Raw genomic sequence first — 143,826 nt, forward strand, 5'->3', positions numbered from 1 at the left:
CTGTAATTTATATTGCTGTGATTTCTTCTTCTGGTGTTAAACACGAGACCCCAAACTACATTTCACTGTAGTCTTGCTTGACTGAAGCTGAACTGTTTAATGGGAATGTGTGCAAGACCTGTATTCCTCATGTGCAAGAAACAGGTTTTATTTATTTGGGTCATCAACTGTTGTAAACTTAGGTTCCTGATAAATTGAAGTTAAATAAGCTCCGTTACAAGGCTGAATGTTTCTCACACACCATCATTTTGAAGATGAATAGCTTAAAAATTTTCTTTTTCAGTAATGAGTGCAGCTCCTGGCTAAACGCAGGAACATGCAGTTATTTGTACAGAATGGAGAACATGAAAACATTTGTAGAGGAAGGGGGAAGATTTTTAGATTTTTATTCTTTTGCTGGTTTGTTGGCAATCTCTTCCTGGCTTTTTTCTTTTCTTTTCTTTTTTTTTCCTTTTTTTTTTTTTTGCAAACGCAACTAGGGTTGACAAGAAAAACAGCCTTTTGTAGCTGAGGAGGCAACAAGAAAATGAGTTGCCAAAAGAGCTGTCAAGACTCCCCAAGCAATTGGATGTGTGGAGAAAATATGTCAAAATTTTTGCAACTGTGTATAGCATAAATTTTTTCGAAGAAGGTCAGATGTCCCACTGTGCCTGGGATGCCCATAGAGATTACTCTGGCCTTATCACTGTTTTTTTGGAAAAGAGTGAGGATGAGTGGTGGGAAAGTGAGGACACTTCTTGACTTCTCTTCTCTGCTTGTAGTGGAAATCAGCCAAAAATACAGCTCATATGCCAAGAAAGCCCAAATGAAGAGATGAGTGGAAAATACCAGATGCTTAAATTTGTCTTGGATTTTCTCAAAACTGCTAAGACTGGTTTTCTCCTTAATTAGCCAAATAAGGGATGGAGTGCATTTCTTTTTCATGTACAGATATTTTTTGGATCCTCTGAGTTAACCACCTCTAGGGCACTGCTGTCCATGTCAGAGGAATACACAACATTAACAGCAGATAAATGCTGTACATCCCATATTCCTCACCCATATCCCTGCTGCCCTCCCAGGATTCCCCCAAGACTGAATTCCTGAGACTGTTGTTGTCTGGAAGTCACTTTACATTTCTGTCCTGAGAAGGAATTACTCTCAATGCATTATTTTTTCCAACTAGACAAAATTTATTTTCAGTCCAAGAGCTGTCTTTTGTTCAGTGCTCAGTTTGTTGTGTCACTTGTAATGACTATAGTAATATCTGGAAAAAGAGATAACTAGAAAAGCCTAAAGCCTACAGCACTTGATTAGTCTGCTCAGAATATCTGACAGAACCCTTTCAGACAGCAGATGTAAGTGTATGCATTTCATAGTAATCTTAATATTCCAGTTATTTCCATAATTTTATACCATATATAGCTATATTAATATTAATGTCACACTTAGAAAACGAAATACATGCAGGATAGTTTATGGTTTAAAATAAATGGATATAAGAGTAATGTTTATATTCATAATATATTTTAATAGTAATTTACTACTAATATTTAAATTCCGTGTGTCATCATTTGGTAAAGAAATCCTACTTCAGAATGTAAAGTATTCCAAGTATTTTAGGTTTCACTGCTGATTGAAAATGCTTGTTTTATATTTTTATACATATATATATATATACATATATACACATATATATATATGTATTTTTTTTTAAACTACAGTCAACCATTACAGAACTTCGGTGAAAGGGAGAAAATAGTAATTTTTTTGAGCAGGGGAAATACATCATCTTCTCATACATCATCTGCTGTTACAATTTCTTCATATCTATGTGTTTATTGAGAAATCTTTCTTTTGCAGCTTCCTTTGTTCCCAAGCCTAGATAAAAATTATAACTACTTTTAAAAAATCTTATAATTTTGCAGTACACTTTATTTCACCTCAAAGGCTGATTTTTAAATTGCACATGAAAGTGTTTCATGTTTTCATGTTAGTTTTCTAAGACTTAAAGTTTCCACAAATATTTACAGCTACCCACTCTTTTCTCACAACTAAGAAGTACAGATATAAAAGTCCACCCCCTCTGATTTTCACAGTCTTTATCAAATATTGAATTAAATTAGAAGGGAAAATGGAAAAGAGATTAAATTGCAATTATATTACTTTCTGCAAATGATCATAATTTGATTTATTTTCAAATGAAATATTAGTAAAGTGCTAACTTTTCTTGGTGGGAAATGTCATTAATGGAACAGTTTCCCAGGGAAACAGAAGCAAAGTGATTAACTGTCCTTTCTGCTTCAGTAATGAGATCTTTCTAAAATAAACAGTTTTGACTGGTTTAGCATTTGTCTCATGTATTTATGCCTAGTTCTAGAACCTAAACCTATACAGGGTATGTTCTGGACCTTATTTTAGGGTCTTTTAGCTCTCTGTCTAAATTGTCACACTTTTTAGAGGCTGTAAATTGCAAGCAAGCTACAAGAGAATGAATCCCTTTTAGATTCTGTAATAAAAATAGGGGGGAAATCATATACATGTCTAATTTCAGTGACACAATGACTGGAAGTATTTTTAAAAAATAAATGTGAAAGATGTCCATATGCAAGTTCTCATGAAAAGATCCAGGGGTACAAAGTTAGATCATTTCAATGTACTCTCGTGGTTTTCAGTTAGAAAATTGAACTCCAGAAATGCCCCCCTGGCTAAACGAGGCTTTTGCAATGTTGAAATTAATCAATCAACTCTCCAATAAGAGCCAAGCCTCAAATCCACACGCATGAAACAACAGCTAGTAATGGCTGTGTGAATTGATTTCAGAAGGTTAAATGTGCACATTCAGGGCTTAGAACAAAATCTTTGTGGCCTTATCCAAAGGGGATATCTGTGTGACTCACATGCTTTGCATACACTGTCATAATGAAAATTAAGGGACTGGGTTTAGATGAGGCCATGAAGGTTCATTCATGGTCGAAATTTAGACCAGAGCTTTTTTTTCCCTGATGAGCAAGGTCCATGGAAGTCTGACACTGAATAATTTTGTTCCCTCTTGGGACAGAAAAAAAAAAAGGATGTAAAAACCCCAAAACCCCAAATGTACTAAATATATGTGTGATGGTAGATTTTTTTTTAATTGGTTAATAGTTGGGCACATTTAAAGGATAAAATAGAATTTTTTGTTAGACATAGATGAAAATTAAAACTGACAACAGCAAAAGTTGTTGGCTTCGATGCTGAGGCTGTGGCTAAGGCTGGCATCAATTGTTTGTTTAAACTTTAGAAGAATCAGTCTGAAAAATGGGTTCATGGTAAGAAGGGGATGTAAATCTGTAAGTAAACATGCCTAAAGCCAGGCTGGGTAGAAATAGTAGGCTTTGGTTTACTGTTTACCCAAAGTTTGCTCCAGTATTGACATAATTAATGGATTTGAACAAGTGTAGCAATTCTGAGCAGCAGAGAAACCTGACAATGAGCCAGGGTTCAACCAAGAGTGGGATAGAGATGGATTCTGAAGAAATCATATGTAGGTTTTCTCTGTGGGACTTTCCAAACTAAGGCTGTTATTAGATATAGGCTAAAAAAGGGATTCTGGGTTGTTTGACATTTAATATCTATCACAGAAGAGGTTTCCAGGCTGAAATCAGCACTATGTCCTTCAGACCTCAGAAAATGGCAATTATCATGAGGGCATGTAGATCTCCCCGGACTGAAGTGTTTGTGTTACCCATGCTAAAGCTGTTTCAGACAGATGAAGTAGAACTTGGATTTCAGCTGTTCTCACTCAGGGAGAGGGAGTCCTTGGCTGAAATTGCTGTTTAGGTGCTGTTGATCTTCCTTGTCAGGGCAACGATTCCAGGGCTAGGTGACCAGCCAAGCTTTCCCTGCTCGAGCTTGTGTTTAGAATTATGCCTGTGTTCCTTGGCTGAATTGGAGCTTAAGACCCACAGCTGGTGTCAAGCAAGGAAATGGCATGGGCAGTTACCAAAAAAATCCAAAATGAAAAGGAACGGGTGGTGCAGTGAGCAGGGAATGGCAGCCAAGCATGGGAAAGATGGAAGATTTAACAATCAATTAGTTGTGTAATTAACACAAAAAGCCTAATTGCAGAAAACAGAGATGCAGAGGCTTCAAAATAACTTCCCAAAAAAAGACAGATTTCAAAAAAGCAGAAAGAAAAAACAATCTAATGCTGATGATTTGAATTGTGTGGAGCATATAACAAAAAAAATGAACAGAATGCCAAACAGGAAGGGGGAAAATATCTAAAAACCAGACAAATTATTAAATTCCATTTTTTAAAAGATCATTTTTAATGATGTTTTGACAAATGTCACAAGGATTTGCATTTTTGAAAGAAGGAACTTGTTGCAGTGCATGCATTTGAAGTACTTGGAGCTCTTTAGCTGATGGCTCTGTGTGCTCACTGTGATGCCACAGCCTCTGCAGCCATCTCGTGGGGACACTGAGCCTGGTCACCGAGGAGAGCCAGGCTGGGACACTGAGCTGCTCAGCAGCACAGCCTGCCTGGGAAAGGCTCATCTCTAGGTTTGCTGCCTTGTCACAAAGAATTTTTTCTGGGGCGCGGTCGTCAGAGTCCTACAGCACATGCCAGCGAGTATATTGGTAGGGGATTTCTCACTCCCATTCAAATCCTGGGCACTTCCCCCTCCCTAATCATCACAGATTTACTATAGGAGTAAGCATGCAGAGCCTGGGGCACTGCTGCAAAGCAGCTGAAGGTCCCTTTCAGGCTGAAGCTTCATCTATTGTGTCCTGGCAGAGCACAGGACCTGCCAAAGGAGCCTTGGAAGGGTTGGCTGTGTTTGACAGCAGCACCAATAGGCTGCAAGGCTGAGCAATCTATTTCTGTTTCCTCCTCCCGTTGACTCAGATGCCTTCTGTTATTCTGTCCTCTCTGATTATACCCTGACTGATCCCATCCTGCCAACTCAACCAGCCAAATCCAACTTGGGGACGGTCCTTCCTTTTTCATAACTGCTTGACTGTCTTCCTCTCTCTGTCTTCTTGGCAGTTTTTTGCTCTGAAAATCAGTGAAAGAGAAGCTGCTCATTTCACTGGAAATAGCAATCGTTTTCCTGAGGGTTTTGTTTATTCAGCTTACAGAAAGGCAGAGACCAAAGGAAGCTGATTTGTCCTGACAGGATCAAGTGATGGAGGTACTTGGCCGTGCACTTAATGGATTCTGCTCTAAGGACTATTAATGCCTTTTGACTATGCTTATCCCACTGCCAGCAGTCAGCCTTTGCCCCAGCAGGGCTGCTAAATATTCCAGGTGAAGTTTCCCTTTCTGCTTCCAGTGATTCAGCAGCAGTTTGGGACATAAAGGTATCCCAGGCTGTTCACCCAGCCAGGTAGGAATATGTTCACCACACTGAATACAATTTCTCTGAATTCCTTAGGGGAAGTTCCTGCAGATCCCTAGCAAGCTGGCCCACCATCATTCCCAGGTGAGCTGGCCGTGTTTAAACATCCACTTGACAATGGGAGGATTCCAGTCCTCAGGTTTGGTTCTTAATGACCTTGTTTCTTTGGCATGGTGGGCAGAATGGAAATGATTTTCTGGTGAGGACAAATGTCTGTTCTAAATGTATGGGAGGTCATGGCAAAAGGCTCTGAGGAGCTGAGTAGCTGCAGAAGCTGTAGCCTTTGCCTTCTGAAGTTCTCTGGCTTTGGTCCCCTACTGAAGTTTTTTCTCTCAACTATGCTTCAGAAATGCACAGAAAAGGATTTAAAAAACAAAACAACTTTTCTTGCAGTTTGATCAAGGAACTGGTTTATTGTAGCACTCATTTAAATGCTCCAACATTATTATCCCCAACAGATGAACTTGCAATGAAAAGGATTAAACCAACCACCTATGTTTGTGTACAGAGCACCATTAATTGTTAAGTTAAGCAGTGTTAACTGGATCTGAGGTGTGGGATGAGATATGAGAGCTAAATTAAAGTTCAATTACATGGCTGTAATAATTATTGATGTGGCTACCTGGGTTTTTGAAAATGCTTTTTGCTAAAAGAAAATCTTCATACATCTCAGTGTTTCCCCTATAACTTCTGTTCCTAGGAATCTCTCAAGAATTTTCCTAACCTGATAATTTCTCTTTATGTGTCACTCGTTATTTGCTGAAACACATATGGTCCATGAACAACCAGTGAAACTCATTGCTAAATGATCTTTAACATATTCTGAGATCTGTTTATCACAGCAGTGTCTCAGGTTGCTTTGGGTCTCCAGTCCTTCCTGTTGCTGTCTGGTTGCTGCCCTGCTACATTTCCCACTTCTGTCAAGTTGTGCTTTGCAGATGCTTCCCCTATCAGGGGACAAATGTTTTAGGTGTTGATTTCATGCCTTGACTTTTCTTTCCACTACAGAATTTCCTGCGAGGTGCTGCACTGGCCACAGGGAGGATGTGACCGTCAGGAATGGGTACTTGAGAATTTTTACCTTTTAAAATGGATATTTATGATCCAGTGACTTGAACCTTTTGCTTTCAGGTATTCTTGGTTTGTAATTGATCTACAGCAAATCACATTGATGTTAAATGTTCCAGGAAATCAGTGTATGTCATCTCAAATTAAAGAATCTTGTTTAGCTACATTCATCTCAGATTTCAGTTGTTTTGTCTCTGTGCATATCTGTGGATTCATTCTGTTGGCTTTTTTTTTTTTTTTCCTCAGAGAAGTACAGGTTCCTAATCTCATTGATTTGGTTTCTTTATTTTAGGTCATGTTACATGAAATTTCAAATCAGGTTACAAGAAAATCAGATTAGTTTCTTGTGCTTAAAGAGAACATTTAAATGTCTGGACTTGGTACTTAAAATCTTATGTTTTACAGAATTTGTCTGTTTTGGGTGTGCAGGAGGAAAAGAGCACTCAGTATTGGATGCAGCACCCCTTAATTTTATTTAAAGGGGATTTTTCACAAAAAGTAAACAGGATTATTCTTTTAAACAGGATCCCTTCTTTTTGATTTTTTTTGTTGCTAAATTTAATAGCAATAATATTTATTTTTCTAGTCACCTGCAGATATTAAGCACTCAATGTGGCACTGAATATTTATGCTATACTGGAGAAGTAGTGCTTTAAAAGTTCACTGAAGAATTAAGCAAAAAGGTTAAAGTAAAAAACATTCCATTCTTAATGTTTCTGATACAAAAAAAAAGTAAAGAAAAAAAATCTCAACCCTAAGTGAAAGAGTGGTGCAGTTTATATATATCTCAGAGAGGAGGAAGAAGAATAAAAGTATTTTTCGTAATATATAGGGGGGTTTTCATAATTAATTGCTCACGCCTTATTAACAAATGAAAATAAGGTTTTTTGATTTTTAAACTCTGATATGGACTTCGAGTGAGGATTTCACTGTTTCTAGACTTTTACATCATTTTTCTCAGGTTTATCTCAGCTTCCCATGCCATCTTATGCTCTGCAATTACACCAGATACATGAGATTGTATCCCGAGCATTTATTTGAGGTTTATTTTTAGCTGAAAGCACCTTCTGTTCCATGTTTTGCTTCTTTCCCCAGAGTTAATGTAAATGTTCTTGGAGGTAGAACGCCTTTCCCAAAGGTGTTCCGAGCAGCTTGGCCACACGGTGGAGCGTTCGTCTCTCTGCAGGGAAAAATCCCAGAACTCCCATACAGGGATCCTCCAGCAGGGAGGGATGTTGCAAGTCCTGTAAGTTCTCCTGGAAGCTCTGATCTTTCCGGTGATTTATTTTTATATGTGCAATAAGAGGTGGGAATGGCTTTTGCCCCCGCCCAGGTTTGGAAACAGCATCTAATGGTGAAATTAATTACCAGGGTTTCATCCAGGCCAGCAAATCCAGTTTAGTTTCAGCATTAGGACTGCACTCTTAGCCTCCTGTCACAAGCAGGTGAAGGGGTTCTCACCCTGCTGTCACCCCTGGATGCATCCAATTGTTCCCACATTTATTCAGAGATGGGAGCGGGGTGCTGTGCTCACCCTGCTCCCCACGGGGCTGCTCCCTGCAAGGCTCCTGGTGTGCTCCAGGCTCATCCTGTGCAATGCCTGACTCGGATCACACAGAGGGGAGGGGCCAAGGACCAGCCCCAGATGCAGCAACATCACTTAATAAATTGCTAATACATCCTCATTAACAACGAAGCCCTTCCAGAGTGGGTATTAAGACAAAGAGCTTTTGTCATTTGTGCAGATTTAAGGGAACATCTGTGTTTGTGATGGCAGAAGATTCATTGTGTGATAATAGAAACAGGGTCTCAAAGAAAAATACTTTTATTCATAAAAAGTAAGACTTTTTATAAGAATTTTCACTCATGCTCTTTTTGTGTTTTTCCCAGATGTCACCACCTTCATAACTTTTTCCTTCCTATTGATAGATATGTTATCTATTTAAAAAACAAGCACACATCCTGAAAGGACTAATTAAACCATAAACCAATATTTTCAGTAGTTCTGTTTTCTTGTTCACATTTATGTACTTTAAAATACAAAACAAATCTAAAAGTCTGCACAGGCTGAATTAAATAGCTTCCTACCTTGGAGTTGGTTTAGTTTAATTCTTTAAGCATTTAAACCAGTTACCCAATTAAACAAATCAGTATTAGTTACACCTAAGATGATTTACATGCTGTGAAGAGATTGTACTCATTTAATTAAACCTAAAAAAATTATATAGTTCTGTTGATTTTTTTCTGCATTTAGGTGTCACTTTAGAAATATTTTTAAATTCTAAAAAGAACTGCACGTCTTAAAACCTTGAGAAGAATATCTGGCGTTGTTTAAAAGTGCAAAAATTGAATACTGTAATGAGAACTTAATGATTATACCACAAGCAGGAAATACAAGAAAGGGGAGTGAAAAGAAAGAGATCAGACTTAGTTTGTTGTGTAATAATAATGAAAAGCTAAATATTAATGATAGGTCGTGAGTCATAATTTTCTTATTAAGATTTAAAGTGTTTTGCTTGAAGCAAAACCTTAGAGGCTGCCCATATGCATCTTCATAGCACATCTCAAATCTTAAATAGGTTAATTTCACAAAGCCCATGCTGGCTATTAGAGAGCTTTCTCAAAACATTCCACCTACAGAGGAAATAAAACCTACCATGAGACCAGTGAACACAATAGATGAACTGACAAAAAGCAGCATGTGTTTAATGTGTGCTGGCAGGAAGGAGATCATTACCACAGTAACTAAGAAAGTCTCTTCACTGCTTTATGATTTGAGGCTTTTCTTGTAACTTTTGGCCTCAAACACTTGATGTCCATAACCTCAGTGATAATTAATTCAGCAGCAGATAAAGGTATTTGCATGGTGAGATCCTAGAAAGAAAGGACTATTTGAAATATATGTATCAAGATTTTGTTAGTGTTTACCTAATGTTTGTAAACTGCATTTTGTATTGTTTTTTTAATCCTTTTGCACTGAGGGTAGCACACATAAAAGTCTCCCAAATGCAAGCAATAAAAAAGTCCGAGATCTTCACTTTAAAAAATGGGTTAAGAAAGGATCCTCCCTTGAAGATGTGAGTGTTCCATGTGGTCTCCTAGGACGTGGGCTATGAGCAGTTAATAAAAGGCTGTGGGGCTTACTTGCCATCCACTGAAGGCAGGGGGAAAAATATAATTTTATTCATCATTGCAGTGTTCCCACTGTTCAGCTGAATCTCATCAATTCAGAAGACTCAGAAGTTTTATAGCTGTGTCTTTTCCTTTTGAGACTGAAAAGCTATTATGAGAAAACTTGTTATGTTGAAAAAGCAAGAGTGCTAATGGATTATTAAGTGTCTGGGTTAACCTTACTAGAGATGTTTTCATTGGGATAACTCAATTTAATATAGTATAATAGAATTTTCTAGTATATGTGAAAGTCCAAATGGTGATGTGTAAAAGCAAAGATGAAAAGTCCCTTTGAGAAATCTGTTTGAAAGCTGATTATTTGAAATCGCTGTAACCTTATAGCTGCTTATCCTAGTGATGAGATAATGATATAATTTAGAAGTGGGAGGCTTAGTGATATATGTTTCATTTAGATTCTTCCTAATAGGTGACATTTGTTGAAAGCTGACTCTTGAACTGTGCTGCATGCCTTTGCTATCTCTCTGCCTTGGAGCTGTTGGAGACCATAATTGCATTTTGTTTCATTTCCTGTATAATTTATGTGAAAACCCCTCAGTGGTAGGAGTACAAAGTCCAGATAATGAGTACGTGACAATGTACAAGATTTAGGATGGTTGTTTAGGTTGCAGCTTGAACTGCCCGTGACTCAGGCACTTTCAAGGTCATCTGACATTTAGTAAGCTCAGGCAGCACAGTGCTTCTGAGACTGTACAAAATTAATAACATTTTGTCTTCTTTTAATAAACATCAGTCTGAACATCATTATTTTAATGTAGAGGTGTGCCTTTGGGGTAGGGTAAGAAGAAATTACCGATTTTACTGCATTGAGTTATTGCAGTATTTATTCACTAGCACATTTTGTGTGAAAAATATTAAATGTACCTTTTTGCAAGGGTGTAATATTTTTAAGTCTCCAAAGCTTTCCTCTTTTTGTTTTGTTACACTTCAAGAGTTTCTTCTTCACAGTTTCTTGATCTATTTCTAGATCTGTTTTTTTTAACTAATGTGTTAGGTGATGAATTCAGGTGATCCTGTAACCACAGCCTGGTAGCCCCAGCTTTCCCAAGCACAGTGTTGCTGCAATATCCTGGAGGAATAAGCTCATCTCTTTGCAGACAGTAATTTGAGTAGCTGCATTTGTGGCTTTTTCTTGGACAAATGATGATTACTGTTTGCTAATGAGTTAAGTACTGTGTACCTAAACAACCTCCTAGGTTGTAATAGAATTACTAACATTCTTTATGCAGTGAACTAAGCTCATCTGAATTTCTTCGCCCATTTTTCATAAACATCTCCTTTGTGAAGATGTTAGTCAATAAATGTAGGTGAACTGATCTTACTATTTTAATACCAAACTCTCTAAAATTAGGGTGTGATTTTAGCCTGGGAAATTGAGAGGATGTTACAAAACTCAAGGAAACTAGGAATAGATTTTTATGGATGTCTGCTCCAGATACATCCCACCTCTTCCAGGCTTTTGACTAGCAAGGTTGTCCCAGATAGCATCACTCTGGAAAGTTCTGGCTATTCAGTTACTTTCTGCCATTGTCAGTTCCTGGAACTCTTCCTCTTTTCTTCTAAAATGAGAAATTTCTTTTTTCCTTTTTTTTTTGTTTTTTTGTTGTTTTTTTTTTTTTGTTTTTTGTTTTTGTTTTTTTTTGTTTGTTTGTTTTTTGTTTTTTTTAATTAATTTATTAAATAGTCTGAAATTATCTTCTTCATTTCCACTGACTCCTAGGTCTGGCTTGTAACGACTCACGTAAGTCTGGAAAATAATTTGGTTACAGTGCTTTCAAAAAGGTCTCTGGTGAAATGCACAGGTCTGTGGGATGCACGTCATACTGCTGGGTAGGAAAAGCTGCACAAAAACTGATTTCCTCATAGCAGAAGAAGCTGCAGCTTATATATCATTCTTGAAAAATCAGTTTTCTGATGGTGTCAAATTCCTTCTTTGCCACCTGAAAGCAGAGTCCCAGGGACAGTGAGCCAGGCAGGCCAGGGCAGGGCTGCAAGCCAGAGCAGCAGCTGAAGTGGCAGTAAAAGCTGTTTATGCCTGTTCTGCCCCTCCATGGGTGCATTGGCATGGGGCTGTTCCTGTTTGTCTTCAGCCCCTTTGCTTCCCTTGGTTTTCTTCCTTAGCCTCTGTCTTAGCACTGTTCTCTAAAACACTCTTGAAAATTTCCTGATTTCAATATATTCTCTTGTGAGTTCTACTGTCACAGAAATTTATATTTTAATTGTCAATATATTCATCCAAGAATAAAAATAGTCATCTCATGATGCTGTAAGATCAGTTAACTGCACAGGAGGAGTTTTTTAAATGGATTTTTTTTTTAATGTGGGATGTGAATTCACAAAGAAAATTGAACTACAATGGGAGCATTCCTCTTGATCCAAGTGTGATAAATGTCAGCAAGAGTTATGAACATGCTGAAATTGAAGAGCAGAACCTACTGTATGAAATGAGACTGTCCAAACAATCAGGGGGAGAGAATGATTTACCAGAGCTCAGTAGATCAATTTTATTCTCAGTATGTGAAAATGATGGCTTTGGCACTGCTACCTTGGAAATCCCTTAACTGCTCTTACATCCAGCTGCATATCTGTGTTAGCTCTGGGGACTAAACAGGTGAGCTGAGATTGCAATTTGAGAATGAAATGTCTGTCGTTGAAGTGAAACTGGGGCATCTTTTGATCTTAGTTCTTTCAGCTCTACAAGTAAAGGTCCTCTAGCTACAAGGAGCTTCAATGTTTTCACACAAACTTGGATGCTCTGCAGCATCATTACCTATCACTGGGGTCTGTGAATGTTTTCAGCACTACTGATAAATTTTTTACTGAAAAATACACAAGCTGTCCTGGTCAGTTTCCAAATGTTTTTTCTTCCCCCTTTGTTTTATGTACTTAAGGATCTGGAGGGATAATATTCTCTTTTTCTTACAAAGATGATTGGAAAACTTGTTCCTTTCTTAAATTTTTACCTTGAAATTGAGATCAGTGAAGTTCTGAATCTCCCAAGCAAGGAGATTTTGAAAAAGTCCCGAGTTGAACTGCAGTGCTGGAATGATGGGTGTAAAGTTTAAACTCTACCTCTAAGGGAATAGAGTATATTAGAAAGAATAAAGCCTACTGTTCCCCTGAATTTTCAGTAAGCAGAGTTCACTAGCCTAGCTCTTTCCTGGGTAAGTGTTTGAAAATGCAAAATGATCCTATGGATCAAATGTGAGTCTTCCTATTACACACAGCTGAAAGTTTTGCAGTAAAAGGCTAATGTCCTGTTCTACATCCTGTTAATAGCAATTGAAGTCAAATCTATAACCCCTGTAGTATTCACTCAGACTAAAACAAACCCAAGTAGGTTTCTGGATTCAATAGAGCATATTGAAATGGGCAGCTGGGTGTTCTGGTGGCTGAACTGCTGGCTCAGTTGAACAGCAAAACCAAAACCCTCTTTGTGATCTGAGTTAACACTTGAGTTCTTTAAAGAGGCTATTGCAGGGATCATGGGCAACAGAGGATGTTGCCAACTTCAGGGCTAAGCTCTTGAAGCCTGCTTTCTGTTTTCCCTGCATCCTTCTGTCAGATGGGCTCAGAATTCATAGGTCTCTTGCTGCTCATTGTGCTTTTAGTGTTTGGTAGTAACTTCATATGATGTATGTGCCTCAAGCACTGGCACTATTAGAGCTGCATAAATGTCAGGCTTAAATTGTTCCTTTGTTTTTTTTAGACTCTCAGCTTTCTTCTAACAAAGGGGAACAAAATTTATCTGCCTTGTTGACACGTTAAGATACACTAGCCAATTAAATCCATGTAAATCAGTAACGTTAGTGTTTTAATGGGTTTGGCTGTGCTGTAACACCATGCCATTAAAGGACACTGTTTTATTTGTGAAATAGAGTCATCTCTAGGAACTATAGATGACGTTACTTTAATCTCTGTTGTGATTCCTTCAGATGGAAAGTAGGACATCTAACATCTCAAGGAAAACTATGAGGCAGGAATGGTAGTACAGAAGGAGAGCTATCTGTGTTTCTCTCCTGAGGATTTTGGAGATCTAGCTTATGTCTTCTAGGGAATTTAGGCTGTTACTGTGTCAAAGCCTGCCTTTTGGGGCATTTCCTTAGTGAGTGTTCATCTGCAATGAGATTAATGTTTGTGCACATAGATGAAATAAGCAAGGAGCAAACAGACTGTGGTAGAGTGGCCTGACTAGAGGGGCCCTTATCCTCATGGATAACTACAGCCAAGGAAGGACATTTGAACTGACATATTCCTGCTTTTAAGTTATATAATTGAAAACGGATCTTGTGGCATGTCAAAGAAAGTGGTGATGTGGGTGTGTTTGCAGTTCTCTGAGCATCAAAGCTCTAAAGGGCGTTCCTGGCACCTAGAATAGTTCTTTTGTTTTTCCAGCTGGCAAGGGGTGATAAGACTTTTAATGGAGATGTGCTTCTGGGCTGATATCTATTCCTTTTGGCTGTTTGCTTTCACTTGATGAATGGTCTGACAGAGAGAGGGTAGTGGGATGTTTCCTTTGTCCTGTGAACTGGAAGCCAAATAGGAAAGCCATTCAGAGGTTTGTGGATTTAGGAATGGTACTGAAGGACTGAGATGTTAAGGCTCTAACAGCCTTTGTTTTACAGACTTCAAACAAAAAATAATAAAACACAGTACAGAAAAAAGTAAATTTTTCTGTGATTCATCCATAGTAAACTGGAGTCCAGAGGGTTTAGTCTCTGTGGTGGGTGCAAGAGATGCTCGAAGTGAAGCTGGGACTAGAGTTCAGTTCACAGGAAAAGCCCCACATAGTAAGTGGGTTTTAGCAGGCTTTAATAGTCATCATATGACACATTCTGTGGTGCAGAATAGAGCTGAACTCTGAATAGGGGCATTTCTTTACCATTCTGCTTTGTGCTAATGCAACCCCCAGGTTTCTGGGGAAGCTTCACCCAGCAAGAAAACTTTGGGCTTTATTGTGAGATACATTTCGGAAATGCAGAATCATATTTATCTGGCCCTTGCTTGTCATCCCAGAAATTAAGTGAATTACACCAAATGGACTTACTCTTTCAATACTGTAACAAAAGATAAGGCTTGTGACTACTTAGCCTTTAGTTATTTAAGTAAATAAGTCTAGGACTTACTAGACAGTAAAAAAGTAAAACTTCTCACCAAGTGGCAACATTTTAGATCAATTCAGGACAGAGAGGAAAACCAGCCTGTGCTATTCTCTATATGAAACTTAGAAGACAGAACTAAATGTTCTATTTGTCAGACGCTGCAAACAAAAGTTAACTACAACAGACCATTGATTTATGCAATCAAAATTGCTGCTGCACCGTGTGCAGAGCTATTAAGGAGAGAAAATACCAAGTTAGGAACAAGTAAAAACTCTCTGCACACTCTTCCTTTCACTCCCACTTTCTGAGCATCAAATTATGGATGCAGGAACTATTAATATCTAGTATTTTTGGTCTATTTTGCTGTGTTTTAGTAATGGGACCAGAATATCTGTAACTTCTACGATGGAGAAAAGCACTGGAAATTCACTTCCCTGGCTGCAGCAGAACCTGGAGCAGTTTATTCTATCCTGGTAACCAAGCCTGGTATCACAGAGATGCTGACAGAGAGGTTATGTTGGTGCTGACCATGGAAAGGGTGTCAGGGGACTTTCCATCATTAAAACTGGAAGCCCTGGCCCTGTGGGAGAGTGGCATTGCATGTTTCTTTGTTACCAAAGGCTAAAACACAAAGCATCTTGCTTTTCCTAAGCAAGAACCTTGTCTCAAACACAGGAAGCAGAAACATCAACAGCACCTACAGAGTGTTGGAAACACCACCCAGAACGGCCAGTGTGGTGTATGGGATGGCACTCAGAGGGATGTCCCTCATCCACAACCAGGGAAATTCGGCTGTGAATTCAGGGTTGCACTTGGGCACCTTTGCTTCCCACCCTGACCTGGGCTTTGAGGGGCAGTGGTGGGGCTGCCGTGTGCTGCGGCTTTAAGGCAGCAGCGTTTTCTCCAGGCTGGAGCACCAGGCAATGATCCTCTGCTGCACAGGGCTCGCAGCACTCGCTGCTCTCTGCTTAATAACATTTGGCTGCTGCTGCCCAGCGAGCTGCAAGCTGCCTGCCAGCACGGCAGAGTCCCACCTGCCACCATGGCAGCAGCGCCCGGCTCCCCTGCGCCCAGAGCTGCCAAGTCCTGCAAGAAGCAGCGCACGGTGAAGAGGCAAACTGGCATCTACACCTACCAGGAGCCACCCCACAGGTAAGGGATGCCCCCTCTCCTGAAGGGACAGTCTGCTTTATCTAGCACAGCGGTGGGATCTTGTCTTTTCACTTTCGTGCAGACAGTGTGTGTGTCAGACTGGAGAAGGCAGTGTGTTTTGAGTAACAGTGTGGTAGCATGGAAATGAGCATGGGAAAAGCCCTTCTCTGTATTTTAAGATGTATTTCAGACCTCTTTGGGTTTTTTTATTTTGTCAAAGTCACATTTCATACTGAAACATAAACACTGTAGATAAAGCAAAGTAACTCCAAAGAGTTCAGGGTATAGCATGGTAAGAAGTCTCTTATTCTTTGCCTGTGTAACTATAAATTTCCCTTGAATGTCCCCTGTGACTGAAGGGACAGGACTGCAGATCAATGGATTAGCAGTCTGATGAACTATCTCCCTAAGAAATTATTCCATGGCATGGTTTAGGTTATGATTTATTTCTAAGTGATTAAAAGGCTGCTTTTCAATAAAATTGCAGGGAACTTCCCAACAAGTACATAGCAATACAATTGAAAACTTCCTGGCTGGTGGTTGCTGCAGTACTTCAGATCCCTTTGTCATTCAGGGAAAAACACTTACCACAGGTTTTCAGAACTAAGCCTCTGCAAGAATGAATATTGTTGCTGTTTCAAAGACCAACAGGGAATTGCAAGAGCTGTAGCTGAGCAAATGTGGTGACAGCATCAGAAAAGATGTTTTTATAATCATACACAGAAATCTGAATCAAAGCACAAGTAATTTTTGGTATATGGGGTCCCACACCCCTATGTCCTTCAGCAGGGAATAGGGTTAAACAGTGACCACAACTGAATCACTTGCTCCCCTCATTTTAACAGTAAAATATTTTATCATTATTGAAATAAAAATAATGGTGTTATTAATAAATGAATGTTATCTGCTCTTTCTGGAAATGTTTAGACAGCACTTTGTTCCAGAAGAATATACAGAGAGTCTTGCTAGAATGATGTACAAAGTGAATGGCAGGAAATGCCTGGAAAAGAAAGACTGGAATTCATGGTCAGGAGTGGGGATAATTTATGACTGACCAGCAAGTGGTGGGGTGAGAAAGAGGTATATCCTGGAGATGAGTAACCATCCAAATTATTCATCAGCTTTAAAGCAATAAGGTCATGCGAGTTCCCCAGCTCCCTGTTCTCACAACGCTCTAATAGGTTGGATCCTGTGCACATCAACGCTTTGCTAGGAATCTGAACGGGAATAACTTGTCTCCTTTTTCCTCTCGTGGGGTGTGTGCTGGGCTGCCAGCAACTCAGATGACGACACTGGTGAAGAGAAGGCTGAGAGCCATGACCCAGAGCAGATCTTTCAGAACATCCAGTACCAGAAGGAGATTATGTCCAATATCCGCTGCCGGCCGTGGCCGATGAGGCAGAAGCTGAGGGCGCTCAGGTAAAAGTGCCTGTGCTGAGGTTTTCACGCTCACTGACTGTGACTGTGACAGCGTTTCCAGCCTCGGGAATTTTTCAGTGTAAGATGGAAGGGTTTGAGCACAGGAACAATTTAGAGCTGCTAGGAAAGTGTTCCATGAGGATGCTCTGGGAAGATCTGAGGGCTGGCTGAAGGCAGCAGGCTCTGGGTGGGCAGTCTGTAAGTGAAATTGTCTCCAGTGCATGCCTGCGATTCCCTTTAGGGAGTCACAGCACAAGAAAGAGCAAGAAATCAGGCTTTGGCTATTAACTGCTAAAAGAGACTGTCAGCTATTCAGTGGTCTAAAGGAAGCCTGTTGATAATGCTCCATAAAATGTTTTTAAGTCAAATTGTTTCACTGTGTCCCAAAAAGGAGAACCATCCTGCCTTTTTAAGGTAATTACATGGCATAAGAACAGAAGCTGGTCATATCTTCAGGCAACATATTGCAAATGCAGTAAATACTGGGCACTTTTAAGTTTAAATAGTATGGTCAGTGTAGTAAAAACATGTTTCACAGTTTAGGATTCCAATTATTATAATTCCAGATTTCCAATGGAAGAGCATGTGACCAATAACTCTTTGGGCCACCTGTCTAAACTGTGCCAGGTCTTTCACCTCATGACCTGTGTGATTCTTGGGGGGTTTTTTGCCCTTTTCCTCTGGCGTTTTCTCTCACAACCCTATATGGTGCTCAGATGGCTATGTAGCCATGAGGAATCCCTACCCTACCAAGATCCCTTGTGTAATCTGGGAAGCAAGGAGAGGTTTTTGTCTCTCAGGCAGAGTCTGTGACTTCTTGCTTTCCCATTCCTTTTTATCAGATCTTGGTGGCCCCACTCCACCTTCTGCTGAGGACAAAGACTGTGTATGACCAGATGAACATGCACCTCTTTGCATCTCACAACACAGCTACTCCACACCTGCAGGAGTGTCAGTATCCACAGGAGATTATGAGACTGTAAAGGGGATCTTCCTATTTTACTAATTTGGGTTCTACCATTTTAAAAGAAAGACTTTGAAACAAAAGGACAGAGAAGTTAATTAGAGGAACAGAAAACTCTCCCTGCAGTCTAACTCTTGAATGAGTAGTTCTCTCAGACAAAATCTGAGTGATTTTGAAGTATCACTAAAAAGCTCAATAGTCAGAGAGAAAAAGCATTGCCTGGATGGGGGGTGCTGGTGGGACAGCCCATGGCTGTACTTCAGAGCATTTGACCCCTGTGGTGCTGGTGCTTGTGCAGAATCAGAGCTGTGAGCAGCGGGGTTGGGCAGAGACTGAAGCTCCCCTCTCGCACAGGCAGGCGAAGGAGATCGTGCTCAAGTACGAGGGGAGGCTCACGAGAACCAGAGGGTACCAGGCTGCTGGGGCTGAGGTATGGCTGCTTTGCCTTAAATCTCTTCTTGTTCCCACCAATTGCCATTTGCAGTTCTGATTCACAGAAGTCTGTGCTTGCTGTGGACCCCTGATACTTCAGCTCAGGACTGTACAGGGAGAAAAAGACAGTTAAATGGTTCTTTATTTTTTCCTTTTCTTTTTTCCCCATTGTAATGTTAGCAATTACATTTTTGCAGACTAATTTCATGTGTTGAGGGATGAATATCCTACTGTTAATGCAGCATAAGCTTTCTTTTCAGACAGCCTACAAATATTGATGCCTATTAGAGGGAGTGATGTGAATAGGATAACAACAATGCAGTATCCTCTGAAGAGCTATTTCAATAAACTGGGGCCACAGTTCAATAGCGTAGTATGAAAAATGTGTCTAGCTTTTAGTTTGGAAGACAATCCTACAATAGCTTATGTTAAATACAATATTAAGGAAGGGGTTTTGCCTGCATAATACTCAGAGAATTTGAATCAAATCTTAGCAAATCTACTTTCACCACTGAAAATAGACACTGGCCCGAGTTTCTGGAAATTTATAATATGCAGGAAATTGTATTTAATTAGCAACCAAGAGAAGATTTCTTTAGTCATCTAAGCAATCAAGAATATTTTTATCCTCATAACAAGTAGACTTTTAATTACTAATTTATCTTAATTCAGAAAGGCAGGGTTAGGCCAATAGAACACCATGCATTTTATTCATGTGAGCAAGTGAAGAGCTGCACTTGCATCTGGTGCTCTGAGATGCTGGTGCCCAGAAGCAATGTACACTTTCCAATGTAGAAGGAGTAAGTTTTCCTTGTTCACCTTTGCATGTGTGGCAAATTCAGTGGAAGTAAAAATGTTGTTAAAATAAACACTATTTTTTGCCTTTGATGTGAGTGGAACTAGGACTTTAGCTAAAAAGAGAAGTGCCAAATCAGAATGTCAGTAAATCAGAGGCTGGGCTTAGTGTTTGTTCATATAATTCTTTCTATACAAAACCAAAAGCTATTATCTTAGAGTTCACTTAGAGAAGTTTGTGTCTAATCTAATTGCCTCTATTGTATTTGCTTGAAGACATTCAGCACAGGGATGTAATTCAGCAGTTAATTAGTACCACTCATTACGTGTAGGGGATCTGTATTCTTTTATCCTAGCACAAATTAGGGGGTATAGCCTTTACATTCGGGATAAATTTAGCAATGGAAACAGAATGAGCTGCCTTTTTTTGGTGTAGAGGGTTTTTTTGTTTGGTTTTTTTAACTAGAAGAAATTTTTTCCCCACATATTTTCTTAGAAAATAGCATGGTGACCAAGGAGACAAAATTGTAGCAAGCAAAACAAGCACTATATCATCAAAATTAAGAACTCAGTGGTTGAACATGTGCTAAGAACAAAATGCAGCTACTAGGTGTATATGTGTTTACATTTTTTTTTAAATTTGCAAAATATATAGTGTTCATGATTGGACAATCCAGGCATGGTATTATTTATGAAAATTGAGGTTAAAATACATTTTTACTACCTTGATACTGAAAGCAATTTTCTTTGTTCAATTAATTCATTTTACACTTTCTTTGTAGTTGTTTTTTGTTTTCTTTTTTTCCCAATTAAAGCCAGATGCCCATACCTTGGGTTCTAAGAGTGTAAATTATCCCTTCAGATACGCAGTAGGGAGGAAAAGAGATGATAGCTATCAAATGATAACTTTAGCAAATTTTTCTTCACTGTGGACACACTGGTATTGTTTATAAATCTGTAGTGCAGCTGGCACAAGGGGCTTGAGTCCATTCTCAGCCCTGTGAACCCTGGACTGAAAGCTGCAATCCCAGCAATTCCCTTGCAGTTCCCAGTATCTACAATTTCTTTTATTAAAATACTTCCCATTCATGCAATTAAATGCCCATATCATCATAAATGTTAATTGACTTTGGCCAAAAAGGCTGATTATATTTTCAGCAATTAAAATGTTATTTACTCCTCTTCAATTTTAGGAGACTAAATTACATGATAGAATATTGACACTCCTATTAAAAAATGCCTAAAATTTAGGTGGAATTTTAATATCTAGCTGTACTAAAAATACTTTATAATGCCTGGAATACAATTCTTTTTCCTGTTGACACTGTTAAGTTAGAGCTCTAACTCATTAACTCAAAAACTGCTCTCACTTTTGCACAGGTTGATTTTACTTTTTCTCCCACATGTGTACAGTGTGTACAGGAAGATCCTCTGACCGTGCAAAAAATGGAGGTTGAATAAAGACTCTACAAAATATAACCACAGGATTTCTGCAGGTGTTGGCTGCAATACATAGAGCTGAGAATATAGCAGTTAAATTTGCTGCTGTTGAATAAAAAAGCTATTTTTCCTCTAAGAGAATTTCCTCTGAGGCATTATGCTTCTAATAAGACCTTAGTCATCAATGTTTGTAACAATTATTTCATAAAAGATAAAACATGAGCAAAATACTCAGCACTTCATTTTTTAATTTTTTTTTTTCATGTGGAGAAGTGTCCTATTTTTCTGCTTTTTTCTCAGCTTTGGAAGAAGTTTATTCGACTTGCATATAATTTTGTGGTAATCTTTATTCCTTGGGAAATGAGAATAAAGAAAATTGAGAGTAAGTATAAAGATTTAATGGTATTAGTAAAACACTTGCTGAAATGTTGAGTCTTATGGAGTATTTTTGTAATGTACTGAATTAAATAATATTTGGGAGGGAGTTAAATGCATATTTTCAGCAGTGAATTCTTTATTTAAAACTTTTTCATCTTTTCCTGGTGCTTCAGAAACTGCACAGTTCTCATTGATGGTCCCAGTTAGGGGATAACTTTTGAAAAAGTCAATTTTGTCCCTTTTGGTTTCTGAAAATGAAAAAATTCTCTAGTTTGCTGAATTTCCTCCAGAAGGGAGGTTTTTCTTTTAGGCCTGTTATTCAAATACTTCATGGATAAATGATTCAAGCTTTTATAGACTGTGCAGGTCAGGTATCTGGTTTTTGTGGTTTAAGGTCATTTTGGGTCTGGAGTTGCCTCTTACTTCATCTTCCTGAGATGGCTGTTTGGAATCAATATTGTCCTTACCATAATGACAGGAGCATTTGTAGTCCTCCCAGAGGTAAGAACACACTGTTAATATTTACAGAGAAACACTTACTGTTGCACTTTCCTTTCTCAATGGAACAAACACCACACTTTAAGTCATGCATCAGTTTGAAATGTACACTGTGAAATGAATTGTTTAAAATAAATTCCTCTATTAAGAGGTTTTTCTCTGCTGAAGGATAACAGATTTTTTTTTTTTCTATTAGTGTTAGAGATGGTATTTTGTCAACATGGTACTGATGCTTTTAGGGAATATGTTCTTATCTCGTTACTAAAATAAAGAACTCATTCTTAAAAGACATAGTAGGTGTTCAGTACACTCAAGTCCTGTCAGTGTCATTAACAGGGAGAAAAACAGAGCATCCCTCTCCAGACTCTGGATTATTGACCATTAGAAAGTATTTCCTACAAGTTTTGAACAGCCACAACTTTGTTTAGCTCTTGCATACAAGGCAATTTGTTAACTTTAAATTATTCATAAATATTATTTTGCCTCACCTACTCTCTGCTTTAATAATTTTGTCAGAAAACAGGGGAATACCTGATTTTATTCTCACTGTGCAAAATTAAAAAAAAAAAGTAAATACCCCTTGATCAAATAAAAAGTAAACCAGAAAAAAAAAAAGGTGTTCACGTTTATTTTTTAATTTTTAAGGAAAAGTGAATTTAATCCTGAACTACCATTTTGACATCAAACACTGCCCCATTTAATTATAAAACGCTCACATTGAAAGCATGGCTTTTAAAGCTGATGCAGTGCTGACACAGTACTGGCTACCCTGAGAGTAGCACCCATGTGGGCAGCTCTAGATGGGCTCCACTGCACAGCCCGGGCTCACAGGGGCTCGTGAAGCTCCTGAGACCTGCTCCCTCTATTTCCCCATCTCCTGAGACCTGCTCCCTCTATTTCCCCATCTCCTGAGACCTGCTCTCTCTATTTCCCCATCTCCTGAGACCTGCTCTCTCTATTTCCCCATCTCCTGAGACCTGCTCTCTCTATTTCCCCATCTCCTGAGACCTGCTCTCTCTATTTCCCCATCTCCTGAGACCTGCTCTCTCTATTTCCCCATCTCCTGAGACCTCCTCTCCCTTTCCCCATCTCCTGATACCTGCTCTCTCTCCCGCAGCTCCTGGCTGGAGCCCCGTTTGGCAGCACGGTCAGCAAGACCATTCCCAAGGAGCACATGGCATCTGCTCAAGACCTGGACACCATCTGGTCACTGGGGGCAAGACTCAAACCACTCCTTGTTATTTTGCTGTTGCTGTTCTGTTGTAATTGTTGGTTACTGCTCATACTGATGGGCTCTGGTCTTTGCAGGGCTACCTCCAGTACTCTGTTCTGTTTTATGGCTATTATGGTCGTGACAGGAAGATTGGAAAAGCTGGATACCGGCTGCCTCTTGCCTACTTCCTTGTAGGAATGGCTGTGTTTGCTTACAGCTTCATCATTCTTCTAAAAAAGTAAGACCGCCCATTTACTGCTGCTCGTAAACTTGTGTGTTCAGGCAATCAGCGATGGGATTTACTCCATTTCCTCTGTATTTATTCTGTGTAGTTCTATTAACATGCTCACCTCTGCTAGTAGCATGAAGGCAGACTGAGTTCAACTCCAGATTTCCTTTATCTTGTTAGAATCTTCACTCTTTGTTCCATTTCCTAGCCTACAAAAGCCTACAGCACAGATCATCTGTGTACTTTGTGCAGTTTAAGGCCTGATACCCGTGGAAGTCCTTTCCACTCTTTTCTGTTATAAATATTGCTATGACAGAAACTTCTATTTGACCTGTAATGCTTTCAGCATTATTAATATTTCTCTCTATTGAAATACAAATATAAAACTTGTACCCTAGGTGTAATATTTGCATTGCTTTGGAGAGTACGTGGCATCCCATTGGAATGTAAGTTTAATTTCTTTGCTGTGGAAGGGCCAGGAGTAGGAGTTACTTAGCAGAGAGAGCAAGACTGCCTGTGCTGACCATAAATCCAGGGATGTGCAATGCTTGGAGAAGGGGCAAGGTCACTCTATCCTCTCCTGATTTGCTTTCTCTTCCCTTCTGGATACCCATTTATCTGGCACAGTGCAGTCCAGGGACATGTTCAGTGCTGTCTGTAATAGCTCTCAGTTTTGAGGTCAAACCTTCCCGTTTCATTCATTTATTTTTAATCTACCTGCTGGTTTGTGCCAAGGGTCACTGGTATATTTGACATTGATCTACACATCTACAGTTTTTAGATATGATCAGCTCTTCTCCTTCTAACTTAGCTCAGTGATTCTTTGCTTAGCTGTGTACAGCTGCCTTTAACATTGTCCTCTTAGATGCCCTTTCTTTCATTAGTTTTAATCTTAATTTCATTTCCTATGTTTTGCAATATTCTGCCACCTTGCTCACCTGACATGAGTAGCAGGGGTTTTCATTTTATTTCCCAAGGTCTGTAAAATGGCACTGGGTTTCTATTTGACAATAACATATATTTTGAGGGTTAAAAGAGCACAGCAAACAAACAGATCTTGTGCATAATTACTAGTTATGCCAAACTAGATTGAATTCCTGTAACAGTGATCTTAGTGATGGTATATTCCAGCTGGATCCTACCTAGAGGTTGTACAACTAAAATAGGTGTAAGCCCACAGTTCTAGTGAGAGTTATTTACTTTATTTGTCAGTTATAAAGACTGTAAATATTGAAATGCCCTTCTACAGTGAGTAATTTCTCTCTAGATGTAAAGTCAAGTTCATGAGCTGCACCTCACCCTGTTTTATGTTCTTCAGAAAGCTCTCAACAGTGATACTAATTTCTGCAAACCTTTGGTAGCTCTAAATGCAAAAACATCTGAAAACCATGAACCAAAACAGTGACTTCTGTCATTACCATCTTCACACACCAGAAGCAGTTAAATACTTGTTATTTTTTACAGAATGGCAAAGAACTCAAGAATGAGTTTAGCAAGTGCCTCTGATGAAAATTACACTTTCTGCTGGAGACTGTTCTGTGCTTGGGACTATTTGATAGGAAACCCTGAGGCTGCAGAGAGCAAAGCTGCTGCCATAGTCAACAGCATCAGGGTGAGCAATTGACCTTTGAAATATTTCAAGTTGATTTACTTGTTAATCTGTAAGCCATGTATGTTTTTCCTCTCATCCCCTTGCACTTCCTATTGTTTTTTGTATTTATTTACAGATCTATTTGCCTAGGGGAGGGGTAATAACACATCTGTGTGGTTTTACAGGCACATCATATTTGCTTACATCCCAGCAAGGCCACTGTGTCCTTCATTGGGAGAATGTTATTTAATGTGCCTGTATGTGTGACAAGAAGTTAGATAACTAAAAACAAATGTGATAGTGATGAAATTTCATTGAGTGTTGGAATCTAGTTTGTGTTAACAATTGATTTTTTGGGAAAATAAACAAATTTATAGGATGTGTAATTGTTTTTATGCAAAGGAAGTGTTTTATGCCTCAGGGAATCCATGTGCAACAGCTCATCTTTTACAAGATGCTTTTTTATATGATATTAAGTTTTATATCTCTCTCTTTGGTTTATAACTTCCTGCATAGAATTTATTGTTCTTTCTTCTTTATTTTATCAGTTATTACTCAGGCTCCCCAGGGAAGTGGTCATGGCATCAAGCCTGTTGGAGTCCAAGGAGCATCTGGATGATGCTTTTAATCAAATGGTTTAGTTTTAAATATTCCACTGAGTATCAGGAAGTTGGGCTCAATAGTCTTTATGGGTCCTTTCCAACTTGAGATATTCTATGGTTCTATGGTTTATTTCATCTCTCTATAACAAATGGAGGGACACCTTACATGTCTCTCAATATTAGAAAACTCTTAAAAATACAGCTGTTTTGCATCTAGAATTTAAGAGCATATGTGGTTTTATCAAAAGTAATTTATTTCCCAAATTTGGTGTATTTTCATTATCATTGAACCAAAATTACTTCAAATTGCACCAAGGATAAATTAATAAGTTATGATATTTAGCTATTTCAATGACTGAGGATAACTTCTGACAGTACCATATTGTATTAGAGACATACAGATATTAAAATTTGCAGACTTTGACATCCTGCCAAAAAATCTGCAAATGTAACCCTTTTCTTATACTTCCTTGAGCATGCATGACTGAAAGTGCTTGAGTATCTCCTTACTGTGTATTTGTTTCTCAGAAATCTCCATCACTTTTTAATATCACATATCAGTGATATTATGATAAATCAATGAGGACAGTGGTATTTATCTGCTTGCACCTCCAGGATGTGATGTTTTTTTATTAGTGTACTTTAATTTCCGTGAAAGATGTGTGCATTATTTTTGCTGAACATTATTAAAATGGTAATGCTGTGTTTCTTTCAAGGAAGCTATACTGGAAGAGCAGGAGAAGAAGAAAAGCAAAAACTTGTATGTATATAAGATAAGAGATATTTTTAAAAGCACTGTTTTGATGCACATGTCAGTGCTAATCTGCTTGCCTTGTACTTCTAAACCCTATTGGAAATGACCCTTGGTGTCACAAGGCAAGCTGCTGTATTGATTGTATCTTCCTTTTTCCCCCTAGGGCAGTGACCATAAGCTTAAGAATTATTGCAAACATCCTCGTGCTTCTCTCCCTAGCGGGAAGTATTTACATCATCTACTTTGTCGTGGATCGATCCCAAAGGTTAGAGCGCACCAAAAAGGAATTGACTCTTTGGGAAAAAAATGAGGTACACTGTCTTTATGCCACCTGTGTGTTAGAAGCAGGATTGCTGTCTGGGGGCTTTCTGTAGCAATATTGTGCACAGAGGTGTAAATAGCAAGAGATGAGCCAGGAGAAATGAGGAATTAGTGGGCAGACCTGGATCTGCCTTGGTGCACTTGCTCCCTCAGCTCTGCAGCCAAGTGTTAGTGCAGCTGAACTGGACAGAGCAGGGGGCAGGTGCTCATTTCACAAACACTGCAGTTCTAGCAGCTCCCTATTTGTGAGCACAAAGCTTAATCTCTCCTGTCACTTATAAATCTACTTTTACACACAGGACTGAGCTGGGCAAACACTGGGCTGATGGACTAGAAAGGAATTAACTTTGGTAACAGCAATTGACAGTATCAGGGGATTCTCAATGTTCTGTGACTATTTCAATCCAGAGGAATAAGCAAGAGTAGGAAGGGAATAGGAATGAAGATCCTCCAAGAAAAGCGATACCAAAGCATGTGCCTCAGCAGTATTTCAATCAGCCCTCAAGATTCCACAGAAGACCTTCATCAAACACTACAAAAATGCTGCACATTTCTGTTCCACAGGTCAGTGTAGTTGTGTCACTGATCACAATGATTGCACCCTCTGCTTTTGAACTTGTGGCAGCTCTGGAGATGTATCATCCAAGGACCACTCTTCGCTTCCAGCTTGCCAGGTATGGGCATTATTCAGTGTAAAAAATATGTGGAGAGAAAAGGAGGAAAGGAGAGGTGTGTTCTGGTGCATGTTTCAGTACAGCCAAACCAGAGAATGTATGAGAGGTCAATGGTTACCAATGCTGATAACCTGTATTTTATTCTCTTTTCAGGGTTCTTGTCCTATACCTGGGAAACCTCTACAGTTTAATCATTGCTCTCCTGGATAAAGTGGACAGTATGAGTGTCACTGTAAATTTAACTTGATATTTTCTGACGTGTAAAGCTAGTAGACTTCATAGACAGAATTCTGTTTATTGTGGAGTATATGAAGTCAGATGAAAATTTGTTTGAAATTGATTAAAATATTATGGTTTGATAGGATTGTAGAGGTAAGTTTAGACAGTAATGTTTATTTACATCTACTTAAAGGGTCTTTTTAATTAGTCTTTAAGGATAACTGGATCCTTTTGATTGCTGATGTAACAAGATAAACAGATTTTTGTGCTTTGCTGAACTATTAAAAAAAATCCCAGGCCTCATCACTGTAGGTCAAATATTTCTGCCTACCTAAATTAGCTTTAAGTCCTGCCTTTTGGTGTTCCATCTGACTCTATCCATTGACAGCTGTTTAACAGTTGCCTAACTGCTGCTTGGAAATATATGAAGAAATGTCTGTGTGTGTATTCTGTAGAAGGTGCAGACATTTGCACCTCTGTACAGTTAAAAAGTAGCTTTTGGGACATTTATTTTTTCAGGACTCTGATGTGAACAACAACGCAAGTAATTCTACCACCTCCTTAGCAACCAACGCTCTTTCTAAGGATGACAATTTAACCATTCCTGGTGTACAAATTAAGAGAAATGGCTTTGTCACATCAGAAGAGCATCACACCCAAGGCCTGACAGTCTCAGACTCACTGGTTAACCAAACAATTTCCTTAAACACCCAGAACCCACAGGATCAGTGCTGGGAGACATATGTTGGTCAAGTACGTAATTGTTTTACTGTCATCAACTTACTCTGCTTAATCCTCATTTGACAAAAAATTAAAATCATGCTGTGCTGCGTTTAATTTTAGAACTTTTCTTTGTATAAATTCCAGAATGTACCTAAGGATGATGCAGGAAGAGTAAAGACTCTGCAAAGCCATATGGCCACAGATACGAGCTTTGGGTTTTGTTCAGTATCTAGAGTATGTTTAGTACTGTTCAAATGTTCTGTTTGCCAGGAACATCAGGAGGAAAAGACCCCTCTGAAGTTTATTAGCCTGGCTTCTATTCTCACATATCTCCTTTGCACAATCTCATAAATAGTTTGAATATTTGGTTTTTTCCCCAGAATGGCCTAAAGATGTATAGAACTGATTTTTTCCTATTTTAATTGTATATTTTTAAAGCTCAATTAAATATAGGATAAACACATTCTTATGTAAGCACTAAACAACTATTTTTTATGGCTTGATGATCCCATGCTGTTGGGTTGTGGGTTTGTCTGAATAGTAAGATTTTTCTCATTGTGAAACACTTTCCAAATACGTATTACAAGAGTCGGCTTAATAAAAGAATGGGTGCAACATTTCAGTTTAGCTAGATACATTTTTAGAATATTAAAAAAGAAAGTCATTAAAAAGAAATTTTGATACCATTGTGATCAGAATTTTACTGCTGCAAGCCATAGAAGGCACCCTGGAAGCTTGATTATATTTATTCTATTTAACAGAACAAAGACAAGTAAGGGAAAAGTCAAACAGGAAAATTTTAAAAGGAAATTCTCTATATATTCAGTTCATATTGAGCCAAAAATACAAGTACAAATGCAAAAGAGCTATATGCAGTCCATTTGCTTTCAGAATGACTCAGTATGTGTGAACAATGTGTATTTCAGGAGATGCTCAAGCTCTCAATTATCGACATGATTTTCACAGTTGCAAGCATCCTGCTAATTGATTTTTTCCGTGGACTGTGTGTCCGATACTTGAGTGATTGCTGGTGCTGGGATCTGGAAAGCAAGTTTGTAAGTACAACCCTTATTTTATCAAGCTAAGATGTTGAAGATGGGTAGGTTCCTTCTCTCAGTACTAAATGTCCTTAAAGTCTTTCCACAGAGGAATAATTTCTTGGTAGCACACATCTATAAAGGCACAGCTCACACTGAGTTTATATTGGAGAGTACAGGATAAATGTGATTAATGTTTTTCTCAAGCCTACTCACATGGCTCTGGCACAAAACTTTGTGGTTTACACAAAATAACATCATAGAGCAGTTCCCACAGTCTAAGGTAACACAGAGGTCACGTAGCTGCTCCCCACATCCTCCTTTCTGCATCTGTAACATCTTTACCTAATATAGATAGTGGTCCAAGGAACAGTAACCAACAGCACACAGCCCTTTAAGAAAATTACAGTGGTTAATATTTGGTTAGCAAGAAGCTGTTGGCATGAAAGGCTGCAGACTGTTCTTTGTCCTTAAAGATGTGAAGTAAACTAGAGAGGAATAAATTTATTTAATCCCTAGCTACAGAGTAGGTTTTGCTGTGTTCCCACTGCCTGCCAGCACTTGGTATTTGATCTGGACGTTTCAGGCTATGTAATGTCTGCAAACTGATTCAGTGAAATGCATCTAATAAATGGTCTGAAAACAATATTAAGACAAAGGTATTCATCTTACACTGTGTTTCCTGTAGCCAGAATATGGAGAATTCAAAATCGCAGAGAATGTATTGCATTTGGTCTACAACCAAGGAATGATCTGGTATGTAGTCCTTACGTGTTCTTTCTTGTCCTTTGTTGGCTGATTGCTAGGTCAATCTGATGATTTAAATGAAACCTATTTAAGCAGGATATTGACAGGGTAGTCTTTTACATTAAGAGATCATCTGTTAATAGTGAGCTACTAATCTGTTTACCTGGTGTGGAGTTTGGGGATTTTTTTTTAGTCTATGCTATTGCTATCAAAATGGCTTCTGGCAACACTGAGCACTGACATGATATGATTTTTCCAGGATGGGAGCTTTCTTTTCACCTTGCTTACCAGCATTTAATGTACTCAAGTTGATTGGACTCATGTACCTGAGGAGCTGGGCTGTGCTGACATGCAATGTACCACATCAGCAGGTTTTCAGAGCATCTCGGTGAGTCAAAATGAGAATGAAAGATACGGAAAAAAATCAAATGCAGGCAATGGAAATACCTCTCATCAGTATGAAAAAAATTACAGGAGATTTTAGCTCTAAAAGTTGACAATCCAATTTCACACTAACCCTGATAGCAAAGGCCTGAGGAAAAAAATCATCGTTACTGAGAAACTGGAGGGTTTGTAAAGCAGAGTAGTTGAAGATGTGTAAGAACTAAAAAATATGCCTGGGTATATTCCTAGCTAGCTATTATGGCTTAGCATAAATGCTTTATTTCCATACAAATCTGACAGAGCACAATAACCTGTATGTGTTAACTGTTGCAAGTCCTATTTCTTGATGTTTTTCTCTTTAAAAGCTATGCAATATCTGCTTTTGCCTGTTGCACTGCACAACAGATTTCCTCATTTTTCTATCATGATGAATATCTTAATTATTCATTCAAAATGGAAATAATTTTGGGCACCTTTAATTTTTAATAATCAGTTATTTCTAAGGTTTTTTTTAAGATGAATTGGCTTCTGCTGCTGTTCTTTTTCTCCCCCAGCACAACTAAGCAGTAAGGGCAGCTTTTGTCAAAGAGTGCAGTAACCAGTTCTCTGGCTGCAGCAGTGGTATCTGGAAAGCAGTGCAAATAGAATTTTGATCATTGAGAGTCTGTTAAAACCATCTCTGTTTAGACTTTCTAATTATAGCAGAATGATTTTAATCTTTCAGACATGTTGATCTTGAACTGGATAGGTAGACTCACGCTTGCACCTTTTATGTTGCCTCTGGTTTTCTCTCTGATTAATATAATCTGAAACATGTTACACCTTCTTGCAGATCCAATAATTTCTACTTGGCCATGTTGCTGTTTATGCTGTTCTTGTGCATGTTACCAACAATTTTTGCTATTGCTCGATACAAGCCATCCTTAAGCTGCGGCCCCTTCAGGTAAGGTATTAATGGACCAACGAAAATTGCAAAGATTTCATTTCCCCCTCTTGCAATAAACTTGTCATGTTTATGACATACACCAATTACAGACGTGAATTCAAAACAAGTTGATAGGACAATGCTTTTCTGCACCAGTATTTTACAGTTTAAGGTTTAATGAGATGGATAGGTCAAAGTTCTGAGTTGATTTGCTTTATATACGTAATTTAGTTAGTTTGTATTTACATAATGTAATGTGCCTCTGAGCAATCTCCCAAACATCACTGTCTTGTGTTTCCATTCAAGCAGCCTCCAAGCTTGTTTTTAATTCAATGCAAAACTGCTTAACAAATATTCTCAGGATTCCTTACAACTTAATTTTACTTTTTTTTCCCTCCCACACCTCCTGTAGTGGCCAAGAAAAAATATATGATATTGTTTCTGAAACAATTCAAAATGATTTTCCCACATGGTTCAACACAGTGATTACTTACATCAGCAGTCCTGTGGTTGTCCTCCCTGCACTACTACTGTTATTGTAAGTACTTTGGTGTTTGTAGGCAGATTAAATTGATTGTATTAACACTGGCCTTATCTCTGAACAGTCAAATGTAGATACTGAGGCATAAACCCTGCATTGTTGTAGTTTCATTAAGCATAACTGAAAAGACAATTCCAACACCTCCCTGAATGTGTGGTATATGGACCAGATAGGAATGAAAGTATGTTTAAAAAACTGTCAAAAGGAATTTCTCATTCTGGGATACTTTGTTAGAGCAAGTTCACTATATTTTGTCAAGGCTTGCAGTGCTGATGGTTCCAGGAAATTTAAGACCCTTCTTCCCTCTAAAGAGTTCCTCAGAAATAAATTTTCCATTTCTTCATGATCATTAGCTCAATTTATGACAGTGAACAGGGCTCAGTCTGTCGTTTAAAGAAGCTACTCAGCCATCCTGATTTATGACAAGATAAAGCAATTATTATGGTCTGCTCTTAAGTGTTAATTTAATATAACTTGCTGCAGACTCTCCAGTGGAAGTCTTTTCTTACTTGGGTTATAAATAATTGTTCACAGTTGGGAAATAATATTGATTTTGATTTTTTTTTAATTCACTTTGCTTCTCTAAAAAGTTCTATTCTGTTTTGTTTATACCTTTGCACCACTTATTCCCTGTGTAAACTGCAGACAAAGGCAGAGTTTGTCCCACTGACAGCTTCTCAAATCAGAAAGACCAAAGCAATACTTCCTATTTGTAACTTTTTCCTCTAAGCTCCAAGCCATGTAATATTTACAAATATTAGTATTCCTATTGACTGCTTCAAACTGTCTGCTAAGCACATATGTAATTGTTTGTGGTATGAAGTCTAGCTACAAGACTTTGTCTGAAAGCCAGTGCAATACATTATGTCAGGCCATAATCTGCCAGGATCTGATCCCATCTGTGCCAGGGTAAACAAGGTGTTATTTCAGCCAGCCAACAAAATTGCATTGGTATCGTTGTGCAAACTCAGCTGTAACTCTGGTGTCTCTGTTCTGTAACCCTGGACTGGGAAAAAAAGACAAAACAATATCTGTCAAAATGATTTGTCTAGAATTAAAAAACCAAAACAAACGAAACAAATAAAACCAACTAGAAATGCATCCCAGGTTACACACATGATGAAAAGACCTGCAAAAAACACAGGTGACATTAGAATTGCTGCTAAATCTGTTTCCAGTGTCATTTTTTTCATTCATCTATGTTTGCTTGAAAGAAGGCTGTAATCCATTATTACAGTATAAGGAAATGCTACAGAGCAGCAGCTGAACTTGTACATGATTTTGACTTATAAACCCTCAAAAAGAAACTGTCAAGAATCTCTGAAGTGACTCATATCACCCCTTTTACTTCTAGCATGCTAATCTACTACCTACAAAGTATTGCAAGATCATTAAAATTCACCAACAATCAACTGAGAATGAAGATACAAACAGTAAGTATAGTGAAAGACACTTTTACATGTAATTTGGGGGTCTTCAGTAAAGTGTGAACCTAATTAAATGTCTAAAGTAATTTCTAGTGTTTCACAACGTAAAACAAATCCTTCATTTTTCATCCTTAAATAGCAGGGGATTTACTCTCTATTCCATAATAATTTACAGATTCTGATTCTTCTGAATGTATTTTAGGAAAGAACTGAAGATAAGAAAAAGGTGGTTCAGATGGCAGTAGGTAAGTCGATGACCTTTAGAAATGGCACTATTAATAAAGCATTTGGATGTAAACCCATTTTGATTTCTCATATGTATAGGGAAGTAAAACTACATTTTTAAAATTGCATTTCCACTAGAATCCTCCTTTTAGATGGTTTTTGAGCTTAGTTTGACTTAATCTTGGCAACACTGAAAGACATTGTGCATAGTTTAAACCTGAATTCACCTGGAATCTCTGGACTGGGTATTTTCCTGCTTCTATCACCAACAGGGAAGAACAACAGGGCCTTTTTGATGATTTGGATCATCTCAGACTTTGCATGCAATTCAGAGGCTGGTAGACAGAAGAAAAACTGGCTTGTTGCCCATTATGGAATCCTACAGTGCAACATTCAGTGTTTTTTCTGTGTCCCCAATACTCCATTTGCTATGTACTGTAATATGAAGATCTACCCCTTTATCACCAATTCTCCCAGTGTGACACCAGTTTATTTTTTCTGAGCACAGGGGATTCTGTTGAACTTGAATCCCTGACTGAAGGGGGAATTCGAGCCTCTGAATTTACACAGCAGTTTCTAAATGCAGAGAACTGCAAAGTTCCTATAATGATTTCTGTTTTCTAGCCAGAATCCAAAATCTGGATGCTAATGACAAAAGACCAGAGCAAGAAACTGATATAATCAGCCACGAGTCTTCTGTTCGGTCCTCAACACCCCGAAAGAACGGCAGTGTCTTGAACTTTGAATCTCCCGTGAGCAAAGGCACCAGAATACAAACCATTTCCCAGTCTGTGCCCCAAGCTGTGCCATCAACTGATGTTGTGAGACCTGCCAACGCAACTCCCACAACTTCGACCTCCTTAACACCAGCTCCCTCTGTGTCAAGTGTACAGAAACCAAGAAATGATCATATCACAAACAGGTAAGACTGCTTTGGTTTTGAAATGATATTTATTCCAGCAGCTTCATGCCATACCTGTTTATTTACAAAACAGCTGTGCATTCAGACTGTCTGGAGCTGTACAACAGCAGAGGAACTTTTTAAAAGCAGATTAATTTGTGGATTTGATATTGATATTGCTGGTGATACCACATCCTTAACTCTCCCTTAACAGATGGGATTATAAACCTTTTGAAATTTTGTAGCTGATGGAGTTTACACACAGCTCAAGCAAAGGTAAATACTAGACTTGCCCTCAGGCACATAACTAAAATAGTTTGTGCAGAATATCATCTCCACAAACAAAACAAATACAGAGTGAAGGCACTCTCGGCAGAATGTCTGTGCAGCTTTAATCGTAAAACAACCAGTCTGGCATATCAGTAGATGGATGCTTTAAATTATCTGTCGCTTTTTTCCCAAGTGGATAAAGAACAATTCTCGGAACAATAAGAAAACAGGGAATATAACTTGAGAGGACAATTGTGTTACCTTTTCCTGGAGAAGAACAAATATATCTCCTTATTTCTAGGATACGTTTCTCAAAGTGGTACTAAAAATTTGGGACAGTGAAGATATGATAATCCCCACTTTTTCAACCTAGTCTTTGACTTCCAGAGCAGTGAATTCTTTTACATGTTTCAATTCCATGAATTGATAAATGTGTATCCTCTCTTGATAAGTGTATTTCCTCTCTTTTTCTTCCTTCCTAAAGATATCCAAGTGTTGTTCATAGGAGTGCGAGTGAGCTGTGCAAAACAAAGCCCTACACACCAGTGACTTTCAAAAAGCCCACTGAGGATGTTCATTCTGATCCTCTCTTCAGAAAAGCCATTCGGCAGGTAAATTCGGATGCCCTTGGGGCAGGGACTCCCGTGTTTTTGGGATGTAGACCATATGCTACCAGGTATTTTCTGGTTAATGAAAACGAGCCCCGCAAAAAATCGCTCCGTTCTACCTCCCGACTCCAAAGGCATTTCAGAAAGGAGCAATCAGGAGACATCATTGAGTTGTATCCACGCCACGTCAGAAGATATGTGGTTCAAACACCACGCCAGATGTATTCCCCTCATCCCAGTGAAGATGAAGAGGATGAAGAGGAACTTGAGAGAGAATTCATGAACAGATCCCATCGCCCTCGCTCACTGTCTGACCTTCGCCCAGCACCACGGTTTTACATTGGGGATCGCGCTGATGGCCACATTCTACTGAGCAAAGATCTAGCCAGAGTGCATTACAAATCCTGGGATGATGGTTTTGAGCTGGACCTGGACAGGCCTCCATATGCTTACAAGAAAGTACACCTGAACTACCCTGAGCCACGTGTGAAACCCAAATCAAAGCAAAAGCTGGAGCAATCTCTAACAGAGTCTGATTCAATTTCCATTGAATCCAGCAGTGATCCACAGAACAGCAGCAATGACCAGTACATCCAGGTCATTCATACCAAGGACAAGTATCCAAAATCTGGAGCAAAACTCACCAAAAAGAAATCTAAAAACAGTGTTGATCTAAGTATGTCTGAGTCTAGTGAATTGGTGTGCTCAAATGTCTGAGGAAGTGCCCCAACCTTGCTGTATTTTGAGCTGGTGTATGTGCAGTTGTATTTTACTTGCTGTTTGAGGTCTGTCAGAGTAACTGAGATGTAGTTTTTCTAAGACTCGTGTATGCAGCCACTCGAGGTAGGAAAAGCAATGTGTTTTACTCTTTATTGTACCTTGCTTTAATATCACAACTTATATGCTGCAAATTTTAGAAAAGAAGGTTATGCCAATTTATTCCTTACTATTATGCTGTCAAACCCAAAATCTCTGCCTACTGGAAAATCAAAAGCCATGTACTTGGGGCACTTCAATTAAACCCGTACAAAAATACATCAGATGAAGCTCTTTTTATCTGAAACAGCCAGAGCTGAAGACACTTCCTGAATAAATTCAGCAGGGAATCAGCTTCCTGCCAACGGAGTTGCTACTTAGGGTTCATCTTGGTGTGCCTTGTTTGAATATGCTGTAGCCAAAGCAAATCAGGAAAAAAGGTTAACCAGAGAGAATAGTGAGTTTCTTTAGGGTTTATCACATGGACGGAATTCGTGAGTCAGAATTCTAGATCAAATCCTAGATCCGCTATTAATTTTCTGGTGAGCCTCAGACCAGCCTGGTAAGGTTCTCAGCGGTAAGCTTTCGATCTGTGGCCTTTAAAAGACTCGTTTCATTACTCGTAGCTTCTAAATTCTATCCCGTTTTTTACACGCCACTGCAATTTTGCACTTCCTTTAGATACTGCGGATTGGTTGGTTGTTTTTTCGGTTGTTTCTCTCCGTGTCAGTGGGATTGGGATTACCCCAGTGACGAGCGCGGGGCGGCCCCATCTCTGAGGAAGCAGCGCTCCGCCTCCCATCCCACACAGGTTACCACATCCCCGCGGGGCCATCCCCGCCGCCCGGGCTCTGCCCGTCGCCAGCCCCACGCTCGCCAGCCCGAGAGGCGCGGCCGGGCCGGGCCGGGCCGGCGTCACCCTCAGGTGAGGGGCGGTGCCGCCCTCGGCCCAGGGGCGGCGCGGCGCGGGCGCTCAAAGCGGCACCACAGCGGCTCCGCCCGCCCGCCATGGACCGCGCGGAGCGCGCTGAGGCGGCGGCCGAGCAGCTGCGGCTCTACCGGAGAGACCCCGGCGGCTGGCGGGGCTGCCGCAGCACGGTGGGTCAGGGGGCTGGCGAGGCTCCCGCAGCACGGTGGGTCAGGGGGCTCCCGCAGCACGGTGGGTCAGGGGGCTGGAGGGGCTCCCGCAGCACGGTGGGTCCGGGGCTGGCGGGATTCCAGGGCTGTTGAACGCTGGCCGGAGGGCCGGGAGCCGGCCCGGCCTGGCCCAGCCCGGGGACTGAACGCTTCCCGTCCCGCAGGGTGAGGTCGCGGTGTCCTGGAGACCGTCGACGGAGTTCGCTGGCAATCTGTGAGTACGGCTCGTTCCCGGGACCCAGGGTCCTGCCCGCGGTGCTGCCGCGGCTGCCGGGGCCAGGCAGCGCCGTTCGGTTTCGTTCCGTCCCCCGCAGGTACAAGGGAGAGGGCATCCTGGCCGCCAGCCCGCAGAATGTCTGGGAGTGCATAAAGCCGGTGGCCGGCGGGCTTAGGACCAAGTGGGACCAAAACGTGAAGGACTTCGAGGTCATCGAAGCCATCAGTGATGTAAGTTCCTTAAAAACTGTTCCGGCGAGATTTATGCAGCGTTGAGCCTTATGAGGCAGCCGATGTTATGTGCAGGGAGGCAGCGAGTCTTAAGTTGTATTGTGTTTCTGGCTGGATCAGCTGAACGGTGCTGGGATAAGAAACCTTTTTTCCTTTAGTTTTGGTTTCTTTTCTTTGTCCTTTTCCATAAATTTTATACATTTTTTTAACATATATATGTGTATAGCTTATCTTTCTGAAAGGAAAATCATTCTTGACTAAATACTGTGCACTTATGTATATGTTATACATTTGCATATTTTATGTATAACATTAAATATATAGCATTAAAGATTCCTGCACAACATTGTCCTTAATGCTGCAAATGAAGCTAAGCATGATTGTTTTTAGCAAGCTCAGTGTGAGAGAAGAGGAGGCTTATAGGGTACATAGACTTTGCTAAGCAGTGAAGCATTCACGTCATCAGTCATCAGTTCAGGCCCCATCTTTCACCATGGCAGCAGTGACGCTCTGCCCTGCTCATCACACCCTGCCTTCAGCTGGCCTCAGCACCCAGTGGTTTGCATCTGTCATTTAACTGGAGATGCTGCACTTTGAGGACACAGATGAGCAGGGCTGTGTATGAGCAGCAGCTTCTGCTGCCACACTTGTACAGTATAATTCCTTTTTTTTAAAGTATGTCAGAAAATTAAAAGGGCATTTGATTTAGATCTCTAATCTGAAGTGGTTGTATGTGCTCAGAGGCAGCCACGTGCAGACACAACCAGTCCCAGAAATGTTTGTGGAAGTTCCAGGAAGTTTATTTTTCTTGGGGGAATCCTATAGGCCTTTAGTGTTCATTATAGGCAACTTCAGGAATGCTGCAGCCTGCCACTTGAAGTTCACAGACTTGCCAGCGCCTCCCAGCGTGGTAGACACTTCTGTTTTGGGAGCCAGTCAGGGAAGCAGGTGGTAGCTTAATGTTGTGCAGTGTAACAAACTGGGTTATCAAGTTGTATCTTGTGTGTACTACACAAAGTTCTCTTTGCTAGCATCCTGGGGAGGACAAGGGTTTTAACTGTCCTGTGAGCACAGATGTCCCAGGTTTGCATTTCAGCATCCCTTGTGGTATCTGTCTCCTCTGAACATGGAAGCAATACTTTGTCACTCTGGCTTTTTCCTGTCATTGATTGATCGTGGTAGTGCCTTTTGACTTTTGATTTACGTTTTGTTCAACAAAGGATATAGGATGACTTCTGGATGGAGTTTAGAAAGTATAACTAAAAGAGTGCTAGAGAGTACAGGGATTTTTCTGCTGTACTTTTGAAAACATCAACTGACATCGCTGTTCTGTGATTTCCAGACAGTCTCTATATGCAGAACTACAACCCCTTCAGCTTGCATGAGGATTATTTCACCGAGGGAGTTTGTGGATGTGGTAGTAATGAAGCAATACGAAGATGGGACAATGCTGTCGGCTGGTAAGGCACTTGTGTTCTGAACAGGTTCATGTTACATTTGGAGATAATCAACAGCTACTGGAAACAACCATAAAATAAAATCTACCAGAAATAAAAATAAAACTAAGTAACAAGCTGTTCAGTAGTTGTTGACCTTATCTTGATCAGAAGAGAAAATAGTAATCTCTCTATATCGTTGTTCCCAGAATATATAAATCATCTTAACACTCAGATAATAAGACTGGCCTATGGTTTGTTCCCTTGCTGTGGTTTTGAAATTGAGTAAGTATTTAATTTACTGTTAAATTCTGGATTATTTTGAGTGTGGTTTTTGGTTGTTTTAAGAGTTAAAGAACTTTCTAAAAGGAGTCCCATTTAGGCTAAATACTGTTTTACCATTTTCTGCACAGATTTCAGTGAAGTCATTCAATAAATGTGCTACTCCTGTATGTGAAAAATAATTCATTTTATGAAAACAAATAAGGCTGATTTTAAGGGGCTGCCACTGTATGTTTATTTTTTTCTTCACTTTCATTCTCTTGTTTAACTCTTACAAGTTTGAGCTTTTATTGTCCCACTGTTCAGATGTCCCATTTTCCCATCCTGTTCAGAAAAGCTCTGTCAGGAATTTCTATACTTGCTAGAGTGCAGCTTTTCAGCAGTCAAATGATGTATCTGTGTGAGGTGGATTTGTTGGAAGTAACCCAGATGACCTCTCAAGAAAAGCAGTGCCCTCACACATGGGCTCGATGAAACTGAGTCCAAGTGTCAATGCTTCCTCCTTCAGAGCTCAGTAACAATTGCTTCTAAATTCAACACTTCTTTGATTTCCCCATTCTAAGGGGTTCCTTCTAATGGTCTTTCCTGACCACTTGTCAGCCCCACACTGAAAAGGTTGTATTGCAGTTCTTTTAAAATACATTTTGAGTAGTGAGTTTGCTTCCCATCTGGAGCTTTGCATACAAAGTACTCTTTCCTGTCTTCTGGAAAAATGACACCTTCCTTCAATGCTTTTCCTTTCAGCTACCAATGTGGAACACCCACTGTGTCCTCCTCAGCCAAATTTCGTGAGAGGTTTTAATTATCCCTGTGGCTGTTTCTGTATACCTGTTCCAGGGTAAGAAACAATCTGTTTGAATGTTACAAATTCTAAAGTCCTCTTTATCCATTGTGTGGTGTGTTTATGTGCATGTGGCCACATGTGACCTGTAACCTCTTGGCAATGATACGTTTCTGCCTTCCCAGTAATCATTATGACTGAGTGCCCTTGTTCTCATTTTTGTGCAATGAATTAGTTTATCTTCATTTCCTAGAGGGAAGTCTTTAACGTTACAGAAACTGTTATCATGGTGCAATTCTTCCTGACCTCTTGAAATTCAGAAATTCAGCAAAACATACAAGTATGGTCTTAATTTTTGGCAAGTGAGTCTCTGGTTGATTTGCCATAATTTATAGACAGTCACGTAGCTAATTAGGGCCTAGATAAACTTTAGTTTTGTAGCTGCATTCACTGGAATTTGTCTGTTTGTTTAAAAAAAAAGCTCTTGGAAGTATCTATTCTAATACAAGTAAGAGTCATTGAAAAGTTCTTAATGTTCTTAAATCATGGCTATAAAATCACTTTCATTGTTTTTGCAGGCAGCCAGACAGGACTGAGCTCCTCACTTTCTTTCAGACGGATCTCGGTGGCTATCTTCCCCAGTCAGTGGTGGATTCCTTTTTTCCATCTAGCATATCTGGATTTTACAGCAACCTGACCAAAGCTGTCAAGGCATTAAAAGCATGACAAGAGAAGTTGCTGACATCACCAGCTGAGGGCAGGAAACAACCTGTCAGCTTGTGGGTAAAAATACAAAGTTAGCCTCAGGGCTTTTCTGTCTGCTAAGATAGAAAAAAAGATGACATGAAACAATGAACTGAGTACAATATATTTTTAAAACAGCATTTTCTATTTGACTTCATGCAGAACAATGCATTCTTATGTAATATGAAATTCTTCACTTTAATGATTAGAAAAATACCACACTCAAGGCTGGAAGAATCCTGGAGGCTGCAGTGGTGACTGTCTGCAGGGAGAGGACACTTGTCTACTCTTTGTCAGTGTCTGTGAGGTGAAGCATTGCTAGAATCTAATTAGCCAGCTGCAGGTCAGCTCTGTTTGGTCTCTGAAGCTCCCTGTAGATTCCTGTGGAAATACATTTCTCTCCCAAAAGAAGATGTATCCCTCCTGTTACCAGCACTCCTAGAGCTGCTAAGATGCCTGAGTGGGTCCAGCCTGCAAATTGTGAAAGCCAAATCAAATGGGATTATGTAAAGGATTTCACTTGTTTGTTCCAGCAGACATCAATATTGATGGTAAATATGCCTTAAGTGCTTTTTTTTAAGTCAAGGTCCAGCAGTGCTAATCAATGCACAGGTGTGTGGGCTGGCAAATAGACACTCTCCCATTCCCCTCTCTGCTACCAAAACCAGTGGTGTCACAGTGTCATGACACAAACTGAACCGACATAGAGGCAATAATAAAGAGGATTAAGCACTTTACTTGCCATTTTTTAAAAGGCACATGAAATGACCATTTTGAAGTGTATTTGAATGTTTTTTGGTTTCCTGTGGTGAGAGGTTTTAACGGGTAAATAATCTTTTCCTTGGCTTTGCCTTGACAGGCCATAAGGACATTGTTTTTTTTCTAGGATTGGTTTGCCTCCCAACATTACATTGGGAAATCAGCACCTGATTTTGTGTGCCAAGGTGTGTCCATTTTATGAGATATCTATGGTGCTGATTGCTGCAGGAATGTCAGACATTACTATGGATTACATATAATTAAAAAAGTAAAAATAATTGCTGAGTGAGGAAATTAAATGCACGTTGTGATTTTACTGTGGTGACTCAATTATTTAACAAGGTTAATATTCTCCACTTTCTGTCCCTGTATTTTTTTTATCTTTGGTGTAGGGCATGGACTTGCACAGTAAGTTTCTCCACTGTAAACGTCACCCTATGGACTAATTTTTCAAGGAAACAGTTTTTAGTCCAGTCTCCTTTGTATACAAAGATGTGAAAAACTTGTGTGAGTGTGGTGAAATAAATTTTTTTTTTGTGCTACACCTACTGTTTTTCCTGAATCATCCTTTTAAGTGGTTCCTCTTATACCTGTTCTGCCATCAAGGAAGCCAAAGTGCTGCTTAGAGCTCCAGCATCTCTCTGAATTTAAGGCAAAGAGAGGGGAAAAAGCCTTCCCTGATGATGTCCACTACCTAGGGAAGAGGTGTTTTGGTGAGAACACTCACCCTCAAGGTTCTCTGCCCTTGGTTGGTCTTTATTTCCAATTGCTGCTTTCTAAACTTAGGAAGAATAACAAGTTCACTGAGAAGAGATGTGGACCTTGATACTACAGCAGCTTATACATATTTTTGTAAGTATACTGGAGTTTCTAGTGAGTTATAGTATCTTGGCAAGTCTTGCCAGGATTGTCATGAATTTAGTTAGGAGAAAGTTCAAGAAGCGCAGCTGAGGTCGCCACTCATTATTTCTGTAAGTAATCAAAATTATTTTTGCTGATAATGTGGCTTCTTATTAGCAATTCATAATTTTTTTATTGCTTTGAGCAATAAAGGTGGTGAGAAACTTCCTGGAATAACTTAAGAACCTCTTTTCTGAGTGCTGAAAGAGCTTCTCTCCAGGAATTATGAGTCTTTCACATTCAGCCTTTTGCCCTGCCAAACTGGAGTTTGAAACGTTTTGGCAAAGACTTTTATGTAGGTACCAGTTCAAAAAGGTAGAAAAAGATTTGCTCTCACATTTTTCTCTTATTTTTGTTGCTACCCAACTAATAAAATTTTTGAGATAGAGGTTGTTTTTTGGGAAAGAGCTCAGCTGACTACGTGTTTGGAAGTGTGGAGACAGATGGCTTGTCAAGAATGTTCTTTCAAGGATTAATTTACAGTTGTCTTGTGAGAAAAGGCCACAGCAAGTTCAATGCCTGGATTTAATTAACCTTATCCTGCCTAAACTTCTTCCCTTTGTCTTAATTGCTGTTTTTGAGGCATTGTGCTAAGTATATGGAAAATAGCTCCTGAGCTCCTTAACTTTTTCCTGGTGAAATTAGGCAACTGAAGAAGGGTACAGAAAATTCCCATCTCTGGGAAGGTGAACAGCCAAGGACAATAACCAGGTCAGCCATCTGGCTCTCAGCTGGGGAGTCACTACTTCCATCCTGCCCCTGCATCTCCCTTCAAAGACGCAGGTCAGAGAAGAGCAAGCATGAGACCACCTTGCCATAGGTACCTGTGCTGCTGGTAGATTTCCATACAGTGCATGAAGGAAGCAGTGTTGGAAGCACAGATTTGTCTCCCAAGTTATTTAGCCTTTCCAGAATAAATATTTCAGTTCAGAAGTACTTGGATTCACAATTACTCCCACTGGTACTTTCCCTTGCGAAATTAACACGGGCATTTTAAAATGTGTTAGGAGGTAAGATTTTGTTCTAAACGGCCTTGTTATTCTGCTGTAGTCCTCTTGAGACCTCTGGCCAGAGGAAGGTTAGGAAAACTTCCACTACATTACCCTCAGGTTCCTGCCTCCCCTTGGAATACCATGAGAACTCCTTTCCACCCTGTGTTTGCCTGCTGCAGTTGAGATGGCTCTGTCAGCTGCTAGTAGAATGTCACTTCTGGCTGTCCTGAATGTTCAGTGTTTTTAATAGGAAAGCTGGAATTTTCTTAGGGAATGTTGTTTTGGCATACAAAACTGCAACTCCTTTGTCTGCCCTACCCATTCTCTAAGGCAGTGTTTAGTTGTAGGCTTGCAGACACAGTTCTTGTTGCTGGGAAGGTAAGGTAGGGCACAGGACTTGGAGAGTAGCACTGAAAATTTAGCACAGGATCTGCTTCTGATACTTGTTAATTTAATAGATTAAAAAAAGAGAGTACTATAGCTGTCACATATTTTATTACAACCAGTATATTATTAACAAAGTAATTATTTTATAATTCTATGCTTTATAACATCTGTTTCTGAAGATTGAAATAAGAATCATGCCGTTTCCTGCACATTTTAGTTAATCCCAGACAGCTTTCTCTGTAACTGGCAATAAGATCCAGTGTACTCCTCATGGGTGCTTTCTGAGCATCTTGCTGTGCCAGCCAAGTGCCTGCAAGTAATAAAATCCTTTGTTTGAATATTGGCAGTAGTCGAATCCCTCCTCTTACAAAGTTTCAGATGACTTGCTGGTAACAGAGCTGCGATTCTTCCTCTTGATGATGGCTGTGATGGGCCCATCAGGTAATGCCTTGATTACATTCCATGCCTCAAAACGAGTGAGTCCTTGCATGGCAGTTGTGTGCACTTGTAGGAGCTCATCACCCGGCTGAACAGGGCTGCCCTGTTCCAGTGCAGTCCCTGGGGACAGAAAATGAATTTCTTTTAATTCTTTCTGTGGAGGAAACGTCAATGGATCTTTCACTTACTAGTGAATGGATCACCAGCATGTTTGCTATGAACCACCTGGTCTCAGCAGGCAACACATTACTGGTACCAAACAATATAATGCTGCATGTGAAAAAATAACATTTCCACAGTTATAAATCAGCCGTCAGCTAAAAGCCCCACAAGTCTGCCTGAGTTGGGAACATGTTAAGTGTGTTTACCTTTAAATATCCTGTTGATGATGATGGGTTTATCTCCCTGAATAGAGCCTTTCCCTCCTTCCAGACTGAATCCTAAACCAGCAGGTGTTTTTTCTAGGGTTACAGTGCAGATTGTATCTCCAGTGGCTGGAAACAAATGGAAAGTTACCACATGGACAGCACGCAGTCTAAAAAGCTCAAATATCTGTTACAAAAAATTAACTTTTGGATTGTTTGCAAAGGTCCTATAACCTGCAAAATGAAAGAGAAAACTAAAGCTTTAAATTTCTCATTTTGTCATTTTAAGGTCCTCTGAGAAGCTGGGGAAAGAAAGTTATGTTTGAATTAATGGGAGAATGGAAATGTAAGACATTTACTGGAATTATAAAAATCTGTTAAAGGAAGAAAATTTTAAGGAAAATATTTTACTTCATATTAGTTATGAAGTTGTTATTGACTACAAGACTGCTGATTTGCAATATGGAAATACAGCTATAGATCTCCAGATCATGCTTTAGAAAAAAAAAAACAAAAACCAACCCAAACCACAAAATTATTCTGAAAGTGAAATATTCTGAAAAACTCTGACCTTGCTGTGTTTCAGATGCAGCCACCTGCTATATCAAACAATAGCACATTGTTTGTTCAAACTGAAATTCTCTTTCATGGAGAACAAGTCTTTTAACAATATTAGAATAAACAATCACTGTTCACTGAGTTGTCATTATACCTTCAATTAGATGTGTTGTTACAATAACCAGCTTTGTACATCTATAGAAATTCATGTAGAGGATCACACTTGGGTTTTTTTTATTTTAGAAATCCATTAATTCTTTCCCTTTTCAAAAACGTTATCTCAAATATTTCAATGTCTATTTCAGGAATGTTTTATTAACTGTGCTGTCTTTAATCAGGATTCACAGATTTATGCAGCCACTGCTGTTTTTATGAACACATGGATTTCAGGTGATGAGTAAACACTTATCAGGTGGGTGCTGCAAGATAAGGCCACTAAACTTACCAGACTCTTGTGAGGCATCACTTGCTACTGATGACGTACTAGAGCTGATTGAAACATTGAGATTTTTTCCTCCATCTTTGGATTTTCTGGTGACAACAACGGCTTGTCTGGGTTTCCGGGCCTGTCGCATGATTGCTGAGGCGTCACTGTGAGTTGCACCTTTCAGAGACTTCCCATTAATGGAGAGTACTTCATCTCCTTTCTGAATAGTGCCTTCCTGACAGGCCAGTCCATTGGGAAATACTTTGTGAACCTATCAGGGAGCCCAGTCACCACACACAAGGGAAGCGACAAAAAGGACAAGTCACTAAATCCCTTAGTTAACATTTTACACTGTGTGCATTTTTCATTCTTTGCCAGGCACAAGTTGCTTCTATCACATTTCTGGATGGAGGACTGAATTAATTTGCATGGAGAAGTTTTCCTGTGCACATCCCTCCTCAAGCAGCCAGGGGAGCAGTTTGGCCAGATGGCTAAAGCCGTGCTGCCTGTGCTACTATGTACCTTGCATGTTCTAGTTCCTGACCTTCTTGCTGCTCTGCTCACAAGAGGAAGGAGGTGTGAGACTTATCTCTAACTTTCTGTCCCCTGATGTGTTTTCACCAACCCCACTCCTCCAGATCCTGCATTCTATAAGCACGTAAGGTGTTGGTTATTTCCTGCTGAGGGCTGTATGTTCTGCCTCAGCTTTCAGAGTCTTGGGGAAGAGGAGCCCAAGGAAGCAGGGCACTCTCTGACACCCGGAGAGGCAGCTCTGTGCAGAAGGAACCTGTTTTCAACCACTATGGTCTTTCCAACCCTATCAATACAGCTGCCAGCTTTGATTATCTAAAAGTCAAAAACTGTAGTAGAAAATCAGTAAGGTATGTACTTTTAGATAGAGCATTGACTTGGGAGTAGTTTTTAAGATGCTACTTACTGTTACCACTTTGTTTTCTAGATCAATGCCCCCTGCCAGGCTGAATCCAAGCCCTGTGTCTTCTTCTTTATGCAAAACTGTAACATGAATATCATCAAATTCCTAGGCAGAGAAAGGAATAAAGTAAAAAACTACCCAAAAGATACATCACAAAGATTGTAAAGTCTGTTGTCCATTTTATAATGAGACTTAGTGGCATAGGCAAAATATTAAGTTGCAAGGATTAACCAGACACATTCACTCTACAGCTTTCTGAAGATCATGCACAAAAAAAAAAAGGTTTACCTTTAAGGTTTCTTCATCTAGAGCTTTGACTTCCTCTATAAGCTTTGCCAGCTCCTCAGGGGAAAGCAGAGAGATGACTGACTGCCCCGACACACCGGATGCTTGAGGTGAGCCCTGTTCCTGTTTGTCTTCCTCTTTCCCTTTGTCTGCCAGGCTCACCGTGTATTCTCTCAGCTCTGAGAGGCTGTCCCATTGTGATAAGAACAAAAAAGAAACATTGAGCTATGAGAGAACATAGCCACTAAAGCAAAAGGCAATTTTGGAGCCGTCATCTTTACAGCTTATTATCGTATAATTTGGGTAGTAACTCCTACAACTGTTATAAATATGGGCAAATGGAAATTAATCATGTTAACTTACAGGAAGTAGAATCCATTGCATAAAAGAATAAGAATAATCTCATGACCTCAGAAAAAGACACTTAAATCTGTTTTATCATGGAGATACTAGAAATAATGCTCCTTAAATAGGAGGATGTTTGAAACATGCATGTACATATATAGTACAAATTAAAAACAAAACTAAAAGTCATGAGTCATTTGACCTTTGTGCTCTAAAAAGTTCTTAACTTAGTCTGTGCTTTACTTCTGCGTGCTGCTACCTTAGAACTTTAATCTGTCATCGAATCAGTGCAGATGCTCACCAATGCTGATCTGTAAATCTGAGTTTTAAATATGGTCTCTTACTTTAGGGAAAACCCAGTGTCCAGGTGATGATTCTCACTTGCAGGTGAGACGGAAGCCCCATCCTCCTCCATGGAGGACTGGGACGCTGTGTCCAGAGCTTCCCATGCACTATTTCCAGAAGAGGCTGAGGACTGAGGAAGGCAAAGCAAGGATTTCATTAAAGCAGATGACACCTGGCTGCTGATGGAATAGATTTTGTTACACTTCTCATCATACGGCTTCATTATCTCACAAGCCTGGGCAGCAGTAAGAGGGAAGCTTCGTGACCTTAGGCTGTGTGCTTTTGCTACTGACACAAGATGGGAGTTTGCAATGGCTCCTGGAGTTAAGAGACTTGATGAATTTTCAGTGCTGGCATTGCTGCTTTTCTCTGAGGTGGCTGCAGTGCTCTCCCTGCGAGAGGAAGTTCTATCCAGACTCTTTGTAGCCATGGCCACAGGTGGCTGTTGGTGGCAGTTTCCACCGTGTTGGAGGAAGGCTTGGTTTGAAGAGGCTGCAGCTGCCTCTGCCCCCGCTGCAGTGGGAGAAGGTGCTTTCTGCACTGATGGCTTTAGGCTCAGCCTTCGGGGGGGTTTTTCAGGTGACTGTGGAGCACTCAAGGATTCAAATGAGTTTATTCTTTGTTTTATTGATGATCCTCCAGGAGATGCACGTGATAAGCTGGATTGCAGTTTTTTGCTGGAAATACTGTCCTGGTTGGGAGGGCTTTGATCTGCCTGTGGTTTTAGATCTGAATTTGCTTTCCTCAATCCTTTCAGACTTTGGCGGAACCAGGTGGGCTTAGGTGCAACAGGGGGACCCTTTTTCACACCATCATTTTCATCTGGTTTTAGCACTTTGGAACTGACTAATTCTGATTCTGGTTTCTTCAGAACTGTCTCTGAGCTGCTTCGATTTTGATTCTCTTTTTTTTTGTCTATGCCGGGTTGCAAATCTAAGTGGACGTTGTTTTCACTCATGGTAGGATTAAATAAGCTTTTTATGCAGTCAGAAATTTTCACCCAGGGGTCTTCTGTTGTATCAAGGCTATAATCTACCCGTGCTTGTCTTTTAAGTACAGGCCTTTGTATTGATGAAAGTGGAGTCCCTGTAATAGAGACATTGATTATAAACATCTGTCTGCTTCTCCCTCCCTACTCACTGCATCATTATTAATTCATTAAGCTTGAATTTCATTCAAGCCTCTGATAGATTTCTTTTTTTTTGGTCGTTTCTAAAAAGTTTAAACTTTTAAAAAATTCATAAATCTTGATCTGTAAGTTCTGAATCCAGACACTCAAATTAACTGAAAAACAAGGCTCTTGCTCACTTAAATACGAGATTGTTTTTAAAGGGTTTATAAATACTGAAATCCTGGGGTACTGAAATCTTGATACAAGCTGTAATAGCTAAAATAGAAAGTTAAAATTGCAATGTTGTCTGCAACCTAGAGAAAAAGCTGATGTTGCAGTAGATTATTTTTTAAAACTTTTTTTTATTTTCTACATTTATAAGTATATCTTACTCTAAAAAGACTATCATGGGAAGATCTTCAATATTTATGCTTCCTCAAATTTCCTCACGCATTTCCAGTTGATTTTTCTGATAAATAAAAACTTGATTCTAATATGGGAATATTTTTTACTTCACAGAGCATTTAAGCATTTTAATGTTAGACATGGTGGAGCTGAATAGCAGCAAACTTCTGTTTGTGCAGCTGCACAGGTACTGTTTTCTGCTTCAGTGTGAACTTTAAGTCAGTATTTTAAGGTTTTTTAATGATCTGAGCCATAACTTACAGAATTACATAAGCCTTTATGTTGTAAGAGATCTCTTGAGATTGTCTGTTCCCGTAACAGTAAGTTTCCTCAATTCTAGCTAGCACAGCAGAAAAGTAACTTATGAGTGGTTTGTACCATTGCTACACTGGAGCCTTGAAATTGTGCATAAAAATATCCTTTAGAAATGCTAAAACTAAGCTTTAATATCAGCTATTCAGTACAACAAGCAGTTTCATCTGAAGCAATACAGCAATATGGTATCTGTCCAGTAACAATTTTTACAAAAAATTATCTTATGCTGCTTTTGATCTAGTTTCTCTTTCTTTGCGGAGATTAATTAATAATTTGAAATTTCATCTGTTCACTCCAAAATTTACGGATGTTTTGAAGACTACATTTAAAGGGAAAGTCAAGTAAGCTCAATACCCATTTTGGAATCCAAACTAAATACTATATACTTAGTTGGGGAAAAAAAGTTAATGGAATTAAACATACCTAATTTTTCTTTTCTTTCTTGATCTCTGCCCACTGGAGCAGCAGTTGTGTGTTCGTTATCATATGCTGCAGGAGAAGTGGTGAAGACACTGTGGGTTACATCAGTTTGATGTCCCTCTAGCATTGGTTCTCCAACTTCCTGCTGAACAAACAGGAAAGAGAAGTGTGTCAGAATGCAATTATGCAAACCACAGTATATATGAGTCTGAAAAAATATATGAATCTGGAAAAAACAGAAACCTCATATAAAATTGTGGTGTTCAGGCCTCAGACTGACTAGTACAAAATTTGTGGGGAATAAAGGTTAAAAAAATTTAAAAACATTAATAAAACCTTCTCTTAATCATCTGAAATACATTCTGACAAGAAACCTTCTCTCTTGGGTATATACAGATATACACTGTCTTAATAGAGGAAGTTCTGTTCTTGAACAGACCTTGATTTTTCATGGGTTTTATTGATCTTAAGATTTAGTTTTTTCTCACTGTCATTTAGAATGACTAAGTAAGAAGAGTAAGAATTTGCAGGTAGTGATAAGTTCAACAAGTATTTATTTCCCTCAATTTTACTTCTGAAAGTTGATTTTCTAGCAGTGGTTTCTACTCAGGAGATGGTAAAAGTGACCTTACCTAAGATGCCTAACTGAAATTTTCTTGGATATTAATATTATATGTGGACTTCAGTTTGCTCTATATAATTTTGTAGTGATCTTTGCAGCTTGGGAACAGTTTGGGGGGTTTTGTGGGTTTTTTGCGGGGGGAGGGGAAGGCTTTTTTTGTTTGTTTTGGGGGGGTTTTGTGGTTTTTTTTGTGTTTTGGGGTTTTTTTGTTGTTGTTTTTTGTTTTTTGTTGTTGTTTTTAGTTTTTCTCGTTTGCATTGCACTGAGAACAGTTCATTTGTACCGGCATATTACTAAACCTGGGGAAAAGAGGTTTCAGTTTTCAACAAACCACGATTTTGTTTCAAAATGCAGATCTTACAATCCTTCACTCTCATGCAAAAGTGAAACTCTATGTTGTCTTAGATAATATAGGGAACTGAAATTTAGTAATGTACAAATGTACACTGTTTTCAAAAACTGTAGCTCATCAACAAATACATATGTGCACCACAATTTAAATGGGTTTATTAATATCTCCTGGTCTCAGGAAATGAGACCAAAATTCCCTGCTGTATATAATGTTCGTGCTTTCTTCCAATAAAAATTCACTACTGAAACAAAGAAATTGTTTCATTACTACTTTATAAATGATATGACTCTGTGGCACAGGTAGTTGGGGTCAGCCACACCAAGCTGGCATCAGAGGCTGTGCAAACCCCTCCAGACCCAGCCTAGGGCATAACCCTGGAACCAGAGTGTGCTCGATATCACAGTGGCACAAGCTCCTGAGGGGCAGGGACTCAGATTCATTCTTGTAGCTGCTCCCACTGGGGTTTTAACTCAGATACCTCAGTATGGAAGATTTTTCTTCAATTCTCTGCTTTCTGACCTTACTTAGAACATAACATTTTGTACTAAACTGGCTTCACTAAGATACACACCTTATTTTAAAAACAGAAGAGCCTCATCTTCTTCCCCCAGTTCTCACATGTATATACATTTTCTCTTTCTTTCCTACCCTTCTTGCTGCTACCATGCAAAGCCACTTTGCCTTCCTCCTTCCCCCGACTCACAAATATGCAGACATGAAAAAAATGTTGTAAATTTTACTTTACCTGAACACTTGCAGAAGGTGATGCAATCACTTCTGATACAAGCTTTTCTTTTCTGTCTGCATTACCCTGGTCATCACACGTGCAGTCCTGCTTGAAGTATTTCCTTGGTGGTGGTTTGGGCTTTGATGATTTAGGTTTTCTAACGAGGATCTCTGATGACTTCTTAATGTTTTGCAAGGCTCGACCGCCTTTGCTACAGGTCGGAGGGGAATTTTTTCCTGAATTATTGGCAGAGAATGAGTCCAGCAGCCCAGGTTGCTGGGTGATTGGTACATCTACACTGTGTACTCTTGCTTTCAAGTCTGCGAGCTGGTGCACAGCAGTAGTGGCACACGAGGCGCGGGGGTTGCAGCTGCTGTCGCTGCTGGAGCGGGTCATGAGGCGCTGTGCCCTGCGGCTGCAGCACCCCGTGCTCCTGTCCATGTGCTTCTCACAGGGATGCCTTCCATGCCAGCTCATTTCCAGCCTCTTAGCACCTGAATCAGGAACATGGTCAAAATAACTGTTCAGTATGTGCAAAGTGCTCACTTCTAAGATTCAGCTGGTGAAATCTGCAGCTAAATATCATCCTTAGCGGATGCAAAGGTATGATTTGTGCATGGAAGGCTTGTAGGGTCAACAGCCAAGTTCCTGAACACCCAAATAACATTTTCCCTATATATTGGTATGTCAGCACTAGTTTTACTGATGATGACTGTTACCTGTTGGTCCTTTACAAGACACTCAAAGGAGTATGTATCATTCAACCCATTACTGGGAGAGGATGTCATACCTGAATTGGGCAAATAGCTCCAGCCATGACTGCACATGCCTTTCCTCACAGATAAGGGATTAACAAGGTTTGCCCCTAGGACATCACCTTCATTGTGCAGTTCCTTGTTGTCACAGTCCTGTCACCTACAGATAGTTGTTTGAAAAGCTCTGAGCAGAGCTTGTGAATTGAGAGGATGAGCAACTGTGAGAGGAAGTTTGCACACAAAATTTTTGTTGCTAATCAGACAGACTGGGTCTGTTCTCATTACTGGTAATGTGCCATTGGACACTTCTTAGGACGGTTGTCCTGTGAAGTTTCCTCCTCTTTCTTTCTTTCTGCTCTGGGTTACTTGACTGTTCTCAAGGATTCTAATACAGAATGTACTCATCCTTGACATCTTTTAAGTCAAAATTACCATGTCTCAGTGAATGTATTTATTCCCTTACCTTCAGTACTCCATTGGTGTCTCTCCTTTCCAAATCTGTTGCTTTCCACAGCTTGTGCAACAGCTTCTTTTAGCTGTTGTTCAGACACCTAGGAAATATCATGCCATTTTACTCTCATGAGGTGAGTTAATTGTACACCATTATATTTGTATATATCCCAGTATATATGAAGTATATCTATGGATGTGATGCTTTTAGTGACTGTTTAGGTAAAATGAGACCTGTCAAAGATAAAAATTCTTTTGCAGATTTCACCAGAAGTGGAGTCCTGGATTTACCAGTATAAGGTAACTCAATACAGCATAGTTTATGTAACAATTTAAGCTTGATAATAATTTATACAGTATTTGGTGTTAGGAAGCATTTTGTTGAAAAACCTTGCAGGAATAAAACACTGTACTTCAATATCAATTTAATTATAAATATTGACCGGGCAAGACCGAAATTTTAGTTACTGAAAGACAAATGTATAAACATTTATTTCTTTTTGGGAAGGTATGTTCCCTCTTTAAAATTATTTACTTATTATTTTCAATTCTTTCTTACATAAGAACTATGTTTTGGGTTATTCCTTAAATGTTATTTCTGTAGTTTCCTTATTCACTGTACAGAACATCATGTAAGACTGTTACCAGTGATCTTCAAATCTGAAATTATTCTACTTAAAAGAGTGCATATCTCAGATTTTTTTGTGTGCAGTGATGATCATAAAGAGATCAGCATCTTTGCAGTCGACATTTTTCCACCTGTATTAGATCAGCACTTGCTCCCTCTTAGTTCTCAATACATGCTATATTGAAAGGCAGAAAGAACACAGACTGTGCTACCTGTGGTTCAGGGTGTCTGCTAATAATGATTTGTACTGCACCAGGATCACAATGGCTTAGCACAGCATAAACTTCATTAAGGGTTGTATTTTGTACTGAAGTTTCATTAATTTCAAGAATTTCATCTCCACACCTAGAGAGATATTTTAAAAAAGAGAGAGGATGTAAACAAAAGAAATTTTCTCCTGACCTTGTCTCACCTATGCAAAAACACACAAAAAGCTAATTCATAAAGATGACCTCTAATTTGTTTACAGATTAAATCTGTCTTTCTGTCCTGTTACAGAAAATTGAATGGGAATGAGTTAGATGTCAAGGAGTTTTGATCTGCCACGTTGCATGCAACCTTCTGCATGTTCAGCTGTGCACACTTGGTGCTCTTTCTGCTGTCTGCAGCTCAGCTGCTGCTTCCACCTACACCTTCCTTCCTTCCCTTCCAGTTAACATTTCAGTTTTCATGTCTTTATATTATGTTAGTGCTCTTTAAGGTCAGAAAGGATGTTATGTTTCTGCTATATAAGTGACTAACTCATTAAAAGAAAAGTTCTAATGACAAACTATCAAAATCTGCTAAACTGGATCTTTCTAGAGGAAATCCAAATTTGGCTCTCGTGGAAACTGAGACTGCCTTGCTCTTCTCTAGCTCTCACACTCATTAAGAGCTTGACGGAAGGCACTGATTTGTATAATGCAAATATTCAAATAATTTAAGAGTATAGTTTTTCCACTGCAGTATTAGAGAGGAGGATTACAGAACACCTAAACTTAAATCAAAAAGACTTCACTGAAACTGCTGTGTTCTGTTCTGCTCAATTCTCAATATGTTCAACACTACTAGTTAAATTTCTACACTCTCACTAAAGCTCATTTCAGCAAGTTTGTTCTTCTATTGGTCAAGAAGTGATAGCATGTGAGGAATTTGTATCAGAAAAAATCTAATGCTCAGACAAGCCAAGTTATGCCATATGTTTAGGTTTTTCTAAATCCTTTCTCATTTGGAAATCTCCTCCAGTAACAATACTACAAGCTTGTCTAAGACCTTCAAAATTAGCCCAGCTTGGGCAGGAGGCAGTGATTCCACTGGGTTGCTGTATTTCTGGAAATCCTACATATACTGAAGACACATGCTCCAACCCTGAGAATAGCACACATGCTTTAAACCCCAAATTCCCAGAAATCAGTATTTCATCCCTCCCAAATAGGTCAAAAATAAACCCATAAATGACATCAATGAGAAACTTATGGCACAAGACAGCCAGCCTTTCTCATCCTACCTGAGTCTCCCATCCATATGTGCCACTGAGCCTGGCGAGAGGGTGTGAATAAAGATCCCTGAAATACACTGGAAGTAAGGGATGCTACATAACCCAATTCCAAGGCCAACACCCGGCTCTGAAAGAATAAATAATAATTTTAAAAAGACATAAGAAACAGTCAAAGAAAACCATTGAATAACCTTTTTAAAAATTAATGAAATTTAATTCTTTTTTCTGCACAAACCAGAACCAAAATCTCGTGTTCATGAATGTTGCACGTTCAGTATTTGTTGCTGCTTCCACTGCATATTTCTATACTTTTCTATTGTTTTATTGTGTAGTTGTTATGGGAGGTTTTGTCCCCCTCATGATTAAAGTGTAACAGACACAATGGAATGCAGGTTTATTTTGAAAAATATCTGTCATTACTGAAGAATTCAGCTGACTTTACAAAGAGACAGGATAGAAAAAAAATAAGGAGCTAAAATCAAGAGGAAAAACAAGCTAAAATTAAGGCTATATGGCTACTGCTATCTATATCATTTCAGTCCTCCTGCTGTTTTATATAATACAGCTTAAGACTTCTGTGAGTTTACCCTCTTTGCTCTGGACAGTCACTGATGTCAGATCCCACACTGTGTGGTTGGTAAGTCGCTGGTACCTCATAGAGGCTTTGTTGCTCTGATGTTCCCATATTTAAAAGTTTGTTACATTGTGCCAGCGGTTGTTTATAAATAGAAGGTGATGACAGTTGGAGAGGAGGTGAAAGAACTACAAGAAGATATAGATACTTATTTATTTGGTTTTAAGCCTTTTCTTGAGCGAAATTAACTGCTTGCATAATTATGGGTAAGAGTTGCACAGTCTGCTTAGTAAGAGGCATTTGTTGACAAGAACTTTACTTTTTCACGTGAAGGATATGAATGTGACTAATGTTTGAGAGAAAAAAAACCTCAGTGATTGGGTCTTGAGGACAGATGGTGTTCAAAATCCTGCTGTTGATAGATACTTGTTAGCACTGACAGGCACCAAGGTCTAATTTAGTGTATTAAAAAAAAATAGTTTAGGAAAAGAATTAGGTTAGTGAGGAAAGACATTCATAGAGTAAATGAACAGTGGTTTGTCAGTCAGTGCTTTGTTGGCAGTGCTCAGCTAATGTCAACACTCACCTTTGTTTAGGGTAACTTCCATTATCACCCTGTCGTTGGGCTTTGTAGGATTTAAAGAGAATGCTGCATTTTCTGAACTGAAAGAGCTGTTTTCCTTGGTTATGCATGTACTGGAGCTCAGTGACTGACACAAGAGGGGTGATTGACAGCTGGAAGCAGAATGAGGTGTGCTGAAGCTTGTCCTGACTGTAAGTGTCAGAAGACCCTTTTTGGCCTGCTAGAAAGAACAGACAGCGAGTGAATGGGTTGAGCTCACATGCACATTGTGTCTAAAAATGGGGTTGTTCTGGAAGGAAAGTACATAACCTTGAATTTCTGTAAAGCATCATAATGTGTTAATCCATGCATGGATTCTCCATTCAGTTCCAGGATTTCATCACCTGTTTTGGAAGAGAAAAAAATGTATTACTATTAGTGTCTTGTGCAGTAAGTTACATCATAATATACATGCACTCAAAAGGACTCCTGCAAATGCAAAAATGGATGCAGGTGTAAAAGTCACTTATGGCTCATTTCAGCTTCAATCTATCTTTCAGTGTCATTTTTTGGGCAGTGGGGAAAGGGAGAGAAGAGGTATTTCCCACCTTCTTGTAGCCTTCCATCAGCAGCAGCAGCTCCACCAGGAAAGATGGTTTTGACATAGATGCCTATTGGTCCATAAATGCTGTCTTTACCACCAACGATACTGAAGCCCAAACCCTAATTTATGGAAGAAAATGTGAGAACCCATGTTCAGTTCTCATAACAGCTCATTTGCAGTTTCCTCCACATTACCTACATGGGCAGTATTGTCAGTGGAGTAGTATAGTACATGAAAAAATAGTCAATCACATTACTGGAGTAAGAGTAAATGGGAATTTCAGCAGAATCCCCTCATGTTTTGCTTTTTGTTTGTTCCAATCAATTAATTCACTATCATATGCACATAGGAAGGTGTCTAAATTATTTTTAAAATCTTTGCTTGGATATGAATTTGGCAGCCCAAAAGTAGCCATGTTAATACCTGCAGTCACTTCCCTGCACTTTGCAGATCACATTTGTGAGATGAAGCAAAACTCATGGTAAAGCAACAGAGTAAGTCTTACCTTCCCTTGTCCTTTCATCAATACAATGTTTGAAATTACTGAAGCCTGTGAACCACAGGATGTGTGCACTAGCTGTGCTGTACTTAGGGATCTAGATGGCCTCGAAATTGCCTGTGAACATTAAAAAACCAACAAAACCCACAATTTTCTTTTATGCATAAGCAGAAGTTCTTGATCATACATTGCAGCAACTTGTTTATTTGAAATTTTCTTCCTTATAACTGATGGTACTAAAAATTCTTAAAAAAAAATCTATTTTTCATAAGCCATTAGTTATTCAGAAAATTGCTGCTCACTGAATTTGTCCTGTAGAGACTGAATTGGAGAAAAATTAGGACGTTGGTCCTTGAAGTGGTGTAATGGTGTAGAAAGATGTATTTGTGCTCTGGCTTGAATCCCCATGCCAAAACCCCATTTGTGGCCATTAGGGGACATAAACAAGTATTATCATTTTTGCATTCAAGAACTGAACTAGAATCAAGACACTGAAAATCTTTCCTTCTTCATGTGACTGATAACTTTATCTTGGCACATACCAAACCTGTTTTCAGCATTTCCCCCAAAATATGAATTTGTGCTGGATTTCCTAAATTCAGCCTCTGAGATTTGCCCCATTTTAATTAACTTTCAATGAAATATTTAGTGAAATGTTTAATGAAAACCTCCTATTTCAACATGGAATCAGGTATTACAAGATAATTTAAGCACTGACAGAAGTCATTACCCAAAGCTAACTATACATGAAGTTCAACTGGGTCAGAGTTAATTGCACTCATTACACATCTGAGAGAGTTCAACACTTTTTTTTTTTTTAATGCAGGAAAGTGAAACTAACAAGTGTTGAAGAGTGTGGAAAATCAGCCAAATTTTGGTTTCCGCATATGTAAGAGTCTCAATTTTGACATGAAGACCAGATTATCTATTCAATTTGGGATTGGGATTAAGAGGTAAACAGGTGTGCAACACCAAAATCACACTCTCCAAAATGCATTCCTCTGTCAGGCCTGGGTGACTGTTTATTCCAGTATGGGTCTTCTGAATCTGAAATAGGAAATTTTCACATTTCTTTTGCTTCTGTGTCAGGAGGTGTACTTTATATTTCTGTTTGTGGTGGGGAGCAATACCCAGAGCCAGGATGCTGCCAAAGAGCCTCTTCAAACGGGCAGCGCGTGCCACGCAGGAGCTTTGACAGGAAGGAAACCCGGTGAATCCCTGAGGATCTGTCTGTGCACTCGGGTGTGGTTTGGGTTTGTGCTCTGGTTTGCAGCCTCCTCATTCCTGTTAAAGCCTTGGGTCCCTCAGGGTGAGTGAAGGGCCAGGAAAAGGCAGGGAGCAGCAGGGACGGAGGTGGGAGCTGAGTGTGAGGAGCTCTGCCTCCGTCTCCTCCTCCAGGTCTGAGCCTGAGGACCTTTGGCCATAAATACCCCAACGCTCTCCCAAGTGATCACTTGGTCACTTGGCATCCATCTGGAGAGCCCTGGAGCCAGTCTCCAGCCTCCTCTAACAGGGTGTTTAAAACTCTCTCAGCCATGGTGAGTCCGTACCCACTGTGGCCATGGCTGGGCCAGCGCAGGTGACTGAGGAGCTGGTGGCTCTGGGGCTCAGAGTGGGGTGGTGTAAACCACCCTTGGGAATTTAAACACCCCACAGAACTGCTGGGCAGGGAGAACCTGGAGAAATGGGGGTGTGCTGGCACAGAGCCCTTCCCTCTGTCCCAGCCCTGAGAGGGGATGTGTGGGGCAGAAAGCAGAGCAGGCAGAGTGCCCATCGGCCCTGCAGGGCGGGCACGGTCTGGCTGCCACGGTCCTGCAGAGAGCCCTGCTGGGCACAGCCCGGCTGGGGACAGCCCGGCTGGGGACAGCTGTTCGCAGGGGATCTCGGCACTTACCGGGGCTCTCCCTGCAGGGCCGTCCAGCTGCTGCGAGAGCGATTTGCGGCTGCCGTGGAGGGGCTGTCGGTCCCTGAGGGGCGCAGCTCTGCGAGGCGCTGGGCCCTCCATGGCCCACAGCGGGCTCACACCTGCCAGGGGTGGGCAGACAGCGCTGTCACTTCACAAGGCTTGGACAAATCCACAGGCATTTCAGGTACATGTTACTCAGAAATGGTTTTCCCTTTGTAAATCTCTTTGTGAAGGGATTGATGTTTTCAGTTGTCACTTTGGGGATAGCCATCAGTGTTAAATACAGCAAAAAGCAAGCAATCCCTACCAAAAAAGTGTTGGCCTATTTAGAATACACCATTAAAAAAGCCCCAAGCCATAAAATGCAAACCTTATGCATCACCAAGCCTTATTCACAACACCCTGGCTGCAGGATGTTGTGAATACAGAAGCTGATGATTTTGCGCATCAGCAATTCTTACCTAAGGATCCCAGAATAAATTTGGACAACATTTCTTTAACACCATAGTGCCATCATTCAATGAGAGCCTGTGATCTGCACTCATTGAGTTTTACAAGAAAACAGATTATTGTCTCCAACTTACTGGTGGAGTTACTGCGAGTCCGCTGACATGCAGCCTTACCGTGCAGAAAACCATTCTGTATTTCCAAAGGCCTTTCCTTACATGTTGGTGTTTCCTAAAACAAAACAAACAAAAACCCAACAAACAAAAGCCACTGCTATGCAAGAAAATTCCAAAGTAATCCATTCTTAAAAAAACCAAATTTCTTCTAATTTGGCTTGCACAGATTTCAGCCTGCTCCAAAAAAACATGGAGCAAAATTCATTATCTAAAATAAAGAGGAGGATAAAGAGAAATGAAACTCAAAAGTTTGCTATAAAAAATATTATAACAAAGTAATAAGATCGAAATAGATTCGGGTCCTTAGAGAAAATGAACAGAAAATTAACTGAACACCCCCAGTTGGTCCAGACAGATTAATAGTTGGATGGATGGGTAAGATATAGCCATGTTTACCTAATTTCTAGAGATAGCTCATAATTTTCAGGTACTCAAGCACCTTAGGGAGATGTTAAATTCAAGAGGAAAATTCTTAAGCCCATCTATGTAATGGTGAATAGGTGTCTAACTTCTGATTCAGAGGGATATTTTTCAGCCAAAATACAATTTGAGCATTTAAAAACCTCTGAGGACTAATTTTTAGAGTTTTCAAAAAATTCAGTACCTTTCAGTTGGAATCTCCGGTTGATTTTGCAAATACGGCCCCTAATTCTAGCATTTAGAAACTTGTAGATAAAACATCATGTCTGAATAACAGTTGATGTTAGGAATAATTTCTGGATGGTTCCTGCAAGTCCTGATTCTGTTTGTTTCCGTGACACAATTATTTTGATCCTGAAGGAATCCCAGTTAAAGGAAGAACATTACTAAATACAAACATAATATAGAAACTGATATAAATAAAACAAAATGCTAAATTTTTGCTCTGTGATACTCTGCAGGAGCTGAGACAGCCACAAGATCAGCGTCAGAGCACGGTCGGTGTGTTCTACTCTAACTGGAGCCAACCAAGACAAACACTTTGTTTCAGAATCCTGATTTCAAGAGTTCTGTATGGAGATACAAGACAAGGAACGCTAATTTTCCTCTTGGACAGCAGGTGGGGGTATTGCCAAATAGCAAAATCCTACTAGGGCTTTCCAGTCCCATTCCTTTAGGGAAATCTTCAGAATAAGAAATACAGAGAAGATCCTTAAAGATTAATTTTGAAAAGGATTTTGCAGTGTTTCTCTTACCAGCTAGCTAGCTTGAAAAGTCTTTGCTATTAACCATGGTTCCTAGATCCACAGAACTTCTTTGTTACAGGGCCTGCTCTCTGGATTCTCTGGGATTCATGGATCTTCCCTTAAATCAGTCTTTGCCTTTCTTCAACTTCTAAATGGAAAATTAACATTGGCAAGCTGTGTGTTTCTAAAAGAAGGGTTTGAACAGCCCTTGCTAGAGTTTCCCAGGGCCTTGGCCTTCCCATAGCCTCTGTTCATCTGGGAAAAAGCTGTGCTGAAAGTCACCAGTCTGACCACAAGAGGTTTTGGGTTTTGTCAGGAAAGGCAAAACCATGTTCTTCAAACGTCTGATGAACAAATTCCCCTCCTCTCTAAAGTAAATGTCCAATCACCCCAGAGTTGCTCATGCTTACTTTGTGAGCCATCATGATGTTCACCAGCCGTGTCGTTGGGGGAATGACAGACTCAGCCTCCTTTCTGGACAGATCTTTCAGTGATTGTACATTTAGTGTTAACAGTTCATCCCTTGGGCTCAGGCAACCATCCCTTAAAGGAAAAAAAGAAACATTTGCATGTTATTTCACACAGAATAGTACGGCCCTGTTCCATGAGCTACCTGTCTCACTGTCTGAGGAGTCAGCTGCAATCCTCACTTTGCTTTGACGTGGGCTGCCACAGGTGCCTGGATGTGTGATACACCCCATCCCTGCTAGGATTTTTTTCCTGTTGCTGCTCTCTTCTGTTTTGTCCTGGTGATCCCTGGCTGCCTGGTGATCACACAGCTAACATTCAGGCAAGAAATTCCTCCCTTTTCACCATCTTGCACTCGAAAATTGATCAAAGACTACATTTACTCCCTGTCAGGAGCCTTGGCTCACACTGCTTTCAGTGGACTTGCAGGACTGATGCCACCCTACTCTGCCTTTTAACAAGGCATCATCGTTTGAAAACCTGATGTTATGGACCCTCTTTCATTCTTTTTATTTCTTGGTGTAATTAAGCAGCATTAGATCCCTGAGTGGTGGCAGTTTATTTTTCTAGAATCTTGACCTGTGTCTCCAACTGGAAGCACTGTAAGGAATGATTCCCAGACATCACTTTTCTCTGGAACTGAGCTTCAAGGCACAGCTAGTCACTGGAAGCTGGCTGTGCAAAATCCATGCAAACAGATGTCTCTGTAATAACTTGCTAACTCCCCATGTACTGTACCTGTTTGCTGGGCCTTCAGCAGGCACATGGCTGCCTGTTAACCCTTTCCAGAAAGATGCACATCTCGGACTCCTAGAGAGCTTGATTCCTGAGCTGCTGTTCCCTGATGTTGAACACAGCCTGCAGATGCAGCTGTCCTGATCCAGAAGATGAAAGGTTGCATGAGTACTAAAGCTGTTAAAAGTTACTTACATTTATTCCTTTTAAGAAAGGCTTAGAACCAGGTTGCCTCCCAGGAGAACAGGAGCTTTTAACACTGTCCATTTGAGAAAAAACAATGGTATTATAGAGTCAGTGTTTTACAAAAGTTATTTTCCTTAGGACTTCAGTGGCTTCTGGCTACAAGAGGGAAGAATTACAATATAGTGCCCCTTTGCATGAGGGGAAGAGAACAGGTAATAGACTTTTCATACTAGCTGGGTAAACTCTGCCTATGCTAACTATTGTAAGAAAAGACAGGGAGGAAAATAAACACATGCCAGAAAATTAAATGCTCTGGAAAACAGAAGAGGTCTGAATGGAAAATAAGTAAAATAAGTGTACAGAAAACACTAGAAGTTCCACCCGTGCTGCTGACTTGTTAAGTGGGGGCAGGGAACCAGAGAGGTCTGTAGTAGTGGAAAATTCTTGTCCTCTCCAGACTGGTTGAAGTTGCTGTAGTCTGCATTGCATCTGGAGGACTAATTGTAAGCATATCTTTAATGCAGCCATGAATCATTAACACAGGGCCATTCAGAGAGAGAAGCAGTGCTTTGAGACATATATGGAAAGCAAAGAATGGAGCAACTAAGCACATGAAGCACAACACATTTGACTAAGAAATACACTCCTGTGGCACAGATGTGAACACCTGAAAATTCTAAAGAGAAGAGGAAATCTGGAAAGTTAGCACACAATTTCTTTTGCATTTGTTTAGTATTTCTCCTGATTCAGGTATTCCCTTATTCTGCTCCCAACTGAACCCACCTCCTCTGCCCTCGCCAGCCTCTCCATACTCCACAAAGTGAAGAGGGCTCTCAGTGTATCCTGGATCCAGGCTTGTTCCCAAGGGATTTGTATGACTGGGGTATAGAATTCTGAAGGGGAGGCAAATTTCATATGTTAGGACAGGCCACAAAACATAACAGTGGTCAACTGTCTGTTGCTCCCAGGGCCCCTGGTCAAAGTGGCATTAACTGTTTCCAGTAATCTGTAGTCCTCTGAGAGCACAAGAACAGCTATGTAGCCACTCTCACCATCAGTAGGGTTTCATTTCTGCCCTAGGCAGAGTTCATCCGGCCCTGAGGATGAGAATAATTTTGCTCCTTCACCACAAATCAATAGGGTTCACTTCATACCTGACTGACAGCAAACACAAAATGCAAATTTACAGCAATGTCAATAAAGGTCATTATCTTTCAGGCTGACTGCCGAAGCCTGGCTCTCATTCTGAAATCTGCCAGAGTAAATCTAAGGCTGTGAATGAATGAAATATTTAACTTGAGGCCCTGCTCACTGCAGGCTGAATACAGTAGGCAATGGATAAGGGCTATGCTTGTATTGACTGACTCGTTAACTCTGTGGGTTTGCTTACATTCCAGATTGTCTGCCTTTAATGAGGAGTGTCTGAATTTTACGAAGCCTCTTTTGTTCATGTAGAATTCTTCTAGTGAGTAATATGTTGGTAAGGATATAAGCATGGACAGAATTCTATCTTAAACCAGTTGGCTTGAACTCTAATATTAGTTTTGGAACTTTATATTTACTTTTCACCCAAGATAAATATCATGGGAAAAACTTACTTGAAATCAGGATTACATTATGTTCTTTCTCTTTTTTTTTTAATCTTATGGCAGTTTTTTGAAGTCTTCAGCATGGTAACAAAATAAAGATTAACATTCTGATGCCTTTTAATTTGAGATCTTGAGTAGCAAAAAATGTGAGTTCCCTTTTCTGTTTGTTTGCACTGTCCTTTATTTTAGGTATGATTATGACATTACAGGTCAGATTCTGCATGCATGAAGCATCCTTTAAAACTCACAAGGTTTTGAACCAAGTGGTATTCTTGTTATAAAACATGAGAAATGTAAGATAGGTATTAAAGGTAGGAAATCATTCTGCCATTTGGCTGAGTATTTCTGAGATGTCAGTTGCTTGTGGATTGGTGAAAGAATAATTAAAAACTCAGTGTATAAAAAAGTAACTTCCTTTCTTTTTTCTGTAGTCGGAATTCAAATTTGGACCTGCCAACTTCTCCTCAAGAGGAGTCCCTACTCTTGTGAAATGCTCCCTTGAAAGATACAGGTATCTTCTCACAGACACCTGTCAGACACACACACACAACTTTGCTCAGCTGTTTTCCACACTTCATTTGCTTATTGATTTTCATTGGCCTTTTCAGACTGTCCCCAACTCATCTCTGTTAAAAGCTGAGTCACACCTTCCCTATAGCTTATTCACAGTATATAGATCGTGTGTTCATCATGTTTATAGACATCCTCCTAATTAATTGTCCAAAAGTGTTGTGTCCCTGCCCAGTTTCACAGGACATCACAATGGGTTTGGCTCTGAAGTTTTTCAATGCAGCACCTTGTAAGTCCTTTGGGGAAGGAATTGTATTTTGTACGATGGGACTTGTGCCAGGCTGGAAATTCTGGGTTGTATTGGAACATCCAAATCAAAACTGATATGAAGATTTTTCCAGGAACAGTAAGTTGCATGCACTTAGTCACTAGGAAAGTAGAGGTTAAGTCTCTTTGGACTGCTGAAAAATCTTGGGAACAATTTTTGTTTAGATATGTAGTCATCTTACCCAGTTGGGCTGCATTTCAAATTAGGTCTATGTCTCAATCATTGCTGCAATTAATTTAGGTGAATTACTTTAAAAAAATAAGTTTATTGGTCTATGGACATGTGTCAAATATCTATATGTTGTCAATATCTTTATTTTTTGGGTCCTGGATATAGATCATTATATTCATATCCAAGTTATTGCAACATGACAGAAAATTAATAAAAGCTGTTCTTCAGAGAAATAAATGTTTGACCAATTCATGTGCCTGCAGTCAATTTGCTTTGGGTTTAGTTCTTTAATTTTTTTTCCCTGTCTTTCTGATTATTTTATGCATAGAAATATTGCTGATGGTTCCAAGAGTAAAGGCAGTATTAATTTTTGCATCCTTCTTCTTTTTAAAGTGTCTTGTTTGTTTTGAAAGGTGATTTATAGGTCTGAATACAGCGAATACTGAAAATTTGCTAAAAGGAGGTTGTCAGGTTTGATGTAGGGGTAGATGAATCCTAGGTTAACCTTGTCTCTTCATTATTAGAACATATATTTAAACATATGTTTGCTTCCAGTGAATATATTTGCTCTGCTTTGTCTCCGAGTACTTCAAGACTCTCAAAGCAAAATTTTTATTTAAACTGAGTCTGCTTGGCTGTAAGATAAAAATTAAAGGAGTTTAAGAGCCTTCTTGAATTTTCCACAGGTGAGAATAGATTAACTTTTATTGTGTTTAGTTCTAGAAAAGTAATTTGTACATCCAGACCAACTCTCTCTTCCTGTTCCTGTTTTTTGTCATCCAAAACACAAAGCTTCTGAGGATGTTTTTTATCTGCCATTTAAAAGATTCCTTTTTCCTTCGTGCTTTCATTAGACATTTCTAGCCCAGAGTCCCATCTCAAAACATCTAATTCCAGATGTTGTTTAGAAATAAGGGTAACCATGGCATCTGTAGAAAACTGAAAAACTTTTGTGCACTCTTAAAGTAAGACACAGTAGTTATATTGTCTGAATTGAAATGTTATACAAGGCTAGTTCAAATAAGGTCTTGGACTCAGTTAACCAAGTGCATGACAATGAGCTAATTGACTGCTGGTTTAAAAAAAAAAGGGGGGGGGGAAGGAAAAGAAATATATCTAACAGCAGTACAATAATATATTAAAATATTTAGCTTTTCTGGTCTTATGACTGTGAAATGGCTGGGATTTCTGAGAGAATACGGTCTTTGGGGATTTTTTTTCAAGAAGCAATTTTTTTTTCTGCATCAGTTCTAACAGAGAAAGGGCCAGAGTCTCTTTGGCATAAACTCACTCCACTGGCTCTGACGTTCCCTAGCTCAATGCCTTGGTCTTTTAAAAATATTTATAGTAGGTGTAATTCATTTTCCCAGCAGCATATTCCCTTTGAAACCAGTAAAATGGCAGAAGCTGGAAAGCAAGGATGATGCAAGGAGCGGGGCATGAGACCAAGCTTTGCCCCAGACTGACAATTCAGCACATCAGATGTTGCAGAAGGACCTTTCCACCCATCATCTGCCCTTTGGTGTGATTTCCTGGCAGCCTTTGCTGACCTGCATTTTGCAACACACACTGTATTAATGGAACAGCCCCTTTCCCACCTTGCTCTGGACATGACCTGGGTGATGTGCAGCAAAAGCTAGGAAGGGAGAAAGAGAGAAGCATGAAAACTGAGGACAACCCATAAATATCTACATAAATGCAGTCTCCTCTCTTGGCTTTGGTTTTCCATCCTGCCCGTGGGCTTGTGTTTGAGACATTACAGTCTGTTGCCATAGCACTTGTCCTGGTACCAAAGGGCAGCTAACTGGTGTTTGCATCAAGGCAAGTTAATAAAATTATATTCTGCTGATGACCAAGGGAGAAAAATTACCTTTTGCCTTTTCCCTTCTTCAAGCAGAGGGTCAGGCACCAAGGAAGAAATGGTGTAGAAGTTTCTAGAACCAAGTAGAGCCATGCAGTCAGGTAGCTTAGCTCCCATATTCATTTCATCAGAAGTCAGCCCTTTTCTATTCTAGGTTATTCTTGATGCTATTCCAACCCTACTACCAGCCCCACTGGTAGCTCTCAGTGCTTCCCAGGGCTGTGGGGGTGTTGGGAAGACGTAATGGAGTGCTTCTTGGAGTAGTAGAATTGTTTCTTGGAGCAGCTTTCACACGCAGCAGTCTGCTGTTCTCTGAAGGAGTTGATATCATCTATTACTGCCCAGTTCTTCAACAACTGGAGTGATTTCAGTCTGAGCAGGCAAAGATACCTCCCACAGTGTTTGCTGTGTCCATGCTCATGGTATCAGATACTGCTTACCATTTCTTTGGTTTCTTTTCCTTCAGGCCATGCAAAAATTGCTGGTTTTGTGAGAAGCAAACTGTAAAGGAGATGTGCTTGCTTGGCAGTCCACCATACCAGACCAAGCACACCTCATCTCAGAAAGTGTCTGAACAAATGACACCAAGGTAACCCTGGGCCTCTAGACACAGCAAGCAATGGTCAGTGTAAGTGAATAGTGGGTAATGGAAGCCAAATTAATTGAAAGACTGTTCATCTGTTCTCATTGCTGACAGAATATTAGAGAAGGAAAAAAACAAAAACCTCTGTTATTTAGTCCTGAAACACTGATGTGCTAATGGTTTATTGCTTATGGTGATCCCCATGTAGTCAGTAGAGTGTGGCTCAGAGACACTTAAGGTTTTCAACAGAAAAAAAGGAATTGCATTTTGAATACTGGTGTTACAGGTTCCCCCTTACTCTGGAGAAGAAATGCACAGGGAATATAAAATCATGCAACACTTTTAAGCATTCTTCTCTCCTTCCTTGTGACAGCAATATTAAGTTGTTCAGTTCTGTGGGAGTTATTAACACCTTTAGAGTCACGCTTAGGGCTGGAGGTGCTGGAAAGCAGAAGAATAGTGGAATGTCCTCAAGAACACCACAGAAAGAATGGAATCAATTTTCTTGAACAAAGACAAGGATTCTTCAGCTCTGAGTCACACATCATGAATTTCTGAAGTGTCACATTTAGATGAAGAGAGAATTACACTGGGACATGAAAAAATGCCTGTTTTACTTCTTAATGAGAGAAGGCTTAAGCTTTGTAAGACATGTGGTACAGGAAGAGTGTTCTGACAGGCTTGTGCCATATGGAAGGTAGAGATCACTGCTTTCATACTCTAGGGGGAAAGCCTCAGCAGCAGCAGCACAGAACATGGTTGGTGTGGCTGTTTCCAATGTTCATCCTACTTAGCAAGTCAAGATAAGGCTTTAGAATCACTCATCCATAACTCTGAAAGGTACAGAAGATTAGCAAGTAGCATTTGTAGAGGTTTAGATTACTATGAGAGCTCTGGAGTGGGAATTTAATGGTACTCATAGTCTACAGCAGCACTAAGCAACTCAAATGCTGCTGTGAGCGACTGAGCCTGGTGACTAATGTCAGCATCTGTCACATGTCCTTCAGTGACACTGATGCTTCAGCCTAAGAGCAGATTTATACCCTTAGCAGTTGTATTTTGTATGTGCAAAGGCATTGTGGGACTTACTCTGTTCCCCAGATCCCTATTTTAGCTGCTTGCCAGCTGTAAAAGCAAACGATCTAAACCTACAGTCTGCAATAAGATACTGAGTAGTTGCATATGGATATGGATCACAGCAGTTATTGGAGCCCTGCACACTTAGGAGATGAGCAAGGAAATAGACTGTGGCATCTGACACACACCTAAGTGCTTCAACTTTTGAAAAGAGAAGATGGAGGAGTGCACAAAGGCCAGCTCCATCTTCACTCACAGAGGCATCAGCAGGGTGCATATGAACTATTTCCAAAAAGGAGGAATTTGCATGGTTTTGCAGGGGACTGAGTAAGTTTTGGGTCTTGTTTTCTGGCAGAATGCAATAGCAAGTTGGTTTGGTTTTGTCTTCCTGCTGGGACTTTGCCAAGGGGGGAAACACCTTGCATCCATCCTGCTGCAGTCTTTGCAATGCTGGGCATGCTGTGGTCATTATCAAGGGTAAGAGGAGATTCTGATTTTCAGTAGCACTTGTGCCACTGTGTATTTAGACATAGATGTCTAATTTTAGCCGATATATATTTTATTTTATATAAAATAGAATATACAAGAAAAACAATTTAGGTGAAATAATCAGTTCTTTCACATAAGCACGTATCTGCACAGATAAAAGGCATGTAATGAAGGAGGTGCCAGGATGACACTTGCAGTGAGGTCTCTTTTACACATCACAGCAATCAGTAGAGAGAAAGTGGAAAAATTAGGCTATCCTACTGAAAGAACTTTCTAAAGCCATCTAAAATAAATTGCTCAGACTGAAAAATTTTTTCAGACAGCTAGGGTTCACATAGCTGATTAAAGAATAACACTGTAATATGAGGCTCTTAGACTTTTCACATCTCCAGGAAATGTGACATCTCTGGTTTTAGAGCCATCACTACCTTTTTCCTGAATCAGAGGGAAAGAGCATCTGCCTACTGAATCTCCTGTGTTTGACACAGTATTAATATAATTCGTGCTTGCATGGCTTGTGAGATATCATGGTATCACACTACAGCTGCACTTTGCTGCAGTGACAGGTTTATATTTTGAGCTGAAGAGACTCTTGCAGATACAACACACCAGCTGTACTTGTCTGAACACTGATAGAGGCCTAGATGCACTGATTTCAGCAGATTGTGCATAAGCAGAATGCAACAGCACAGCAGGGAAGCCAGTGTATTTTGGTGCCTTTTATGCAGAGCAGGAACACTGTGGTTCCTAGGCTCTGAAAAAGCCAAGTAGGACCCTAAGTGCCTGAGAAATATTAATTAATCCATTGAGCAACTACTGCAGTGGAAAACATTACAATACACAGCACGAGTTACTTACCTTGGTGAGGAACTTTCTTCTCGTGTGGTTGCAGTTCTCATTTGCTGCGGCTTTGGACTGGAGAATGCTGGTGACCACACGTGGAGGATCAGGTGGGCTGTCCTCTGCCTCTGATGTGCATGGCAGCTGTGTTTTGGGACAGCAGTCAAAATCCTCTTGACCCCAGCTGGTAGAGATCTCAAAGGGATCAGGGCATTTCTCGTCGGGACTTGACCCATCATCACTGGTTTTGGCATTGCAGAGTATAAGTGATCTTGAAATGGAGCGAAACTTTCTTGACTTCCTGTTCCCAGCGTTGTTCTTCTGATCCATCTTCAGAGAGCTGCTGCTTTTCTTCCTATCATTCTCCCATTTATGTGGCATGATACTTCCAATAATTTTCTCTGCTTCTGTAGTGCTAAATATCCTCCAGGAAAGGAAATATAAAAGTAAGTTGTAATATACCCCACTTTCTCCCACTTAATAACCTACACTACTGGAAAGCCCTAATGAATAAATCGAATCAACAGAGCCTTTCAGTCTGAGAACAGCCACGTGATATTTCATGACTTGCTAATTCTGCTTCTGTGCAGAGCTCTCCTAGATCCTCCTCCACCTTTTCATTCTCTTGCCGTGTTACCCAAGCAGAGTGGAGTGCTTTTAATAAATGTTTGTGATGCTGCCATTGTCTGCTTGCTTTGGGCATCTGCTGAATTTGCATGTTGAAATCCCAAATTGAAAAGGAAGATACTTTAAAAGCATTATTCTATCCTTCTAATATTATTTGGAAAAAAGAAGCTCCTTCTGAAGTTTGATTCATGAAACCACTATAATTCAAAGAAGATTAATCAAATTGTCAACTCTAAGTTCTCTGCCTGGCACATCCGAGTTGTAAGTGGTTTAGCAAAAGTAGATCTTAGCCTTGAGAGAGTAAGGAATGTCAGGCTGCCATAAAACTTCCAGCTTTGCAAACCAGAACTCATTTAAGACTGTGCATTTAAGAGTAATGGAGAGATCCAGTGAAGCACTTAAGATGTGAATATCTGATTAGGGATTGAATTCTATAAAGGAATGCAGCTCCAGTACATCAATCAAAAAGTGTCCTATTACAGAAATTGTTTGTTTCAGCACATGATTCAACATATAAAATTAAGATAAATTGGAAAAAATATATACAATCAAAATATAGCAAAATTTGGAGCTTTTGTAAAATGTGTAATGTAATGAGCCTTTTAATAAAACAAAGGGGAGCCATTAAAACTCTCTCAGAAAAAACTTTCTAGAAATGCTTTGGTAGGTATGTGTGCTGAAAATTCAACAAGAGGATGTCTAAATTAATTACTTTGACTCTCTCACCTAAGTTTTATCATCATATTTACTACATAAACTTTTCTGTTCTCCTCACAGAACCTCATACCAATGTTGCCATTCTAGAGAAAATACCAATTGAAACTGAAGTATTTGCATAAATCAAAGATGCTGAAGGTGTTATACACAAAACTGGAGATTGATGTAATTTGAAAAGCATTTCCGAAGTATCCTATGAAGAGAAAAACTTTTTCCATTGTGCTCTAAACTGGGTTGTTGTGTTTGTTTTGCAGAATTAGGTAGGTATATATGCACCTGTTTCTATGCAGAATTACGTAGATATATATGCACTTTGTACCTGAAGTTCCAGTGGTGATATAGAAAGGAAGAAGACAGATTTTCTAAAGGCTCCTTACAGCTATGACAATAAACACAGGCCTACAAACTCACACCAAGACAGATGGTAAATCCAAGTCAGCATTGTAATAAGGCTGCAGGATTATTTTTCTTGTGTTTTTTTCTTATGCAATTAAACAGGAAAAACAAAAGCAGGTGATAAACACTATGCCACTGAGCACCTGCCTAAAGGAACTGTATGGCATTGCTGGAGAAATCCGCAGTTCAGCATGAATCTGAATTTTTTGAATTTGTAAAAATGAAACAATTTTCAGGTGCAGCAGAGATGTCCCAGGGAGAAGGCTGTTGATTTGTGTGCGGTCTTTTCTGGTGTTTTTGGTAGGTAGTGCTTCTACAGCTTTCCATCATTACTTGTCTTCTATCACACCAGTCCTACTATTGCTCTGCTCCATTATGTCTCTTTTCCCTAAACAAAATCCCTAACGCTTCAGAAACTCATGCTCTGATTATTGGAACTCCTGGGATTTCCTAGCAAGACTCTATTTCAGGGCAAAATTTGAAAGTAGCCAGAGTGTACGTCAAGGTCCCTAAAGCTGGTGTTCTTTCTGCCCCTCTCTGTGTGTCTGTGGGATCCTCTCTGCTCCTGTGGGAGTCTGACCCTGCTGGATTGGAACAGGGGGATGGAAGTCACTGGGCTCCCAAACTCCCTGGCATTGGCATGAGGGAAGCTTTCAGGGTCAAACTGGACTTGCATATTCTCCATTCCCTTCAATTCACAGAACATTCTGCTTTTTTCTTTTTTCAGAGTAGCCACTCTTATGAATGACGAGTTTGTTGTGATTGAGAACTGCCCAGCAGCACAGCCACGCTCTCTTCCTGTGATACAGAGCATACAAGTGTAAGGTTTGGAGATCTTGTTTGTGACTTTTAAAAAATGCAATTTTTGGTGTTTTGATAAGCCTAAAGCTTTAGTCTACCATCATATACATGAACTAAATTTTTGAACTTAGAAATCCCTGTTAGCATCTCCACTGTATTAGGAAATTAATCTTGTTAAAGCCTATGATGTTGTGTTTCCTGTATGTCTAAATGAAGGTGAAAACGCAGTCTGGACCATTAGACCAGAATGTGGAGTTGAAAAAAGAGGATGGCTGGGATGAAGGGAATTTCTGCAAGTCTCTACTCTCAGCATCAAGGTAGGAAGCAACAAAGCTGGAGGTGAGTGGAATGTGCATTACTTGAAAATCTGCATAGGGATCAGTGCTCCTGTGATACTGGCAATTGCTATTAGACACTGGTAACACCATCACAAATGTAGCCAAATTGCACATTCAGACCTAAACAATCCTGCCTGTGTGGTGAAACTAAAAGTAAGAACACTTTTCATTTTAGTATTTCAATTTTGTACAAACATTAAACACACTCTTACTTTTCTCAAAGAGGAAGAATTTAAAAAGAGCTATTAAGCATTTGGATAAGCAGAGGACTTGGTAGCTTAATGGTCAGAATGCAGCTCTCTGGAGACTGTCGTGCTAGAATGAAGTCCTTTCTTGCTCTGCCTGAAGCTGTTGGACTTAAGAAGGGAGAACTGCCATCAGTACTTAATGTCCAAGAGGTGCCTCTCTGGCTCTGCTAAACATCTGGGATGCAGGGACACATAGAAGCACCTGTTGAAACAGTGAAGGAAACACGTGTCTAAGTGCATTCTGCTTTCCCATCCCCCTGTAATGCTCCTGAGGAATTTTATCTTATGCAGAGAGAACTCTTTGCCCTGATCCATCAGCTGTTTCCTCCTCCCCTGCCCCCATGAGAGCTCCATCCACTCAAAGACCAAGTTTAACCCTGAATGACTTACCTGATCTCACAGAGAGACAGGGCCTGATGTGAAAATAAACCCACTAGACCTGAAGACTTCCAGTTAAATACTTGCTATAAGTATTAGATCACAAGTCCTAACTAAGGCAACATTCTTTCCTGAGCTGTTGATTCGGGGTTGCATAAGTGACAAAAATATAGGAGGTATCAAAAACATAGACGACAAATTTTCCAATAAAAATATCCAGAAATGTTATTTTACACAGCATACAATATCACAAGTGCCAGAGAAGCTTTATGATTCATTGCCATATTCCACCAAATTTAATTTGAGATATTGATGGCATGGACAATTACTTCAAAGTCAATTCTCCAAATCATTCATCTTTTTCTCCAGTGCACTCACTGCTTGTCATTTTCTTTTGCCATTCTTATACCTCCAGCTTGCCTGATGGAAGCTGTCTGTGGTTTGTAATGCAAACCAAATGTTCCTTCTCTGTTTCATTTTTTTTCCCCCAAGCTTTATTTTTCCAGCTTTAAATCTTAAAAGCCCAAACTTAGTCTGTCTTCTGCAAACAAAATACATGATCTGAGCTGTGGCCATTTGGTTCAAATTTTTGGTTGGATATTAAACCAAGCATTTACAAGATACAAATAATTTGGTGTAGCTCCCAGATTGAATGCGAATGCTCTGCTGTAAACCAGGCAGTAGGAAAGACAGGACTTTGCTAGCAAGAACAAGATGAGTTTTACATTACTAAGTGCTAGCAGCATCCTCTTTTAATCTAGATCTTGCATCCTAATTTAATCTAGATCTTGTGATCTTACTCAGATTCATTACTGCTCAGTACTATTAGCACAGAAGTATTGCAGATGTCTAGGGTTTCCCCACAGTAGGAAGCTAAAGATTTAAAAGTTTTCTAATAAAGAGTAAGAAATTCTCAGAGAGTTGAATTTAAAAAATGATAATTAAAAAAAAAAAACCTTATGGTAAAATAAAAATTTAAAAGGAGGAACTTACAACAGCGAGGCAGACAAACCTGACTCCTGCAGAAGGCTGTTCCTCTTCATGGGCCTGACAAAAAAAGACAGAGTGAATAATTGAAAACACACTCTCCTGGTGCCACGTGACTCAGTTTCAGTAATTGTGCTCAGTACATTGGAACGGAGCTATTGTTTCCTAATTGAAGAAAATGTCAGCAAGGCTAGATAAACAAAAGCAATGGGATGCAGTATTGGAGAAACAGTTTCCAGCAGGCTCCCAGCTACCCGGAGGTGGCAGGACCATTTAAGGAGTTCGTGTCATTTATTTTCCCCCGTCGCTCTCTGGTCCAAGGATTGATGGGGTTCAGGCATGTCAAACTCACCTGAGGAGAGCTGGGGCAACAGCAGAGTCTGTACTAATCCAGTGAAGGTTTTCTGTTGGAGACTGAGATGGCAAGCATGTTCCTTGTATTTTTCAGCCGATATTTTAACATTAAGTTAGTAAGTTTCATAGACAAATTCTGCTCCAGGAGCAAAACATAATAGGTGCCACTTTTGGATGCCAGACCCCTGTATTGTTCACCATGGACACAACCTCTTTAACCAACCAGTTCTTGAATACTTTCCCCTTTATGGGCTAGACTCGACTTTGTGATCCCACCTGATCAAGGACTCAGAAAATTGTTTATCACACAGATCATGTCAGTCCCCACCTGTTCATCCTCAGTTGTGCTCAGACAGACAGATAACAATCTTGCTGCAGAAACCTGCTTGCTCTCAATGAATTTGTGTGATTAGATTCATAAGGTGTTTGTTAATTTCAAGAAAATCCATAAAAGAAAACATTGTATCTGAAACAGTAAATGTTAGTTTATTGAAATAGTCAGGTCTCTTTAGAGTGTTGTCACAAACCATAAATCTCATGCTTTTCAGGAAAATGTATGCCTGGCCCTGTCTGGTCATGGAAATGGTCAACAGGAGAGTGCTTAGTCACCTGCTGCCCTCTGTGTTCTGTGTCTTGAAGGTTCTGGTTTTATTGCTCTGTCACTAACTTCTAAAAGAGGGAGAGGAATTATAGAAGAGGTTTAAAATATTGCACAGGTAGGGGCTCATGTTTAGTGATCTTTTGACTTCAAGGTAAAACATGGACTGTAAAGACAAACATCTGTCCCATGAGAATGATTGCCGTACTGGGAGATGAAATCTCTGCTCTGTACAGTGTCTACAGGAGTCCTGGAAAACTCTGTCCCTAATAATACAATTGTAGGCATTTTGTATTTTAAACATTTATCAAGAGAATTTGACATTGTTTTCCTAACATCTAAGTTTTTGGAATATTTGCTCCCCAAAGGAAATCTTCTCTAAAGGACAAAGTTTTTTCCTGATTCACTGGTTAACAAATGACATGGAACATAACTCTTTCAGTAGAACCAAGCTTTGGCACTGAGCAGTGATCAACAATTATGAGGTAGCTTTCCTGGAAAGGAGGAGAAATAGGGAGCTGACTTTGTATTTTGGGAAAGAGTTTGTCACTGTATTTGAAGAGAGAGGACAGTGGCCTTGTACAAAAAATGGGGTTTTATATGTAGTGCTAGTACTGTAAAAAAGAAATATCAACAAGGAAGCAAAGCCACAGACTGTTTACCACTTCACTGTCTTTCACTACACCACACACATGCTTTTGTTTAGCAATAGAGAACTCATTCACACAAAATCTCAACAGTCCCTGAGTTCTGATCCAAGCTGACTGAGCTGGAAGCTCAAAAGCATTGGAAAGCTTGCTTTATTTCTTCCCATTGTCACATGCTTTTGCATTTCCTGACTATGGGCTGAATAATGTAGTCCCTAAACCACTGGGAGTTTTGTTCAGTCCAAGTCTGGACTTCTGCCAGGGCCAGAAGCAGAAACATAAATATCACAAGGAGGGGCTGTTTTTTCATGTTGCTTTACTCTAACCTTTTGCAGTTTTTTCCATCTTCTCTGTACAGTAATTGTTCAGTGCCCAGTGGTGAACAGAAAAACAGGTTTTTAGAAGCCATGAGGAAAAGGAGAGGCAGAGGGAGAGAGGGAGAGCCTCTACTGTGCCTGCCTTGTTGCATTAATGGTAGGCTTTGATATTGGATACTGTGGTCAATCTTCATTACTTAGCTCAAAGTTATTGTAGCAGGAAAAGGGCAATGAACACAGATCAGAGGCTGGAATTTTGTATTAAAATACTGAAATTATGTGGACTCTCCTATGGAGAAAGGAACTGCATTGATAAAAGTTTATGAGATAATAGGAAATATAAGGCAAATCAGTGTGGTTTCTTTACTTCCTTCTCATGTGAGGGACAGGAAAAGAATGTGGTAAAATAGAGTGTTCAAACAAATAAAAGGAAATACTTAAAATCTAAAGCATAATGATCATGTGAAACAAGAAGGCAGCAGAAATCATTAACATTTTGAAGTTAGGTGTTTTGTCTTTGATTTCAATCAGACAGATTTCACCCCAAGAGGTGAGTTGGTGAAAATATATATCTGTAGATAAGAGGAATAGCATGCTGAAAGGGCAGCAACTCCTGCTCCAGAATGAAAGTCAAACAATGCAGTTCATAGGTAGAGTGATAATCCTGCGATGGGATAGTTACCATGAAATGGAGAAACTCTTCTCATGTCTGGGGTTAGTGTCTATTGCTGGTGGGTAAAGAGAAGAGCCACTGAACTTAATAGTTATGGCAATTCTTCTCTTGTGCATTTTGGATGTGTCTGGAACTGTAGCAGATACAGGAATGATTCTTCTTTTCTCCAAATTATTTTCCATATACACAGGTTTGGATTCTAGAGGACAACTATGCAGACTATTCAGTACTAAATATTTTGCCTGTTGCTACTGGTGATAACCTTTTCCAAAAAGGAATGTATAAATTTAAACAGGACATTACTATTGGGCAAAGCAGATCTAAGTGATGATGGAACAGCCTCAGTCCTGATCTCCACCCAACCCCAAATACAGCTTGTGTCAATATGAAAGAAAGCAAATAGTTTGGAGTGTTCAAGTTTTTGTCCCATCCTTACATTGTTCAGCAAACTGATCATCTACTTTTGCCTTAAACACAGCCACAATTTTCACATCTGCCATATTCCAGACTACAGTTATTTCCACAGGACAATCCACCCTCTCATTGCTGCTAAGCCAGGCTGGATTAGTCATCTCTGTCTTTGGTTTCATGACTTTCACACTGCCCTTCCATCCATGAAAACACAGCTACATGGCACGTTGAGTCACCATATTAGCCCAGCTAATCCAGTATCCTTCTCCAGCAATAATTGATAGCAATTATTTTAAAGGGATTAACTGTTAAAAAGAAAAAAAAAATCAAGATAGAGCTTTCTCTCAGGAAGAGTTTCTGCATACATTGTTGATAGAGTAGACTAGCACTTTGAGGTTTTTTATATTATTCCAAAATGCTTGATATGATATGGTTGATGTGATACGATGATATGGTATGATAGTCTTGTTTTAGCAGAAGTTACAGATGGCCCATCTTGGATAAGTATTGCATAATATCAAATTAGGTAAATCTCTTTTTAATTCCTTTCATTACTTAGTACCTAACATTTGCCAGGAAGCACAAAGATATTTTTTCCCTTCTACACATGGAATGAATCCTGTGTAATAGAACTGTAATTTATCCATTTCTGGCTCCCATTAAGCTTTTGATTTCAAGAGTTTCTACAGGCAATGAGTTTCACGTGTTACATATAAATGTACTTCCTTGTAATTGTTTGAAATTTGTTGCCTCTAAGATTTGTTTAGTTCTTGTACTAGGAAAAATATTCTGATCTTCACATCTCCGTGGAATCCTTTTCTCATTGATCTCTGTACTGATGTCATCCTCTATCTTCTGCATACTTTTATCTTTTTGTCTTCTGCCCCTCCTTCCAGCTTCATGCTGCTTTCATATGTTTCGAACTCCTCCTTTTGCTTCAGATCCTTCTTGAAAAAATTCACTTCCTTTTGTGAATTTTATTACCTATTTTATGACGGTATCCAGCTCTGCAACCTTCTAGACTATTTTCAAATGAATTGCTTTCCTGTGAATTAATAAAATTTCCTAGACCTTGTCTTGCCAGAGACATTTGTGTTTCATGACTTGCACTCCCACTCTGTGATTACTAACCTCTCTTGTTGAAGTGCCCCAGAGATGAGCAGTAAAATAGTGCTTATATAGTTCCATGGACGAGGATCTAATACTAAGTGTACACCTATAAAAAGTATTTTTACCTCATCTTGAGAACATATCCTTGAACTCCATGAAGAATATGTTACTTTATGCATACAATGCTTTGCTTGCAGACAAAGTAGCCCATGTGATTTACATAAGTGATGGTGTTAAGAGTGTGTGATTGAAAAAGTACAGCACTATGAGTGTAAAGTTTGTTGGCTGTAGCCACGGAGGGCTGCATGAGGCAAGAATGGTACCCTTTCAGCTAAGTGTTGTGGGCTATAGTGTTATTTTGATGTTTTTATAGTGTGTACATAGACTACGTGTGACATTATGTTGGGCTTTGAGAAACACTAAATATGTATGTTTCAGGTATGAAGTTGCTAAATATCTGGTACTGAAGGAAAAATCCATCTTTTTTTTTTTAAACCATTGACCAATACACAGTTTATAACTTAATGCAGCATCAGAGTAGTAAAAATATTATGTGAGCTCTCCTGTATGGTGGGGCTCAAATTTAAACAAATATTTTCAAAAAGTTATGGCTTTACCTCTTCTTTCCACATAATGCTCCTTTTTCATCTGACTTAGTATTTCCTTTAATTTATAGTTCCCTAAACTGTAGGCAGACATAAAGGGCCCTTTAAGCTGAATGAGAGGAGAATTATCAATAGCAAAACTATGATTTATAAGGAAAAAAACATAAACAGCAAAAGAAAACTGAATTGACTCTATCTACAAAAATGATACGAAAATTTTCTCTATGTTTTTCATGAGTTCAGTTTAAGGGTGTATTTAGACCTGCCCTTTGTTTTAACCTGTTATTGTGAATCCATGTTGGATTTTGTCATATTTTTTGCTGCTGCCTTCTTTACTCCTTGAACAGCCAGATGTGAATGAATGGAAACACTGAAAAGGTGACTATACTTAGTCCACCTGAGAACCTGTGGCAGAATTTGCTCCATATTTCACACTCTGGTCCAGGCACCACTTGCTCCAGCAGCCTGATCTCAGGCTCACTAGAGTCAGGGGCTTGTTATCCTTTAGCATTTCACAGTGATGTGCATGGTCCTCTCTGGGTGACTGGGTTTGTTGGTTTGGGTTGGGTTGTTTGTAGGGGTTTTTTGAGAAGGATGAGGAATTGCAGAGTGTTTGGGGTGTTGTTATGGTTTGCTTTGGGCTCTTTTGTTGGTTTGTTTCTTTGTTTTTTTCAGTTAGCTTTGTCGAGGATTGGTGATGAATTACCCAACCTCTTCTCTTGGATATTTGTGTCTGAATAAAATGACTTTACCACATTTGTAGTTGTCATTTCAAGCACAAAGTTTAAGCAGTAGCTATTTCTGAGTATTTGTCATCCCTGGAGCTTGGCAGAGGCAAATCTACTTAACACAGGCTGCTTCTTAAGTCTGCATTAGAAAAGACTTGAGGACCCTTCACATTTCTGCTGCTGTACCTTATCTCTAAGGCTGTGACAATCAGAATGAAGCTGAGCAGACAGGTTTTGTTTGTGGTGTTGAAGATAACAGTATAAAGTTCCAATGGCTGCTCTCTTGTTTTTTTGGCAGTACTGTAGCTTTTAACACTAACTTTAGTCACAGTGCACACAACATACATCACTCACCAGCATTACCATTGACAGAAAAATGAGGTTATTTTACAGGTTTCCTATGAGGGAAACAATATGATCTGTCACATGAATAGGTCCCTGGTAAGGCACAAAACATAATTCTTTGGGTGTTTCATGAGATCTGATGATACCTTGGTCATAGGTGTGATAAATGGTGCTGGGGTCATCTGCAGCATCTCAACCAGTCTAGGATTTAGTGTCTGTGGGAGATAGCTTTTCTTCCACATTTTGAAATCAGCCTGCACCTCCAGAGCAGTATCTAATGTTAAGTAGTTTAGAGCTAGTGGCTGAGAGATCTCAGCTGAAGATTCCTGATCCTGGGTTTTGATTTTTCTATGGAATCAGTTTTCAAGCCCAGAACTTGTTGTTCTAATTAGCTAGTATGATTAAAGCTGTTGAAGAGAAAATGTTAACCTGTAATTCCTGTGCTGATGGAAATAATTCCTATACCAGCTAAAGCTTATCTTTTAAAATAAGCACCAAATCTGAGTGTAAAGACATTATTACACCAGTCTTGAAAACTTGCTGTACACTCAGATTGTTATGCTACTTAGTTATAATTTCTTTTAAACATCACTGTGTCCTCATTTGCCTTTAATTTTCTGCTGGCCCAGAAGAGCTTGAGTATTTCTGTTATGGCACAGTAAATACCTATAATCACTTCCCCAGCATTTTTTATGAACATCAGTAGGAGGCCCATGGAGTGAGAGGTGTCCTGGAAGAGCAGTTATAAACTGGATTGTGGGAGAGTCATCCTGCCTCCAGACCTGGGGCTGACTTGTGAACTATCTGGAAAGGCTGGATACTCACAAAGAGCTGGTGTGAAACAGTGTGCTGAGGCTCAACACAATGCCATCTACTAGAGCAGGCTTGGTGTACCTGGCCACTGAATGACCCTGACCCTGCAGCAGAGATGTGCTCAGGGAAGTCAAATTGTCCAGTGTCCTCTTTTTACGTATGCTAATTTTTGATCCAGAGTATACCTAATAATGATTTCCATAAGAACTGATGCTATATTCTTTGTCTCATTTGGATTTCCCAATAGAAGCAGCCTCTTCTGAGATTTAACTCCCAAGTAATTGTCCAAAATCGTGTTCCAATACAAAAATATGACCAGCAATATTACCCAGGATTTTCTTTCTCTGGTTCTTTCTTTTTTATTTCAACACCTTTTAAACTTATTATAAATTTTGTCTTTTTATTCATCGACTAAATCTTCAAACACTTGACTCAAATAAATACTCAGTAATACCCAGACCTTTGAGGGTTGCATAAGTTGAGGTTGTTTTTCTCTATTTTTGGCTTAAAGAAAGGACCCTAAATACATAAAATTGGTATCAGAAAAATGTTAAGACTTTGACAGTATCAGTTTGGGCTCAGCATTAATCTTGGGCAAAGAAGTAAACTACCCATAACTGAATTTTACCAACCACATCTAATGCACTATAAAGCAGTAAAATTCTGCCTCAGCTCATTTGTGACTGTACACTCTAATTGAGTCTGGAGATCTCCTTCCAGCTCTGATAGTGACCTGCTGGTTTGACCCAAGGTTTGCTTTCCCTCGCTTCTGAATCCTTGTCCTCATTAAAGAAAGAGGGTTATGGCCTTGTGGTCACCTTCTTTCCTGGGTGTATGGGGTGAGAATTTCTCTGATGAAAAGTACTGGAAGATAATTAAATGATTGTTGTGTGTTTTTTTTAACAGGACAATGGACAAAATAATTAACAACTACTCTTAGAAAACAGTAAGAATTTGCTGTTGTCAAGTAATGGTATTCTTGCAATCCATCTCCTATTAAGCAGAATCTATTGCACACAAAGCTTATTCCATATGATAAGGCATGCAGGCTATCTCACAGGATGCAGTATGTGCCATGCTGTGATACAAAGACCAGAAATATTATAACAGCAGGAGGCGAATAAAGCAGCAGATCACATCCCTGGTGCTCTCCAAGAGCAAGGAGCTGTAAAAGCGACAGAGGCCACCGCCTGTCAGGTCAGTCCTTCAGCATAAATTGAGGCAATCTGGCAGCCCCACAGCTGTATGTCATCTGCTCCCAGGGACAGTGGGGGAAGAGCTCCCCAGAGTGTCCCCAGCTCCACCCTGGGAGCAATCCCCGAGCAGGGGCTGCTTCAAAGCCGCTGCAGTGACTGCGTGTCCCAGGGCTCTGCTGGCCAGGAGCTGAGTGCCCAAACTGGGCAGCCCAGCTGCAGCAAGGCAGGCTGCATGGGCAGTGCCCATACCCTGTGCTGCACCAGCCTGCACCTTTTCCTGTGGGCTCACGCTGTTTGAATCAGTTGCTAATGAGGCGCAAAATAAAGGATACTATTAAGTGAACCCTGCATTAATAATGCTGGCAAGGTTTCAAGTCTACAGATGTTATTTATAATACATGACTAAACAAATACGTATCCCCTTAGAGACTCAGACTCAGGAGCAATTTACTGATTTCCTGTATAGGCTGGTTCATACAGAGATTTGAGTAAATAGTGCATTTGAACATCTTACTTGGACCTATGCTCTGGAACTAGTAGTAGACAATCACATTGATGTTTAATTTTAAAATAGTTTGAAAGTTTGTTTTCAGATTATTAGATACTGACCCTATCTAGTTCTCATGGAGGAATACATTCTTTTGCATTGCTTCTTTAAAGAAAAATAAAATATTTAAAGAATATAGCCTTCAGTTACACAGCACAGTGGAAATGAGTAGAAAGGTTAGAGAAAATTCTGGGAAAAAATAGACTTAGCAGAAGCTAAAAAAAAATTTAAAACCCCATATCCTCTCCTTTCCATCTGGTTTTGAAATTAATTAATCTTATGAAATTCAATTGCCAGTAAGATGTTTTGTGGTTTTAAAAATGTTTCTGAGTAATGAATCATTTTATCTGTGATTTTGTTTCTTTTCTGCCTTTTATAATATTGCAGGTATACAGAGGCCTTCAAAACTGAAGAAAGCTGTGAACTCACAAAGGTGTCTGGTCCACTCTGCAGGCTTTCATATACATCAAGAGAAAGAGGAGAAATACTTTACAGTGAACCAGAAGAGTCCTAAATTAAGGTGCTTCCATGAAGAGGATTTCTGTTTAATTCATAATGCTGACCATTGAACAATAATAATGTGCTTCAAATTTCTCAGACAATTTAAAGACAAAGCAGTGATAACAGTGAATAGACAGACAAAAACGTAATTTGTGACATACCTCTTATCTGCTTATTCTTCTCTTCTAAATCCTGAAATTAAAGCAGTTGAAAATAATACATACTGACATGCAAAAAGAGCTGACTGCATGATGCTTAAATAATTTGCTATAAAAATATCACTTACCATTGACATTGCCAAGTATCTTCTTATTTAAATCTGCTATTATCATGCCTTCTTGGATATGAAACGCAGATATGGATATGGACGCAGCAGAGTCCATTCCCAGCGTGTTAAATACTTGAGAAAATAATAAATGCAGTGTAACTCCACAGTGTTTGAATATTTGACTGTAACTCCTAAGCATTCAAAGTGACTACTCAATATAACAACTTTTCCTCTGCAGAAAATGCCTTGCTATTTGCCAGCAAATCTTTAATGCTTTAGATTGGGTATTTCCAACTACCGCCCTACTTGCTAGGCAGATGTGTATAAAAGAGATGTTATTTCACTGAATCAACCACTGAGATCGTAACCCTTTTCCTGTACCACAAACAGAAATATAAAACCTCAGACTTTCCTTTTGGACTTCTCCTGACTTGTGTCTGTTGTAAGAAAGCAAAACACAACTAGTCCGAGTGCTAATATATGGAAAATGTGTTAAAACGTTTTAGATCATCTCGTTGCTTCTCATTCCTGCAATTCATCGGTTAACTGGCTCCTTCTGTGTTTATGTAGTTGCATGGTACAAATACAACACCTAAACTTCTCGCCCAAAGTTGAAATGATTCATTTATTACTTTTTAAGCCACCCCCAGGAAAAAAAAAAAAAAGGGAAGAAAGAAAACACACAGTGCTCATTTAACCCAAGTGAGTGAAAACGTCTTTCATAAGGTCTGTAAGGGCTTTGGGAGGTTTTTCTTTGGTGAATAAAATCTGTGTAGTGAAGGGAAGAGTTTTGTCTGATGGCAAAATTTAGGCTACAGAAAATAGACAAACTAGGATCCCTTTTCTGTGTCAAAATAAGATAATAGTAAAGGAGTGCAAATGTTATTTATTCATATGAGGTCAATTGAGATGGAGTCATTGTTTTGAGAAGAGGTATTTTTGTGAGGGTAGTGCCTTGCTCTCTGGAATTGGATCAATATTTATTTAGGTCCTTTAGTGAGGTAATTACCCTAAATAGATAATACATAAGCTTTCCATCTTCTGGGTGCTTATAAATATTAGTTAATCACATTAATTATAACCACAATGGGAAAAGCACAAGCAGAACAATAAATGAGTGCCATACTAAGAAGTGGAAAACAGGATTAAATGAAGACATTTCCTCTGCTTCTTTTTCTAGAATGTGGAGAATGGGGCTCTGTGATAAGGCACTCTTCCATAGGATGTACCACCCTGATTTCTGATACTGCTGTGGATCCAGTCAGTGTTAGGCAGGAGGGATTACAGTGGGTAACCCTTGTTTTCCCAACAGCTCTGATGGGACAGTTTCTCTGCCTTCATTCATCATCCTCTCCAGATGGACATTAGAATTAATCAGGTTCTTGCCCTAACAGTTTGTTTCAGGACCACAGCTGGAATCAGCATGTCTAGGCCAGAACTGACTTATTCCTGGCTCTCAGACCTATGTGTATGCTACTATTCCATATGCTTCCTGTTAGAGAGGTAATAATGCCATTTCACAGTATAACTTCAGTCTCTCTTTCTTCCTCCCTTTTTTATTGTAATTAGACATTATTTTGCTTAAGTAGGAAAATGTCCTGCCCCTGCTCTGAAACAGATCAAACTTCCAGACAAACAAAATAAAGTTCACAAAGGAAACAGTTAAATTTTCTGACTGCCTTCACTGTCACAGAAAATGCTAAACACATTTGTAAGTTATATAAAATTGCATAAGTTCATATTTTCCTCTCCTGGTTTCACAGCCCAGAACAGCAAAAGGACCTTGTGACATCTCTAGGCTCTCAAGAGTTTAGTAATAAAAATAAAAATAATCCTGGGCAGAAAACAACACTCCACACCCTGCTACTGCTGAGCAAATGAGTTTCCCATTTTCCTCACTTATCCCCAGACTAAACAATGTTAAATTTACAATTCTAACATCTATTTATAGCAGGCACTCTACCCTAAGAACCACAGAAGTTGGTATATATCATTGTCCTTAATCCACAGGCCAGCTTTCAACCTGCCAGGTTACCTAATTAGGAGAGAAATCTGCCTTAATTAATACCTAAGCAATTTATGTACTGAGGCATGATAAAGCCCCAAGGTGGTTGGTGTGTATAGGTGGTGGAAGGGGGTGTTCATCTGCTATGAATTAACCTCTGATTTTGGTTTTCATGTTTACTGTGAATAGTAACTGATAACATTAACACAGTGGGCTTTTGTCAGGGGTCAGACAAAAAAGCAAAGCTTGGGAAGTTCCTGTAGGTGCTGCAGGGGAGGGAATTCCTGGGGGTCTGAGAGTGCTGATAATCCTGACAGCACACACTGAGGGAACTAAACTGGGAATGTGCCTGCAGGAAGGGAAAGTGGGCTAAAAAGCCACGAGGGGAGCAGGGGGTAACTGGTGTGAGACTGTGAAAGCAGCAAAGGGAAATTTGGGGATGCAAGTGCGGGGGTTGAGGGGAAGGAAAGAATTCAGGTTAAGGTGCTAGGCTGGATTTGAGCAAGTGGGTAAAGACTGAACACAGAGTGCTGGGTATAGGCATCAGCTGAGCCCAAGCTGGATAAGACCCAGCACTGGACTGGGCTCTGCAGACTGGCTTAGCACAGCAGGGAGATTCTGTGAGGAACCCTTTCCATTTTTCTCTAGAGCAGCATGAAAATTACAATCAGGCCTTGTGCTCATCCACAGTCTGTATGTCACTTATCTGTGTAGACGTGACAAAGGGACAGATATGTTCCTATTAGCATTTTTTGCAAACTCAAGGACTGAGAAATAGATAATTTGTTTAGAAAAAAAACTTTAATTTGAAGGACATAATTCTGATACCTTTTAAATATCTTTCACTTTTTAGTTTATCAATGCCCTTAAAGGCGATTTAATTTCTTTTTTCAGGCGATTCCCACTGATCTTAAGATGAAGAATACTTTGTTGATGTATTTGGTGGCATTGTTGTTCTTTCCAGTATTATTCTTCAATCCATCTTTAATATAGCCTGACATTTTGTTTGCTTTTTTTGACCACTACTCTGCCCTGAGTAGAAGTTTCCATTAAGCTGTCTGCAGTAACGCCTAGATCTTTTCCTTGAGTGATTTTGCAAACCATCAAGTGTATATGAGTAGTTCAAATTGTTCCTTTTAGTACACATTACCTCATGCTTGCCTATACTAAATTTCAGCTACCATCTTTTTTGGTCCCTTCTTTTAGGCTTTTGTTTTGTTTTGTTTTGTTTTGTTTGCTGCTCGGTTGGGTTTTTTTTTGTGTCATGGCTTTTCTAAAAGATCACATAATTTCCAATTATGCTGTCTCTACTGCTGCATGCTTGCTTTCCAGATGAGTAGCAAATAGATTAACCCCAGTTTTGGTGTAGGTCTTAGGACTGCCTCTTGTTAATATCCTTCCCAGCTCAAAATAACCATTGATATGTATTTTTTTAATTAGTCTTCACAAGTTTCTGAGTCATAATAAGTTTCTTAGTCCTTTGCTATTCTTTACCCTTAGACATTTTATGACATTTAAAATAAACACCTAGATTATAACCCTAAAATGATATTTTTATCCATTATTCTTATGTCTTTATTAAAGAATTTAATGGCAATTGGCTGTTAAAACTGTATAGGGACAAGTACAGCCAGAGTAGCTAAAGTCGAAGCTAGAGGAGCAGAATGGCAGGACAGAGGAAATCAAAATCTCTGTTTCCAAGAAGAGTCCTTTTCAATCTCTCCAGAGCAGTGTGGAATAATCCTCTCTCAGCTGAACTCAGAAAAGCAGTTCCCAGGTGCTCTTAGTCTAACTACTGAGCCCAAGCCTGTTCTGTGCACCAAATGTCACTTCTCCATCTTCCCCTCCCTGCCTCCTTGGCTGCAGTGGAACAGCTTGTTCTGCTCACAAACAGCTCAAGCAGAGAGAAATGAGAACGGGGGTGAGGTTTGGGGATGTAACTCTTTTCTCCAGCTATCCCCAGGCCACCCACCCTCACTGAGGTCTTGGATGCAGCCTTGAAAATGAATGCACGTGCCAAAAAGCATCAAGGAAGAACAGGATCCTTACTACTGAATAAAGCATTAAATGAGCACTCCATGTCCAATTCTGGCATCCACTCATTTCAGCACAGATGGTAACAAGGTGGGAAGAGTTCAGAAAACCATTATAAGAAGTCTGAGGAGTGTGTTTTGAAGTAAGAGACTAAAGAAGTTGTTTCATTTTCTTCCAGCAGATTGTTGCATTGTGATGTCTTTGCAGTCTGTGTACATACTGGCATGAGGCAGAAGTCAGAGCACTGGAATGTGAAGGCAGATGCATTTGAATCACAAATATGGTTACATAAAAGTTCATCATTAAGGTAATTAGAACTTCCTGGAATGTTTATTTTGCTCTATGCAATTTATCACAGCAGTGATCACTGGTTTTGGTTAAGTGGCTGATCTCATCTCAACATTTAATACCCTCCTAATCAATTTTGGGAGCCCATTTCTGTTTAGCTCTTTTTTCCAAAGCCTGCTCAGTCATTCATATTTTGCATTAATGTCCTGGACTGGAAGAATGCAATGCAGTAATGGGCAAGATCAGGTGAAATGAATTCACCTCACTAATAGTTTGTTTTCTTTACCTAAGTGAAGCTATTAATTGTAACTTACTATGTGTTGTCCTAATTGTACTCAGCATGCAAATGTTATGTAGCTTAATGAAATGTGAGACTTAAACCCAATACACTTTTTTTCCACAATCAGTGGCTTTATCATGCTAGTATATTTTTGACAGTAACAGGACCTGTATGAGACAAACTGTTTTTAACTGTGGCAAAGGTGAATCCTCTTTGATCTCTAAAAAGCTCTTTCAAGCAAAATTTTTAGCTTCAATGAACAAGGGAGAAACATATCAACACAAAACTTTGTAGACTCTTATTGAAGAATATAAATGTGGCTATGTTTTTCTACTAAATTGTAATTATATTTTTTTATTTCTGTGGGGAAAGTAAAGTAGGTTCCCCTGCAGAAGCTTAATATCATATTGGATTCTGCCCAGGGAGAGGTAGTTCTGCAAGTTTAAATATATTTTGAAGAGCTTTAGTTTGTGTTCTTTTCTTTCTTATAAATTTGGTGTCATGGATCTGTTTTCTGGACTCTTTAAGAACTCCTTTATTGCTTATCATTTCAGTTTCAACTTCATTGTCCCACCCTCAGGAAACTTATCATGCTGTTATGTTGAAGCATATAGAATTCCAGGTGATGAATACTCTCTTCATCACAGTTACACAGGAGGATTGTTCTCAATTACACTGTTCATTTGCAAAAATTGCTGACCTACCCTAGCATGATAAAAAGTTCTCTTTTGTAGAATACCTTCAAATATATTTGAAAAACTATTACTGGGCATTTACACGGATTCAGAAATATTTTGTTATAAAAATAATCTGATAATTAATGCAGAAAATCTAAGATTGTTATAGGTTGCATGGGCTGACCAAAAAACCTTCACCATTTGGTTGGATTATATGTAGTGCTTAACTTCTAAAACCAAACAGCAAATGGCTGTGTCGTGTAACAGGCCAAATGTGTGGGACAAATTGACTTTGCCTCAATTCTTTCCGTGATGAATGAACATTCTGTTCTCAGAAATAATTACTTGGATGAAAAGGTCGCACACATCAACCGTGGAGTGCATGGTTACTCCCCAAATCCTTGTTAAGCTAATTTCATAGGAAACAGGAATTTGTGTTGGTGTTTCTGAATGCTGTATAAAGCCCAGTGTTCAGAAGAAACCGTTCAGTAGTCCCCAAGTGTGGCACTGTTTGAAATCAGTTAGCACTTACATACAAAATTCCATAACCACCCAACACGGCACAATCAGCTCATGTATGCTTAGATATTAATTAGCAAGGGGGAGATAGAAATGTTGAATTTCAAGTACTTCTGAAAGCACCAAAATTTTCAACAAGCAAAGAGAACAATAAGCTATGTTGTAGCAAAGGTCATGCATGTGATGCCATTCAGGGGTCATGTAATTATTGAGATAGATGATGCAGTCCTTTTAAACAAATTGTAATTTGTTTCTGAAAAACAAACATAGGGAAAAGACAGGAGGTCTAGGGAACTTGTGTCTGGATAAATTGATAACTTAATAAAAATTATTAATTGGACTAATTCAACCTGTGGAATTTGATGCCATTTGAGAGCAAGTATATGTAGATAAATTTTATGGAAAACTTTGGAATGCCAACATACTTAAGAACAATTAAAATAATTTTCTTTGTAATATTTCTTTGTTCTTCTTATTAGCCCCTAATAAATATCCACAATTTACTTCTGACTATCATTATGAAATAGCTATGCCCAGCAAGGGTAGTGATGGACAGATATAATAAATGAGGGAAGAGTGGGCACATGATACACTCATGAGGAAGTGCAGAGCAGAACACCATTACCTGTGTTCGACAGGAAAATGGAAAGATGTTTGTCTTCCTTTGAAACAGTGGCTGGAGACACAAAGCTCAAGCAAAGGGAATTTTTGGCTTGGTTGGTCTCTGTTTTTCACCTCTACCTTGATCACTGAGTTTCAGTGTTGCCATAAAAACAAAAGACAAAGTTAACTACTGCTCCTTACCTGAGCTACAGCAATGACCATCTATGTAAGAAATTAGCCCAGCCCCCATATCTGTAATTATGATCTATTAGGCATTCTACTTCACAGCAGGGATAAACATGAATTTGTAGTGCCATGCAGCTGTGGGTGGCTGTCTCATCTCCTGATGCTTGTCTAGGTGATTACCATGGCTGACTGCTTTCTTCAAGGGCTTCTCAGGCCAGACTAACTGCACTAAGAGTCTGAGATTAGCAGTTTCATACTCAGCCCTTCCTTTTTATCCTGATTGGCTTCCCCTTCCAAGGCAACAAAGCAGGAGGCATTCTTTAGTTGCCTTTCAAGCTGCCCATTCTGTACAAGAGCTTGAATGCTGATGATTTCAACTCTGCCTGCTTGGGACTCCTGAAATGCATTCAACTAATACCACAGCAACCTGCTTAAATTATTAATATAAGTTAGTTTGATTCAAGAACTAAAAATGTTTTATTAGTCATAAATATTTCTTACAATATGGTGACTTCAGGCAGAATTCCCTATTTGATCCAAAGCTGGTGTTTCAATAAGAAAGTCTTAAAAGTAAATTTCAAGTGCCATTTTGGCAGCAAATTCGCAAAACACAGTAAAATAAATTGGGAGCTTATCACAGAAATTATGCCAACGAGGTTTAAAGTTACTTTTGTTGTAATTATGAATTATTGACCACAAAATGATCTAAGCCCTCCGCTCAATATGCTCTGGAGAGAATTATCACCCTGATTGGCTTGGGAACAAAGAGCACAGCTCAATATGCTGGGCCATCTTTAGGCAAATTTTCAGTTTCTCTGTAAGACTGTGAGTAGAATCCAAGGTCAGCTGGATTTGAGGACATGTGCAGAAATCAGAAAGGGGAATGAAGACTGATAAGAAAAAAAGGTGCATGGTGAAGCAATAAGTATAGCTGGAGTGCTATTCTGGATCACCATGTGATGCCATGAAGCCATTCATAATCAGACCTGAATATGTCCCTGACCACTATAGATTACACTGAAAGAAATAATTACTTCAGATAGTTTCAAAAGAAACCAGTTAATTCTCTTACATGAGGACAGATTGTTCTCCTGCATATGCTGCACTGCATGCGATTTCCATGTTAGCATAAAAGTTCCCAGAGTGTGTATGTGTATATAGCAGCAATTCATTTATATTTCTCTATACGTGTTTATTTTCATGGCACAGTTACATTTGCTGGTTGTTTTTGAGACTATAATACATCTTGGGTGTTCTGGCTAAACTGATGCTGCCAAAATTGTCAGCAAAAAGACCGGAAAAGCTGATGAACCTTAAACTTTTCCCCAAACAACTGCTCAGTTGTTTCTTCAGGATATGGAAGAGGCAGAAAGTCCATGCAAGAGGAGTGGTAGGAAACCAGGGAGGAAGGATAGAAATTTCTGTCTGACATGGATTTCACAAAATTCTGTTTGATCTTTTAGAGACCCTAAAACAATTATCCACAGTTATTAGCATTTTAGGAGTTATAAGAGATTTTAATATAAAGTAAAGGTAGTTCAAACTTCAGTTCAGTGCTCTACTTATTCACTAGTTTCTTTCTTTCATTTTGCTTAGGAATTTAATGCCTTTGTAAATTGTACTGGTAATGTTTTCAGGAACATCAAAATACAATTTTTGAAAATTATCTTCTTAGACTAAGATCTCCAAAGGTATGTACAACATAATTCCTGACAATTTTAACATGAACAAACTGAAGAAACAGCTCTTCAGTTTTCAGGACTAGTGTCTCTTTTGCAAATGGGACATGTGCTAAGAGTTAGTTAGGTATTTTTAACTAGTATGCCATATAATTACAAAACTAAATATATGCATAAGAATAAATACTACCATGGATAATTCTTATTCCTCTCTGTGGGTTTGTCAGACCCACAGGGACAGCACTGTGGTTTGTGGGATCTTCTCCTAGCAACTCCTACTAACATGAGAATTACTTGGGCAGCTGAATCTTCATACCCCACACTAAGAGTTTGCTACTTGGCACTGCTTTATGTGCAGATTTTGTATGTCCAGATCTCTGATTATTTGCACCAGGTTTGCTTCAGTTTCTTGTCATCTTAAAAACACTTTTAATAACAGCATTGTGCTATTACTTACTGAGCTTCTCTGCTGTAGTTCTTTGTATTTGGAAAAAAAAATGATGAAGATATGGTCATTGCCCTGAGGAGGCCATGATTAAAACAAGACCAGCATTATAGAAACATATATTGTAGCTGGCCTCTAACTGGATGGTCTGTTTAGTTTTGTTTTGACGTATTGTATGAAGCAGCATTTAACAGATGTTGGGAAATTAGCTCTCTGAGCTTCTCGTATAAACTTAGAGCAGAGATTCATGTCTATGAATTAATTTCATCACTGAATGTGAAGATTGATGTTATCAGGCATTTTTAAATGTTTGTGCCGATTCTGCTATACTTTGAGTCCTCCTTGCCAGAAAATATAGAAACTTGTCAAGAGAAAGTGCCTTAGTTGTAACAACACTTTCTAGCACCATACTGACGATTCTGTTCTGTTGAGTGAAAGATGTTGCCTTGTACAAGCCCAGTAGTGGGGCAAAAAGGGAAGAAAAGTGTCAATTGTTTCATTACATACCCTCTACACACAGTTTTGACTAAGAAAATACCCCAAAACCAAAGAGGAGGGGTCTCCCAGTGTCTTTATGCCAAGTTGTCCATCTTATTGTCAGTAATGCTAATTTATCATGTAAATCCTGTAGCTGATGTTCTTATGGCTACTCATATCCCTGCTGAAACAGCATACATCCAGCAAGGTGACAGATTTTCCCACTCCTCCTCTTTTCCAGGAAAATCGAGTGTTGAGGAATAGATTCCCTTTCACAGCTTTCAGGTCTAAGCCAAACCAGCATGAATGGGGGAGCTGACAAACCAAGGTTTGCTCCTCTGTGCTGTGTACAGGCAAGGAAAAGAGGCAGGTCAGGCAGAGAATGGATATAAGACCTGAGACAAAGTCTAAAACAGAACAGAATTAGAAGGGAAGTGTAGCTGACAAACTGACACAGAGATTTCCTGATTTCCACCTGTATTTTTAATTATTTTTTTTATTTTGTGGCCTCCTTAGTTTAATTTTCATACATTGAAGTCTTAAGTGCTTCTAAAACAACAGCTATGGTTTTAAAATATCATTTCACACCCACCCCACTCAAATTACAACAGATGTGCGATATTAATTTAGGGTGAGTGGGCACAGATGTTATCAAAATCACCCTCCTACCTGCCAACTCCACCAAATTTTCCAGTGCTTGGATATTTTCTTCCACTGATGTGTGGAATTTTATTGTAATGTTCTCTGTGCCTTTCCCCCCCCCCCCCTCAGATGTTTTATTCAGTTACTAATCCTGCATATGGCTTCCTCCTCTATCAGCTGTCTGAGCTAAAACAATGCTTCATGACAATCACTGAACAGAAAAGCAGCTCTGAAGATACTGATGTGATTAGGTGTGAGGCCAAGAACTTGTGCTGAGTGCTAGAAGAGCACTTTATAACCACAGTAAATCAGTTTGGGCTAGACAACACGGCAGAGGAGAAGTGATGTGATGTGAAATGCGAGTTGGGGAAGAATGAGAAAGAGAGGGAAGTGAAAAGGCATATTTAAACCAGATTTTCATTTTTTAGTGTCACCGAAGTGTGAGTTAACCAGTCAGCTTTTCTCTGCTGACTCTGAATTCTCTTCCTTACTTCAATATCGTGCTGCTAACAGACATCTGCTCAGCAAAACGTGGAGATATGAGCACTCTCTGTGCCTCAGGCCTGTGAAAAGCCACTGTAACACACCACTAAATTTGGACTGATGCACCCTGTCCTTCAGCAAGGACTAATAGCTCAGGATCATCTTCGTGCTAACAGCTTTTGAGCTGTCTGGAATGGAGGCAAAGTGAGTTTTATCTTCCCACAATGTACTTTGTGGAACTATCCATATTGGGTCGAATTTGGAAGAAGCATTGAAAGCTTTTTTAATCCATGACTGTGCCATACACCAACAAAAAGCAAAGTGCACTGCAAAGGAGGGAAGCATCACTGCCCATATTTCATGATATGCAGTATTAGGACAAGAAAAAGCAACACAGTGGTCAGGTCTGGGGTGTAGTTCAGGTCTCCATTGCCTTATCCATCAGAAATATCGTGACTCTAACTGGCAATAGCAGGATTGTTCATATTCTCCACTAATATTCAATCCCATAGTTCTTTATATTAAATCCCATGTTTATCCAGAAATGGATAAATTACAAACCCTACCATGCACTCTACACAGCCTGATTTTTTCCTAGTTTCATACTGACAGAATCAAAGCAGAATTATGTCAATCTGTTGCAAAAATGGGCATAATTTTAATTTCTGTAAATTGGCAAAAGAAATAACAGTACCCCTTTAGAAATATGCATCGTTTGTCACACATCAAGTTTCATATCTTTATACAGAAAGTGAAAGAAAAAGCTCCTAATTTCCTCTAATAATGCTTTGGGTACAAATTACTTAATGTTCTCATTAACATAAAGAAGTTGATTGTATGCAATACACAATGACCTGTGTTGCTCTGTCTACCTTTGTGCTTAACTTTATTTTCCAAAAACATGATATAACATTAATGGCATATCCTAGCCTAGAATTCAAGTCTGTTTTACCTTGGTTTCCTTCTGTGGCACTGTATCAGGGACTCATTTGGATTTTAACATCTCAGGCTGTTTTATAGACACAGCAGGAATTGTGCTGTTTAGAAACATGTGCTTCCATCGTGTGGACAACATTAAGAAGTGCAAAAAACCAGCTTTTCAAAAAAATTGGGAAACAGTTCAAGTATTTGTTTGTATTTGTTATCATGAATTAGATGAATGATAAATATGTATGATATGATAGTTATGCACAAATCTATGGGTTTAGCACTGCTAATGGAATCAGGAATGTTGATTCAATCCTGTTTATTTTCAGCTCAATAAATCCTTTCCAGTGAGCACAAAGTGATCAAAACACACAAGTCTCCAAGCCACTTTTAATCAGCACCCAGTTCCAACATTGCCCGCTTTTGTACTCATTTCCATATCTGTTTATCACTTTGTTTCTCCTCTAAGTCTTTGCAAAACTTGTTTTTGTACAGCGTGCATTGCTTTCCTTTCACTCACTCACACACTCCTACTCCAAACATCAGCCAGCCCAGGCACCCTGCCCACACAGTCCTCATTCCTGCATGAGTTCACACGGAGCTTTGTTTCAGAAATGGTTTTGGTGTAAGGCCTCTTCTCGTTTCCTACATTTGATCCAGAGTTAAGAGACTTAAGAGTGGAAATAGCTGTATTTAATACCAGTAAAAGTCCACAATGGCCAAGTTAGAAACACTACAATGCATTCATGCAGTTTTAAGTCATACTAAACTATCTACAAAACTTTATCTACTAAACTTTAATATCTACAAATTATAAGCAGATTTATGTCAATCCATTGTGAAAATGTGCAAATTTTAACCTCTGAATGTTGGACTATTAACAGACCCTCTAGAAAAGCCTTACATATCATGTTAATTATCCTTACATAGAAAATGAAAGGAAAAAGTGAAACTTGTTCCTAAAGATAATTTCCTCTATAACAGACTATCTGTAATAGGTCTGTCAAGGTTTGCACACAAGGAGTGTGATTCTAAAGCTGTCCTCTGCAGTTCAGTCCCTCAAAGCAAACCTGCATGGCACAGCAGCATGATCTGCCTGCTGCTCTGAGATCCTGTATGCCAAATGCCAGTGAGCTGATGCTGCAGTCTGCTGACTTAATTTATATTGAATAAAGGTAAAACTTTGTAAGCCTTGCCTTTGGGCTTCAAACAGATTATTTGGGAATAAGACTTAAAGATATCTTTGGACTAATCCCTTCTTTTATGAAAGTTTAGTGAGTTTGTTTTGGAAAACTTAGAAAGTTTAGTTGACCTTTATAATCACGGAAGATCTTTGGAATCTTTTATGAATGGAAATTGATGTAGTATTTTACTTGGGTAGTCACTTACTTCGTGCAGAAAGAGCCTGCTCTTGTGGTACAGTGAGAGATGAAATAAATACATATTTAACTAAATGGATATAATGGAATGCCATACAGTAGAAGACTCTCTGTGATGCTTTTTCAGCATCTATATTATGATAGGTAAATCTGTGTAGTAATGACATCAGTTTTCCAAGTCTTTGCATTTTATACTTTGTTGATATTTTTTTAAGAAAGTGTATCAGTTGAAATTTCTACCTTCAAGGGTCTTTTTGTTTTGTTTTGCTTTGTTTTTTATGTGGCTACTCTGTTGTCTAATTAGGTAGGAACATAGACTACAATCTTTTTCTTACTGGATAACTTACAGCATGTCATATTTGTTTTCTGCTTTAGTATTTACTTTCATGAAACTTGTGGGTGCCCAATTTTCTTTGACAATTTTACCTTACTCTCAAACTTGTTAGAAATTACTATGGATTGGAAAATGCTGTGGGTGAGAGGTAAATGGAACATGGTGATGCATGGAAAAGGCTGTTGTAAGTCCCTAGTCTGTATCACTGTGCTCAAGTTCTTGACTACTTAGTATTAAAGTGTTTAGAATACACAGACAAACATCAAGAAACTTAATTTATATCCATGAATTAGAAGATAATCTCAAAAAAATCTCACTTGTGATTTAATAATTGGCAACTTTGTGCTAGATGGAGGGTGGAACAAGCTCAACAACCAACTTTCTTTCAGATGAACTTTAAATGTCAAAGCATCTCATAACTTTGAGTGTGTTTGGTTTCCAGTGTTTTGGAAACTGACTACTCACCCTTTTAAAATTTGTAACACTGGCTTGGCCTTGGAAGAATTGGTTAAATATACTCCAAGAGCAAGTAATTTAATGAAAATCTATTAGGTTTCCTGGGTTCTGACAGCATTTGTCATCAGTGAAGGTAAAAACGGGAAAAGGAGCCTTTCTCGATTTACAATTTTTGATGTCTTGCTCATCAAATTTTAGGAGTTTTTTGCCAGTTATAGCCTTGATGAGTTAATGAGATTATGCAATATTACCAATGACAGACTTTCATTTCCATTTTTAAAATAAACCTCTCTAAAATCTAAACAGAAACAAGAATCAGTCTCATCAACTTCTCCTGGGTGTAGTCTTGGGCTTTTATATTCTCTCTCTTTTCATGAAACAAATTCATTCTTATACCCTTCTGGGAAAGCTTTGGGTCTGTCAAGCATTGTACCATCTTCAGGACCAGGATTTGCTGTAATTATCTCCCAGTGATTCTTATCTTCTTCAACTCTGTGGGAGTCCAGATAATTGTGACAAATGACTTCAAATTCTCTTCCAAAATAAGACCTGCAAAGTCAAAAGAGATGGGATAAGCAGGGAGAATTAACATATATACAAATTCAGCAAATCTTCATTACTTGCAAATTGTTCGAGACTTCCTCATTTTTCTCTTGGCTTATTCAGAAATATTACTGTACACTTTCAAATACCAGACCCTTACAAGAAACACAACAATCCGCTTTGTTTCCTATTAATAATTTAGGAATTTGAAATCCAAAATAAATGCCACCTTTCTAGCCTCAGAGCTAAAAGGAGCCTCAGCAGGACAAGGCCCTGATACAATTTGATTTGTAAAAGCTGGTTAGGCCCTCATCCCCACTTCTCTCTGACTGAGGAGAATTCTGGCTACTTAATAACTTCTTCAGCCTCAAACTTTCAGACCTTTCATCCTCAAAAACCTTACACAAATCCTCGGTCAGGTCTTGCTAAGAAGTTAATGGGAAATATTGGAATACTCCTTAGCAAGGCCTAATCAATATTAATTTAATAAATGTGTATTAACTGAATTGAAGGATTAACTTCAGTTTGCTGGGAGATTGATTCAGATGGACATAAGCATATAGAGTTTTATGCAGTGTGGTTTTATTTAGAGCCTTTTTTCCTTACACTTCTTAGTATAGCATATTTTTACTTCAAAAGTAACCCAAACAACTGAAGGTATTCAAAGGGAGAATCACCAAGAAACTAGAGAAAACTAAAAGCATGATATAGTAATGAAAAATTAAAAAAAAAATCCAAACAACTAAGACTTATCCAACTGTCTGCAGCAAAACAGCAGCACACGTTACAGCCAAATAAAATAAGGGAAAGGAGAATTGACATTTTGCATTATTTTCCATTTCTTCAGTGTATTCCTAAAGCACCTCTCTTGCTCCTCACAGTAATTCTTGATGCTGGCACATCACTGTGCACACCCCTCGCCAGTTGTTAAGTTATTCTTACCACACACAGAAGGTCCTTGGAACAGCTAAGTTGCGATTGGTGTAGCAATGAGTAATAATAATTTTAGTGTCTGCCTGGAAAAAAAAGAACAACTGAAGACACTTGACAAACATTTTTAAATCAATACTGGGAAAAAAGACTGTCTTTAAAAATTAGTTAATTTTGACTGTGTTTATTAGTGAGCTTATTCATGTAAATGAGTCTTAGTTCAAGGCTGTAAAGGAACAGTTGTATTTGTGATACTCTGTTGTACACTAGCACTGCAGGAAGCCTAGCAGTTATGTGGTACAGGAAAATACTGTATTTACAAACGGTTGAAAACATTGAAAATCATCCACTTATTCAGATGCCTTAAGAATTTTTTTTTACATTTAATGTACAAGACCTCATTTCATCATATCTCCAAATATTGGAAATGGAATTTACTGTCGAAAGGCCTCAAAAACAGGTAAGTAATGCACCCTCACAACATGATGATGTCAACCTTTGAAAATTTCTGATGAGAAAAACAGAACAAGTCAACCTGAAAATGAACAGTAGAAACATATATTTGTATAAGCAGATTCCCTAATTAAAGAGATTGTTCCTTCCCTCTCCCCCGTCCTAAAAGTAGAGGTGAGAACTGGCATAAGGGAAATATGTGAAAAATAGCATAACATTTTTTTCTCAGTGGTCCACCTGTTTCAATTAAATTTTCATAACATTTCCTACAGTTTCAATTTCTTACAGGAACTGGAAATCCTTCATGTTCAAGACGCAGTTGTGGATCCAAGGACTTTGCTTGCCAGAGAGCCAAATAGGAAACCTCAGCTGTCAAAAATACTTTCTGAAGGCGAGATTTTTTAGCAAAATCTTTAAATGTTTTGTGGTCACTTGCCAGATAAAACTGTAAATAAAAATATACATTAAGGACAGTATTAATATAAAAGAAACAAGATATGTAATTTTAAAACATATTTTTGAACCAAAAAAACTTTTCTCTTGGATCCTGATTGATCAGTCTTCCCAGCTAAAACTATGCAGGTAAAACCCATAGGACAGATTCTATACTGTTGATAAACTCATTAAGTAGTTATTCTATATGCAGATTTGTAAATACTAATTTAAAATTGAATGTATATTCCAAATATTTTTATCTCACCAAAATGATTGTTGAGAAGGAAAACGTTTTTAAAGTTGTGGTGATTTATTTTGAGTGCATACGTACATGTAATGCCTTATGTACTTTTAATTTGCAGAGGGGAAAATGTTACCATTTATTAGAAATCTACTTCCTCAGAATGACAGAATATATTTTTACTATGGACTATCTTCATAAAGTCTTCTCATCTTGGAGTTTGACAGACTATTCTGAGTTGGACCCACGAGGATCATCACGTCCAACTCTTAAGTGAATGGTTCAAAGTGAAAAAACCCAAAAAAATCTCCTTGAAGAATTCTTCCATGATTCACAATCTAATTGTGATTTCTTTTTCTTTCCTATTTTAGATTTCCTTTATTCAGTCATTCTGGCTAACAGCCCCCTTGGTCTTCACACTTGACCTCAGGCAAGTAGTATAAACTTTCTAATTAGGTATTACTTAACTTGATCTATGCATGATTCAGAGCCTGTTCTGTAAAACTAAGATGTTGTACCAGTGTACAGCTTTACATATCTATTCTTAGAGAGGATTCAGTGCACACGATCAGTATATGCTACCACTGCCATTTGCAACTTTATTGCCTTACCAGTTTGTCTGAAACCCCTCCTTTTGTCCCAAGAAGAAAGTTCTGGCCGTATCGAAGTGGTTCACCCACTGCACTTCCATCAACACTGTTAAAATTGTAAAGGGGAAAAAGGTACATTCAAATCATCAGTTTTACTATTGTTTAGGGTTTTTTGTCTGTTTTGATCTACAGTTAAATGTTCCTTTGTGACAATATTTTGTATTGTTTACCTTTTAAAATAGGTAAAATATCTTAACCTAAGGCAGAGCCTTTGACTATTGATCAGGACTCTGGTCTTCTGTTTCTTGTCCAACAAACAGAAACAATTAAATATATATTTGAGAGAGAAAATATACTGGGCTTTTAGAACAGAACCATGTCCGCTTTATGGAATGCAAAAGCAATGACACATATTTCTGCTTGTAGAAGAGTGAATATTAATACTAGTGATATTTGGACATGTTTGGTCTGCCACTGGAATAAAAACAGCTGCAGAATTTACCAAATGATAGTGAACTTGGTTCTGTCTTCACACTTTGGCTGATTTAGACGTCCTTGGAATTAATTAGAGTAATATGCAGCATAGAATCAAGCATGACTGAAGACTCTTTCTTAAATAAATTAAATTTACTCATATTCCTTTGTTCATTAGCAAACTTTGTTGCATATTTCTCAAAACAAGTTACCTAAAGCTAAAATAATAATTGAAAACAACTCAGAATAAAGTAGCAGACCTTACAATACAGAAAGCATTTCGACCTATGGGGTCCACTCTCTTGACTGCACTAAGTCCACGTGAGATCTGCAGGGGTTCATCCGAGTACAGAGACACTTCTTCCATGTCAACAGCCAGAGTCACATCACCGCACATTTCGGGGTCCCTCTCCTCCGAGGTCCCTTCCAAATCCGAGGGTTTGTTGTCTGGGTTCATAAGCAACACGGTGTCTCCAAAGTGAACAAATCCATCAGAAGATACTGACAGCTCTACCTAAATTAGAATTTACATATTATTTTACAGAATTATCTGAACCTAACATCAGAAGTAGTTTAGTGTATAAATTCCGTATCATTCTTAGTGCATGCAGAACAATGATAAGAGTTATGTCACTCTGTGGGGGGGTCATGGGGAAGTGGATACAACCGTCTCTAAAAATTACCCTCTTGAAAATATTCTCTTGAAGTCTGGCTAATCTCTGTACTAAAAGCTGTCCTTGCTCTCTCTTACGGATAAAATCCCTCAGGAGGTCCTGTTGGCAGAGGAGAGAGGAGCAGATATGTTATCCAGCATGCACAATCTCGCGTCTGAAGTGGATTTAGGGAGCCGAGGGACAGCCCGGAGAGGGGCAGGCGGCGATGCCCGGGATGGCGGTACCTGATGCGCGTACTCGTCCTCCAGCCAGTTCCCGATGCGGACCCCGAGGCGGTAGGAGGCCATGGCCGGGCCGGACCGCGTCCTGTGTCGCCATAGCGACTGCGCCGCGCCGCGATTGGCCAGACCGGGCGGGGAGGGCGGGGCCGCAATTGGCCAGCCCGGGGAGAGCGGGGCCGCGATTGGCCAGCCCAGGGCGGGGTGGGCGGGGTTGGAGGCGGGGCCTGAGCGGCGCTGAGGGCGGGGCCGGGCCGTGAGGGAGTCGTGGAGCGTTGGAGTGGGGAAAGCGGCGTTGAGACGATTCGGTGCCATTGTAAATCCAGCACCACCAGATACACGCGAAACCGTGTCCTAGGTCCACACATCTTTTAAATACTCCGGGGGTGGTGACTCCACCACTGCCCTGGGCAGCTTGTTCCAGTACTTGACAGTCCTTTCGGTGGATCAGTTTCCAGTCTGAGCTTCACCAGAGCAACCTGAGGCTCTTTGCTCTTGTTCTGCCTCTTAACATTTCGGTCTCTTCTCCCGAGCAGTAAGAACAGCTCAGGTCAGTCGAGTGCCCCTCCTCGGACACTTGCGTTTTGCACTCCATATTAGACAAAGAGGTGCATCAGTTTAACACAACAAGTGAATTCACTGCATCATCACTGCACTATTGGTGACCACTGTCAATCATAGAATAGTTTGGGTTGAAAGGGACCCTTGAAACAAGCTCATTTCAGCCCTCCCCTGCCGTGGGCAGGGACACCTTCACCAGACCAGGTTGCTCCCAGCCCTATCCAACCTGTCCTTGAACATTTCTGGGCATGGAACAGCCACAACCTCTCTGAGCAACCTGTGCTGATGTTTTACCACCCTCATTCTGAAAAGCTTTTTCGTGTTTAGTGTGAGTGAATGCATCAGGTGAATGTTTTGATTGTAAATGTTTTGCTTTGTTATTATCTTGGTTTGAAATCTACATGGCAAGTTAAGCTATGTGACTATGACGTGTTTATTTTCCAGATAAGGCAATGATCTTCAGAGACGGTGTGGATCCTTGCATAACACATTTCATCCCTTTACAACTGGCATGGTTTTCTTGCAAGCTTAGCATCATAAGGTTTCAATGGTGGACAACTTACAAAGATTGAAAGAAAATGGTTTTTTGCTTGGACAGCTGGACTGCATGTTATCGTCAGGCAGTTTTGACAGTAATTCACGTGAAACTTGGCTCTTTTCTGTTTGTTTTTTAACCCAAAGGTTATTACTCAAACGGTTATTTAGCACATCCCAAACCTTTTAAGGACCAAATACTATCCATTTTTGTTCAAATAGCACCACTCAGTGTTCAGTTGTGGTATTCCCTACACCTAGCTCTATTGTCAGCAATGCTGAAACTGTGTAATTAAAACAAGGAAAAAACTTTGTTCATCTTAGCCGAATGTCAAAAGTCAAACACCTTTTTCTTGATTCAGAATTAAGCCACTTAATATTCAATAATAAATCGTTGTTATAAAATCATCTATTATACTTAGCCATGTGATTAAGAGCAGGTGCACTGTCTTGCTGTAGCATGTAGCTAATATACAGAATTCACAGCTTCCAAAGTTTTCTAGTCTTATGCACTGTCTGTACTTAATTACCTAGACATTCTGATGCAGAGAGAAGTACTAAAATGTAACTGTGTACAGAAATATCTCCAAGTATCTCTTAGCAGGATTATGCTGTGAGTATCCTTGTCACCTGGAAGGATTTAATTCTGATTATATAGTATTTCCTGTAAACAAATAAAAAGAGCTCCCTATAAAGATGTTTGAAAATTTAACATCATCCCTGCAGGAAAGGTTACAGGCCTATTCAACTCAGCTGAGTATCCTTTTGTGCAGATAAAATCTGTGTTTACTCCTAACAGTTGTTTGTGTTATTAAATGGTGTTAAATGGTGTGAAGAAAAGCTGTGCTTGTGAAAGAATTGATCTAAGTTTTGTGTGTTAAGTTATGCCAGAATACAAATTAACCAAAATTAAAGGTCTGTGTGATTTACAAGCAATAGTATTACTTTTTTTTTTTTTTTTTTTTTAATGTCATAGCCAGCTACTTTCAGAGACTCTTCTCCGACTGTCTGGAGTTACAGATCTTTTACACTTTTTGTCTTCTCTTTTTATTTTTTAATGAAAGGTAACTAGATGGTTGAGAAGACCTCAAATAGCACATATAGCTGTCTAAGCCATTAGTTTACATAAAAGGCTGGGCTGGTTAGACTTTTAATTGCCTTAAGCTTGTCAGAAATATGTGAGATAGAACATGTTTCAAATACTTTAAATTGTAAATACATTGGTATATATCAGTAGTACAAATTATCATGTGTGGTCCAATCAGTTTAAAAGGACAAGGTGTGAATGGGTGTGAACATATATTAAGTCCATGAGAGACAAATGTGATCTTTAGAGAAAGTGGCAGAGAAAAAAATACTAAAAATAAGTCATCAAGTCACACGCATGTTGGATGAGAATGTTTTTAATACCTGCCTCTACTGCCTTGGGAGTGTGTCTAGGGTTTTTTCCCATTTTCTTTTCATTTTGAAAATTGTGAGTATGCCAAATGTTATTAACAATACAGAATAAATAATGCTGCACAGGAGTAAAACCTTCTCTGGGACAATCCGTCTTCTTTCATGTTATTATTTTACACTAGCTTTATTCTGACACATGCTATGAAGCAGTTTTCTTTGCTGTTATTAGGTTACTGGCTATTAAAGTAATTAATCTATTTGTTAATAATATAACCAGTTTCTTATTCTAACCTACGTTCCAAACACTCCTCTGTCCACAGAACAAAAGGAATGTAGTAGTTTATGTGATATGATTTAAGGATTGTTGTTTTGCCACTTGTGGGGATGCCTCCCATTTTGCCTGTGAATTCAGTGTGGAGTTTTCCTGTAATGCTTTTTGCTGTGAACCTGTTCACAGTACATCATTTTCTGAAATGTAGCAATCCATTAAACAGACCTTTCAGTCTACCTTTTACAAGAAGGAGGAGCAGGATTCTTGTGTGCCATATTGGAACTAAGTTTGCTGATACAGGTACATGAGTGGAAATTTACCCTATAGGGGATCTGGTGCAAGACATCCAAAATGGATATTATTGTTCATTTGGTGTTTTATAACCAAAAGATTCTGCTGGAGAAGGAAAGGGGAAGGGAATAATTTGCAATCTGTCTAAGACAACCAAATACTCGCCAGTTAGTTTGGATTGAGTTATCCACATCTCCATAGTATTTTCTACTGCTTTCTAATTTAGACTTGTATACATAGTATTCCCTTTAGAGAAATTGTATAATGAATATTTTCTCTTCAAATTGAATTGTTCCATCTTGACTGACTATGCCAGCTATTTGAAGATTTTCTCCTCTACCTGGATGAATTTCGTTCAGCAGATGGACTTGAGAAACCACTAGAGTTCTGTATCTCTCAGAAAAATATTGTCATTCCAGAAACAGTAATTTATGAAAAAAAATAAAAATGTTAAAGTACGTCTCCAATAAATAACATTGTATTTTTCAGAGATCTGTATTAATTCTGAATAAGCTAAAATACTTTCATCAGCAATAAATAGCTTAGTGTGAGCAGAAACACCATTAACAAAGCTCTATTGCTTCTTACATTTATCTCTCCACAGCACTGTGCATTATGTATGTCTACCCTTAGGCAATTTTAAAATGCTTATTTTCCGAGCTGTGGAGTATTTCTCCAAGGTGTCTGACCAGAACAATGAGACTGGTAATGACATTGGCTAAGAAAAAAATCTCACCTCACTTCTTTTAAGAACTGCTTGAAGAACTGTTTCACCCACTTCCAAGGTATGGAGTGAATTGCATTTGCTGAACTGCAGAGTTCTGTCATCAGCCACGGGCACTGACACAAAATCACTGTGCCTGAGGCGTGGTCCTATTTATAATGGGTGGAAATCAGGTCACTGTCTCTCGTGGTTACTGATCTGTTTACTTTAGTTTCCATGAATACTCATGCTTGAGATTTTGAAATTTTCTTTTGTTAGCAATTTTTGTATGTAAAAAGCAATAGCATGAGTGTCTGTGGAGAAAAAAAATTATCCCTAAGCTCCATGACTTAAGCTGACTTTGACTATGGATTGTTCAGGCATAAAGTCCTGCCCATGTGAGCATACTGCTCCTGAAACTGAAAGGCAACATTTCTGCATGACCTCTTGTGACCCAGATCATTCTGTTTTTTCCCACTTTAGGGCAATCTCTACATAGTGCTCAGGGTTGTCTTGCCTTGCCTGCAGCATGATTCCTGTCCCTTATTGGGAATTGCCTATTGGATCAATCATTGCCCTATGATGTCACTCTCCTCCTTTTGGATTTCACTTCCCTGTGAGGACAGTGTTGAGATAGAAACCAGTCTGTTCCCTTCGTTTTCCATGATGCAAATATACGTTCCAGTCTTGAAGCCAAGTAATGATGTACACAAGTAACACTGGAGATATGGGTCAGTCTATTTTCAGACCTTTCCTAAATTTGTTTGTTAGAAACTGTATCCCACTGGCCCCCATTATAAACTGATATGTGGTAGTTAAGGTTTAGAGATAAGGAAATTATAGAGAACAGAATACTTTAGTTTACATGAATTTGTTTTATATAAAATGAACCGTCTAGAAACAGGAACAGAAACTGATTTATGTATTTATACCACAAAACATGAATCAGTTAAATATTTTTGGCAGAGAAGAAAGGAACGTGATGAGAATCTTTTGTCCTAAGGGGGAAAGTACTTGTGTATTGTAATTGTTTTTTACATTTTCTGCCACCATTCTGCTATTTATGGTTTTGAATTGGCTGACCCTACTCTGGCAGTGTATTTATGTCAGACATCACGGCCTACAGAAAATATTTTATATGTCTGAAGACCCTGGCAACTGTTCTAATTTGAGGCTCAGAACATTTTGGCATTTTTATGTCACAATGGGTTTGTAAATTAGCACTGCTTATTTGGTGGCTCTTCTTTGAGCTGTGGGAGAGCAATGGCATTGCAATGTCATGCTGAGAATGCAACAAATGGACAGAGAACAAATAATGTAATAAATAAGAAAATTACTAAAATGGTCATTGCAATGTAGAATATACGAAGTGTATTTGCTAGTCCAAACTGAAAGGCTAGACCATTCATTCCATGAGCGCCTGTTCTGCAGAGAAATAACTTTCTTGCTGAAATTACTTAAGTACTGGAAAGAGTCCTCCTGTATGTACTTTTCAGTGGACTGGAATGATAGAGAATAGGCCATTTTTAATCTGAGTTTTAACTGAAGCCTCTAAAAACAAACAAGTAAAATGGATTATTGTAAAAGCAAGGGGCTGAGCTCTTTACAAAGGAGGCAGAGTGTCTGGTCTGTCTGCAGGAACAGTATTTTTGTGCTGCTCTCCTGGGCTCTCTAGGATCACACTGGGGGATCTGTGCTCCCCTCTTAGTCAGGGGAGCTCCTGGAAGCAGCTCAGAATTGCACTGGCATCTCATAGGTATAGGAAAGTTCAGAATAAAATGTGTTTAAAATATGTCATTTATGTTTATTGAGGTAATCAAAGAGCAGCTTTCCCTTCTCCCTGCTTCTGGCAGCAGAAAGTATTTTCAATAATATATCAGAACTAATTATAAGATCACCAGACCATAAGCATTGCCATTATTTAAACTTTTGAGAATCCATCTTGGAGGGAGGAAGCAGATACTCAAGAGAATGCATAAAGTTATCATAATCCATACAATTTGTTCATATCTTACTCCCTAAAAATTTTTTTTTTCATCTTGATAGGAGGTTACTCAGGAGCAAGGAATATCAAATAAATGTCAAGGTTATTTAGCTTTTTAACTAGGACTTTCACATGGAAAGAGAAACCTGAAATATATTTGAGCAATCTTAAGCAGTTGTACAAACAAGAAATGAAAGAAAAAATTTATGATATAAAAACTAATGAGTGATATTCAAGAAGAGAGAAACTAATAGATTTTCTTCTTGTTGCAGGGTACACCACTGATGTAAGTGTACTGATATTTGCATAAGATGATTATCAAAGAGGAAATGCATTTGCATTTATATCTTCATTCTATGTAGTCTTCTGGCATCAAAAACTGTTCTCTCTCTTAAAAAATTAATGTGGTGATAGAGTTCTCTGTGGAGAACAATCACTAAATCCACAAAGAACTTTTTAATCTCTGTTGATCCTGGCAGCAGTCTTTGGCAAAAATTAAAGCAGCAATGGTATCCTACACAAGACTTTCTTGATTTCCCATGATGTAACAGTATATATAAATGATTCAGTAGAGTCAACTTTCAGATAAAAAAATTCTGAACGGAGATGGTCATGCAGGAATGCAAGTCCCAAGGCTTAAGAATACAAATGTGCAATTAGTGTGACAATGCAGGCTTTCATGTCAAAATATTAGTGAAAATGCAAAATAAGAAACATCAGGAAACTGGTTACATTAGCAAAGACGTTTCATGTGGAAATTTAGGCCATATGACTAGGAAAACAGAGAATAAATTCAGAAGATGAATTAACCTTGGGACACCAGCTAGATCTGAGCTGTAAGGAGAGAGGGAGAGAGAAAAGTTTGCCTCTGAGTGGCTGGATGGAGGAATAAGTGGCATTCTCCTGATTCTTTCAGATTTGGAGCATGAAGAAAGAATCAAAGCTGACCATTGGGTTCTGGTTGATAAGGAATGGACATGTGTGGACAATAGTGACATCGTGGCAGAGAAGGAATCATAAAATCGGAATATCCTGACTTGGAAGGGTTCCACTGGGATCATTGAGTCCAGCTCCTGGCCCTGCACAGGACCACTCCAAAATCATACCATGTGCCCAAGGGTGTTGTCCAAGTCCTTCTCGAGCTCTGTCAGGCTTGGTGCTGTGACCACTTCCCTGGGTTGGCTGTTCCAGTGCCCAGCCACCCTCTGGTGGGGCTGCCTGACCGTCTTTTCCCTTCTATTCAACCTGAGCCTCCCCTGACTCAGCCTCACGCTGTTCCTCAGGTCCTGTCACTGTCACCAGGGAGAAGAGAACAGTGCCTGCCCCTCTTCTGCCTCTTGTGAGGAAGCTGTAGATAGCTGCATTCTAAACGAAGCTTTACAATGAACATTATTTTTTTCCTCCTCCTGCTCTCTTATATTTCATGGTCCTGCACCTCTCAAACTCTGTTTACTTTTGCTACCTCTCAAGTTGTTTTCTTCATTCATTTTGGGGTTTTCTTTTCCCAGTCCTATAGTTCATAGAATCTATCAGGGCTGCTTGGTCCTTTGGGAATTCATAGGCACTTCTGATGAGACTCAAGTGTTACAGGTATTTTTTCTGATATTAATTCCTGTAGGTACTTTCTGAGTATCATAGATATTATGTGTTAATTTATCCATTATTTTTTGTAACCACCTTTCTTTTCTCTCGTGCTTGTTTGTTAAATCCTGAGTAAAATGTACACTACAATATAATTGGAGGGCAGCACCTTGATCTGTTCTGAAAGTTATATTGAATATCCTATGGCTTCTTACATATTTTTTATAGCTATCTTATTTGGGTGTGCTATTTCTGCAGAAAGCATCTTCTATTGGTTGCATCTTCCATATTATGGTGTGTGAAAGAGACTAAAAACAAGAATGATTTCTGGAAATTAGATGTGGCCTTTCCCAAGTTGCAGGTACATGTCATGGTTGTTGTTGTTGGTTGAAGTTTGGCTAGTTTTATCCAGAACAAGATTATATGCTTTCCTACTTTTAGTAAAAGTTTTTCTATTGTACAGTCAGCATTGACTTATAATAATGATTTTTAAATCTGTTTTTCTTCCTCAGAAATGTTTGTGAAGTCTTGCCAAGCGACAAAAAAAAAAAAAAAAAAAAAAAAAAGGAGAAAGCAAACAAACTGAAGAAACATGTATCTGAAAGAAGAAATGGTTGCAACTGAGAATGGCTGATTCTTCTCTCTGTCTATTCCCAGGAAAAGCCAAACCAAGTCCTGCAAAACGAATTGTTAGAAATAGCCCTGGCTATTGCAAACTCGTAGCCTAAGCTGATCAAAGTAATGAGCTTCAGTCTGTAAAATCATGGGGGATGATTCTATTCCCTACAGCAGGAAAATATGCTGGAAGCCTGGCAATAGCTGGTGCTTCTTAATTTTTATTGTATGACATCTTTTGTGCTGTTATGAATCCTGCACGATTCTAGTTAAATTTGGAAAGCTGGAGGACAGCTTTGCTGCTCTAATAACTTCTGCTGCTCCTGTAAGAGGTTTATATTTGTCTGCCAATTTAGCATGCTACTAAGGTTCACTGTTCTCATTGTTTCACATATCCTGGGATGAACTCATTTAATTTATTCCTTTGTTAGCCTGTGTCCAACTGGTGAACTGCTAATCCTAGCAAAGGTTATCAAATGTAACAAAAAATGGACTCAATTTATTTCCGGAAGTACTAAAGGAGATATTTGATTATGATATCCCTCTCACTGCAATGGCAGATAAATGCAACCATAATCTGCTTAAAGTGCATGGCTGTGTTTACTTCAAAGAAATGAAATCAGAAAATAATCATCATTATCATTATTTCTGTGGTCCAGAATGCATCTCTACCAAACTCCACTGAGTGTTCTCTTATCTTTCATCCAGGAGAGGATAGAGCACCTGTCCTATGAGGAAAGGCTGAGAGAACTGGGAAAAGAGAAGCCTTTCAGGGTCCCCTTCCAACTCAAACCATTCTATGATTCTATGATGTTTTCAAACTGAGATTGGGCAGCATAGAGGACCAATTCTGAATTGTTATCTGTGCATTATAATGTCAGCTCTTAGAGCTGTGAAAACTTCCAGCTCATGCTTCAGAGTTCCTCACATCTTAAACAAAACCAGGGTGATGGGTACACTGGATAGCACATGTTATCCCTGGAAGACATTTGAAAATATTCACTTTACTGATGTTTGTTGGCAATTATTACAATGTTTGTTGTGACAGGCCGGTAAAATTTTCATTTTTTGCAAGGTATAATAAATTAACTTCTTTGTTACCATTTTTGGCACAGGGGTTATTTGCAGGCTAGGAAAGAGAAATGAACTCCAGAGAAAAGTGAGATTTTAAGGACAGTTTTCTTCAAGTAGAATTCATAATCAGTGAATGATTTAAGACAGGCATTTCAGTGCAGTATGGATAGTTGATATCTAGAGCTATGCAGATATTTTCTGTTTAACTGGAGTAAGATTGCTTATATGCTTTTGACCAGTCATTAGTGTAAAAAGGAAAAAAGGCGATTCAAAGCACTGAAATTAAAAACACCCTTATGACAGTTTTTGTTTTCTTATCTGTAGTGTCTTCATGCTTGTCACTAGAAGCAGCTTATTGGTAGCAGATGGAATCTTTTGGTGGCCTTACCATTCTTTGCAGCAGCAAGTTCTTCTCATGTATTTCTGTGTTGTCCTAATCCTCAGGCTTTGCCACAGTAGTATCCTGAATAATGTATTTGTATATTTTTTTTTAAAGTACTGAGGTGCAGTTTTTACCTCAGCTGTCTGGGCAGCAGAAGGATCCAGAGTCAGAGCAGGCACTGGAGGTGATGTGTGGACATGAAGGGTAAAGACAGGAAGTTTGGAGGGGGAAGTTGAAACCTGTAAATGAGATTCAAGGAGGGAATGAAAGATGATGAGTGAGTGTCAGGCAAAGCAAATGATAATTCCAGCAACCTTGTGGATACAATAGAGAACAAGGCTGGAACTTCAGGAAGGAAGAGGAGGCAGTGAGACAGAATGATTTTTCTCAATGTGGTCAAGAAGCAAATAATGCCTTGGTGCTTTTTTTGTTTTTAGCAGTAGATTTTCCGAAGTACTGTGACCCTTGGAAATTGATTTGTTATGCTTGTTATACTGATTATTTCTAGAAATTTGCTGAAGGAAGGAATAGGAAAATGTTTTTCAGTGGCAATCAGTCCTGCAAATAAGTGTTATGGCACCACAATATAATTAATGCCAAATGTGGCATCATGCCTTAGTCTGAAAGGAATTTAGGATGGATGCCTATTTTCTTAGTGAATAAAATACCATTTCACCCTAATTAGACTAATTTTTTACTGAGGACAATGGTTAAGTTGTATTACTTAAATGTCTCTCTAATGTTACAGCAGTCTGTAGCAGTGACTGATCCCTTGGCCGATAGAAAACTGCGCATGTGTGAGACATTTAATCTGGGGGCAGGACTAAATCTAGTCCAAAGAGAAACCCTAGAAAAGTACACTGTGTAAGCATAAAGGCCTGAGAATAAATTGTTTTGATGTACTGATACATTCCTATTGTGCCCAAATTACTAATGCAGACCTAACATATGTTGACAAACTGACAATTATTCAAATCTATTTTTATCTTTTATTCTGATAATTACTCCAAATTGTGCTTTAATACTTTCTAGTAGAAAAGAAATAGCTACTTTTGTTTTTGCAAACTGGGTTTATTCTTTAGCAGAGAGTCTACAGTAGAAGGATTTCTGAATCCTCACCCAACCATAGATTCAGTGAAGGACACACCAAACCTGCTCTAAAATCCTGAACTGAACTGTTTTGTAACCTTACAGCTGGAAAGATTTACACTGCAAAGACACAATGGAACTGTGTCATCCTTCAGATTCCCATACATATCACTCATTCCCCTACTCATCATTTTCCCTCACATTTTACTCTGTGAAGGTGATTAATTTACACAGCCAGAACAAATACCACTAAGCAGAAATCAATGTCTGCACAGAAGCTATTTTTAATGCTGTTTAGAGTAGCACACACTTTTTCCTGAAATGTGTTCAAAGATCATCATTCATATGACAGAATTGTGTGTTTGCTCATGTAATTTCTGTTGGATATTTTGGATTTCAGAGAAAACAGAAGCTGCTTGAGAGCAAAGAATTGCTAAAATGATAAACATGCAACCATTTGAACTCTTGAAAATGCCCATAAAAACTGACACGTCAGTAGTGGATTAACATTAATAACTCTGGTATACAACAGGAAGCAGGGCTTAAATCTGGGGAAAACAATAGGCAGTAAGAGCCTTTGTATCTGGGAAGGATTTCCTTGTTTTATACTTGCTTGTAAACATGGCATGAATTCTGCTGAAACATGTGGGGCAGTTTTAGTGATTTACATGTCTGAGAACTTTCGCTGGTGACAAAAATAGCAGGGATTTTATTTTTAAAACTTAAATAAAATGCTACCTAATCTGAGTGCAGGGGGCACAAGAGCTTATATTTCTGCCCACTGCATTCAGACTGTTAAACTCTAATATTCCCAATCAGATATGTAACAATGCTTCTTGTTTTCAAAGCCAGATGAATCCTACAGATGCCACACCAACCAGGTTTTATTCTCTCTTACTTCTAATGAAAATAGTGATTATTTTAAACCTCATTTCTGCGTGTCTAATCTGTCAGATTACAAAACCAGTGTCCTGAGGAAAGTTCTGATTGCTAAATCGTAGTTATCTGGTTTTCTGCTTGCCATATTTGTAAAAAGAAAATTCACCTGATGTTTTAAATTTTCCGGAATTGATGTTTTGTTACCCAGTGGCACAAGCACTTCTAGCCTTTTAAGCCTGCTTTGTGCTTCTAAATTAGTATCAAAAAAGTTATTTACTGATTAATGATTGAAGACATTTAATAATGCAGGATTTCTATGAATTTTTCTAGCTTGGATCCTACCATTTCATATAGCAAGATATTATATAATATGAAGAAATAATGCTTTGTAAGAAGTGCTTGTAATGCATTAATAATCTGTATTTCAAGGTCAGTGGTACTTTTTGTGCCAAGATGGTTTTTGTTGCTTGGCTCTGCTGGTCTCTGTGGGCCAAAAAGTGACTTTAACAAGACAGCAAGCTAGGGAACCAAAGTATTGCTTAATGACACATACGTGGTGACTGAAGACATGGTGCTGCTGGGAAATTAATCAATTTCTTTAGTTCTCTCATAATTAGGTTTACAGCCTTTAGGGAAGAGCTATGGTTAGGAAGAGAACAAATGTTTCACGGGGGTGGGGGAGAAGCCAGTCTTGAAACTCTTTCCAAAATATGGACAAATGAAAATAGTCATTAATATGTCAACTGAATTAATATCTAAATCTAAATACCAACTGGGCTTTCTCTGCAGTCTAAATAATCATTTTAATGTATTTTTTCTGCAAATAAGAGCTGAAGGCCATGGAGGCAGCTTCTAGACAAGCATTTTCATGCCACTGTTTCCTAGGAAGTGATAGTTTGCCTAACAGAACCCTAAAGGTCGAAAAAGAGTCTGCTCCCATGTTATACTTTCACATGGGAGCTCAGAAAGCTCAGAAAAAAATCACATCAAATGCCAAATTTATACACCTCAAACTGGATATAAAATAATGAGAGAAGTGGTGGATCTTTTGCACAGATTCCTCTTCACACTGACCAGTTTCAATGGATTTGTACAGGCCAAAGACTGATTAGCTGAGGATGCAGCTCAGAGCAGCAGTGATTTGCCTTGTTCCAGCAGCCCAGGGTCAGCAGCCTTGCAGGCTTGCCAGACAGTATTTTCTTTTCCCGAATTAGAAGTTGTGTGTGCCAATAGTAGGTTTCCTGGTTAATTCTGAACTGTAAATTGAGGGAGAGCCAGGTGCCCTGGCCTCATCCAGAGTCAGGATAGAGCTAACCAGTGAGTGCAGAGGATCTCACTGCTGTGAAATTCAGCAGGAGCTGTGAGCCCCTGATTGCCATCCAAGTGGTATTTTGGCCAGTCATTGGTGACAGTGCCCTAGAAGGCAACTCCTCTATTGCAGCATCCTGGTATAAGAAAAAAGTTATGATTTTCAAGCTTCTAGCAGATTTAAATAAAATGGAAAAACAAACCATCACTATGGGGATATGCAATATCAAGACAGGAAAACATATGGCATAGTTAAATGTATTTTTCTCACTTTGAGACCTTATTTCAATTATGAAAAAAAGCAGCAAATTGATTCTGACACACTTTTACCATTGGATTGAAACATCAGTAAAGTTTCTTTTTCAGTTCTTGATAGCCTTTCAGTGCTCATGTGGCAGATGTTCCCCAGCCCATTCCCTGTCAAACACTCGTGGTTTAGTACGTGCATAAAATGATGGCTGACAGCACTGGGGGTATGGAGTGAGTGCTCCACGTTGCAGTGGTGCAGGCTGCTGCTAATATTAGAACAGAATGAAAGCTCACTTCCTGGAGGCATCAGCAAGCTTTATTTGCAAATTTTTTTCAGTTGCATCAGACATGTGGAATAAATTATCATAAACTGCTTGTGATTAAATGTAAAGTACCAGGAGGATTTGCAATAGTTAATCCCTTTTTTTCTGAAGTCTGTGAAAAGCAAATTCAGCTGAAGACTGATACATAACTGGTTTTCATTAAACTAATATTCTTATATTATAGTATTGTTTGGTTTAATTATGGAACATAATTTTAGAAATTATAAGCTTTAGAAATAAGGCAGTCAGCAATGTGTACTAGTCTATAACTGATGTTATTCTGCACAAACTACAAGTTTATGCTGTGATACTTCTAAAGTGATATTAGAGGAATTAAAACTTGCTCCAACATTTTGTAATAAACTCGATCTTGCTTTGTGCCAATATATTACATAGCTGTGGCCAAAAGCAGATTTTCCCCCTAAATTCTGCTGAAAGATAATCCTCTATTTCCATGTATTTTAATTTCAACAAAGTTTTGGGAGACAGTTTTGCTTCCCATTAAACTAAAATATATGAGATTCTGACATCTGAAAGGATTTACCTCAGCAAATGTGAGTCCATGTTAAAAAAAAAACCAAAACACCACAAACAAATCAAATTTTGTTAGCAAGCAAAAGGAATTAATCTCTGGTCTGGAAAAGGGTGTGAATAAAAAAGAAAGCAAGCAGAGAAGAGTAAATGCACGTCGTTTCTCATTCAGTTTCTCTTTCTCCTTCTTTTCCCTTTATATATCTCCCAAAGGAGCAGTCCCCACTGATGTTTGTGATGTAAATGCAGCCCTGTTTGGAGCTCTGGACTAGAGGTGCTATGAAGAAGGAGTTCTCTTCCTTCAGTGGCAGAACAGGGAGCTCTGGATTGCTGGTGAGTTCTCTGGGTCCAGAGAGCAGCACATCCTGTTGGCTGAGCACTTTCTATCCCCAGAGTCCCTGCAAAGACACCGGGTTAAGTGGATTATCTGCGTGGCTCCAAGCATTGAGGTAAACCTCTAAGCCTGTGGTTTCATGAGGCAAGGTGAGCTGATCTAGTAGTTTACCACTGCTGAAAGGATAATCTTGTTCCTTTGCTCCCAGCTAACACACCCAGCAATTTCTGTGTGTTATCTAGCCCTTGAGAGAGTCCACTATAACCTGTTCACCCCGCACGAAAAGGACAGGATTTTATTGAGTTAATAAACTGAATGGATTCATGAAAATAGGTGATTAGTGCTGTGGCTTGAGCAAGTAGCAAGGGTGGGACCACAGCAAAGAAGGGAGGAATGGCATAAAAGAGAATGGAAACAGAATCTTACCCTTTTTTAGTTTTTTGTTTTTCTCAGATTTCTGTGAAACTACACCATGAGATACAGCCCTGATTTATCTGAGATGGTAAATAGAAACATTTATTCAGGTAACTGGAAAATACTTCATTGTTAAAGGCAAAGCAATAGGTAGTGGAAAATAGGGAGAGATACTTTGTGTTGGTATATGTGCTCCTTGTTTGCCCTATTTATAGCAAACATTCTTTTCAAATACATGCTGAGTTAATTAGGCAAGGTATTTTCAACTAAATGTTATTTTTGTGTGTCACGTGATACCTTGGAAACATGGACTTCTGCACTGAAGCAATTAGAAGACTGGAGTAGAAAAAGAGGAGACTGTGTGCACACATCTTTCTTGACAAGGGAAAGCAAAGGCATCTCTGAATTAGGGTCTGATTGGTCTGATTTCTTTGTGCATGTGTTCTCTGTCCATCTGGAAATTTGTTTGTTGGAAGAATTGGAGCTGTTTCTACGTTTGTCCAGGATTTATGGATGTTCAATAGCTTAGGCGGAGACACTGTGCAGTTTGGAGATTCCAGATATGTTCATGTTACATTTTCAGAACAGATACAGAGGGCATTTGCAGTAAGTCAGATGTTTTTTGGGCAGTAGCATAGAAGCCTCCTGTGCAGCTAATATGAGTAGTCTTGATAATTCCAACATGAACCAGAAGCACTGAAGTATTTTATAATAACCATGTAGTTTTCACTGTCCAGGAAATCTTGCAAAGTGTGGCAGTCAAGCCCTGCTGTAGGGAATTGTGGGACTGTAACATGCAGGAATATAAAAGAATGGAAACAAAAGTGTAATATCAGTATGTGCAGTGACCCTGGCCAAAACACAAAACATGCCACGTTTTGTAAACAGAACTTTCCAGGGCTATACTGAAGGCTGTCAACATCAATTCAGAGAATACAACTTTTCCTGGAGGGTAGGAGATATTTTTTTGTGATTTTCTACAAATTTTTCCCAATTGGATATCCTCTCCATTCATCAGGTGCACTGCATTCTCAAGCACTGACATGCAGTTCAGTGAGTTTAAACCCTGGGGAACAATATTGCTTTAAGTTTTGGCTGTGAGGTTTCTGTTCCAAGGCACTTCAAACATCCTTCCCCCCAGGACCCACCCTGAATTACTGTTGGAGGTGGTACACAATCAGTAGCAGTCTCCTTCAGTCAGATGGGTGTGCTAATAAGCTAAAGACAACAGGCAAAGGAAATACTATTCAGAGGTCTTGAGGTCCCAAGGGCTATGACTCAGATTTGGGACAGGGTGCGAGGAATTGCTTTATTTGGTATCTGTTGCCTTCTCCAGCGCCGTGTCATTGTTAAAAGTGAAAGACTCATGCATCCCACTCTTTTCTCCTTGTTTATAAGGGTGAGGTATGTGGATCATACTCCTGTTAAACAAACAGAAGCATACAACGTTTTCCATGTTCTAGATATAACTTGGCTAAGGCTGAGGAATCCAGAGTTAAGACTGCTGTTGCAGACATAATTAACTCCAGCACCATTACGTGTAATGCAGCTATGCAGCTCCATGTGGGCCATCCAGTGCCTACCCAGTTCCATGTAACAGGCTCAGGATACTTGTTCAAGTGTGTCTGATTTAGCATGGGACTATATAAATACCTCACAACATCTGAAAAATGTCTAAGAATGTGGTGTTTACGAGATAAGAAAGTACAAGTGGGTGCCCTAACTGCAACTGTAGCTGCAATTACCAGTGTAATGTGGCATGAGAGGAATAATCATAGTAAACTATAATTATAATCCTCTGACCTGGCACTGATTTACAGAAGTGTTGTGGCTGTAGTTTCTGAATGCTTGGCAGAGAATTCTGAGCATTCAAAAAACACTCCTACAATCAGATACCCCATGCTTTTAAGTTTTAGGTTCTTTTAAAAACTTCTTTACTTGATTCAGCCTTGGGTTAATGTTACAATGAAGGAGACAAGACTTCATTAACAAAAAATTGATGCATTTATACACTGTGGTTTTGCAGCTAGTGGCTGTTATTTGAGGCAAATCACTTATATGAATGTGCTAATATCCACCATTGAGCTTGTAACCCACAGCAAGTTTTGGTACTAAATAAATTTTAGCTTTCCTCTGATTGCAGTCAGGACTGAGGTTTGCTCATGTCAGCAGCCACATGTGTTGCTGTACTGCTGGTAATTGTGAGGAGTTACTGAACAAACTCAAGGCAGGGACTGCACATTCAGTTTCTTATACTGCTCTCATGCCCTAATGACCAAAATGGAATACTGGGAATGCTGCGTTTAAACCAAGTCTGACAGCAAGGATTAACTGGGACAAGCACGGATTTGAACTTGACTGTGAATGTTTCTGAAATATACAAGTAGGAAAAGGTAAACATTGAATGTGAAAGGACATCCTGATCCTTTTATGTGAGCTCACTATTTAGTAGAGAGAGGGAGAAGCTACTTTTACATTTTATGAATGCCTAAGGATCTGAGCATGCTCTGTCAAGCAGGATACAGAGCAGACTGCAGCTCTGTTCTGTGTCTGTTAAGGAAATGAGCCCCACCTCTGCTAAAATGGGCAAAACATCCTTGGTAAACAGAGCATTGGGCAGAGCTTACACAATTAGCAATTACTCCATGAAACCCAGGCTGGCCACTGCCCAACTTCAACTGAACTTTTATCCTCCTACAACATTTTGTTTAGAAACTATTTTTAAACAATAATACTCTCTAGCAACACCCATCCTAGAGGACACCAACTGCTCTGACTGTCATCTCAACTTCTGCTTAAACTGGGAACAGCAGATGCCATCTCTAACAGAAACGATGAAAAGTCAGTGACCAGTACTTCATGTCTTATACATCTTCATTAATGAAAAGGAAACAAATTACTTCCACAATGCTGTATTGTTACACTCAGTCCTGCACAAAGGCTTCTTCAGAGTCCTTGTGACAGCATGTTCTTCATGACAGAAAGGGAATATGTTGGAAAGCTGTCAGTCAGGGAACTGGCTGAAGCCCTAAAATCATCTCTGCCCTCAGTTTAGATTCAAATTGTGTGCCAGAGACAAAGAGTATTTTGCTAATTCCAGTATATGCAAGGAAGATTATGCCTTAGTTTCCTTTCAACAATCAATCTCATTTTGTAATTTGACAGAAAATGTGAATCTTTAGTCCTCTGCTACTTCCAATAATGTCTTAGAGCACCTCCTGGAAAGTGTTGGCAAGATAACCACTTCTCTGCAACAATTTTTGAGTTCAAATAGATGGGTACTTGCCCAGAATGACTTGAAACAGTATTAACCACTGATGTTTTCCCAAATCAAGTACCTCCTTCCTTTCCTACCAGCATATTCAGCTCTCCACAGCCCACATCTTCTCAGCACTAATAACTAGCTGGTTACACTCTAAGCATTGTTATATTTCAGACATGGTCTCTTTTTGAAAATAGAATTGAAAGCAGCACATGCGAAGAGGAAGTGATGTAGAGAAAACAGGAGGACAGAATTTACTTTTGTTCCATAATCCAATTACTTTGGATACACTGAATCAATGGGGCTATTCCAGCTCTGAGAATAAGGCCTGCTCATGTGACTACGTGTTTGGAATCCCAAACTCTGCCAATTCATGCTGGCATAACTAAAGAGATTTCTGCCTCCCGCTCTCTGCCTGTTCTCCTAGACGCTGTCAGGTCAGTGGGAGGGGTGGAAGCTGGGCAGTGTTCCTGCCCCGAGACGCCCAGTCTGGGGTCGCAGAACAAGCAGCCATAAAGTTCAGTTTTTACCGTCCTGTGGGCAGCAGTTGCTGAAGGCTCCAATTCACAGTCCTTCATGGATTTTGACTTCAGCAGCTGAAAAGGTCACTATACTGCTAGCACTCATAACTCCAGAAGAAATTGTAATTGGAGCCTCCAAACTAATCACAGGGGGTTAAACCCTGTTCATCAGAGCTGTCACCAGTATGGATCTGTCAAAATCATTGCTTGCCTCCGAGGTCAGTGAAGTCAACTAGCCAATGTGTATTTATATGCATGTACACACATGCTTTTAAATACACTTCTGCCTGTTAACTACGATCTCCTGGTGAGCGTTTGATTCCTCTATGGCTCTGAAATGAAGCTGGTTTTGTCAGCAGTTCGTCAAATCATATAGTGTGAGTTTTTCCCACCAAGAAAAGTAGTAGCAGAGCAGCACTGTGGGAAAAGTGATTTATTGCACACATGTTATAAGGGAAGTTGCTCTGAAGAATATTTATGATTTAAATGAGATCATCTGGGGATTTTTCTCAAGAAAAGAATAAGAAACATTTAAATGGATGCAGCTCTGTGCTGGTGTGAGCATGATTTTTTGTGGGAATGTATTAAAAAATCTCAAAACTCTTGCTCTGATTTTGAAAAATAATGTAAGAGTTATTTTGGGAGTATAGCCTCCGAATTCCTACCCTTTGGGTGTAAAGCAGGCAAATGTCTGGATTTTCAGAACAAAAAATGATGCCAGTAGATAAATGTTTGGAATTATTTTGACTGCAGCCAGCAAATATATCTCATCACTATGGTTGCAAAAACAAACACCCACCAAAGAACTGTATCCGATACAGGGAAAATAATTAAAGGAAATGGAACAATTTTCAGCTTGTATTAAATTCTTTGCATTCCCTCACACAAATCAGTAGTTGGAGGGGTGAACTGTGACCTCAATGTGAATATTCTGTTTGAGTTCTTGCCATTCTGACAGTAGCAAATAGGGCAAACACTAGTTAAAAATAGAAAGGAACTTGAGATGTATCTTCCTACTCTGAACCATTTTCCATCCCACATTTTTGATAATCGATGTGAATTTTAGAGTATAGTTTTGCTTTTGAGTCTAAATTGAAAATAATTTTGATTTTTTTACCTCTGGTCTGGATGTGGTTAAAGACAAGAGAACTTCCCAGAAGTGCCTTACCATTAGGAGTTTGGCAAGCTTAAGTTCAATGGGAGCAATCCATAGCTAAGCAAGCAATGCAGCTCGGTACCACTAACAAAAATAATTACCTATAAAATATATTAGTATGCTTTAAAACCCAAGTGTTTTAATAAAAAAAAAAAAAAAAAAAAAAACAGCAATAAAAGGAAGAAATATTAATTGGAACTGGAAGTGGAGTGGCTGATGCCGTTCCATATTGATGTGTTGTGCAGTTGCTAAACCATCAGCATTTAGAAACAGCCTGAACATGGTATTTATACTGTGTTTTTATGAGTAGGGTTGGTTGTAAGTAGCCATGAAGCATTGTCTCTTCCAGGACCTAAGGTGGCACTTCTTAGTAGGGCATTCTTGGAGAGAAGACGAGACATTGAAGCTATCCCGGAATAAGGTACCAGTTTCCATCAATCCAAGCCCTAAGATGTAGATGGTACCCCTTCTAACAAACAGCCAAACAAATAAACCCACCACAAAACCCATCCCTGGGGGTTAGAACCTTAGTCCCACAATGTCCTATCTGTAGGTTTCTGCTAAGACTGAGCTTGGAGAATCATTGCTCACTTTGTCATGAGTGATTCCACCAAGACAAGCTATGCTAGAAGTTCTAATGGTTAGGGTTTGGGTTAGCCTTAGGGTTAGGCTTAGGATTAGTGTTAGGGTCTAGAGAGTCAAATATCCTACAGGTCCAGGAAAACTGTGGCTGGAAAAGGCGTGCCAAAATGATTCTAGCAGGTCCCAACATTGCTGCTCCTACATCTCTCTGATCTGGACCACCCATGGTATTGGGTCAGGGTTAGGGTTAGGATATTGTTTACATTAGTGTTCATGGTGGTGGTCAGGTTCATTGTAGGAGAAGTGTTTAGCATGGTGTTTAGGGGTCTGGTTAGGGCAGTGTTTAGTGTGGTGTTTGTGGCAGTGGTTAGGGCCAGAGGTGTGTGTTAGGTTTAGTTCTAGAGATGAGAGAGTCAAAGACCCTACAGCTCCAGGAATACTGGAGCTGGTAAAGGCGTGCCAAGGCGATCCTTCCTCCTCCTCTTTCCCTGGAAAGATATTATTTCTCCTAATATTTCTGAAAGATGGGGCATGTCCACGCGTCATGCATCCCATTCTCTGCTAAGCAGATGCAATGATGAAAACATCCATAGAAAACATCAAAACACTGCATAAATTCTTCCTTAAAAAAATGTGAATATTCCTTTGCTACACCCCATCATTTTTTCAGAGAAAGTGAATCAGCAAAGCTTAGAGACATGTGAATCCCTATCAGTAAAATAGCTAACCCTAGTAAATTCCTCCTAATATGTTTATTATTTCAGACTATCCCATACAAAGAGAAACACTGTCTCACAGATAGCATAAACAAAGGTTACATTGAAACCAAAGGATATCTGCATACTTACAAAGGTGCTGCAGAACTGAGTAATAATGATTCACTTTCAAAATCTTGTTAACATCACCTTATTTAAAAGTAAACTTCCAGTTTTAAATTGCAGTTCATGGATACTCACACAGCAAGCGATTCCAAGCTAGGAAAGGAGTGAAAATGTTCTACCTTACCTCTCCTTATGTATTTTGCACCGGAAAACTTAATGAAATTAAGAATTTTCAATTAGTTTATGTAATTTGCCTATAAATTTTAGAAAAGTAAGTCATCAATCCATTCACCTCCCCCCGTCCCCAGACAGCAGTAGGGTGACATCATATAAAGGGAATGAACACAATGCTGAAAGTGTCCTGCTGGTTTGTATTAGCCTCCCTGATCAGGCACATCCTGTGTAGCACCAGCTCAGCCTTACTAGTTTTAAATTAGACAGATAGTCTGAGTGAACAAGGAGTGAACCAAGCGTTCACTGGTAGGGAAGCTTCCCCACACCCAGCAAATAGAGAGCAAAGCTGCTGGGGACTTTTCAAAGGTGAAGGCACAGTCATTCCTCTTCAGACACAGCACACTTTCTGTACAATCTTAACACGTCCTCCTCCTTCAAAGTGCTAACACAGGAATGAGCAGGATGAGAGATAAAAAAGGTTAAAATTATTATAAGTTGTCTTTCTAAGTGACACCCTTCATCCTGTCAGATGTCTAAGTGCTTCCTGAAACAGATGGAGCAACTAACCAGGAGACTAAGGAGAAGGTGGATCTGTAGACAGGGAAGGGAAAAAAAATCGTGTTGTTTAGAACAAATGGGGTATCATGTTCAGGTCTGATAGCAGAGACTGTTTGTAGAGTTTGGTTTTGTGGGATTTTGATGAGGGTTTTCTGCAGCTCCTGTTACACATGTGAACAGCAAACACACCTATATCTTATTAATAGTTGAGGAAACTTCATTCTGTGAGGATGGAATTAAAAATCTATGTGCTGAGAAGGGAGGGTGGGGTGGCATTTCCACTCTCGATACAAATTCGCACTCTGATACTGTTAATAACAGCTGTGTGTGTACCAGTGGAGCAGCCAAAGATGAAATGAAAGGCAACTTAAATATTTTTTCCTTCCTGAGTCCAACACCTATACAATCCCTATTGTCTATCCATTATGTGTCTGTGTGTGAAATATGTATATGTTCCATAGCAGCTTATTTTTAAATGCTGGACGCTGCCAAAAGAAATTTCTGTTTTCCCTTATTGAATCCCTTCTTGAATCCTTTGATAAATTAACTGTGTGAAAATATAATCTTCTCCTTAATTTAGAATTCTTTTGTCAAAAGCTTGAGTAACACAGTGTTTGTGTCTATGAGTGATGAAGGCAACAGCAATTTAATAGTAACTCATTTAGTGCATCTGTTACTTATAACTCTACAGTAATCAACTGAAATTGAGGTGATGTTCAGCTACTGGTGATAATAAAAGTAGTTGTATCACTGTAGTTAATCAATGGATGCTTTGAAAATTAAGGTCCTAAGGAAGAGTAGAGAAAAGGAAGGAAAACACCAAATAACATTGTGTTTGAACTGGGTATTTGCTGAAAGATCTCAGCCCACTGGTAGGAGGCATATTGAGCAGGTGGGCTGGCAGAGATGTACAGACAGCTGGTTTTGTCTGCCATGCAGGTGTTTAACTTGGCTGCTAGCAGGTTAGCTATGAGATGCCCGATTTTGAGGGGATCACCTTGTTTAAGACAAAGTGGCTCTTGTCCATTCCCAGAGTGAGTTCAGTGAACGAGGCTGTGTGGCTGCTTTCACTTCCTCTCTGCTCACCTCTTTGACACAGTCCAAAAACCCCATTCACCTTCTGTTGGATTTAGATGGGAGAGAAAACAGTCTTTGCAGGTAGGGTACGGTGGGTTTGCCTTTTCTTATATTAGAAACAAAAGATGTGACAAAACCAGATGTTGCTGTGATATTTAATATTGAAACTACTATTAATGTTATGCCATTCTTCAGAGAGTTCTTTTTGGTTTGATTTTGATAGACTGACAAACATTAGCTGAGCTCTGTGTGCTTTTATTTGAAATAATGTTTTTCAGTAGTTCCCGGATGAGCTAGTACTTGATTGTAAGTATTTGGAATTCACTGCTGTGAAAGTTTTGGGGTCAATCCAAAAGTTAAACTGCAGAAATAGCTGTATAACATCAGCAAAGGCAGTTTGCTCCTTTCCAAGTTGTAGTAAGCCATAAAGTAAGTGTAATGCACTAGTAATAGATGTCGACTGAGAATCTTCATGAATGGTGTCAGATGCACATGATTAATGTGCCGCCTGCTAGTGTCAAATACAGACTTGTATAAGTAGGTTAAATAAGTTTGCCCTGAGCATAATGTTGTCATCAGTGTACTTTTCCTCTTATGCTAAGTGTGGTTGCAGCCTGATTGATCTGGGACTGCTGTTGAAGGCAAAGTTCTCCTGTTACATTTTTGTTTCATGACCTGACTGCCCTGTCTAGCAATAATTTGATTCCTCTTGCAACTTTTATGTTTCCTGTATGGAATCAGATCTGTAAGAGTCCGAGCAACCTCTCTTGAAGTCAGACATAAATTTCTGACCGTTGTAAAAGGACAATAGTTGAATGTTGATCTGACTTTGTTATCTTTAATCAAGAAATACAAATATATGCAGAGTACAATATTTTGTTCCTGCTCCACAACAAAACCTGCATTTCATTAACTTATAAACCCTCAAAATGCTATGAAAAAGCACTAATACTGTTCTTTATGAATGCAGGTTGTGCAGTCAACCTCCTGAACAGTGCACTGAAAATGTAATTCCCATCATCAAGATGCATTTGGTCTGAAGAACTTGCTGCAACCTCTGTGTGTTGTACTGAAGAAAGCTGTGTGAAGATTCTAAGCTTGTCAACTGAACTTTTTAACATTAGTTTTTGTTGGCATGACACTGTAGAAGCAGTTATATTCAGTTAACAAGTTGCTCCTAAAATATGTGTGTTTCTGTGTGTGTATGATTAAATAAATAGCTCAGGAATGACCATTCTATATACACACAGCCAGGTAATTCTGTTGTCAAATTTTCAGACATTACAATTTAAAATAAAGCTACTGGCCAACACAGACAGCCACTCTTAGGTACTCTACGAGTATGATTGTGTTTTTAAGGATTTTTTTTTAGAAAAGAGGGAGGTATCAAATAACTGTAGAAAAAGTTATGTGTTTATGTTTGAGATGAACAATCCTGTTATGATATTTCCAAGTATCCTTCTAATGCAGCATGTTTTCATTAAGTTTCAGAGAGATTAAAAGAAAAAACCAAAACAAAATAAAATCAATGAAAATGCAGGCAGAGCCAGGTAAGGGGCAAATAAAAAATGAATCAAGAGAAATCTCTGTGTAAAGAAGCAAAGTGAGAAAATGAAAATTTTAATGCAAATAATATCTGTGCCAGTCTACTTTGTAGAGACTGCTCTGTTTCAATGGAAGTTCAGTTAGTAGAAACCCAGGATTATTAAAACTAAGAAAAGGAAGCCATTATTTGAAAGTGATATGAATTTAACTGATGGAAGAAACAGGTCCGTAAACTGTAGCAATCTTCATGAACACTAAATATCGTTTGAGAAGTTTGAATTGCTCTTTTAAATATCTTGATTTCTACTGTATGCTTGTAAATCATGACAGTTCTCCATTTAGGAAATGTGTAACTTAGTGGATTCTGCCTAAAGCTGAAATGCTGATTTTTTTAAAATGTTGTCCATACTCATATTTGTTCTCATGTGGTATCATTGACTAAAGCCTTACACTTAATAATGTATCTCAAGAAATATTATGGAATCTCTTGACCTATTATGCAACAGTCCAGCAGTGTTAGCTTATTTAGCCAGCATGTATCTGAGGTATTTCAGCATCTGCCTTAGAACATGCATGTAGCTGTAATTGAAATATGGTGTGTGGGTTGCATTTTAGATATCCACAGTGCTTTATCTTATCTAATCAGTCTGCTTACATGACATGCTTAGTTATAGCCATATTACTGTTTTTCATAGGTGTGGTAGGTGCAAAGCTGTTAAGACATGGCCTGCAAATCCAGATCAGCCACTGAAACACCACATGAAACGTGGATGGAGTGTTAAAGGTATTACACAAACAAGCTGGGAATTTTTGGGGTAGATGTATTGATTTTTGTTGAGTGGGTGGCTATTAGGAGTGAAATTTAGGAAATGATGCCAAGGGTCTAAACAAATGACCTCCCAGGTGAGCAGTGCTCTTCTTAGGGCAGCGACCTGTCCTCAGCCTCAATGGGTACAGGTGCCCAGGGCCAGCAAACCAGGGGCTCAGAAGAATCAGAGGGTAGTTGTAATTGGAAAAGCAAATTGTAAAATTATTCGCACCTTCTTTTCATAGCTGGCACCACAGATTTACCCCACTGAAGTTCCTCAGAAGAATGGCATGCTGGTAAATGTGCAGTTCTGGGAGAAAGTAAGGAGAACCAGCTTCTCACCACAGTCCAGAACCTTAGAGAAGTTTGCAAAAGTCAATCACAGCTGGAGCTTGTACTCCCAGCGTGAGGTAATCCATGAAATTTTGCTCCTGAATGGTCATTTTGCTGAGTGCCTCTTAATCACGTTTTGCAGCCATGCCAGAGAACAAGCTGACAGTCATCTTAACTTAAAAGAGAGGGTGCAAGCTTTCCTCAGTCCTGTGAGGCTGTTCTGGAAGAGATGGTGTCTGCTTCACCCTTCTTCCCTGGGGTACTGCTCCCTGTAGATTCTGATGGCTGAGCAGCACAACTTACATGTCTGATTGGGTCATTACTGGTGTTTTACTGTAGTGGCTGGTTTATTATGCAAGTCTGTGGTTGCACTGTAATCAAAAATCCATATGGCTTGGAGAATACAGGATAGGATAACAATCATTAGTGTAAGGTCAGCTTGAACCCTTAGGTGTTGAGTTGTCACCAAAAATATTTGGTTTCCCTTTAATATACAACACAGCAAATTGCCTTCTTATTCTAAGTGAAAAACTGATATTGAATTAGAAGACCTTGCTCTCTATGAAAGAAACTCAGAATACTTAAAAGAGGGGAACATAAAGGCGGTCATATAGAATGTGATATATGAAACAAGAGCCAAGTTTAAAAATGATTAGCTGTTTGCCAGCCAAAGAAAACAAGACTGTGAGACCTAACCTGCCTACTCCTCTCCTAAGACTCATATACCAACTCATGGGAGCTCTGCAGTGGAAATGTACATTTAATTCTGATTTGTTTTACTTGGCAATTGTATTCCTTCAACCTTACTGATTTCAGCATTCAATATTTTAATGATGCATCTCAATAAAAAATACCAAAGATCTTAGTCAATCAGTCCTGAAAAATAATACAAATATCACTTCCATTTAATGACATGTCGCATTATTCCCAATGATTGATTCAGAAGAGTGACCAGAGTATAGGTAAGTAATGTGTTTACATGGTGGTAAAAAGATATTTCTTGGTTTGTCCTCTATTTATTCCTGATTATTCTTTCTTAGGCTTTTCTGTGTGAATTTATTCTCAGAGATGTTGAGTGATTTGGAAAGAAAGTTAAGAAACCTGGTCAGTATTTTGGGTTTACTTTGAAAACCTTTGAGCACAGTAAAACTTAGATAGCTTTACTATCCATGTATTCTTCAGAAACCACACAGATTTCATTTCGGACTATATAATTTGGAAAGGTGGATCTTTTTTTCAGTTTTCAGACAGGCATCCCTACTTCGATTCATTTCCAAGGACTGTGCATTGATACATACAAATATTTTAACAAGATGCTCATCACTTTCAACTGAATGGGTTTCTTCCTTAGAGAAATGCCCTATACATGTTAAACCTCTAGTTTAAAACAGGAATGTATTGTAGACTGTAGACTTTATGCGTGGAAGGTCTGTGTACTCAATATTGTCTTACATGTGGCTTATGAAGCTCTTTTAACTCCTTCATGTAATGGAAAAAAAAAAAGATGCATTTTTTCTTTTAGCATGTTCATTACATTACACAGGATGTTTTAGGAATAGAAAAATTATGTACTAATGTAATCGATTCTATAGATTTTCTTCCATAATTGGTTTGCTGCTACTGAATCCACTTGATGAAATCATGTATGCTATCATTTTCTATGTCTTTTTATGATCTTTTTTCTTGTCCCCGTTTCTCTCAGAGAAACGTATTTTTTATCATGTTGTTTGCTTAAATTAGATTGTCTTCATTGCAATCATATCTTCAGAGCATAAACAATCAAAACAGGCTTACCTAGTTAGTGTACTTAAAAGTAGTTATTTAGAGAACGAGTAATTCACTGAATTTCACCAGCAAATCACAGATTTCATGAGTCCTTGAACAATCCTTAGCAGAAAAACTTAGGACTGGTGTGAGGTAGGTCTACATAGAGCTGTAAATGTACATTTGGATAGATTTTTCCATTGCTCTTTGAAAGTCTGGCCTCTGGTTTGTGAAGTCTGTGATTTTTTCAGTTGTGAGAACAGGAGAAAATGGTTTGGTACTTACCTTGCTCCTTCACATGTCAAACATCTCAAATTGAAATAATTTCTGTACTGTAGTGACTCATTCAGTCAGAGAAACTTAATGCATTTTACTCACTTGAATATATTTACCATCTTAATACTTTTGTGAACTAGTTAAGTGTTATTAACCCCATTTTACTGCTGAAAAACACAAATAAGAGAGATGAGAAACGACACTTTCAAAAATGATCCCTAAAAACCATAAGTGCAAAAATTCAGGAGCCCCTTTTGAATGCAGATATCAGTCATTTTGCCAGTGTGTCCTAAGAAATTTAGCAATTTTGGCAATGTATCTTGTGATTCTTACTTTTTAACTTTATTTGCAGCTTCACCATATTATTTCAAAATGAAAATAAATGTATACTTTATTCATCAGCCATCAGATCCACTAAGAATAAATAATACAATTCTGACTTCATCATGCTGGTGAGTGCTGTGCTTCAGCCGTTTATTTAGTAGTGATGCTATTTATAGAAAGCTCCTTCATGTGATGGTGTTGCCAGTAACACAGATGTCCTTTGAATGTACTCTATTTTAAACAGAGGTGAAAGGCTAAGGAAAATATAAAAGAACCCACCTTTAATATTTCAATTTAACAATAACAAGCAGGGTGTGGCCACCCTGAAACTGCAGCTTGTCGAATGCTTGGGAGAAGGGAAGGGTGGGAAAGCTCTCTGCTTACCAGTTCCACAGTCTCGTTAGTGAAAACACATCTGACACCAGTGATTGTGGCCCGAGAGATACAGTGAGAATGGGTGGTGCTTTCAGTAATTGCTGTGAATAAACAGTCTTTCTAGTATGTGGAACATAGCCATGGAATAAGCAGTGTTATGAGTGTTAATGTACTTTATATTTTAGAAGCTGTGAATGAAAACTCAAGAATTCTTGGTTGCTTAAATATATATATTTCTTTAGAATACTGGTTTTGCTCCCAAGGATACTGTGAGACTCTGCACATAAAGCTTATCCAGAAAGATTCTTCTTCATGCTCAATTTGCTGTCCTTAAGCTGGACACTGTGATATTTTCAGTGTTTAAAATGGCACTTACTGGCTGCAAGTTACAGAAAATGCTGTTGTTCCTATTTGACAGTGGTTTAATAGTAAATGAAATTCACAGGAGCATGGGAAGGTCAAAGACAGAAAAAAATGCACATTTTACGCATGAATAATCCTCCCTGGAATAACTTCGACTTCTTATTCATTTGGTTTTGGGGTATTCTTTTGTGTGTGTGTTGTTGTTGTTGTTTGGGGCAAGTGTTGGGGTTTTTTGTTGTGTATTTGCTGTTTTGTTTTGTTTTAATTAGAGAGTAACAATCTGAACTTTATGTGAACTGAAAATTTAAGACTTAAATAATATGTATTTACCTGGAGTCAGCTTAGTAGAAGCTAAGCTAGTTTCATCCTAGCCCTGGAGAAAAAAACCTAACACATATTTCCAGCCAGAATAGACTTCCAGTAACCCACAGTCACCCAGAACTTGCTCTCCAACATATGAGGTCACCTGGAACAAGCGCTTGATTTTTTAATTCTCCTTTTATTGGGATTTATTCATTTAGTTCTGATTCAAGAGGAGTTAGAAATAAAGAAAAAAACATGAGTGCTGTATGGAATCACAGCTAATGTGTTCTGCTATTCCAGAAGACTCTACCAAATAACTTCCACTCTGTTTTATCTAACTATGAAGGAATTTTATTCTGAGAAAAGGGAGTATTTTTCAGTGTGTAGCATGGTTGAGTGTCTGCCATAAAATAGATTTTTCATTCCTCCAAAAATGCTACAAGCAGGTTGTAGTGAGTCTAGTATCTAGACAGATTTTGTCTGGGCTCATTCAACACATGGAAAAAATATTTCATCTCATTTCTTCCTAAACTGACACCACAAAGCCATTTCATTTATTTTTCCTGACATGTTGTGTTGTTCGGTGCTGGATGTAGTCTCCCCTGACTTTGGAACAAGCTGGTAGGATTGAGCAAAACTCTTTCCTTGTCCCAGTTAGAAGGAAAAATGAGATCATAAAAGAGAAAGTTAATTACGGAGTAATGATAGGGCTCCGTGCACAGAAATGTCAAGCACACCTGAAGCAAATGACTCTGGTAAGCCCTGCTAGCCACATACTATACAGCTATTTTTGTTGCTTTCTATACCTTAAGGCTTCCTACCATAAATCCTCACCTAGTGAGAATCTAGTGGGCTGTCAACTTGAACAAATTATAATGCTGCTGATGGCACAAAATTACTGTACCTTCCCATCTGAGTCATCTTCTAATCAAAGCAGGAAAAGATTAAACCCCTTCCAGAGATAAGCAGCACTAAAAAACTTGCAGGGAAACGAGACATTACAACTTTTTGCTACTGCAACTTCCAGTAGGGTAGGGGTGGGGGAGGAAGGAACATCTGCAGCCAGATCAGAGGAGTCTATAGTGTTTCTGGAATGAATGGGAAGTGCAGGGATGTAAAAAAACTTAACTGCTATCTTAGACAGGAGTCAGGCTTGACGTGAACAAGGGAGATGTCTTTCAGAGTTCACTATTGATCTGTGAAGGCAAAAGGAGAACAAGGTGCATTACAAAGATGTTCAAAACGTGCAAAAAGCTTGACTTATCACTAATCTTTTGTCTCTATGATTCTCTTCAATCTCATACCCATGTTAGCAGCTAGGAAGAAAGAAAAACCTATTTTTACACTGATCCAGTTTGCTTAACACTTTGCTGAAATCACTGCATAAGCAGCGCCTGAGGAAAGAAGTAGGGACATATCTGAACAAAAAAGCAAATCAATGATGGGAAAATTCAGGAAATGCAATGATGGCAGAGGATCCTGATAAAATGAGAGCAGAAAATCTGCAAGCAGAAGCAAGTCCATCATAAATGTGGGACCACCAGAGCTTCCTCCCTCCAATAGAGTCTACTTTGAAGGAGTTGGCAAATAATTTATTCTAGGACTATAGTTTTTATTCTTGTCAAGGACTACTGCAAAGGGATCACAGTTTTCCCGAATTTATAGCTGACAAATCAAAGGTTTTTTCATATAAATCTTATCAGAACTGGGACTGCTGCTGGCTCGCAGAGGTTCGTATGAGTGGCAGGGAATTATCAGTCTTCTCTCATGTCTTTTATCATCTTTTGTAAACTAAAATGTCTGCAGGTGCTTCAATATCTGGATCTCAAAAATAATTTCTGCAAAAAAGAGTGCCAGTAAAATGTGACCATTTAAGCGGTCCTAGAAAATGTGAAGGACAGAGGAGATGGGTGATCCTTCTAATTGAAATCCTAATTATCATTAATCAACCATGAGTTAACTGTGAGTCACAGCACATCAGGAGTACAACCATGGGCCTCAGGAGATCTGAGCTTGTTTCCTGCTTTATGGCAGATCTCAGTCTCTGAAGCTGGACAAGTAATTTAATCACTGTTGGCCATCTCCAGCAGGGATGATCAGCTCCAACCTTTTGCCTCTGTTGGCTCTGCAGATTAAAGGCTCCCAAAATGTGGCAGTCTGTCACTACAGTGCCTAAGCTCTGTACAGGCTGATTAGACATGGGGCCCCTTTCACAGTCATCTGGCAAACACCATAACACAGTTCATAAATAATAATGTTTTACAATAGCCCTTTTCTCCAGTTCCCAAGGAGAAGACATAACACATTGAGTTAAAGGAACAACTCTCATCTGGTAATATTAAAAATGTTCTGAACTGCTCTCTAGTCACTCAAGAAGTCAGATGATGTTGGAAAATCCCTTTCAGCAACTTGGTGTGATTTTAACCTGTCTTCAAGTCAGAGCTTGGAAATTCTTCCTTTGAAGACAGTTCCTTTGAACAACTAAGGTATGAAAAGAATTTCTCAAAATGTTCATGGTCTTTCAGGGTTCCAGGTTTTGTTCTAATATTTATCAATGCCTTTTGGCTTTCCAGAGCCTTTCTGGTTTGAATTCATAATTTAAGAGGGGAGGACAAAGTCAGCTATTGCATGTACTTTTAATGCAAGGTGAGTTACTGTATGTGCACTGCAAAATGACACAATGACTGTCTGAACTGTCCAGGCATAGAGAACTGTTTTTTTCAAATACTTATGGTATGACTGAACACATGCTCAAAGTAAGATCTTTGTTTAGTAAATATTGAATATTCCCTAGTCCTTTATATCCCGTCGTCATTTCCTTTGTACAGCTTGCAGCTGTAGTTTCAAGCCAATGTACAAAAGTAATTGGCTAGGCAGAGTTCAGAAGTGTGTTTAACTATGTAACAGAGATATTTTTGATTTTTTTCCTCTTGGAGTTCTGTATCCTGCATCCAAACTGGCCTACACCAGCATCTTCTGTGTATAAGCCAGTAGATTCATTCGCTATCCATTTAGTGCATATAAATATACTGTAATGCACATATAAATCTAGGAATATAAATATAGACATATATACATAAATACATATTAAAAAATAAGGAACTTGGCTGCCATGTAGTCAGCTTGTGGTTTTGGAAAACCACAGGCTTTAGGGTGGATATAGCCATTGTATTGCATTAGCTATTTTCTCACAGTTAAAGAAGCAGCACCTCAGAACACTTTGGTCCAGACAGTAAAATACCCAACAGGAAAGAACTTCCTCCATGTAGACCCATGTGTTTCACCAGGCCTCTGAAAAGATGTGGGTGGAAGGGGATGTTGGCTAATTCATAAGTGGTCACAGGTTCCTGTGAGTTGGGCAGGAATGGGAAGAGAGGGAAATTGTGTCGTGGTGAAGCCTTGTGAGAAGGAACATACACCGAGCTGTGTGAGGAGGGTGAGGACGGCTCACCCTTGGTCTTCACAGGACTTGCTCCACGGTAATGCCTCTGTGTGTGCTGGGTTTCAAAACAAACATGGAAACCACAATACTGCAGGGTGGTTTTGTCAGTTTTGAGTTGTGGGCAGAACACACAGGTTTTGGATTGAAATCTTAATTTTATTTTCTGCCCAATTAATATTGAAATAGGTTCTTTTTTTGTGATTGTTTTTTTCTGTTGTGTTTCCTCCCCCTCTTGCATGTTTCCACTCTCTGAGTTGAATGTGCCAGTGACTAACACTGACAGAGTTAATTAATTGAATACTAAACATCTGTGTTAGAGCTGCTGCCTCTCTCAATTCTCAGTCTCTTTTTAAGCTCTGCCAGAGGACTCAGGCTGTGTAGGGCTAGACAGAAGAGGAGTTTGGATGTTTTTAACAACTCTAAGTTAGGAAATGTATTGAAGGTGTAAGCACCTCTCAAGTATGCTGCTGAACAACACTTACAAGCCAGCATGATTCAGCTCAGCCTACAGGTGGAAGGCAAACCATTACTTTTGCTTTTTCAGCCCTGTAGAATTCATATGGGCTTCAGAATGAGGAGATGAAATCTGCAAATTCTGAAAATATTTCAACTCATTACTTCCTGAGAGGAGTTCTATAAATGATATCAGAAAAGTCACAGAAAATCATAAGTAATAAAAAAACCCCAAACTGACCAACAACTTAGATGAGGTGGAATTCATGCTCAGTTCTCTGAAAAGACTCACAGCCTATGCATAGCAATCCTGAATGTGTAGTGTTCAGCAGGCAGCATCCTATTTTCCATCCTTACCACCTCCAATTGTTGTGATTCATCCAGAGATGGTTTTTTCCAGTGTTAAGATAATGGAACAGCAAAATCTTCCATGGAAATGAAAGTCAGAGCCTCTGACTGAAATTGAAATTGTTTGACAGAGTAGCAAAGGAAAGATGATAAGTAACATTATCACACCAAGGGAAGCAATACATTTGCAGTGTCGAGGGTATCAAACCAATGATTAGCATATTCAGTTTCAAATTAACCTCATTATAGATTGTTACTGTAAAATCTCTTTTGAAAAACTACTTCAAAACTGAACCTTACTCCAGACAAATGGCTGAAATTTGACCTCTTTGTAATAGCTTTATTTTTCCTCCTTTAATTAATTATGATGTCACAATAAATACAATAATCTGTCTTCTGCCAAAATACTTCACAAAATATTATGTGTCTTCCAGGGGGAGTGGAGAGGAGTTTTGTTTGTTCTTTTTTTTAAGTGAATTAAAAATAAATATTATAGAACATGTATTTTATGATTCAACAGTCTGAGACCATGTTAAGAATTAAGAATTGTTTTATTGGTGTTTCAGTGCCAATTCTTTTACATCTTTAATTATGTTACAGAAATAACACTGCTTCAGGAAGGCTCAGACTCTGGATCACAGCCCACAGCTCCACAGTCCTGTCTCCTCATGGGAATTTTAACACATTATTCCCCCAGGTGCTGCAATTGGGTCAGCAGCTCTCCTGGGAGCTGGGGCAGAGCTGGGGCTCTGTGGGAGTGCACAGCTCCAGCACTGCTCACAGACACCATCCAGGGTACAGGAAGGGAATATCTAACTATTTTCTTCAGGCAGAATACAGAGTAGGAGCAGATCTGTATAATGGCTTTTCTGCTGCACAGTTCCCCAAGGCGATTGCTCAGCTGGAAGCAAGGGTGGGTGAGTCAGAGTCTGTCTCTGTCCTTAAGATGTCCTTATCCTGTGCACTATTTAGGGAATAAAACTATTCAGATCATCATATCATTCAGATCCATGATAAGTAGTGGTGAACATACTGCACTGCTATTTCCAGAATAAAAAGTTGTCAGTGTAGCAAGAAGGAGGGCTCTAGCAGCACAGATTTTGAGCAGTAATGTTTCCTTTATTTTCTTAAGACTTTGGATTAAGCTCTTTCAGTGTTATCTGGCTCTCTCACCTGTTCCAGCTGCACTAGCAGAGCTGTATTTAGTTTGCAAGGTTCAAGGTTACCTTAAGGTTGGACTCAGACCATGGTCAAGAAATGTAAACATGTGAAAGGCATGTGAACACATTTGGGAAATGCTATATGGTGTTCTTCCTCCTCCCCATCCTTGCTAGTGAAAGCCTGTTGACATTTTTGCATTGAATTCTCTAGGAAAGAACAGATAAACATCAAGACGAAACTGCAGCACAGGCAGGCTCAAGATCAGATGAGACTTATCCCTCCTCTGAAAACCTTAATCAGGCCAAGCTTATGTGGGACTGGTGTTTGCTCACATTGTTTCTGCCTATCCTTTGTGAATCATGGAAAGAAACATATCCCAGTGCTGTCAGAGACACATCCAGGCTGCTTTAACCTGTTCATAAAGGCTCTTGGGGTATGTCTGCACTGCACAGTGGAGATACCTGTTTTGGCTACAAGCAAGTTTCCTCCAGAGCCTGAACCAGTACTGCTGTGCCAGTGGGGCTCTGCATAAGACTAATAGTCATGTGCTGCTACCTCTGTGTGGCCACGCTCTGGGCTGTGCAGTCCTGCTGCAGGAGGATGGAGCTAACTCTCCCACAGTTCTGCCTTGTGGGGCACAAAGCTTTGCTGCCTTCATACATGCTTAGGATTTCTTCTCATTTCAAACGTTTTAGTCTCTGTAAACGCTTCAGCTTATTTTTGCTTTCCATTTTGACAGACTCACAAACTCAAAGACTTACATCCTTCCCACCAGAGAAATGAGCCCTCACTGTTGCTAGCAGTGCTGAATTATGGTCATGAAAGGGGAAGAACTGGGGATCTCTCAGTATCTTTGTTTCCAATAAGAGACTGCCATCCAACAGTCAGGAATGATGCAATGCTCCTGTTTTTGCTCCAGAGATCCTATTTTGATGATCAAAAAGCCCAGCATCATGCAGAATTGCCCTGGAAGCCTCACTGCTTACTGGGAATAGCTGCTCTCAGTCCTTTTCTCCCCAGCTCCCCTGCTAGCCCAGACCCTCACTGCTTTCCAGACAGCATCTACTGCCCACCAAAAGTGTGTTGTATGGGCTCTGAAGAGGCTGAGAGATACATGTTTTAAATCTAATAGAAGTGCATAATTCACAGGACTATTTCTTTGTACATCTCCAGGGAATTCAGAGTTGTATTGCAGTGCCCAATTTCCATAGCTGATTGGCTGATTTAAGGGACTCAGTTCCACAACTAATTCCCCTGTGCACCATGTGACTGGCTGGATGGTACCTCACATATCAATTTTACTTTGAAGAGCTGAGCACTCATCTGCAACTTCTAAAAGTTTAAATTCAGTTTGCTATTATTTGGTTTCTCTTGTCTGAAAATTTGCCTGGTAAAAACATTGTGCTTTTATCTCCTTTCCTGCTTCCTCAGCTGCCTCTAGCCCATTTGAGCTGTACCTCTTGCCATCCTGGTTCATGTAAGTAAGTCACACAGGTGACCCAGAATCACCAAAATCAAGGTGATTAAAAGGTTAAAATTTCTATTTATAGCTACATTTTCTAAGGTAAAGCTCATCTACTTCTTTTCCTTCATTCTTATCCTTGCTTCTTTTTTCACACTTTCAGGCTCTATGAAAGCTGGTTTCAGTGTTGATGTAAAACTTTAACAGTTGGCATTTGGTCTCACTCCCACTCAACATTTCTTTATTTCTTTAGCTGTGATCCTATAACTGTATGTGGGCTTGTGTTAGAAACCAGATCACTGAAATGGTACAACATTTATCGAGGCAAGGAGGGAGGAAGGGAAGGAAGGAGGGAGGGAGGAAGAACAAGGTGGTTAAATTATCTTCACCCAAGTCTCTTAGAGGATGCACCTTCCTTCTCTCCCTCGTTCTCTATCTTTGCCCACCTGAGCAGTCCCACTTCCCACTTGTAGATCACATTTCTTGCAATCCGCTCCTCACATCCTGTGTTTACAGAAGTTAACAAAGTTAACATCATTTTAACAAAGCTTTCTATCTTTCTCTTGTGCACATTTTCACCAATACAGAGAAAAGTGTGCTTACACTACTAGGGCATGTAACACACAGAAAACAAGCAGCATATCAGACGAAACCAATTGCAGTTCTGTATTGTAAGAAGGATGTGTTAATGGGGCTTTTCAGGCAAGTCTGTTTGCCTCTGAGTACTCATGGGGGATGCTGGGTGGTATAATCATAGAATTTTCACATGACCAGAATTTCATTACATCATTTGTTAGCATATGGAATGCCACAGGGGAGTTCTACTTTATTTAATATAGTAACAATGAACAGCTGGCTGCATTACAGTCCTCTGTGTCAGAGAGGATACAGTCAAAATATATTAGTCTAGTTTAAAACATTCAAATTACTTTTTTGTAGGCTGGCCAGTATGCCCTGTGAGTGAGCAAAAACAAGGAAAAGACAACTCAATAGTGGAAATAAAATGTCAAACATAATGAGAGCCTGAGCTCCAAGCAGAAGAAATGTTGCCATGAAAGGTGTTAGAGGGATTTAACCTATTTAAGGGACATGGATTTTAAAGGTATCTAGTTTCCAGGACTGCTCTGGTGTCTACCAGGACTTTTAAGCCAAGAGTTATATATGATACAATGTTGATATCACTATTCTGATAAAATTATGATTTTACTTGCCTGAAAATTCCAGTGTTAAAAATGTCAGCTATTAGCTCTTTTGTAGCTCTGTGAGTTTAGCAGGGACATTTGATCATTCCCAGCTACTGGCATTGCCTTTTCTGCAGCACCTCTGTTCCTTTCTCCTCCAGACACGTCAGACAACATCAGTGCAGCTGCAGTGAGGGCACTAGACAGCTCTGACAATTTTGATATGTATTATATAGAGAATTCTAGAATCTTCTGCACATTAGCACTGTGTGATGTGTCCCAAAAGCTGGCATGTGCAGTTGCAGCCCCTGTAATGGCTAACAGACTGAGCTGCTTCTTTCTCTGTGCAGCCTTAATCAAGTCTCCTAGTTTTTCCAAGTTTCAGGTCACCAACTAGAAAATCAGGATTAAGCATAATTTTCTCATGTATTTTGATGGATGGACAGAGTTCTGTGATCTATTCCATAGCAAAACAGAAATACTCTGCACAAACTCCCATTCATGTAGGATTTTTGGGGAAGTTTACTGGAGTACATACAGTATTATACAAGTTAATAATAGGAAGAAAGATGTCACTTCTTGACAGTTTGTGGTATTACCCACAAACTTTTCAGAGTGCTTTGCAAATGTAGTTTTACAAGCTGAAAAGGACATTGTATTCCCACAGTTGCTATAGAAGATCTTTTCATAGTATTAAAACATGGGATTGACAGAAGCTTTCTCTCATGATTGGCCTGATTTTTGTGTTGTTTTAAGTATGCATGGTTATACCTTGGCATTTGTATTTTTCTAATAGCCAATAGAATAACATTGCCATTAGCTTTTCTTGCCATTAGGCACAGTTAGACATATTCAGCTTGTCCAGTCTTACAGGAGCTGGTGTCTTTGGGCATTGGTGTTTGCACTGCTTTCTTCCCAGCTCACCTGCTATTCTGCTTTGGAGGCAGATGGCCAGAACAAAGAAAGGATTTCCAGATTTGGCCTTACAAACTGCTGAATGAACAACCACTTGAGGTTTTAGTGCACAATTAAATGTAACTTAGTCATACTTAAATGGCCAGATGAAAGGGGATTGAAAATTGGGAAAGGAAAGAAAGAGAAAAATACAGCAATAGTCTTGAAGTATCACCTTCAAAGGAGGTTTTCAACAAGATGTCCATGCTTAAGGCTGAACAATTAGATAAAGAATTGAATGATATCTTACAGATTATTTTTTGTTTGAGAAACACTTTTCTGATCTGTCAAAGACATTGAGAGGGAAACGTTTTCCTCAGCCCCAAAGTGAAATGAAACAAAATTCATCTTTATAGGTCCTCTAAAACAAATACAAAGAGACTGACACTGTCTCATACCTTACAGTCACTGATGAGGAAAGTGAGGACTGAAGGTGGTCAGGGTGGGTGAAATCTGCTCCTGGGTCTATAGCTGACAAATGCACTTTTGGAAATGGACTAGAAAACACAAAATGCAAAGGTTCTGCCAGTCTGCAGCAAGGAAATTACATTCCTGCCTTTCAAGCAAGAGATGTCGAAACACAAATCTGCTGTTCTTAAACACAGCTCCTTGTGCAGAGGTGTTAAATCAGTTTATTTAGCTAACATAAACACGACTAGACTCTGTGAGGAGGAAGGTGCCTGCCTCCTGCAGCATCCCAGCTGAGCAGACAGGCAGCAGGACATGCAGGCAGTGCTGGTCAAGGGAGGGATGAAAACAGTGACTGCACTCAGCTCACTCACAAGTGAATTCGAGTAAGAGATGTAGCATTTCATGTTGACTTGAACATTTCAAATTACAGAGAGGAAACAAACGTAATAAAATTTTTGTCTTCAGAATAATGGAGAGATTTATTATGGTTTTTGTATGACAGAAGATGCTGTAATTAAGACTGCACTGTAAAAACAAGTGTGGCAAGAGCTATTTTAAAGGTTCTCAAACTCTAACAAATTCTCCTTTTAAGCTTTCTTTCTTCCCCCAACAGTGGGCAAAAATAATATGATGTAAAGAAATCATAATTTCAAGTCCTTATAAAGCTTGTTTTAAAAAGTAGAAAATTAAATAACATATATATTCTGAATCCAGTTTGCATAATTTAACAAAAATAAATTTAGAAGCACCACAGTAGGGCTTAATGGGAAAAAGTAGCTCCCATGTAGCATTTTCTATGCCTACATTTTTAAAGAATAGCCTGACACACTTGTTGCCTAAAATTATGCATCCTAAATATTTCAGCACTGAAGAGCTAACATGTATTTCTTGATATATGCCTTTTTGCAATTTAGCATTGTCCTAATAATAAGGCTTTCGTGTATTGTATCACTTTAAAACGTCAGTCATTCTTCACTGTTTTGCTACATAGGGACAAAACTAAGCAGTGCTTAGTTGATGATTCAGTTTATCTATCTGCAGTTTTTTTGTAAATGCTGTGCCACAATGGGCATTTCAGCCTGGAACATTCTGGGGCTGAGCAAGGGCTGATCCCAGGTGGGCTCTCCTACCTGCTAAGAGGATACTCAGCAGTTAGAGCTGTAGTGCTAAATAGCCTGCAAGTAAAACATTTTATAAACCAAACTGTATTTAGCCTCTGTGTTTTCATTATAGCTATTTTCCAGACACCAAAAGTTGAGTTTATTTTTTGAAAGAGATCCACAAGTATAAACTGGAGCTTAACTTTTTATTGTTTGTAAATATTACATGTTTTATTCCTGAAGAGCTGTATCAAAACTTTACACAGGACACTGAGTTCAGTGCTGGTAAGGGAAAATGATCCATCTTCCCTATGTAGAAAGCATTACGTCACGAGGGGATGGAAACAAAGAGCTCTGGGGGACTGGGATAGGCAAACTTCCCTCCATTCACAGGAAATGGGTGAAGCCTTGCTTGAAATTATTATTCAGGCATTTTGTGCTGTGAAGGAAATGTCTCCTGATAGCACAAGCTATTGGTTTCCTGTTGTGAACTAACAGTTTTGGCATAACCAAGAATGGACAGGAAGGGCAAATGATTGGGGGTCATTGGAAGAACTTATTTTAATGAAAAGACCAGACGAAGTAAGTGGGAAGAAATTTGGCCTGAAAAAAACCCTGACATTAAAATGAAGGTGGAGGAAGGGGGAAGAAAAGGGCTCAGATGCTGATTGCTACAGTGGAAATAAACAATAACAAAAAATACTGTCTCCCATGAAATGTTCACAGGGTTAGCAGGGGGAACACTGTTGTTGGGCAGGAAGTATTGCAGGGGAGAAAGCCCTTTGTGTCCTACCTAATCAAGAGCCTGATTTAACAAATATATATCCGGCTTCTACACTGAGGAAAGCAATTTTTGGAAGTTTTCACAGAAGCAGAATTGTTTGGGGTTTTTTTACAGCTAGGACCTTGTAACAGTGTTCTTTTCCAAGCAGGGTGTATAAATAGCAGTGCCAGCAGGTCCCTGCACTGCCTGAGCACTGGGCCAGCTGGGTGTGACATGGTCCTTTCCCAGCCTGCTGTGAGACCAGGGAGGAGGAGGAGACTTCCCCTCTCCCTCCTGAGGTCTTTGGGGCTCTGTGCCACCTTCGCAGGGTTGCTGATGCTGAGCCAGGGTTGTCTGTCACTCTGGCTCTTCTTTGGAGGGCAGAACTGGTTACAGCTCCAGAGCCTTCTCCTGCAACACGCCAGGGGCTGGAGGATGGCAGGGCATGGCAGGGAGCTCTGCCCTGTCACTCACAGCCTTTCACTGTCAGCACCAAAACTTAAATCTAAAAATCTCTCCAGAGTCACAGGCTTCTTTTTAAGATGGCAGCCTAAGTTTCACTTCAAACATTCAAAGTGCCTAAAGGCTATTTCTAAAAATCAATGAAATCGGCTTGGACTTTTGTGTTATGTAATTTTGGAGCAAGCATTTTCACCTTTGCAAAGATTATTTTGATTGTATGAAAATTCAGGTTGTAGAAAATGGCTGCCTGGTTCAGAAAAAACACGAAAAGAGTCACTTTGTTTTTGCAGATTCTTAAAAGGCTGCCTCTAAAGAGTCTTTAATGATGCCAAACCCAAAAGAGTTTGTAAAAATATGTCTGAATTGGTTTTGGATTTAATTTATATAGAATTTTTAAACTCATATACAACATTTCTGCTTTGTACTCTTAGAAAAATACAAACTTCAGTCACACTGGAATCATGCTTTTTTTTAACATCTCCTTTTAAATATTTTTGTTTCCATTTAGGACTGCCAGCATTACCATAGAAACCCCCAAAAATAAAGACGTTCCCAGCCTTGTGAGAGTACACCTGCAAGAGCAAGAACTGCCTATCAAAAGTGACTTCTTCATTATGGGTGTCACCTAAGGATATTTTGTGTGGTCAGTATGACTTTTTCTCTCAAAATATATTGAAATTAAATTCTTAGCATTGATACAATTTGGTATCTTGCCATGCACCAGTAACAAGCAGTCTGTTGCTATACAATAATGCTCTCTTTAATATATTATCTCAGTTTCAAGAGAAAAACCAGTTCCTGATAAACTCTAGAGTTGAGTTTGGAAGCCCTGAAATACCAAGATGACATAAACACTCATCTAAGTGAGACAAACACGTAAAATGAAGATCTAATAAGCTGTTTTAAAATAAATCATTCCACTGGCTTCAGAAGGACTTGGACCAGAGAGTTACAGAGAGAATTGCAAGAATTCATCTGCTGTTTCCTAGTAGAGGTGGAGCATATTTACTAGTGAGCAGTTGGCTACTATCAAAGTGGATCTGTTTAGACTTTACAACATTGCTAATTTTATATATTTTTTGTTACAGAATTAAACAGTTTGATCTGAAATTTTACAATTGCAGTTTTCAAATTAACAAAACATTTTTAGTTAATTGCAATGGCTTAGCATGTTTTTTTTTTTCCAAGAAGAAGGCAGCTATAGTGGTAGGACTGAATTCAGATAACCTGGCAGTATCTATGAATAATATTTTAAGACAATGTTCTTGTAATAACAAGCCCTCAAACCAACAAGATATTTCCATTCTTTTGGTGCCTACTATCTTTGCTTAACTATATGAATTGTATATTCTGCTTGCCAAATTAAAATTTTCAGTATATGAAGGCTTTTGATTTGTGTACCTTTCTGCAGTGTAGTGGCAATTTGACAAGTGTGCATTTGTAATGAGCACCACTGGGAAAACAGAGATTTTTCTGTTTGTTTGTTTTTCTGTATTAAGGACATTCCAAAACCAATGAAAAACTTCCTCTAAATGATGCTAGAAATACACCTTTGTTATTGCCAATAGCACAGGAAAATCACCTACATATTTTTTGCTGTTATTTAAGCATAATGGAAAACCTGATTTCTCAGGTGTCACAGAGATTTGCTTTTCACTGCTGTTTTAATGAGCAAAGTCCTTGGCAGAACTGTTTTTCAGCACAGGGAAACCTCAGAAATGCTATCTGTAACATCTCCATGGAATGTCTAATACCAAATGATCCTGTTCAAATCAATAGACACCTTGGGAAATTAGATTCCATGTGAAGAGGAGCATCAGACCTCAGCTCTCTGGGAGTATTGAAGTACTAAAGGAAAGAACAAATTCAGTGCTCAAACCAAATGTTTGCAGTACAGAGCTGAGTCTAAAGAGGAAGGGATTCATTCAAGCAGAACATTTAGCTGTACATGACAAATTAGTGTCATGACTATTGATTGCACTGTCTCCAACTATAATCTCATGAGAATATAATATTTTTGCAGGACTGGAGCTTCCTGTTGTACAAATGAAAATTCTTCCCAAGGAGATCTGGTGTTCGTAAGAAGAAATCTTTCCAAAAGTGCACAGGTACTATCAACAAGATACAAGAGTACTGGAGAAATTTTTGCTGGATTAACCAGCTTTAGGTACTGCACTATGAAATTTCTGGATGTTTGCAGTCAA

General features: G+C 39.1%; 4 protein-coding genes and 2 long non-coding RNA genes across 13 annotated transcripts in view; 4 read left to right on the plus strand and 2 right to left on the minus strand.

Moving 5' to 3' along the window:
• Window positions 1-6,379: 6,379 nt before the first annotated feature.
• Window positions 6,380-36,229, plus strand: TMC3 (transmembrane channel like 3). The gene is made up of 24 exons (XM_088172575.1): window positions 6,380-6,429; window positions 7,530-7,680; window positions 15,100-15,877; window positions 17,153-17,296; window positions 18,615-18,690; window positions 21,228-21,309; window positions 21,700-21,806; window positions 22,921-23,019; window positions 23,112-23,254; window positions 24,710-24,857; window positions 26,155-26,198; window positions 26,356-26,503; window positions 27,078-27,187; window positions 27,341-27,419; window positions 27,926-28,159; window positions 29,056-29,184; window positions 29,855-29,922; window positions 30,173-30,301; window positions 31,130-31,240; window positions 31,635-31,760; window positions 33,118-33,196; window positions 33,393-33,435; window positions 34,040-34,337; window positions 35,071-36,229. The coding sequence occupies exons 3-24, from the start codon at window positions 15,768-15,770 to the stop codon at window positions 35,909-35,911; spliced, it is 3,348 nt and encodes a 1,115-aa protein (XP_088028701.1). The 5' UTR covers window positions 6,380-6,429; window positions 7,530-7,680; window positions 15,100-15,767; the 3' UTR covers window positions 35,912-36,229.
• A 536-nt stretch (window positions 36,230-36,765) lies between these two features.
• Window positions 36,766-42,080, plus strand: STARD5 (StAR related lipid transfer domain containing 5). The gene is made up of 6 exons (XM_088172576.1): window positions 36,766-37,048; window positions 37,252-37,301; window positions 37,402-37,534; window positions 38,877-38,994; window positions 39,997-40,090; window positions 40,612-42,080. Exons 1-6 carry the CDS (start codon window positions 36,959-36,961, stop codon window positions 40,757-40,759), a joined length of 633 nt encoding a protein of 210 aa, XP_088028702.1. The 5' UTR covers window positions 36,766-36,958; the 3' UTR covers window positions 40,760-42,080.
• Window positions 42,081-43,901: 1,821 nt separating this feature from the next.
• IL16 (interleukin 16) lies at window positions 43,902-83,232 on the minus strand. Of its 8 annotated transcripts, none has more exons than XM_088172570.1 (22): window positions 83,169-83,232; window positions 74,044-74,097; window positions 69,564-69,960; window positions 61,915-62,051; window positions 61,119-61,251; window positions 59,504-59,597; window positions 58,908-59,038; window positions 57,020-57,130; window positions 56,519-56,633; window positions 56,241-56,314; window positions 55,935-56,151; window positions 54,784-54,901; window positions 53,510-53,642; window positions 52,683-52,770; window positions 51,483-51,958; window positions 49,767-49,908; window positions 47,512-48,598; window positions 46,826-47,009; window positions 46,541-46,642; window positions 45,622-45,874; window positions 44,622-44,747; window positions 43,902-44,373 (listed from the first exon to the last, which is right to left on the minus strand). In XM_088172570.1, exons 2-22 carry the CDS (start codon window positions 74,091-74,093, stop codon window positions 44,180-44,182), a joined length of 4,362 nt encoding a protein of 1,453 aa, XP_088028696.1. In that variant the 5' UTR covers window positions 74,094-74,097; window positions 83,169-83,232; the 3' UTR covers window positions 43,902-44,179. The 8 variants fall into 8 exon arrangements, with proteins under 8 accessions (XP_088028696.1, XP_088028697.1, XP_014745218.2 ...); XM_088172571.1 differs by having other exon boundaries at window positions 59,543-59,597; window positions 69,564-69,969; XM_014889732.2 differs by having other exon boundaries at window positions 49,767-49,905; window positions 55,935-56,148; window positions 69,564-69,969.
• Window positions 68,447-83,174, plus strand: LOC148222247 (uncharacterized). The gene is made up of 5 exons (XR_015806532.1): window positions 68,447-68,543; window positions 72,013-72,110; window positions 72,303-72,403; window positions 81,545-81,835; window positions 82,769-83,174. It is a non-coding gene; the product is annotated as an uncharacterized LOC148222247 (long non-coding RNA).
• Window positions 83,233-94,697: 11,465 nt separating the features above from the next.
• On the minus strand, window positions 94,698-101,243 carry CFAP161 (cilia and flagella associated protein 161). Its single transcript, XM_014889720.2, has 7 exons — window positions 101,129-101,243; window positions 100,914-101,003; window positions 100,491-100,744; window positions 99,778-99,862; window positions 98,777-98,935; window positions 98,050-98,123; window positions 94,698-97,113 (listed from the first exon to the last, which is right to left on the minus strand). The coding sequence occupies exons 1-7, from the start codon at window positions 101,189-101,191 to the stop codon at window positions 96,936-96,938; spliced, it is 903 nt and encodes a 300-aa protein (XP_014745206.1). The 5' UTR covers window positions 101,192-101,243; the 3' UTR covers window positions 94,698-96,935.
• A 24,598-nt stretch (window positions 101,244-125,841) lies between these two features.
• LOC148222248 (uncharacterized) overlaps window positions 125,842-143,826 on the plus strand; it is a 26,684-nt gene continuing 8,699 nt past the window's right edge. The window contains exons 1-4 of the long non-coding RNA XR_015806533.1: window positions 125,842-126,123; window positions 126,393-126,557; window positions 142,131-142,265; window positions 143,646-143,730. This is a non-coding gene — a long non-coding RNA (uncharacterized LOC148222248). The remainder of the gene's footprint in view (window positions 126,124-126,392; window positions 126,558-142,130; window positions 142,266-143,645; window positions 143,731-143,826) is intronic.

Source organism: Sturnus vulgaris, chromosome 13, assembly GCF_052056855.1.
Source record: "Sturnus vulgaris isolate bStuVul1 chromosome 13, bStuVul1.hap1, whole genome shotgun sequence".
In the NCBI taxonomy this organism is placed as follows: Eukaryota; Metazoa; Chordata; class Aves; order Passeriformes; family Sturnidae; genus Sturnus; species Sturnus vulgaris.

Excerpts from the sequence above, each read along its gene's own strand:
- TMC3 (XM_088172575.1), top strand. The coding sequence starts at position 15,768 with ATGGCAGCAGCGCCCGGCTCCCCTGCGCCCAGAGCTGCCAAGTCCTGC. Across the intron at positions 15,878-17,152 it reads TACCAGGAGCCACCCCACAG|CAACTCAGATGACGACACTG; the intron begins GTAAGGGATGCC and ends CTGGGCTGCCAG. Across the intron at positions 24,858-26,154 it reads CCATAGTCAACAGCATCAGG|GAAGCTATACTGGAAGAGCA; the intron begins GTGAGCAATTGA and ends GTTTCTTTCAAG.
- STARD5 (XM_088172576.1), top strand. The coding sequence starts at position 36,959 with ATGGACCGCGCGGAGCGCGCTGAGGCGGCGGCCGAGCAGCTGCGGCTC. Across the intron at positions 37,049-37,251 it reads GGCGGGGCTGCCGCAGCACG|GGTGAGGTCGCGGTGTCCTG; the intron begins GTGGGTCAGGGG and ends CCCGTCCCGCAG. Across the intron at positions 37,302-37,401 it reads ACGGAGTTCGCTGGCAATCT|GTACAAGGGAGAGGGCATCC; the intron begins GTGAGTACGGCT and ends CGTCCCCCGCAG.
- IL16 (XM_088172567.1), bottom strand. The coding sequence starts at position 74,093 with ATGAAGAGGAACAGCCTTCTGCAGGAGTCAGGTTTGTCTGCCTCGCTG. Across the intron at positions 59,598-61,118 it reads ACATCATGATGGCTCACAAA|GAAACACCAACATGTAAGGA; the intron begins GTAAGCATGAGC and ends GTTTTGTTTTAG. Across the intron at positions 48,599-49,766 it reads AGAAAGAAAAGAAAAATTAG|GGACTCCACTTTCATCAATA; the intron begins GTATGTTTAATT and ends TCTCTATTACAG.
- CFAP161 (XM_014889720.2), bottom strand. The coding sequence starts at position 101,191 with ATGGCCTCCTACCGCCTCGGGGTCCGCATCGGGAACTGGCTGGAGGAC. Across the intron at positions 100,745-100,913 it reads AAGAGAATATTTTCAAGAGG|GTAGAGCTGTCAGTATCTTC; the intron begins GTAATTTTTAGA and ends ATTCTAATTTAG. Across the intron at positions 98,124-98,776 it reads ATGAAGGATTTCCAGTTCCT|GCAGACACTAAAATTATTAT; the intron begins GTAAGAAATTGA and ends TTTTTTTTCCAG.